General features: G+C 40.7%; 7 protein-coding genes across 18 annotated transcripts in view; 1 reads left to right on the top strand and 6 right to left on the bottom strand.

The window, feature by feature from the left end:
• ahnak (AHNAK nucleoprotein) overlaps nucleotides 1-48,655 on the bottom strand; it is a 56,678-nt gene extending 8,023 nt beyond the window's left edge. For 2 of the 5 annotated variants that reach the window (XM_035408480.1, XM_035408485.1), the window contains exons 1-6: nucleotides 48,346-48,655; nucleotides 29,947-30,018; nucleotides 19,330-19,397; nucleotides 19,027-19,184; nucleotides 18,611-18,813; nucleotides 1-15,205 (exon numbers count right to left, since the gene is read on the bottom strand). The exon at nucleotides 1-15,205 is cut by the window's left edge. In XM_035408480.1, the coding sequence (XP_035264371.1) occupies nucleotides 1-15,205; nucleotides 18,611-18,813; nucleotides 19,027-19,183 (15,565 nt within the window). In that variant the 5' untranslated portion in view covers nucleotide 19,184; nucleotides 19,330-19,397; nucleotides 29,947-30,018; nucleotides 48,346-48,655. Of the gene's footprint in view, nucleotides 15,206-18,610; nucleotides 18,814-19,026; nucleotides 19,185-19,329; nucleotides 19,398-27,668; nucleotides 27,704-29,946; nucleotides 30,019-45,020; nucleotides 45,068-48,345 lie in introns of all 5 variants that reach the window. The other 3 variants (XM_035408482.1, XM_035408483.1, XM_035408484.1) reach the window with 3 other exon arrangements.
• Nucleotides 48,656-69,809: 21,154 nt separating this feature from the next.
• Nucleotides 69,810-80,951, bottom strand: eef1g (eukaryotic translation elongation factor 1 gamma). 2 transcript variants are annotated; one of them, XM_035410249.1, is made up of 10 exons: nucleotides 80,855-80,951; nucleotides 79,101-79,259; nucleotides 78,886-78,949; nucleotides 76,327-76,469; nucleotides 74,922-75,065; nucleotides 74,579-74,708; nucleotides 73,957-74,173; nucleotides 72,621-72,793; nucleotides 72,368-72,492; nucleotides 69,810-70,162 (listed from the first exon to the last, which is right to left on the bottom strand). In XM_035410249.1, exons 1-10 carry the CDS (start codon nucleotides 80,864-80,866, stop codon nucleotides 70,004-70,006), a joined length of 1,326 nt encoding a protein of 441 aa, XP_035266140.1. In that variant the 5' UTR covers nucleotides 80,867-80,951; the 3' UTR covers nucleotides 69,810-70,003. The 2 variants fall into 2 exon arrangements, with proteins under 2 accessions (XP_035266140.1, XP_035266139.1); XM_035410248.1 differs by lacking the exon at nucleotides 80,855-80,951 and adding an exon at nucleotides 80,582-80,641.
• A 1,472-nt stretch (nucleotides 80,952-82,423) lies between these two features.
• polr2g (RNA polymerase II subunit G) lies at nucleotides 82,424-87,173 on the bottom strand. The gene is made up of 8 exons (XM_035407778.1): nucleotides 86,886-87,173; nucleotides 85,594-85,703; nucleotides 85,275-85,434; nucleotides 84,379-84,429; nucleotides 84,034-84,099; nucleotides 83,688-83,759; nucleotides 83,413-83,446; nucleotides 82,424-83,042 (listed from the first exon to the last, which is right to left on the bottom strand). The coding sequence occupies exons 1-8, from the start codon at nucleotides 86,895-86,897 to the stop codon at nucleotides 83,029-83,031; spliced, it is 519 nt and encodes a 172-aa protein (XP_035263669.1). The 5' UTR covers nucleotides 86,898-87,173; the 3' UTR covers nucleotides 82,424-83,028.
• Nucleotides 87,174-91,254: 4,081 nt separating this feature from the next.
• On the bottom strand, nucleotides 91,255-100,810 carry pld7 (phospholipase D family, member 7). 5 transcript variants are annotated; one of them, XM_035409220.1, is made up of 12 exons: nucleotides 100,683-100,810; nucleotides 98,339-98,506; nucleotides 96,097-97,296; nucleotides 95,057-95,238; nucleotides 94,721-94,904; nucleotides 94,206-94,320; nucleotides 93,565-93,692; nucleotides 93,224-93,427; nucleotides 92,875-93,014; nucleotides 92,492-92,657; nucleotides 92,134-92,233; nucleotides 91,255-91,858 (listed from the first exon to the last, which is right to left on the bottom strand). In XM_035409220.1, the coding sequence occupies exons 2-12, from the start codon at nucleotides 98,492-98,494 to the stop codon at nucleotides 91,659-91,661; spliced, it is 2,775 nt and encodes a 924-aa protein (XP_035265111.1). In that variant the 5' UTR covers nucleotides 98,495-98,506; nucleotides 100,683-100,810; the 3' UTR covers nucleotides 91,255-91,658. The 5 variants fall into 5 exon arrangements, with proteins under 5 accessions (XP_035265111.1, XP_035265108.1, XP_035265107.1 ...); XM_035409217.1 differs by lacking the exon at nucleotides 100,683-100,810 and adding an exon at nucleotides 99,297-100,584 and having other exon boundaries at nucleotides 98,339-98,549; XM_035409216.1 differs by lacking the exon at nucleotides 100,683-100,810 and adding an exon at nucleotides 99,297-100,583.
• On the top strand, nucleotides 100,736-107,396 carry gpr137 (G protein-coupled receptor 137). The gene is made up of 8 exons (XM_035409221.1): nucleotides 100,736-100,874; nucleotides 101,804-102,889; nucleotides 103,818-103,867; nucleotides 104,262-104,493; nucleotides 105,029-105,178; nucleotides 105,326-105,454; nucleotides 105,604-105,725; nucleotides 106,056-107,396. The coding sequence occupies exons 2-8, from the start codon at nucleotides 102,512-102,514 to the stop codon at nucleotides 106,150-106,152; spliced, it is 1,158 nt and encodes a 385-aa protein (XP_035265112.1). The 5' UTR covers nucleotides 100,736-100,874; nucleotides 101,804-102,511; the 3' UTR covers nucleotides 106,153-107,396.
• A 1,047-nt stretch (nucleotides 107,397-108,443) lies between these two features.
• syvn1 (synovial apoptosis inhibitor 1, synoviolin) lies at nucleotides 108,444-120,529 on the bottom strand. The gene is made up of 16 exons (XM_035411257.1): nucleotides 119,861-120,529; nucleotides 117,929-118,075; nucleotides 117,277-117,369; nucleotides 116,917-117,069; nucleotides 116,720-116,768; nucleotides 115,367-115,470; nucleotides 114,872-114,998; nucleotides 114,651-114,750; nucleotides 114,378-114,443; nucleotides 113,870-113,986; nucleotides 113,533-113,690; nucleotides 112,412-112,567; nucleotides 111,254-111,394; nucleotides 110,049-110,232; nucleotides 109,696-109,793; nucleotides 108,444-109,576 (listed from the first exon to the last, which is right to left on the bottom strand). Exons 2-16 carry the CDS (start codon nucleotides 118,058-118,060, stop codon nucleotides 109,389-109,391), a joined length of 1,866 nt encoding a protein of 621 aa, XP_035267148.1. The 5' UTR covers nucleotides 118,061-118,075; nucleotides 119,861-120,529; the 3' UTR covers nucleotides 108,444-109,388.
• A 4,318-nt stretch (nucleotides 120,530-124,847) lies between these two features.
• On the bottom strand, nucleotides 124,848-143,756 carry smad5 (SMAD family member 5). Of its 3 annotated transcripts, none has more exons than XM_035410158.1 (7): nucleotides 143,599-143,756; nucleotides 136,465-137,348; nucleotides 135,226-135,492; nucleotides 131,073-131,183; nucleotides 129,409-129,633; nucleotides 128,078-128,334; nucleotides 124,848-127,827 (listed from the first exon to the last, which is right to left on the bottom strand). In XM_035410158.1, the coding sequence occupies exons 2-7, from the start codon at nucleotides 136,865-136,867 to the stop codon at nucleotides 127,684-127,686; spliced, it is 1,407 nt and encodes a 468-aa protein (XP_035266049.1). In that variant the 5' UTR covers nucleotides 136,868-137,348; nucleotides 143,599-143,756; the 3' UTR covers nucleotides 124,848-127,683. The 3 variants fall into 3 exon arrangements, with proteins under 3 accessions (XP_035266049.1, XP_035266050.1, XP_035266051.1); XM_035410159.1 differs by lacking the exon at nucleotides 143,599-143,756 and adding an exon at nucleotides 143,330-143,460; XM_035410160.1 differs by lacking the exon at nucleotides 143,599-143,756 and adding an exon at nucleotides 137,469-137,625.
• Between the last annotated feature and the right edge of the window lie 423 nt (nucleotides 143,757-144,179).

Genomic DNA, 144,179 nt, shown 5'->3' with positions numbered 1-144,179 from the left:
TGATTTCACCTTCAATTTTTGGCACTGACACATCCACATCTCCTTTCAGTTTAGGTCCTTTAAGATTGAAATCCACATCAGGCATTGAGATTTTGGGTCCAGATATGGCTGGCATTTTGAATTTTGGTCCTTTTATCTTGCCATCAGGTCCTTCAATGTCAAGTTCCGGTCCTTCAAAATCAAGTTTTGGGCCTTTGACATCAATTTCAGCTTTGGGCAGATTAACGTCAACATCAGGACCCTCAATTTTGGGACCTTTCATTCCAAATGATGGCATTTTGATTTTGGGCATCTTGAATCCACCTGCAGTGCCTTCAAGGTCAATATCTGGACCTTCAATATCACCTTTTGGAACTTTGATTTCACCTTCAATCTTAGGCACTGACACATCCACATCTCCTTTCAGTTTAGGTCCTTTAAGATTGAAATCCACATCAGGCATTGAAATTTTAGGTCCAGATATGGCTGGCATTTTGAATTTTGGGCTCTTGATTTTGCCATGAGGTCCTTCAATGTCAAGTTCCGGTCCTTCAAAATCAAGTTTTGGGCCTTTGACATCAATTTCAGCTTTGGGCAGATTAACATCAACATCAGGACCCTCAATTTTGGGACCTTTCATTCCAAATGATGGCATTTTGATTTTGGGCATCTTGAATCCACCTCCAGTGCCTTCAAGGTCAATATCTGGACCTTCAATATCACCTTTTGGAACTTTGATTTCACCTTCAATCTTTGGCACTGACACATCCACATCTCCTTTCAGTTTAGGTCCTTTAAGATTGAAATCCACATCAGGCATTGAGATTTTAGGTCCAGACATGGATGGCATTTTGAATTTTGGGCTCTTGATTTTGCCATGAGGTCCTTCAATGTCAAGTTCTGGTCCTTCAAAATCAAGCTTTGGGCCTTTGACATCAATTTCAGGTTTGGGAAGATTAACATCAACATCAGGACCCTCAATTTTGGGACCTTTCATTCCAAATGATGGCATTTTGATTTTGGGCATCTTGAATCCACCTCCAGTGCCTTCAAGGTCAATATCTGGACCTTCAATATCACCTTTTGGAACTTTGATTTCACCTTCAATCTTTGGCACTGACACATCCACATCTCCTTTCAGTTTAGGTCCTTTAAGATTGAAATCCACATCAGGCATTGAAATTTTAGGTCCAGATATGGTTGGCATTTTGAATTTTGGGCTCTTGATTTTGCCATGAGGTCCTTCAATGTCAAGTTCTGGTCCTTCAATATCAAGCTTTGGGCCTTTGACATCAATTTCAGGTTTGGGAAGATTAACGTCAACATCAGGACCCTCAATTTTGGGACCTTTCATTCCAAATGATGGCATGTGGATTTTGGGCATCTTGAATCCACCTCCAGTGCCTTCAAGGTCAATATCTGGACCTTCAATATGACCTTTTGGAACTTTGATTTCACCTTCAATCTTTGGCACTGACACATCCACATCTCCTTTCAGTTTAGGTCCTTTAAGATTGAAATCCACATCAGGCATTGAGATTTTGGGTCCAGATATGGCTGGCATTTTGAATTTTGGTCCTTTGATCTTGCCATCAGGTCCTTCAATGTCAAGTTCCGGTCCTTCAATATCAAGTTTTGGGCCTTTGACATCAATTTCAGCTTTTGGCAGATTAACGTCAACATCAGGACCCTCAATTTTGGGACCTTTCATTCCAAATGATGGCATTTTGATTTTGGGCATCTTGAATCCACCTGCAGTGCCTTCAAGGTCAATATCTGGACCTTCAATATGACCTTTTGGAACTTTGATTTCACCTTCAATCTTTGGCACTGACACATCCACATCTCCTTTCAGTTTAGGTCCTTTAAGATTGAAATCCACATCAGGCATTGAAATTTTAGGTCCAGACATGGATGGCATTTTGAATTTTGGGCTCTTGATTTTGCCATGAGGTCCTTCAATGTCAAGTTCTGGTCCTTCAAAATCAAGCTTCGGGCCTTTGACATCAATTTCAGGTTTGGGAAGATTAACATCAACATCAGGACCCTCAATTTTGGGACCTTTCATTCCAAATGATGGCATTTTGATTTTGGGCATCTTGAATCCACCTCCAGTGCCTTCAAGGTCAATATCTGGACCTTCAATATGACCTTTTGGAACTTTGATTTCACCTTCAATCTTTGGCACTGACACATCCACATCTCCTTTCAGTTTAGGTCCTTTAAGATTGAAATCCACATCAGGCATTGAAATTTTAGGTCCAGACATGGATGGCATTTTGAATTTTGGGCTCTTGATTTTGCCATGAGGTCCTTCAATGTCAAGTTCTGGTCCTTCAAAATCAAGCTTCGGGCCTTTGACATCAATTTCAGGTTTGGGAAGATTAACATCAACATCAGGACCCTCAATTTTGGGACCTTTCATTCCAAATGATGGCATTTTGATTTTGGGCATCTTGAATCCACCTCCAGTGCCATCAAGGTCAATATCTGGACCTTCAATATCACCTTTTGGAACTTTGATTTCACCTTCAATCTTTGGCACTGACACATCCACATCTCCTTTCAGTTTAGGTCCTTTAAGATTGAAATCCACATCAGGCATTGAAATTTTAGGTCCAGATATGGTTGGCATTTTGAATTTTGGGCTCTTGATTTTGCCATGAGGTCCTTCAATGTCAAGTTCTGGTCCTTCAAAATCAAGCTTTGGGCCTTTGACATCAATTTCAGGTTTGGGAAGATTAACATCAACATCAGGACCCTCAATTTTGGGACCTTTCATTCCAAATGATGGCATTTTCATTTTGGGCATCTTGAATCCACCTCCAGTGCCTTCAAGGTCAATATCTGGACCTTCAATATCACCTTTTGGAACTTTGATTTCACCTTCAATCTTTGGCACTGACACATCCACATCTCCTTTCAGTTTAGGTCCTTTAAGATTGAAATCCACATCAGGCATTGAAATTTTAGGTCCAGATATGGTTGGCATTTTGAATTTTGGGCTCTTGATTTTGCCATGAGGTCCTTCAATGTCAAGGTCTGGTCCTTCAAAATCAAGCTTTGGGCCTTTGACATCAATTTCAGGTTTGGGAAGATTAACATCAACATCAGGACCCTCAATTTTGGGACCTTTTAATCCAAATGATGGCATTTTCATTTTGGGCATCTTGAATCCACCTCCAGTGCCTTCAAGGTCAATATCTGGACCTTCAATATGACCTTTTGGAACTTTGATTTCACCTTCAATCTTTGGCACTGACACATCCACATCTCCTTTCAGTTTAGGTCCTTTAAGATTGAAATCCACATCAGGCATTGAGATTTTGGGTCCAGATATGGTTGGCATTTTGAATTTTGGTCCTTTGATCTTGCCATCAGGTCCTTCAATGTCAAATTCCGGTCCTTCAATATCAAGTTGTGGGCCTTTGACATCAATTTCAGCTTTGGGCAGATTAACGTCAACATCAGGACCCTCAATTTTGGGACCTTTCATTCCAAATGATGGCATTTTGATTTTGGGCATCTTGAATCCACCTGCAGTGCCTTCAAGGTCAAAATCTGGACCTTCAATATCACCTTTTGGAACTTTGATTTCACCTTCAATCTTTGGCACAGACAAATCCACATCTCCTTTCAGTTTAGGTCCTTTAAGATTAAAATCCACATCAGGCATTGAGATTTTGGGTCCAGATATGGCTGGCATTTTGAATTTTGGTCCTTTGATCTTGCCATCAGGTCCTTCAATGTCAAGTTCCGGTCCTTCAATATCAAGTTTTGGGCCTTTGACATCAATTTCAGCTTTGGGCAGATTAACGTCAACATCAGGACCCTCAAATTTGGGACCTTTCATTCCAAATGATGGCATTTTGATTTTGGGCATCTTGAATCCACCTGCAGTGCCTTCAAGGTCAAAATCTGGACCTTCAATATCACCTTTTGGAACTTTGATTTCACCTTCAATCTTTGGCACAGACAAATCCACATCTCCTTTCAGTTTAGGTCCTTTAAGGTTAAAATCCACATCAGGCATTGAGATTTTGGGTCCAGATATGGCTGGCATTTTGAATTTTGGTCCTTTGATCTTGCCATCAGGTCCTTCAATGTCAAGTTCCGGTCCTTCAATATCAAGTTTTGGGCCTTTGACATCAATTTCAGCTTTGGGCAGATTAACGTCAACATCAGGACCCTCAATTTTGGGACCTTTCATTCCAAATGATGGCATTTTGATTTTGGGCATCTGGAATCCACCTGCAGTGCCTTCAAGGTCAATATCTGGACCTTCAATATGACCTTTTGGAACTTTGATTTCACCTTCGATCTTTGGCACTGACACATCCACATCTCCTTTCAGTTTAGGTCCTTTAAGATTGAAATCCACATCAGGCATTGAGATTTTGGGTCCAGATATGTTTGGCATTTTGAATTTTGGGCTCTTGATTTTGCCATGAGGTCCTTCAATGTCAAGTTCTGGTCCTTCAAAATCAAGTTTTGGGCCTTTGACATCAATTTCAGCTTTGGGCAGACTGACATCAACATCAGGACCTTCAATTTTGGGACCTTTCAGTCCAAACGATGGCATTTTCATTTTAGGCATCTTGAATCCACCTTCAGGACCTTCAATGTTTACATCTGATCCTTCAATATTACCTTTGGGTGTTTTGATATCAATTTCAGCTTTTGGAAGGTTCACATCAATGTCCGGACCCTCAACCTTATGACCTTTAAATCCAAATTTGGGCATCCTGAATTTTGGCATTTTAAATCCTCCTTCAGGACTCTTCACATCTACATCAGACCCATGAATGTCAACTTTTGGTCCTTTGAAATCACCTTCAAACTTTGGTCCTGACACATCCACATCACCCTTGATTTTTGGCCCTTTCAGGTTGAGATCAACATCAGGCATGGTGATCTTTGGACTTGATAAAGATGGCAACCTGAACTTTGTTCCTTTCACTTTACCTTCAGGTACTTCAATATCAATATCAGGACTATGAATATCAACCTTTGGCCCTTTCACATTAATGTCAGCTTTAGGGAGATTAAGGTCAATATCGGGGCCCTCCACTTTATGACCTTTAAATCCAAATTTAGGCATTCTGAACTTAGGCATCTTGAATCCACCTTCTGGAACATCAACATTACCATCTGCACCACTAATTTCAACCTTTGGAGCTTTGATTTCACCTTCAATCTTTGGCACGGACACATCCACGTCTCCTTTCAGTTTAGGTCCTTTAAGATTGAAATCCACATCAGGCATTGAGATTTTTGGTCCAGACATGGCTGGCATTTTGAATTTTGGTCCTTTGATTTTTCCATGAGGTCCTTCAATGTCAAGTTCTGGTCCTTCAAAATCAAGCTTTGGGCCTTTGACATCAATTTCAGGTTTGGGAAGATTAACATCAACATCAGGACCCTCAATTGTGGGACCTTTCAAGCCAAATGATGGCATTTTGATTTTAGGCATCTTGAATCCACCTCCAGTGCCTTCAAGGTCAACATCTGGACCTTCAATATCACCTTTTGGAACTTTGATTTCACCTTCAATCTTTGGCACTGACACATCCACATCTCCTTTCAGTTTAGGTCCTTTAAGATTGAAATCCACATCAGGCATTGAAATTTTTGGTCCAGAAATGGCTGGCATTTTGAATTTTGGGCTCTTGATTTTACCATCTGGTCCTTCAATGTCAAGTTCTGGTCCTTCAAAATCAAGCTTTGGGCCTTTGACATCAATTTCAGGTTTGGGAAGATTAACATCAACATCAGGACCCGCAATTTTGGGACCTTTCATTCCAAATGATGGCATTTTGATTTTGGGCATCTGGAATCCACCTGCAGTGCCTTCAAGGTCAATATCTGGACCTTCAATATGACCTTTTGGAACTTTGATTTCACCTTCAATCTTTGGCACTGACACATCCACATCTCCTTTCAGTTTAGGTCCTTTAAGATTGAAATCCACATCAGGCATTGAGATTTTGGGTCCAGATATGGAAGGCATTTTGAATTTTGGTCCTTTGATCTTGCCATCAGGTCCTTCAATGTCAAGTTCCGGTCCTTCAATATCAAGTTTTGGGCCTTTGACATCAATTTCAGCTTTGGGCAGATTAATGTCAACATCAGGACCCTCAATTTTGGGACCTTTCATTCCAAATGATGGCATGTGGATTTTGGGCATCTTGAATCCACCTCCAGTGCCTTCAAGGTCAATATCTGGACCTTCAATATGACCTTTTGGAACTTTGATTTCACCTTCAACCTTTGGCACTGACACATCCACATCTCCTTTCAGTTTAGGTCCTTTAAGATTGAAATCCACATCAGGCATTGAAATTTTAGGTCCAGATATGGCTGGCATTTTGAATTTTGGGCTCTTGATTTTGCCATGAGGTCCTTCAATGTCAAGATCTGGTCCTTCAAAATCAAGCTTTGGACCTTTCACATCAATTTCAGGTTTGGGAAGATTAACATCAACATCAGGACCCTCAATTTTGGGACCTTTCAATCCAAATGATGGCATTTTGATTTTTGGCATCTTGAATCCACCTCCAGTGCCTTCAAGGTCAATATCCGGACCTTCAATATCACCTTTTGGAACTTTGATTTCACCTTCAATCTTTGGCACTGAAACATCCACATCTCCTTTCAGTTTAGGTCCTTTAAGATTGAAATCCACATCAGGCATTGAAATTTTAGGTCCAGATATGGATGGCATTTTGAATTTTGGGCTCTTGATTTTGCCATGAGGTCCTTCAATGTCAAGTTCTGGTCCTTCAAAATCAAGCTTTGGGCCTTTGACATCAATTTCAGGTTTGGGAAGATTAACGTCAACATCAGGACCCTCAATTTTGGGACCTTTCATTCCAAATGATGGCATGTGGATTTTGGGCATCTTGAATCCACCTCCAGTGCCTTCAAGGTCAATATCTGGACCTTCAATATGACCTTTTGGAACTTTGATTTCACCTTCAACCTTTGGCACTGACACATCCACATCTCCTTTCAGTTTAGGTCCTTTAAGATTGAAATCCACATCAGGCATTGAAATTTTAGGTCCAGATATGGCTGGCATTTTGAATTTTGGGCTCTTGATTTTGCCATGAGGTCCTTCAATGTCAAGATCTGGTCCTTCAAAATCAAGCTTTGGACCTTTCACATCAATTTCAGGTTTGGGAAGATTAACATCAACATCAGGACCCTCAATTTTGGGACCTTTCAATCCAAATGATGGCATTTTGATTTTTGGCATCTTGAATCCACCTCCAGTGCCTTCAAGGTCAATATCCGGACCTTCAATATCACCTTTTGGAACTTTGATTTCACCTTCAATCTTTGGCACTGAAACATCCACATCTCCTTTCAGTTTAGGTCCTTTAAGATTGAAATCCACATCAGGCATTGAAATTTTAGGTCCAGATATGGATGGCATTTTGAATTTTGGGCTCTTGATTTTGCCATGAGGTCCTTCAATGTCAAGTTCTGGTCCTTCAAAATCAAGCTTTGGGCCTTTGACATCAATTTCAGCTTTGGGAAGATTAACGTCAACATCAGGACCCTCAATTTTGGGACCTTTCATTCCAAATGATGGCATTTTGATTTTGGGCATCTTGAATCCACCTGCAGTGCCTTCAAGGTCAATATCTGGACCTTCAATATCACCTTTTGGAACTTTGATTTCACCTTCAATCTTTGGCACTGACACATCCACATCTCCTTTCAGGTTCGGTCCTTTAAGATTGAAATCCACATCAGGCATTGAAATTTTAGGTCCAGATATGGCTGGCATTTTGAATTTTGGGCTCTTGATTTTGCCATGAGGTCCTTTAATGTCAAGTTCTGGTCCTTCAAAATCAAGCTTTGGGCCTTTGACATCAATTTCAGGTTTGGGAAGATTAACATCAACATCAGGACCCTCAATTTTGGGACCTTTCAATCCAAATGATGGCATTTTGATTTTGGGCATCTTGAATCCACCTCCAGTGCCTTCAAGGTCAATATCTGGACCTTCAATATCACCTTTTGGAACTTTGATTTCACCTTCAATCTTTGGCACTGACACATCCACATCTCCTTTCAGTTTAGGTCCTTTAAGATTGAAATCCACATCAGGCATTGAGATTTTGGGTCCAGATATGGCTGGCATTTTGAATTTTGGTCCTTTGATCTTGCCATCAGGTCCTTCAATGTCAAGTTCCGGTCCTTCAATATTAAGTTTAGGGCCTTTGACATCAATTTCAGCTTTGGGCAGATTAATGTCAACATCAGGACCCTCAATTTTGGGACCTTTCATTCCAAATGATGGCATGTGGATTTTGGGCATCTTGAATCCACCTGCAGTGCCTTCAAGGTCAATATCTGGACCTTCAATATGACCTTTTGGAACTTTGATTTCACCTTCAATCTTTGGCACTGACACATCCACATCTCCTTTCAGTTTAGGTCCTTTAAGATTGAAATCCACATCAGGCATTGAGATTTTGGGTCCAGATATGGCTGGCATTTTGAATTTTGGTCCTTTGATCTTGCCATCAGGCCCTTCAATGTCAAGTTCCGGTCCTTCAATATCAAGTTTTGGGCCTTTGACATCAATTTCAGCTTTGGGCAGATTTACGTCAACATCAGGACCCTCAATCTTGGGACCTTTCATTCCAAATGATGGCATTTTGATTTTGGGCATCTTGAATCCACCTCCAGTGCCTTCAAGGTCAATATCTGGACCTTCAATATGACCTTTTGGAACTTTGATTTCACCTTCAATCTTTGGCACAGACACATCCACATCTCCTTTCAGTTTAGGTCCTTTAAGATTGAAATCCACATCAGGCATTGAGATTTTGGGTCCAGATATGGCTGGCATTTTGAATTTTGGTCCTTTGATCTTGCCATCAGGTCCTTCAATGTCAAGTTCCGGTCCTTCAATATCAAGTTTTGGGCCTTTGACATCAATTTCAGCTTTGGGCAGATTAACGTCAATATCAGGACCCTCAATTTTGGGGCCTTTCATTCCAAATGATGGCATTTTGATTTTGGGCATCTTGAATCCACCTCCAGTGCCTTCAAGGTCAATATCTGGACCTTCAATATGACCTTTTGGAACTTTGATTTCACCTTCAATCTTTGGCACTGACACATCCACATCTCCTTTCAGTTTAGGTCCTTTAAGATTGAAATCCACATCAGGCATTGAGATTTTGGGTCCAGATATGGCTGGCATTTTGAATTTTGGTCCTTTGATCTTGCCATCAGGTCCTTCAATGTCAAGTTCCGGTCCTTCAATATCAAGTTTTGGGCCTTTGACATCAATTTCAGCTTTGGGCAGATTAATGTCAACATCAGGACCCTCAATTTTGGGACCTTTCATTCCAAATGATGGCATGTGGATTTTGGGCATCTTGAATCCACCTGCAGTGCCTTCAAGGTCAATATCTGGACCTTCAATATGACCTTTTGGAACTTTGATTTCACCTTCAATCTTTGGCACAGACACATCCACATCTCCTTTCAGTTTAGGTCCTTTAAGATTGAAGTCCACATCAGGCATTGAGATTTTGGGTCCAGATATGGCAGGCATTTTGAATTTTGGTCCTTTGATCTTGCCATCAGGTCCTTCAATGTCAAGTTCCGGTACTTCAATATCAAGTTTTGGGCCTTTGACATCAATTTCAGGTTTGGGAAGATTAACGTCAACATCAGGACCCTCAATTTTTGGACCTTTCATTCCAAATGATGGCATTTTGATTTTGGGCATCTTGAATCCACCTGCAGTGCCTTCAAGGTCAATATCTGGACCTTCAATATGACCTTTTGGAACTTTGATTTCACCTTCAATCTTTGGCACTGACACATCCACATCTCCTTTTAGTTTAGGTCCTTTAAGATTGAAATCCACATCAGGCATTGAGATTTTGGGTCCAGATATGGCTGGCATTTTGAATTTTGGTCCTTTGATCTTGCCATCAGGTCCTTCAATGTCAAGTTCCGGTCCTTCAATATCAAGTTTTGGGCCTTTGACATCAATTTCAGCTTTGGGCAGATTAACGTCAACATCAGGACCCTCAATTTTGGGACCTTTCATTCCAAATGATGGCATTTTGATTTTGGGCATCTTGAATCCACCTCCAGTGCCTTCAAGGTCAATATCTGGACCTTCAATATGACCTTTTGGAACTTTGATTTCACCTTCAATCTTTGGCACTGACACATCCACATCTCCTTTCAGTTTAGGTCCTTTAAGATTGAAATCCACATCAGGCATTGAAATTTTAGGTCCAGACATGGCTGGCATTTTGAATTTTGGTCCTTTGATCTTGCCATCAGGTCCTTCAATGTCAAGTTCCGGTCCTTCAATATCAAGTTTAGGGCCTTTGAGATCAATTTCAGCTTTGGGAAGATTAACGTCAACATCAGGACCCTCAATTTTGGGACCTTTCATTCCAAATGATGGCATTTTGATTTTGGGCATCTTGAATCCACCTGCAGTGCCTTCAAGGTCAATATCTGGACCTTCAATATCACCTTTTGGAACTTTGATTTCACCTTCAATCTTCGGCACTGACACATCAACGTCTCCTTTCAGTTTAGGTCCTTTAAGGTTGAAATCCACATCAGGCCTTGAGATTTTGGGTCCAGACATGGATGGCATTTTGAATTTTGGTCCCTTGATCTTGCCATCAGGTCCTTCAATGTCAAGTTCCGGTCCTTCAATATCAAGTTTAGGGCCTTTGACATCAATTTCAGCTTTGGGCAGATTAACGTCAACATCAGGACCCTCAATTTTGGGACCTTTCATTCCAAATGATGGCATTTTGATTTTGGGCATCTTGAATCCACCTGCAGTGCCTTCAAGGTCAATATCTGGACCTTCAATATCACCTTTTGGAACTTTGATTTCACCTTCAATCTTCGGCACTGACACATCAACGTCTCCTTTCAGTTTAGGTCCTTTAAGGTTGAAATCCACATCAGGCCTTGAGATTTTGGGTCCAGACATGGATGGCATTTTGAATTTTGGTCCCTTGATCTTGCCATCAGGTCCTTCAATGTCAAGTTCCGGTCCTTCAATATCAAGTTTAGGGCCTTTGACATCAATTTCAGCTTTGGGCAGATTAACGTCAACATCAGGACCCTCAATTTTGGGACCTTTCATTCCAAATGATGGCATTTTGATTTTGGGCATCTTGAATCCACCTGCAGTGCCTTCTAGGTCAATATCTGGACCTTCAATATGACCTTTTGGAACTTTGATTTCACCTTCAATCTTCGGCACTGACACATCAACGTCTCCTTTCAGTTTAGGTCCTTTAAGGTTGAAATCCACATCAGGCCTTGAGATTTTGGGTCCAGACATGGATGGCATTTTTAATTTTGGTCCCTTGATCTTGCCATCAGGTCCTTCAATGTCAAGTTCCGGTCCTTCAATATCAAGTTTTGGGCCTTTGACATCAATTTCAGCTTTGGGCAGATTAACGTCAACATCAGGACCCTCAATTTTGGGACCTTTCATTCCAAATGATGGCATTTTGATTTTGGGCATCTTGAATCCACCTGCAGTGCCTTCAAGGTCAATATCTGGACCTTCAATATCACCTTTTGGAACTTTGATTTCACCTTCAATCTTCGGCACTGACACATCAACGTCTCCTTTCAGTTTAGGTCCTTTAAGGTTGAAATCCACATCAGGCCTTGAGATTTTGGGTCCAGACATGGATGGCATTTTGAATTTTGGTCCCTTGATCTTGCCATCAGGTCCTTCAATGTCAAGTTCCGGTCCTTCAATATCAAGTTTAGGGCCTTTGACATCAATTTCAGCTTTGGGCAGATTAACGTCAACATCAGGACCCTCAATTTTGGGACCTTTCATTCCAAATGATGGCATTTTGATTTTGGGCATCTTGAATCCACCTGCAGTGCCTTCAAGTTCAATATCTGGACCTTCAATATCACCTTTTGGAACTTTGATTTCACCTTCAATCTTCGGCACTGACACATCAACGTCTCCTTTCAGTTTAGGTCCTTTAAGGTTGAAATCCACATCAGGCCTTGAGATTTTGGGTCCAGACATGGATGGCATTTTGAATTTTGGTCCCTTGATCTTGCCATCAGGTCCTTCAATGTCAAGTTCCGGTCCTTCAATATCAAGTTTAGGGCCTTTGACATCAATTTCAGCTTTGGGCAGATCAACATCAATATCAGGACCCTCAATTTTGGGACCTTTCAGTCCAATTTTGGGCATTTTGAATCCACCACCAGTGCCTTCAATGTCAATAACTGGACCTTCAATATCACCTTTTGGAACTTTGATTTTACCTTCAATCTTTGGCACTGACACATCGACATCTCCTTTCAGTTTAGGTCCTTTAAGATTGAAATCCATATCAGGCACTGATATTTTGGGTCCAGACATGTCTGGAATTTTGAATTTTGGTCCCTTGATCTTGCCATCAGGTCCTTCAATGTCAAGATCTGGTCTTTCAACAGCAAACTTTGAGCCTTTGACATCAATTTCAGCTTTGGGCAGATTAACATCAACATCAGGACCCTCAATTTTGTGACCTTTCAATCCAAACGATGGAATTTTGATTTTGGGCATCTTGAATCCACCGCTAATACCTTCACTGTTGACATCTGGACCCTCAATATCAACTTTTGGACCTTTGATTTCACCTTCAATTTTTGGTACTGACACATCCACATCTCCTTTCAGTTTTGGTCCTTTAAGATTGAAATCCATGTCGGGCACTGAGATTTTAGGTCCAGATATTTGTGGCTTTTTGAATTTCTGTCCCTTGATTTTGCTATCAGGTCCTTCAATGTCAAGTTCTGGTCCTTTAACATCAATCTTTGGGCCTTTGACATCAATTTCAGCTTTGGGCAGATCAACATCAATATCAGGACCCTCAATTTTGGGACCTTTCAATCCAAATGATGGAATTTTGATTTTGGGCATCTTGAATCCACCACTAGTATTTTCAATGTTGAAATCTGGACCCTCAATATCAACTTTTGGAGCTTTGATTTCACCTTCAATCTTCGGCACTGACACATCAATGTCTCCTTTCAGTTTAGGTCCTTTAAGGTTGAAATCCACATCGGGCCTTGAGATTTTGGGTCCAGACATGGGTGGCATTTTGAATTTTGGTCCCTTGATCTTGCCATCAGGTCCTTCAACGTCAAGTTCCGGTCCTTCAACATCAACCTTTGGGCCTTTGACATCAATTTCAGCCTTGGGCAGATCAACATCAATATCAGGACCCTCAATTTTTGGACCTTTCAATCCAAATGATGGAATTTTGATTTTGGGCATCTTGAATCCACCTGCAGTGCCTTCAAGGTCAATATCTGGACCTTCAGTATCACCTTTTGGAACTTTGATTTCACCTTTAATCTTTGGTACTGACACATCCACATCTTTCACTCTTGGCCCTTTGATATTCATGTCTACTTCACAGCCATCTGTTCCTTGTCCTTTTACTCCAAATGAAGGTATTTTAATTGTGGTGAGCTTGAGATCAGGGTTTTCTATGCTTATGTCTTTGGCTTCTCTGTCCCGTGGTTTGATGTCTGCCGTTCCGGCTTTAAAATCTCCTTCAATCTTTAAGTCCTTTTTTCCAGTATCAGATTTTGTCACAGCTATTTTCGGTCCTTTAATACTGGGCCCTTTAACTTTGATGCCAGGGATCTTTACTTGTCCTTCTGGTGCTTTGATGTTAATATCTGGTCCTGCAATTGTAATATCTTCGATTACATTTTCTGTTTTAGATGTTGATGAGATGTGTCCTTTTAGTTTAGGTACCTTGATGTCAGCCTTTGGATCTGTGATGTCTGGAATGCTAATGTCTACCTTCGGGATGCTGATGTCTCCCATGTCTGGGCCCCTCATTTTAATGTCAGTGCTTTCTCCTTTAAGGCTAATAGAAGGCATTTTGATTCCACCTTTCATTCCTTTGAGTTCACTTTCAAAACCACTAACATTCAGATCTGCCCCTGGAGAAGCAACTGCTGCTGATGGTTTTTTGATATTGATGTTAACATTAGGACCTTCAATGTTTTGTCCTCTGGAGGCAGAACTGGATAATGAGATATCTTTTGTTTCAATTTTCAGTCCTTTTATAGATGCATTAGTATCTCCCTTTATTTTTGGTGCCTCGATGTTAAATTTTGTTGTGGAAATGTCACTCTTAAATTTTCCTGCACCTTCGGAAAAACCTGCAGCATTGATGTCCACATTGGGAGCTGTCATTTCTGTCGATATAGTGGTAGATGAAAGTCCTCCTTTGAAGCTGGGTCCTTTTAATTTAATGTCCATGTCTGATATCTTGCGTGTTTGAACAGGTCCCTCAGGTCCAGAGATACTGAAACTCCCAGATGATGCTCCTTTCATGTCATGCTCCACAGAAACCTTTGATGCTCTTACATCACCAGTATGGTCTTTGAAGTCCACACCAGAACCTTTGCCACTTATAACCCCTGAACTGCTGCTGATGCTCATGCCAGATACTCTAGTGTTGACTTTACTAATGTCAATAGATGGTAGGTCTTTGGATCGTCCAGATAAAGAAACACTTACTGACCCCTTTTTTAATTCAGGGGAAGTAATTTCCATGTCACCAGCTGTGGTCCTACTTCCACTGAGTCGGACAGTCTCTGTGACTGTCACATTGGTACCTGGGACCCGAATACTGCTCTCATCTTGGTGGGTCCCTCCAGAGACACTGAACTCCCCCTGTAACTTGCCACTTGACATGCCAACGCCAGGAACTTTGAATCTGAGCTCTTTGCCATCTCCCTCTACCTCTCTGCCAACAGTGGTGGTCTTCATACTCCAGTGCTTCTCAGAGGAACCAGAGACTTGAGGACCTACAAATGTGTTGTCCTCTGATGCAAAGGCACCCTCCCCAGTTCCACTTGTGCCTCCAAAGATAATATGTGGCCCCCTGATCTGAGTAGAACCAGCATCTGTTTCCCCCGAAAGCTCATGGCGTGGGACCTTAATCTTGAACTCTGGGCTGGAGAGGTCAATTTGCTGGCTGGAGTCCCCTGGCACATCCACAGTATAGGTGGTTATACGACGGGTGATGGTGGTGATGGTGCTTCCATCAGTGCTAGTGCTGCTGTGACGTTCTGTGCGCACATCCACTCCCTCTGCGAGGTCCTCAGACTTCAGCCTGGGCTTGATCTTCTTGGTGTAGATTCTCCTGTAGTCTTCATCATCTCCACTCTGAAAGATAGATGGTGAATTGAAAAGTGATTAAAACAAATTGTGACAGTCCAAAACTTTCCAGTCCTACAACAGTCCAAACTAGCCTAAAGAAAGGATCAAGACAAATTCACCTTAAAGAATAATTGCACACTCACTGTTTCAGCTGGCTCCACCTACTACAGAATTCTGAAAAATACATCCTGGGGTGGGTGGAGTAGGTGTGTCAATCTCATAAAATATTCCATATGTAAATTATTTGTAGAATGTAGACTCATGAAACTAGAATCAAACTGTCAAACAAAGCTTTGCAGATCAAATATGAACCAAAATTTGGCAATTATATTGCCTATTTTTCACCTCAAATGTTTTCAGAAACATATTTTAGTGGACTGTTTAGGTGAAATATGAGATAGTTCAGGAACAGGTCGCCAGGTTTCTTCGGTTTGAAAACCGTTGGACCGAAACCAATCTAGCCAATCAGGTACTGGTAGTGTTCCATCGTATTAAAAAGTAAATGGACATCTACATGATGTAGTAGCATCTCCAAATGGGTACTCAGATATCATGATTGGGGTGGGGTCAGAGCAGAATGCAGAAAGCAGTTTTCAAACATTGAAGGGCAGCACCAAGATGTTTTCTTCCAGTTTTTTATTTTATTTTTTTTAAGTAATATTATTTCAGAAGTCGGGTGGCATGGTGGTGCAGTGGGTAACACTCGCCTCACAGCAAGAAGGTTTTGGGTTCAAATCTTGGCTTGGGGCCTTTCTGTGTGGAGTTCGTATGTTTTCCCTGTGTCCCTGGGTACTCTGGTTTCCTCCCACAGTCCAAAGACATAGGTAGGCTAATTGGAGACTCTAAATTGCCCATAGGTGTGAGTGTGTGAGTGAATGGTGTGTGGGCCTGTCCAGGGTGTATTCCTGTCTCTCGCCCAATGCATGCTGGGATAGGCTCCAGAATCCCCCGCGACCCTGCTCAGGATAAGTGGGTATAGATAATGGATGGATGGATGGATATTTCAGAAGTGTTGAAATAACGGCATGGATTAAAATGTTTCATTATAAAGTAGGCATACAAACATGTTTACAGCTAAAAAATGTGATCTAGGGTATAATTACCCATTAAGGCGAAATGGTTATTGATGTGACATAACTGGGGCTCACATTCATACTGATGGAACAGCTTAGATCTTCTGGGGCTAGAGGGAGACCCACAAACTGTGATGGGTCTAGAATTCCTGACAGAGGGAAGGGGAGTAGACTCGATGAAAGCTGAAGAGAGAGCTGGAATGCGTTGTAGAGGATTAGAGTAGTAAACTGGTACATAAATGTCATGTATATATCCTATGTATTTACTTGTGTATTCATTTTATCTGATTGACCTTAGCCTTAAGGCTATGTATACTTCTGTGGAGTACACATAAAAATGGGTCTGCGTAAGGGTTGTGCGGAACGTGCGGCATGTGCGAAGGTTGCAGACCACGTCCGCGTTGATGTTGCGTACCTCATCAAGAATTTAAAAGTGCTTAGTTAGCAACCAATGCCCGCATACGCTGCACAGAAGATGATTGGTTGACTGCTGATATGAGGTCAGTCTGGCAGACTGCTCTGGCTAACAGGTTATAACAGTTGATTCACAAAACCGATATCCAATGTTAAATATGCGGCTAAAAGCGCTTTTATCAGGTGAATGTCTTCGTTGCAACAAGTTACATGTAGCTGAATATTTTTGTGGTCACTGGTGCAGTATTTAGTAAGTTTGCAAATATGAATGAAGGTAGTTGTGCATGATATTGTATTATCTCTCTGGTTAGCTCTGTCTTGCATTAATCTCGCTACCTGAATATGTAATACAACCAACTTTACTTTGCTTTTAAAGCACAAGCTAATCGCTTTCTTCAGAACTTTAACAGTCAGTAATCAACTCTAATTACACGGCCTGCGCAACCATTCCGCACAAGTATAAATAATCTGCCCGTTTGCGTGTGCCGCATACAACGCAAATTACGAAAACTATGCCTACTACCCAGAAGTATAAAACAGTCTTCAGATTGACCCGACCCCCTGGTCAGATGGCCAGGGAAGTCATGACCTATCCCCTATTATTAAGCAAAGAGTTTTGTTTGAATCTGGGTGGTTGCCAACGTGGCCTCAGAAGTAGTAGCAGTTAAGCGTCTGAAAAATATTTTAGGTTATACAGTTAGCTACCATCAGACCACTAATCCCAGCTGTCAAAATGAGCTAACTATGGGCTGGCAGAAAGTACAATATCTAATAATTCATGTTACGGGTAAACCCACCAGAGATCAAAATAATTGACTAAATCCTCTGCAAAAGTAGAAAATAATCCGACAGTAATATTCTCACTGATATCTTGTTTTTCCGCATTCAACCGAAGATACGTTACACTAAGATGCTCCACTTGCCCCCAACATAACCCACCCACTTTTCAATTCCTAATCAAGTCATCTTGGAAGATTGTCCAGTGCAAAAGTGTAATCTTAGTTACGTTATAGTTTTTGGTGGACTAGATGATGTTATGTTATGGCTGCGCCTATGTTATTAGCTTTACTTTAGCATATCATGATTAATACAACCATCAAAAAAGTACTTTACAAACATCATGGCTGTGTATTACAATGTTTGCTAGAATGAGAATACATTATTTATAATGAATATTTGAAAGCATGGAAAGAATAATGCAAATAAAGACATTTTTCCCACATGAACCATTAGCTGACAGATTTTTTATTGATAAAAATGAAATAGACAGTGCTGGTAGCTAGCTAAAAAGTCAGACGATCCACTTGTGCCTGACATACACTGAGGGTCAACTAGTGCTGTGGGATTTGTTGTATATTTATATACTGAGCTGAATGAAATTTTTGGATATCCAATGCAGGCAAATGTTAAGATAAATTTAGACTTTGAAAAAAATAAAAAACAGCAGCTGCTAAACAAAGTTACACACAGGGCCATAGGGTGAAGGTGGCCGGTATCCCCACTAATGGGTAAGGTTACAATTATTATTATTATTATTATTATTATTGTTAATAATAATAATAATAATAATAATAATAATACAGTAATTATGAGTGCTTATATTAAGGGCAATGTCAACTGGGGAAAGCCTAGTTAGTGTGTTTAACAGTCTAAGTCTAGAACAGCTTTTGCACATGCAAAAGAAAAATTTACAGCCTTTGTAAATATTTTAGAACTTACGTGTGAAAGTATTAAACTGCTGTTTTGTTGTTTTAAATACTGAATTTTCAGCAAATTAACTTAAATATTCAGGTTTTAGCTTTAAAAGAAAGGTTGGTTATTTAGGGTGCAAGTAGTTGTGTTTTTATTCTTTCAAACATCAGCCTGTAGCAGTAGAGACAGACAAACTGAAAATAAAAGACCAAAATTATTTTGTTTGTCTCACCAGTATAATTTCAGGACTGGAGCTCCCAAATCGGCTCCTACTTTCCCAAGTAAGGGTTCCTACAGGGGAGCGGCAAGGTGATTTGTCCCCTCGGTTCTGTAGTTTCAGTCCAACCTTGTGGCGATTGAGTGTCTTAAGAAGATCTGCTGTTTCATCTGAGCTCATATTTTCAAAGTAGATTGTGGCGCCCACAATCTGGTCACCTGGAAAGGGGCAAGTGATACCATAAGGCAGGGGTCACAAAAAATGATTATGTACAGTAATACTGGTTTAAAAAAAACTGGTTTTCAAAGGATCTCCATAGTAACACATCCAGCTACTGCAGTTGAGCATGTATCAGAGATGTACCTTACAGCCCAGATACATCACTGCCATTAAATATGAACAGATTACTGGGCTCAAGCTGCATACTGTACCTTCATGCACTCTCCCAGTGCGTGCAGCAGTGGACTCAGTTTTCACCTCCGTGACAAAGATTTCACCCTCGCCAGACTGTTCAATGGTGAGGCCATGTTTGTCTGCGCCCATCCATTGTGGGAAGAGGACCTCTCTCGTTTCCTCTTCCTCAGCCATCCTAAAATTCATGCAAAGAGATAGTAAGCAGACAAACTGTTTAACTCTGACAATAAAATTACATTTACACACATATTAAAACATTTCAAGGTCAAAATCATTAAAATCAAATTTAAAAAGGAAATCAAGAATGCATCCAACATTACCTCAAACTTTCGTTTTCTTGTCTCTTGTCTCAATGAGGTATGTATCAGCCTCGGATCACGTACTTGCACTAAGGAGAGAGTCAACGAAGCCATTATTGCCCAGACTATTCAGCGCGTGTTTACACAATGCTATGAACTCACCACAGTAGAAATTTGTGCTTAAAAGAAAAAACAATACAGTGCAAAATAAATTAGATATTGAAACTATTCTATAATTCAATCAAAGCAAAAAGCAGTTCAGCTTTCATTTTTAGTAACACATTTAAGGCAGAAATTTGAGTGAAATATTTAGATGATATCCACATACCCAGATTTGGGTAATTATAAGGAAGACTATCATCAAACCTTTGCACAACACCATCAAAAACAAAGAGTGCAAATAAAAAGCATTTTACACATGGCTGCTGGGTGGCTCATGTTGTTAAGATACCATTTCAGTGCATGGAAGGGCCATACAATTTGATATTGAAATCAGGGCCAAGCCAGTGCCAACTGTGACCAGCAGTGCCACAGGATGACATACAATTGGCGCCTAGCATTGCCCAGGGATGGGAGGGTTTCAGACAGTTGGAATGACAGTATCGCTATGTGTATCATTGTCCCACAATGATCGATTAAAGACCTTAAAGTCCACTTATTTTAAATGCCTTATATTACTGCATTGTGATTACAGGGCACATGCTTGATTGCACTCTTCCGAATTGACAATGGAGATGAGCACTAATAAATGCATTCCAAAATAGGGGGGAAGGGGAAAACAGAGAAAATATTTATGTCCATTTAATTTCGTTTAAGTAGACCAAAGCATTTAAATTTCACTCAATCAGATGTGTACATCATTCCTTTTTGAGCATCCCTCTTGCCTTTACATTTTGCTCAGGTGCAGTTCTGGTGTACACCACCAGATGGGTTCCCAATGCTTCTAAGCTCCACACAGGGGAGGACCTGGGTATCATGTTACCAAATTCTCTTTTGCCAGCCGATGTGGTTCCCCTCCCTTCTTCTCTCCCTTTCTCTGGTTGTTGTGCAAAGCTAGCTAAAATGAGACCACACCCTACCCTGAAGCAAAACAGCAGAACCGCTTGAACCTGTGCCCATACCTCCCTTCTAGTGTCAACAGACAGAGAACAAAGATGGCTCCAGCTGCCTTTCACACCCCCCACCACACCCCACTCTATGTCTCTCATAATCATAACAGTAGTACTAGGATCAATTTTATAGTGTCTAAAATTATTTTTTTTATAAAAAAAGAGCAATCTTATGATATTATGATGAAATATATCAGCGTCACACCATAATCATCATTCTATACTGGCATGTTAAAGTAATTGTAAATGAACAATAAAAACATAGAGAAGGACCTGCTTCTTGCCTTTCATTTTCACTGTTTCACCTTTACACACCTGCAGCTTCTCCCTGCCAGTTAACAGACAGCCCATTGTTTCAGTAATACCACTCCTGCTACGATCCACCCAGCTATTATATGAGACTGTCTGACTATGCCTTTAACTATATAGACCATATGTTTGGTGTCGTGTTTTCAAGGTGGACTATTTTTTGTCCTATTTCACAGCAATGGGAAAAGGCATAGCCTACCAATACATTTATAATCAATGTGCACACTTGTGTACGTACACACACACACACAGTCTTGTCAGTAAACATTTGGACAGTGACAGGACGGTGAATATTTGTAGTGCTGGCTCCAGGATTTGAAATGAAACAATATGAGAGTAAAGTGCAGACTGTCAGCTGAAGATATTTACATCCATACTGGGTGATCTGTTTTATTAATACTGTTTAATTTCAAATCCAGTGGGCTGGAGTACAGAGCCAAAACAATAAATATCTAAAAGTATATCACTGTCCAAATGTTTATGGACTGCACTGTGTATGTGTGTATATATATATATATATATATATATATAAACACATACACACATGCCAATGTACATACATGCATATAAAGGGACTGTACAAAATAATGAAAACGTGTTAATAGTTTTTTAATTACCATTGCAACACACATTCAGTGAGCTTTTTTCCAGAATGGGCACATAAAACCCTTGATATTATGCATTAAATGCAGCACAGGATCATGCTGTACAGATTGTATCCAAGCTTAAACAAGATCAAATCAAATGACTTAACACAAAATTCCACTTTGTACTTTATACATGCTCAACATAGTTATTCTTTGTTGGTAAACGTGACAGTAAGACTGTGTCCCCTATGTGTAATACATATCAAATATGGCACATATATGTTACATTGAGAAAAACTTACATAGGAGTTATTAATATATGAGAAAGAATTGAAAATCCACAGGATTTACACAATGGCAACAGGATGTGAGTCACACCAATGGCTGTGGCTGTTTTCATGAAGTTGCCTTAACAACTGCATCAGGAAGTGATGTCACAGTGAGTAATAAACCTAATTTACTCTGTCAAATTCCACCAGATGAAGCCACAATCACAGAAAATATGAAAACTCAGAATGTGTACAATTTCTCTCCACACTTCTTCTCTTGACAGGGTGACTGATTTAGCAGACAGGCAGGCATTGTGCCTTCCAGGAGGATGTCCGAGCCTTTCCCTTGTGTGAAGCACAATTCACTCCTACTTTGGTGTTACTTCACTTTGTAGGACAACACAAAAAGACTGGCCTGCTCACAAATTAACTGAAAGTAATTACCTCAGCGCACTGGGGCTCTACCCCATTTCTCTGAGCCATAGACCAACTCACTTCCATGACCTGTAAAGCTTTAGAATTATAAGCCTAAGAGTGGCCACACAGTCAATTCAAACCAGAGCCACCCACAGATGTAAACAATCGGGAAACAGTCAGTCCCTTCTCTGGGACTTAAAACAATGACAAGGATGCCTTTCTGATTAGGCTAAGCCTGAGAGTGTGTGAGTGAGTAAGCGTATGGGAGACTGGAAGATTTGAAGCTGTCTGCTTTTAAAGAAATCCCACACTGTCAGATTCCTGTGGTGAGCTGCTCAGTTAGCTACGTCCAGCACAATAATTAGTATGTCTGTCTTAGGACTGGGCGAGGCCCCTGAGAAATGTTTCAGGCTGTCTCACTGTGGGACATTTGACTCGGTGTCATCTTTGCCAACATTCTTCTGGCCACCAATGTGTTGTGTGGTGGTGTCTTTTGACAAGGATTGCAACTACCATTGTGTGTGAAAAGCTCAAAACCTTTGTAGGATGATCAGGTTATCCTAGGTCCCATTTCCTTTCCCTTTTCCTGCCAAACACCAAAAGTCTAACGCAGTGCAGCTGATCCACTAGCTTGTGTAGGACATTTCCTAGAGGTTGACCATGTAGTTTTACTGACCCTGGTTTGGTCCTCATATTGATATGGGTTCACAGAACTGCATGCAAAATGCCTTTTAGACATTGGCCACACACAGTTCAATCCATATCAATATAGGGACCATAACACAGTTTGAGTAAAAGGTTATTGTCTGAGCTTATGCTCTTAAGTAACTTTGCATGGGAAAAAATGTCAACTGCCATTATAAGGTGAATGAGGACTCCCACAACAAACAGCAATGTAACATGTAGTGCACTCCAAAAGTATGGGAACAGTAGAAGGAAATATATAAGCAAAAAGACAAGCCAACAAGGCTCGTTCAAGAACTACAGCTAACCTTGTAATTACCCAACCTCGGTGTCAGCAAAAATACTCCAAGGAAATGAAAAGCAACGCAAAGATGACTTGTTTTCTGTTGGACCTATAAGTAATATTACCTCCAGCTATTCCGCTAGGGTTACCAGATTTTTATCGGAATGTTCAGTTTTCAAATTATCTGTACATGTCCAATTTGTGGAGTACATGAGAAAATTACCTGTAGTTTCTAATGAATTTGTATGTCTGTGATTTTGTTGGGAACTTGGGGGTGAAAGGGCAGGGATGAAGATGGAGGAGAAGACTTCTTTGATTGTAAACACAGGACAGCAAGGATAAAACATCCTGCATAGTATGCCTTTAATTATAGCAGTTTGGAGAGTCTTGAAAAAAAGACACTGTATAGGTCAACCAAGGAAGACAACTGCAATTGCATACAGACTAATCCTAAGAGCTGTGTTGACAAACCCTCAAAGAATGGTCGGTGCCATCACCAGCAGTCTCCAGAAAGCATGGATGAAAATATCACAAGCCACCATATGCTGAAGACTTTGAGAGAAGAAATTTTGAGGCTACACAGCAAGAATTGAAAGGCCAGATTAAAATTAACCAGAAAATACAGCCAAGCCAAAAGTGTTATGGACAGATGGAAGCAAAAGCCTTTACCAAAGCAATGGATAGCTGAAAGTGTGGGGCAAGGAATGAACAATCCAGGATCCACAGCACTCCTCCCTCATCTCTGAAATGGAGGTAGTGTAATTTCTTGTGCATGTATGGCTGCTTCTGGAACAAGCTCAGTCATCTTTATTGATGTAAGGGAGAATGGCAGCAGTAGGATGAAGTCAGAAGTGTACAGGAAGATTTTGTCTCACTACGTACAAAGAAATTCCTCCAACCTCATTAGCCGGCGCTTCATCCTGTAGCAATACAATGACCCCAAACACACTGCCTATGCAACCAAAGCATTCATCAATGGGAAAAACTGGAAGGTTAGGACTGGCCAAATCAGTCATCTGATTAAAATCCAATCAAGCATCCATTTTACTTGCTTAAAGGGGAATTACATTTTATAACACTTCTGTTTCTCATGACTGATATTGTCCTTCTAATGATTGTGTCGCCATTCATTTTTCGATTAGTTATTTCATTATTTTAATATTTTATGCTGTTTTGTTGTTTTCCTTTACAAATGCAGGAAGTAGACCCAGGCAGTTTAGTGTCGAACTCGAGGATGCATATCATTGCGCGATTTCTGATGTGGGCGTACCTGCAGACAATAACATTAGGTTGGTCGTAGAAATAGTGTTGTACGAAAATGTCTGAGGACGAAGGAGATTTTGTTTTTGATCATGGGATTGTTGTGCCCTATCGATTCGAGCCGGAATACACAGAAGAAGAGCTGGCTAATTTTCAGGTTGATCGTGCGAGCGAGAGCAAGTCAGGAGCGGGTCAAGATTGAGGAACCACAGGCTATTCCCAGGACAAACGGCAACTGGTGGTAGACATCCTATGTATCACAGACAGACGCAATAGCGTTAGCCAGCCCGCATAGTACCTACCTCAAGCGGTTCGACCAACGATGGGAAAACGGTGGGTACAGCTCCAGGCTTTAGACGGTCCCCTTGGTAGTCAGTGCCTTCAAAGTATTCACTGCATACCCTTAGTCCTCGTTTGCGAACTTCTGTGGCTGTTATGTTGGGGTGTCTGATTACATCCAGCCATATCTGGCACAAAGTTGCATCGCGTGGAAAACTATGAAAATGTGCTTTCAAGGCAGGTTTAACGGGCATTATAACAACCGGGTACAATGCACCTCATTATTACACCGATATTGCATCAAACAAAAGCTAGCAGATGTTAGTTTGTTCGATTTCAACGCTAAGTTAACGGAATGTTTTGCTTTGCTTCTTCTTCGATTTTGCCGCGAAACGAAATTGAAGAAGAAAAAACTGGAAACCGTACTAATATGTGGACTTGCGCTAAAAAAATAGGTCTTTGTTTCTAACCTTTGTTTTCTACGACCAACCTAATGTTATTGTCTGCAGGTATGCCCACATCATAAATCGCGCAATGATATGCATCCTCGAGTTCGACACTAAACTGCCTGGGTCTACTTCCTGCATTTGTAAAGGAAAACAACAAAACAGCGTAAAATATTTAAATAATGAAATAACTAATTGAAAAATTAAGGGCGACACATTCATTAGAAGGACAACATCAGTCATGAGAAGCAGAAGTGTTATAAAGTGTACTTCCCCTTTAAGTGGATACTGAAGACAAAAAACTCTGAAACAAAGACATATACATGCAAATACCATTAAATAAAAGCTTATTGTCTGTAACTTTGTCTCATATTCATCTTTTGATCTCAAATCTAAATGCTTAAAATGTATAGCAAAAATAACAACTTTCACTCTACTGTTACCATACTTTTGGAGAACGCTATATGCAACATGTAACATAATATATCTTTTCTAAGCCTTTACTGTTGGAAAAGGGGTTTTGTATGATAACAAACAATGTCAACTGTGAAATACTTCCCAAGCTAAATGATAACTCTCACTGCAAATGACAGCAAGCATCTGTAAGTCTGACAAAAATCATTCATAGTTCAAATTCAATTATGTTGAGGATTTGTTCCTTCATTTAAACCTGCATAAGCAGTGCAATCCTGCTAGCTTATGAATTGGCCATATACTCTTGTAAAAAGAAACAAGCAAGCCTTCCAAGGAGGATTGTCAGGGTAAGTGAGGAACTGAGGGAGTGGAAGGAGGATTACTTATACAACTGTGGTTTTAGGGAGTTGTCCATAAGGACATCATCTCCATCCGGTTTTCCAGTCGTTGCTGTGCTGTGCAACAAAACATTCTGAAGTACTGGATGTAAAGAAAGAGGAAACATTCTAAGAGATAAAGAAATGGCTGTTTTGTGAACAAATGGCACAACCCTCACCTTGATCACCATCTGTGATTATGCTACCAGAGGGAGGAGAGAGAGAAAGTAGAATGCAACACCATGGCAAATCTTTCCTCAAAAGCCCTTTCTTTCAGGCAGTGGAATTTTGTTTACTAATCCGGCGCCTTGTGCCACATCGAACCCCCAGCATACTTAACATTTCATCTCAAGGCTGCGTCAACCACAAAGGCAACTCATGCCCACTGCTATCACACAACCCACTTGGGTAGCATTACAAATATATCCCATTTCCCAGGGCTTCATTTCTAAATTTCGCATTCCATTTCAGTCTGGAATGCCATAAAATATTTCCCAAAGATGGATTAGCTGATGAGGCTGTTAGTAGCATGCTTATCTTGATGGGAAGAGGTCAATACAGCTCACCCTATCAGGTGTATGTTTTGTTGTGGATTGTTCGCAAGGACAGACAGATTACTCTATACTCAGCCAGCATAAATCAAACTCCAAAGGAAAACCATTTCATCACAAACATAAAAGCAAAGACCCTAAATCTGATCATAGCATTCCAAAAATAAACTAACCAAGTGAGACAAGGAGCACAAGTCTTGCGTAAGCACAGGGATTCCTTTACATTGGTGACCAGTGGTCTGGAATGCAATGCAAATAGTGATCAGTCGCGCTAGGCCTGGAAAATATCCAAGGATACATAATGAGTCACTGTCAAATTAAACTTTATCTGCAAAAAATAAACCTTGGTGCCTCGTGATCTAGAATACTGTGAACATGAATGTGATGACTGGGTTATTTGAAAATCTTTTTAAACTTTGCCTCACTATGTGGAAAAAATTCATATGACCCCAACCTTCAGGATCAGGAGGGACGGAGTCAGCCAGCAAGCCAGAAAAAGTCGACTAATGGGGAAGCAGATACTGCTACTCCATCTCAGATTAACAGAGACTAAAATGATTCCCTTGTCCATGACAAGAGAACAGCAGGGGCACACTTCTCTGTACTTCCACAAAGTCTGTCACCGTCAAACCATCTGAAATCTACCATTCATTGTCCACATGTCAGAAGACACGTTTCCAAGATGTGTCTTCAAGAATATTCTAACCTATGTGGCGCATATTTTGCGCTTTAATGAGCATGGTAAAAAGCTTTGCTTCAGGGATACCCAGTTGGATTTGTTCTCATGGATATATCTTGCACACTGTATCCACTCCATTGTGAAATTGCCAAGCTTGGTGGGATGAGTTTTCTACTCAAGCGCCATCCCATGGAACAGCCTGCTCACTGTACACAAACAGCCAGACCATCATACAAAAAGATATTCTGCATTTATCAGTTTTGTGCAATGGCCGCACTGTTCCAGTACCAAAATGGCAGGTTGCAATTCAACACACACACAAACTGCAATGGTGTGGCAAAGGGAACCTCATGCAATTATCACCATCAAGGCCAAATTACATTTGGGTCAATGGACACTGCTTTAATAGCACAAATGCCTTCCAAGCAAATTGAATCAGGGGTTCTTTTGCATACCCAATGAATGAATATCCACCCCAACACACCAATTAATCTGACAGGACACTGATGAGTGTTTATTTTCATACACCTGTGTCTCACTGGTCCAGTTGCCACGTGATGATCCACTGAGGTCCATTACTGTGTGTGTATGTGTGTGTGTGAGAGACAGAGGGTGGGAGAGAAAGAGAGATAGATAGGAAAAGCAACTTGCCAATTCTATCTTGTTAAAACAGGTTGAATGTGCAGTTCTTCTCACCTTGGCTTCTCAAATCCAAGGAAACATGCAGGATGCTAGGCAAGACAGAAAGCACAGCACTCAAACTCTCAAACAGCCTACATTATTATTGTTGGCCGTTCCAGGTATTTATGAAAGCAGGCTGTAACAGTGGGAGGGGAAAACCAACAGCTATGTGTTCTCAACGGCTCCCACAGTTTCAAAGCAGAGGAGGAATAGCTTGTTATTCTTCTCTCCATCTCCTGTTGTACAAGGACAAACCCAGTGCCACGCCCATTTCCCCCATCTCCTTGTTCGATCCTTCTCTCCTCCTAAGAAAATACCACCCCCTGACCTCCCGTCCCAACATCCATCTCTTTCTATTCCTTCCTCCCTCTCAAACTCTCACTTTTTTAATGATCTCGAGAACTACTTAGCTGTCCTTACACTCACAGCTATGACAGATTCCTGGCTGGGAATTTTGGGAGGAGCAGGGAAAGGGAAGGAGAGGGGCGAACAGAGAGCTAAAACAAGAGAGAGTGAAAGCAAGAAAGAAAGCAAGCGAGAAAGAGGAAACATGAAGTGGAGGATTTTAGCTCGGACGGCAGTTCCAGAGGAATGTGACTGGGGGGCAGGTCTTTGCATGAGCGAGAAAGCGAAAGAAAACATAAATGAAAACCATATTATGGACGCCCAGTCTATGCTGCATCTGGGACGTAGACAGCGAATCCAAACTTTACATGCAAAACTGACCTTGCAAACAAACTGCAAAACGGCACAACTAGCACACTGAAATCGAACCACTAAAGGACCCTGCAATGGTTTATGCAGACGTTCAGCTTCAAAAAACTGTCCACAACACATGTACATTAAAATAGTCTCTATAAAGTGCTAAAATGTATATTTGATGCAAATGTATGTTAACATTTGGCTATGCTAAAATTAGGCTTTTTCCAGTCGCTCAGTAAGTTAGCACCAACCATCAGCAGACCTTTACAGATGATAGCTGATTTAGCTATGAAGTAATGAGACTAATCTCTGACTCCACAAAAATATACAAGTCACCAATTAATGTACAACTAATTCTCACAATATGTATGACAATATTGATAACATTCTCTGTAACAGTAGGAAGCAATACTTGTGACTTTGACAAATTGTGATTACTCAGCACGGTGATTTGTTTGTTTCCCCACTGCCACTATTAACTGATATCTGTTACATTGGGGAAACAGAATATATTCTACACCCTTACTACATAAATCAAGATAGAAAAATCTGGGCTTGGAAAAAGTGGTCTTTATAAAGAAACAAGGATTTGCATGAAGATCTTTAAAGAGTAAGAGGCAATCTGGGTAATTTGGCCACAGGCAGCTGCAGAAGAGGGCAGAAAGAGCAGCTGGCCATCATCCAATATCATATGATCTGAAGTGGTGTAGGAGCAAACAAACGTTGAATAAGAGGTTTTGTGTGTGTTTTCATGCTATCATAAGACAGGCAGTCATACTCTTCAATATAAACTACTACCCTTTTTGTTCCATTTCTTAGCTGGTAAAAAAAAAAAAAAAATCGCTGAACGCAAATGCCCAATTAAGTTGTTATGTACAACAAAAATACATTCAAAAGGGGAAGGCGGAACACATGAGATGAAACTCAGCTGATCAACATGCGAGAAGGAGGAATCTGCTCCATTCATCATCATTAACATGGTTCATTGTGTCAGTGTGGCATATATGAGAGAGCCCAGGGGAAACTGAAGATCCAATAAAGCATTTTGACAATCTGACAACAGTGATTCCCAACCAGCTTTTGACCATGCCCGATTAAAGTTACAACTTTTCTACTGGAAGAAACAAATATTTCTGTTGTTATTAACTTCATAGCTTTGTTATGAAAGAGAAAAAGAATCTCTGAGAAGAACAATAAGCTAAACACATGAAATCTTTAGCTGTTTTCAGGGTAGGTGCACATGGTTTTAGACTGGGCAAACAGGCAGTTCACTGGTCTAATTCACAGTTGGGGATGGGATATGCGGCAGGGGGGGTTGGGGGGGTTGGGGGGGTGTGGGATGTGTGGAGGCTTTCTTGACCAGGAGGTCAGATGCTAAGATATGGTCAGATATGCTCTTTCTCTGTCAGCAAAGATGCTTCCAAAAAAGGTGACACTCATACTGATGAGAGAGGGTCTCCAGGAAAAATGTTTGGTATATTTTGCGTTTCTTATCAGACTTTGAGAGATCATTCCTGAATAAGCTAACCATAGTCTCTTTCTTGTTTCTATCATCATGTCTGGATCTGGAGAGATTTTGGAGGATGCATACCTCCCAGTTGCTCAAACACTGCCAGGGGCTCCACTTCTCTGAGTCCTTCCCTCCTCCTCCTTTATATTCTATCTGTGATAAAGGAGAGAGAATTTTAAAAAGTTATCATTGGGGATAAATCACAAACGCAGCAGCCTTTTCTGTTTCTGAAAACAGATGAATGACAATTTTACTATTTAAAATATGTCTCCATATAAGTGATAATTGTGATATATGATCATACAATGTGCATCTGGATTACTCCATTCAACAGATTTTAAAATATTGGATAAAACATTCACAATTTCCCTCTTACAGCAAACCCAGTTGTCTGGTTGACCTTATAAGTCATTATGTCCTGTCTCCATTAGACTCCATTTGAGATATGTGAGCTGTGCCAGTTTCATGGGTACGGGTACAGGTATGGGTACAGGTGGCGCATCAATTGAGTCAGAAAGCCAAATAAGCTGCCCGTGAAAGTGAAAATATATTCCAGTTTTCTTTTTTTCAAAAGCATGACCTCACCCTTCTACCCATCCTCTGAAATCTGTTTCCAGAGAGTCACAGAAAGATCATGAGATCTCTGAGCACATACATACAGAAGACCAATTCCCTGGTTGCTTCACAATAAAAGGTATGACTAGTGCAGCTGCATAGGAGGAACACATGACTGCATGAGCAATTTATGTTTCAAGGGTCCATTTATTTTCATCCAAAACTGAGAATAAGAATTAGAGACAACGTGATTTCTAATCCCTGTTTAATACACAGTACTTATCTTCACAGAATATTAATGTATAGTATCAATCCAAATATTTATTGGATTAGGAGTTTAGCTGCATTTCTGGAGCAGCATCAGTCATAAGGATTACATTACCCAATGTTACAGCCTTTTACAACCCAAATTGATAGAATGAAGTTCACCCAATTGAAAACTAATTGCACAAGTGACTTGAAAATGTGCTGTGGTCTGTACATGAAATGGGTTGACTAAAAATAAAATATTTAATACATTTTTCCTTCTGAAAAAGACATTTAACCTCACCTAGATTAGTTCATTCTATTGGCAGAGGTGGTATAATTATTAACTTGCTTGGTTAATCTGTTTCAGTTTGTGCTACAGCCTCAACACTCTTACCTTTAAACCTATTGCAATTATAATGCAAAGACTTGTGAAACATAAGAGGATGCAAGAGACCCCTTCACCAAAATGTTTTGTGAAAAGAGAATGCACGGGAGCCTAAGATCTCTGGTGTGTGAAATGGTTTTGTATTACAAAGCATGTGGAAAGGTCTAGCAGATGACCCTGGGCAGAACACTGAAGGAAGTTTGTGACAGGTGTGTATTTCAAGGATGTGAAGTATGTGGACAGCATTCCTTCACAGAGCTTTAGCAAGCATGGAACGAGTTCCTTGCTGACATGGACGCACATGCCACAGTTCACTTCAGTTCTTTTTCAGGCCAAGTAAAGGCTCGGCTCAGGTGCCAGTCATTTATTGTGTTGCGTAAACCCGGACTGAAATATCATGCATTTTGAAAGATGCTAACACCATGAGCAGAGCCTTTATTTGAATTGCATACACTGTAAACAGGAATCCAGTTTTTTTGAGCTGCATCACTTCACATGATTAAGAAATATTTTAAATCATGCAATAACAAAATGTTTCCTCTTTTAATTACTTAATCCCTTCCAACTAAATCATTGAGTTTTCCAGGTTGCTTACCTTAGTACCTTGTTCATTATTAAGCTACATATAAAAGTATTAGCCTTAGCTATAGTATGTATGTAACAGGCCTTGCTTCAACTGAATTTGGTCAGTCATGTTTTACCATGATTTTTCCGTGTAGGAAGGCAAGACAGAAATAAATTACAAGGGTCCCCTTTTAGCAATTATTCTAACAAAGGACAAGTTAGGCCAAACGCCAAGCAATGAAAACACCAGGGACAATGGCATGCTTTCGGGGCATGTTCAGTTTGAGCGAAAAGGAAAACCGTAAAAAATAAAGAGGATGTGTGGAAACTGCTTTAACCAAAACTCTAATAATTAGGAGGTGAAAATCAGATGATCCCAGGTTGGTTTGCTTTTTCAAAAAAGGAAAACAGGCTTGGAATTAATTGAGATGTAACCATAATACAATCTCCAACAACCAACTGCTGCCCCACCCATTCTATCATTCTTTTCTATTTGATCACGGGCTTTTAATTGCATCATTGCTGTGCTGCTGTAAGCTAGAGGAAAAACACAGTCTTATCAGCTTAGTGGCACTCTGGAAAGAGGCGTCTCTTTTTCAGTGGACAAAAGGTGTGCCCAGATGCTGAGATACAGTATTCCTGGTACTACCTGGAATCTACATTTTGTGAAAATTTGCCAAGCAACCACCTTCTTTATGTGGCCAGTGTATATCTGTACCCATGCTGATTCAGCTGAGTCAGAAACCAAACAGGGGAATAATGTGTGAGCATGAAAACCAAGATCATTATGCACATTATGTACCATGCACTCTTGCACACTGTCAGCGGTGAAACCAATGAAAGAAAATGCAAATGTTTTCAAATTCTTCTTGCTGTATTCTTATTTAAATCTAAAACAAAGATGCTTTTTAGCAGTGTAAGATTTCTATCCACAACGGACAGATTTCTATCCACAACGGACTACTGTCTGATTAATTTTCTTTAATCAGACAGGATCATCACACTTCTCCAGTATCCCAGCCATTTCAAAATCATCATGTTTACTTTGTTTTTAATTTAAATGCTCTCACTTCAACAGTTCAGGCTGTCTTCCTGGGAACCTTGCAGTGTTCAGGAGTCCAGAAAAAGAAGTCTATCATAAGTAGACTGGTAGAATACTGAAGATCATTATCGAGATCCAATTTAAAATAGCTTAAGCCACCAGTTACCTCTCAGGGCCTCAATATGAAGGCCGCCTATCAACCCATCTAACAGTGTCTCAACTTTGTCGTGTCTGCTCCCCTGCTATAGCAGTCTATTTCCAGATCTCATCCTCTCCCCTCATTGTCGGGAACTGCCTGAACGAGTGGCTGATTTAAACAGCTGAGTTCAAGAGATGTTATCCCTTTCCTTGCCAATTTTTTTTTAACAATTCTATCAATATATGCTGAGGCATATTCTAGGTGGTGGTTTATGTGATCTTTGCCTTCACTAAGTATTAAAGTTGGTCTCTGGTATGTGTCAAAACTTCAAGCCTGCATCCTCAGGATTATACACAGTATGACATGAAAATGAATCTGGAGATAATTCCTTTGCTTGCTCACAGATGTCCCACATACAGAACATGACATACCTTTAAAATGAACAAAAATACAGTACATTATCCCATTTTCTCCTAAATTTCCCATCAGCACAGCTTTATTTCCATGAACTCATTTACTACTCTTGGCTTTTATTTATATTTGAAGTCATAAAAATAAAAACATTTTTAATCCCTCAGTCAGGACATACAGGATATGTTTTCCCCACAAACAGTAGGACCCATTCCTGGCTCAAGAACGTGACAAAAAGCCAACAGTCTTTATAGGGTCTAATTCAGGTTCATAGAAAGCCATTCTCAGGAGATGAGCACCATTCGGCCATTATTGCCCAAGGAACATTTACTGTGGATAAACCAACTTTATGTTACAAAGCAATGACATTTTTTTCTGAGATTTTATAGTAACCATTTTAATATGAAGTGTGTGCATGTGTGTGTGTGTGTTTACAATAATGATCACCCTGAAACATTCATATTTTAATATACAAAGTTCACATTGAAAGATTAAGTGTGCAATACAGCAGCTTGTATTATAATACCAGATGTTACTTATAAAGTCACTATAAAGTACCTCTCTGCAACTGAAATTGCTATTCTGATTTTGAGGAAGGAGCCAAGGACATCCAAGAGCATCAAGAATAGCACTAATCAGCAATGAATGTTGAGAAATTATTTTGACTAGAGGGCTTCCCACATTTTCACACTGTTTGAAGGCTGTTTCATTTATCAGGTGTCACTGATTTGTCCAACATGAACACGTTCTTCTAATTCTTCAACTGAAACAAACTTGACCCAAGAAGATTATTAAATTGCATTCATTTTTACTATTTGTAGCTCATTCCTCCGTCTGACTCACATTCCTGCATGACTAACTTTATTATTTTGAGGATCAGTGCTACTTTTCAAATTTAATTAATTAAAATGTGAGCCCTGGATTTTAATTATAAATTATCAGCTTGAATCACTCAAGCTACAATGTACACAGTCTTACACACATTCGATGTAAGAGCTGAATTGCATGTTAATATGACCATTACCTTATGTTCTCTTGTCAAATTCAACAATATTGCAAAAACACACAATTATATCTACATTAGATTTACATAATTTACACAATAATCTCTAAGTAATCAAATAATGGTGAAATCGCTTGTAGAAATGGCCTTACCCATACTTTTTCCTGCTTGTAACACTTAAACACTTTCTTTCTTACATAATAGTATGAAAAGAAAACAAGCTTGAATACACCGAACAAGACATCTGTGGAGACCGACTTGAAAGACTCAGGATGTAGCACATAATCTGTTATTAGTCCTGCCTAGGTTTGCATAACCAGAACCCCATGTTTCATGATAAACGTGGTTGAAAATGACAACCATCAGAGATTAATTAGATACACAGACAACCTCATGACTTTTCCATATACATGAAATCTGCAAAGACCAACTTTTGACTGGACTAACTTTATACTGAATCAAAGGACAAGGGAAAAGAGAAGCTGAAGTATTTCTTGAAAAGGTGAAGATTTCCTCAAAGGACCCTGTTTTCATTTAATCTGGCAATACAATTGCATTATTAAACTACTCCAAGCTCCAAGTAATTGCCACGCAAGTTTACCCTGTCGCTCATGTCAGGATAAATGAGATACCATTAGATATAAGTATGATGTTATAATTAGATGTTGAGATGTAATTAGTTCAAGCCTACATACAAATATTGGCACATTCCCCTTCTGCACATTAATATGACATAGTTAAATAGTTATATTGTAAACACAGAAAACTGGGTTGGTAATTCTTATACCTACCTTATTGTGTTTACCTGAGTAAGCTAGCTGTGCACTAGCCAACATAAGCACCTGTTTTACCTTCTTACACCTGACCAGTCAGCTGTCTATGCATCTCAAAAACCCACCAAAAGTTTTTTCCGATTTCTCCTACGGCCCTCCCACTTGACTGTGGAAATGGTTCTTTCAGAGATGGGACTGCTACTAAAATAGACAAGGGCTGGTCATGATGAAGGACAGGCAGTGGAGGGATACCACAGTGTTTGTAGAGAAACACTGGGAAGGGCAGCTGTGCACACTCTGCACACAGGCAGAGACAGATGACAAAGCCATCTGTCTTGCACGATTTCCTTTGGGACCATGCTTTATTAATTTTACCCACCACAAAAAAAAGAAAATGGAAAGCAAGAGGAAAAGAAATACCTAATATGGAAGGAAACTGTACGATTGTCAAGTTTCAGCCCACAAAAACATCTTTCCTCCTACGGCATCCATGTTCCTGCACAAACCTGTAGCATAGCTGGGCACAGCAATTAACGTATGAGCATGTGTATGAACTACCTTGAGTAATTTAATGGACTCATTAACTACCATTCTACACCTCATACATAAATACAACTAAGACATTTACTGCAAACAATGCAGTTGAGGGGTGCATTTCACAATGTTTGGAAAGTGGCTTCAGTTCAATCCAGGTCAAGAAAGTCTAGAGGTATAAACTGGAGCAGTGGCTGTACGACTGGTCTTTCAACTTGTCTGAATTAAATAAGGAGTGCGACTGATTGTGTACCAGGGTTTTCACAGCATAAGGACAGTGACAACAACCTGATTAGTAGTTCCGTACTAGTAGTTCAGACACCACATAGCAATATTACATTGAGGATTTTTTGCCCCCCCCCCCCCCCCAAGACCATCTTTATCTTGAAAATACATTCCATGTGTTGACACATAATGTTCACTGTAATCTCAGAACAGGCAACTGCCATGAACAGTACATGATGCTACTAAAGAGGATTTATTGTTCTACGTAACTTAATGTTGCAATACTGCTAAACAGCTCAACATCATTCTCAAGAAAAATCATTCGTAAGAAAAATGGTGCAGAGATAAATCGTGGAGCTGTTTGTGCCCTCTTGATAACTTGTTCAATACAATTTTAGGAAGCCCCCATCTAGAAGGTTACAACTTCATAACTAAATTGTATGGGGTTCACCACTGGTGAAATAAATCAGAGAACAATCACATCACAAGCAGGTCCTCTCTCATACCTGACTCCACCACATGTGGACACACAACACAGCAAAAATTATTAATAACAGAAATGTCAGCACCAAAAGTTGGCATTAATATTAAATGATAATGCTGATAGAACAAATCTGATCAAATATCTTTCTTAATATTACAGGGCTTACAGCACTGACACAGAATGCTGGCACAAATGGATCTAAACTCAGATTTCAAATACCAAAAGGTTATCACCCCAAGTCTTGTGATGAGAGGGAGTGGGTGACAGGGAAAAGCTGGCAGACAAAGCCTGCTTTTGCTCCTGTTTACGCTTCTTTGTGCCAACAGCACAAACCCAGAGGCAACAACAACTGATTTACAGCTGTTTATCATCTTCCCTTAAGGGATGCAATGATCACTGTTTCCCACCTGGGCGGTTTAACCTTAAAAAACATATTTGTACACTACATTAAAAACACTTACCCAACCAAAAACTGCACAAAAATCTAAGGGATGAAGAGGCCATGAATGGTTAAAAGCCATAAACACCCAATACAAATATATCTTTGTATTCATTTATATCTTTTCACATAGACCATTCACCAGATTTATTCTCGGGATCATTGTGGCTGCCTAACAGCACACAAACAGCTGCATGAGAAATTATGAACCTCTGGAAAAAATCAACACCTTCACTACACATCTCCAGCAACTGTGTTTGCCTCAACCAACAATGCTCATTCCAGGGGGAGTCCAGGCCACTCCCTTGCAAAGGAAAAGACCTGCCCATGAACACAACCCTGGAGCAGGAAGGGGAGCAGTTGGCCCCACCCTGGTCTCATTGCAGTCACATGCATTCCTTGATAGAGCAGTCAGGCCAGTTGGAAGGCAGCCCAGCCTCTCCTGCAGTGACTAACAGCATAGCAATGTCCTTTATTCTGCCCAGCCACCCAGTGTTCTCTCCCCTCTGGTCTGTGTGCGTGCATGTGCATGTGTGCGTGTTTGTTCGCATGTGCATGCGCGTGAATAAAACTGGACACCATCTTCATCAGGGTGTGGCCAGACCAAGGAAAGGGGGGCGACAAAAGCAAAATATAATTTATTTTGTCAGTGTTCAACTCGCTACATTTTGGATTTGGGAAAGTCTCCTAACCAAGCTGAAGGGTACTGGATAAGCTTACTTGGGGCCAATAGGACATTATCGTGTTTGCCATATTTCGTAGCAGACAAGCCATACAGAGATACGCATGGTGGGAGTAACATCCTTCTGGGTGGTATTAAAAAAACGTAACTAAAGTGTGAAAAATCTTCTAATCACAGTCACAAAGCAGAAAATAATATGTTGACTCTCAGACCTGAACAGAGATACTAGTCTTAATCCGCAGATTCCTCCGCTGCAGTCATAATGCTAAATCTGCAGATCTGAGGATTAGCGTTGCACATTTTTTCCACTAGAAGACACTGGCGAGGCTGAAGTCACAACCAAAGAAAGAGAAACACTTTGTTGACTTAGTTTCTATTATTGCCTTGGTTAATTTTGTCCTTTAAAAATAAGACTCATTTGTGCCTAATTACTGGTTACAAATCTATTTTGCTAAGGGTCTGACCCAGCTGCACAAATTCTTTTCAATTTTGGGCAGAACAAATTTGTCATCCACAAAATTAGCTACTGCTGTTTTTGTCTCCCTTAACACAAATAACCTTTTTCCTTAACTGAGATCTTGCTCCAGCATGGTCAACTTTCACATGGGCCCAACCAAAAAGCCATGCGAGTCTGCTGACGCAGGCATAGAAGGTAAATATGGTTTCATTATAAGACAGAAATCCAAGAACAGCAGCCTCACCCACATCTAATCTTACAGCGTGAATAAAACTACAATCACAATTTCAATTCGAAGCCACAGGGTCGGAAGGCAAGGCGTTTGAACCAACTATTCTGGTTTGTTCTGGGAAGAGAAAAGACAATCTGAGCTGTAAGCAAGTTACATGCAGCACAGAGCTGCCCCAACACAGTCAAATACAGCCTGGGCTAGCCACCAGACACACCCAAAAGCTGTTCCTCTTTCCCAGGGTGTGGCTGCAGTGGACTGCTACAGCAAACTAACTGAATAACAGCATAGCCTTCACAAATTTTTCATGGCTGACTCATCATCTCGACCCACAACTTGCAGATATTTTTAAAAATGCACAACAAATGAAAAATTAAGACATCGGACAATTAACAGTGTTTATTATGGCCTGCCAATGTGGCTGGCAAGAAAGGTGATTATTAATAAACAGTGAATTCTGGAAAACAGCTTTTTGAAAAAGTGTGAATGAAGAATTGCCCTAGAGCATGTTAGACTGGTAACTGCCAGATCTGAACAATGTTGTCAGACTGAACTGAGTGTAACAGCCCTCTTGGCTATTCCATAAATTGTACAGTGCCCTTCATCATTTTGAGTTTCTAATTTTTAAGCAAGCATTCAGAGGACTTAAAGGTCAGTAGATACAATTGACAAATTCAATTTATGGTATTTGTCTTTGCAGAGAAGAAAATATCTCTACAAACATTTACAATTATACCACTGATGCTGTAAAAGGGATTGCAAGTATTTGACTTTTCTGAAAGTTCAGTATACAATCAGCTAGATTTAGGAAAGCATTCAGCTGCAAAACATGAATAACACTTAACTCTTCTTCTTTCTTTTTAGAGACATTCAGGATACTTTGGCACCTCAATCAATTTCAAAAAATAAAAAACTACAAACCCCAAGAGTTTGAGTCCAAGGTATTTACTTTACTACACGGTTAATATTTCTCTCAACTTTCAAGGATGGAAAAAATCTATTCCATAACTTTTTATGACATGTATATTCAAATAAAAAGGAAATATGAATGAACCCATTTTATCATTTGTACTGTATCTATAGGCATAAATTACTAAAATAATTATGCCACATTGTTCTGTCTCTATCTCACACATACGTTTTACTTTTATTTTTTAATGAAATTATTACTGTGGCCATTAGGAAAGCTTTGCATTTCTATGTACACATGAAAAAGTTCAATGAACATTTATATATATTTTACAAATTCTCTGTACACTTACCCTTTCCCCTTCTCTCTGTTCCCTTCTGCTGTTGCTATTTGTCTGCAACATCTTTCACAACCTCATATGCATTCTTTCAGAGTTGGAACAGCTGTGACAAGCTGTTCCAGACAAGTAAAGACAGGTACATAGTAGTACAGGCAAGCATCTATAATATCCATTTTAATACACAATATCAAGGTACAAAAAAAAACAAACAATGATATGGCTTTGTTCAGTTCATGCAACATGGTTTGTGCACTATATAAAGACTAAAATATTTGTATCATAGATACTTATGAGCGTTTTATGTTGGTAGCCAATTAAATTAAGCCGCTCTGTATTATTAAGTCTGACCATGTAATATAATTAGATCTAGACCGTGTGTAAAAAGGAGAGAGCTGGGCAGAAAGCACTGAAAAGACTAAAGCAGAACCAGTTGTGACCAGGCTTTCTTTAATCTTGAATGATTGATTCGATACTGAATTTGCAGAGGAGGAGGAACTCCACTGAAGTTATTCATATACCATGCAGAAAAGGATTATAATGAAGTAAATGTGATTATATTGCATTAAAATCAATATACTGTACTGACAATGTAAGCATTTTACTATTTATTTTTAAGAAGTATTGCAGCTGCAGTGTAAATTGGAGGTTGCTCACTGCTTTCATGCTTGTTTTTTTCCCTACTGTTGACCTGTTAACACATTTCATCTATTTAGGCACTATTACCTAATGTCTTTACCCAGCCACAGTACATTATGTAGAACGTTTTTCCTTGTGCACAATTATCACAGAGACTGGTTAAATACCACTATTGCAAATTAAAGCTTTATGTACTTGTGATCATTTTTTCCGTCCCATCTAAGTCTTATTTACACAAAACAGTGCTAATTTGTCACTTTCACAGTCAACAGAGTCAAGCAACTTAAGATCTGGTTAATCCATTAATAGGAAGAATCGGATATGTGATTTGCAATTCCAGTTTTTTATTTATATAAGTATGAACTGAGTTTTGAACATCCATAACACTGTATACTGGTTGTTGATTTCCCTCAAAAGTTACAAGTACAGCACTTATTAATTTTTAATTTGTATTTTTGATTGTGTATGCATGCATAACATAAGTTACTGTCCACCAAAATGTTTTCAATTTTATTTAATTGCATATTTCATGAAATATAATTGCCCATTTACAATTATTAGGGAAATTATCTCTGCAGTTTTTACTACATTGGCAGTTTAGGTGCCAAAGAAAAATCTGTGCATGTTTAGTGAGAAATGACTGTAGGCTTTCCACAGCACAGATATTATTCCCTATCCTACAATAACCTCTATAATGCAAAATACCTTTCTAAATTTACATTTCAAATACAGCTCCCCCTGGCATTTTAAGCGTCCATTCCCGAGAAGCTTTTTTGAATGCTGCATGCCATTCTGTCAAGAAGAAAAAAAACAAAAAAAAACAGTATGATGTTACAAACCAACACATGGCATATTGCATGTGTGCAGTCGAAGGTACCTTAATTTATCAGTATGAAGTAGAAAAGGCCCTGGGGCAAACTGAAGGAGAGTGAAAGCCTTTGTAATTATTCTTTCCAGCCCTGAAGCAGCAAGATGAGCCCAGTCATTCATTATAGTAATGAATGTCTACATAAAGCCCTTTCTCAATTGAAAGCCATCTCAAAAAGGAAGCCATCTCTGAAGGACTTTGGGAGGTAATAAACACCAGCTAACAAATGAAATGCAACAATTACTGATACACTGAAACAACAGCAACTGCAGCTGAGAACAAGCGAGCCATTTACACAAACCCATGTAAGTCATTGAAAAGTGACACATTTTAATGGCAAAACTGATGTCATGACCTCTATGTCCATGATGAACTGCCTTGAGAAGAGGTGGAGATTCCATATGAACTAAAACTATTCTTTAGTACTACTGTTCAAATGTTTTCCATGGCCTAAGTTATGGGCCAAGGTAGGGGTCAGAAAGTTGACTTGGTGCATGTTTTGGGGGGAGGGAGTAAATGGGCTCATAAATAGCTTATCCTAGAGAGAGAGACATAGAGAAAGACAGAGAGAAAGACAGAGAGAGAGAGAGAGAGAGAGAGAGAGAGAGAGCGCAAGAGAGAGAGAGAGATCAGGCTCTATGTGCTCAGCGCTGCACATCCATTCCCACTACAGTCAAAGCACTCTAAGCATGCTCTGTCACGCTTTCAGAAACCATAGCCACTGCAATTTGATACAGCCTCACTCACACACACACACACACAAATATCTGCTCAACTCAAATTTGGGATTTTTTACCAACATAGCTTTTTCCTTGACTGTTGATTTTTACTTTGGACAAATAGCATTGGGGGTTAGGGGAAAACCCAAAGCATGGAAACAGACACACAAGAACTCACACACACAGGTGCAGACAGGCACGCACACATGCACTTGCACTCAACATGCACACACACACACGCAGACACACACACACACACACAGTTGAGCATGGCACTGCGGTGTGCCTGCCATTCTGTTCCCGATCCGCACTCCAGAGGAATGTGAACTGCTAATGATCAGAGCACTGGGAGTAAACATTGAGCTATTCTCATCACTCAGACACACATCACAGGACTGACAGCTTCCATTTCACCCACAACAAACTAATACCGTGCAACCATCTTCACACGACTATCTGCAAAGGACACTTAACTACAATGAGTCTGGATAAGTTCTCAAAGCATTTTGTTTTGACATTTAAGACACCAGTGGCATGATAATACAGTACCTAACATAAACTGGCTTGCATAAAGGAAAAATAACACACTGTCAAGTTGTAAATACCTTTTTGTCCCATCTCTAATCAATCAAATAATCTAGTTTTTTTCAATAGGAATCCAGCACCACAGGTGATCACATTGACCTCACCCACACAACCGCTTTGTACGCAGTGAAAATAAACCAGACTTTACAAAAAAACAAAAAACAAAAAAATACACACACACCAAAAAGGGCAGGCACATGTTCCAACAACAAACACTGACCCCATAGGTCCATTATGTGTCACAGTGTTTTATGGAGCTGACAGGGGTCAATACTTCAGAAAGCGTAGGCAATCTCTGTCGATCAATCAAGGACTTGCAGCACTAGCACTGTTTTGAACACAGACTTCAGGTTACCGTAAATTTAACACCTGCTTTGTGTACAACCATGGCATTACTATATAAATGCAAACTGTCAAAAGGACTTCCACATATAAATAAGAATGCTCTTTTTCCAGGCCACAAAGAGCATGCATATGAAAATACTGAGTATGGTGTAATGGTGTAGAAGAAAATTGAATTTATGAACACAATGAATTTATCAGATTTGAATTTTTTACTGTGGAACATACTCCATTTTTTTAAACTGTGAATTCAATACATTTGAATTTATTCACATAGAATTGAATAGTTCCGATTTCACATATAAAAAATTTAGCTTCCCAAAATTCAAATCAGGTTCCCAAAAATGCAGGTTCCATTTTTTCAATGCCTCAAATTCAGTTTTTAAAAATTCAGCTAGTAAAAATTCAGTTTGTAAAAATTCAGTTTTAAAATGAGTCCAGAACATTCGGGTTACTCAGGAATAGGAGTAGAATGTGAATGGAATCGATTCTACTTGTAGCCAACAATCAGTGTGAAAAGGGCCAATCCATGAAGATTCCACTTGATAACCTGAGACCAGATTCACCTGCAGCAGACACATACAGCAACTCTAACATTAGCAAGCAAGCCATAAATGGTGAGTGCAGCCTGTTATATTATCTATCCATATGTCATGCAATGTGTAGCTAGTCAGGCAAGTTTTATTGCCAACAGCTAGAATTATATATGTAAATATATAAAACAAACCAGGAAACAAACATTGACTAATGATGAGAAGTTAAACAAATAAATGTCACGCACAATATACTTGATAAGGAAAGCCATTCTTATTTATAACCCTGGTGCACATATCACTCTTCCTATGGTCTTCCTACCCCTCACAGTAGCCTGCTCCCTGCTGTTAAATTTCCCTTGAAAACAAATATGAAAATATGCAGTCACAAATGGGACAGAAAACTCATATCCCAGCTAACACAAAACGTTGCCACAATGTTACTGCCATTTTTGTCGATGTTATAACATTATCTCTATAAAGAACTAAAAGTACATTAGAAAAATAGGCTTTTCACAAAAAAAAGAAGTGAATAAAGAGAACTCCTGCACTCTGTGTGCTACTTGCAAGTAGCTACTCATTACTAGCAAGTGCAGGAGTTCTCTTTTTTCACTTCATTAATTATTATTGGGCTTGCTTCCAGCAAGCCCACTCTTGCTATCTTTCATATTTTTATTTTTTTTATTATCTGCACTTTCTGCCCAATTTTTCTAGCTCTAACTAGTCCTACAGTTATTGCACTACATTCAAGCTTTTTACACCAAAATGACCGGCTAGTTCCAAACATTGTTGCTTGTATTCAGATTTTTGAAATATTCAAAACTTTTTGAAATATTCAACTTTTTTTGTGATCACACCATAGAGAGTCACTCATGGACATTTAGTGAAACGTTTTAGTAGGACGCATGCGCATGTGGTCACTCACGGCACTTTACTTTACGCCTAACATTACTTTAGCTAACCGTAACCCTAACATGTTAGCCTACTTTAGTTAACCTAGTTAGCGTGTACAGATGCTATCCTGCACGCATGAGTAGGAGTTACGGACACACAGCTACAACCCGCGTACGGATGCTGTCCTGCACGCATGAGTAGGAGCTAATGACACACAGCTACAACCACCGATACAGATGTATGGACACACATACACTACAACCACCGATAGAGGTGTAGGCTATGCGGACACACGGAGGACAATAAATAACGTTACAGAGGTGAGGACATGCCATAGCTAGCTAGCTATATAGTTAGCCAAGTTTTACTCATGAGACTTTTAGGATATGACTAATCCCTGGAACATAATTGCTACTTGCTGATCCCCGGCTGTATATGTAACGCTACGGTGTGCCGTGGGTCTGGACGGTTTTGTGCTTCTGAGCTATGCGCCCTCATTGAAATGCATTGAGGCTTGAGGACAGTGCCAGTTGGAATTTGAAGCAAGCCCACAAAATTCCTTTAGGAATTGTAACCTTTCTAGTTATATTAATTATATTAATTTGATATAGCCTTGCTACTACATGGCAGCAACATTGTGAGGATGTTTTGTGTTAGCTGGGACACTCAAACGCAAACCCTACCTTACTGTAAGACTCATTTACTAGAAAGAAAACAGGTGCACATGAACTATCAACGACCATGGCAAGGACAGTGTAACCCATGCAGAAACAAGCTCACACACTCCCATTACAGGTCCCTGAAAAAGGGAAGGGGTTTGCTCATAACAAGCAACACAATTCACTGTGGGTTTAACAACAAAGATTGTATTCACCTCAGATAAACCTTTCTCGATTTCCATTGCTCTTTATAACAAGGATTGTCTGAATTGGTTCCAAATAATTTCTATTAAAATTAAGTGACTATGGGATCACTTGTGTAACAACAATGAAGCCAACCCCAATTTGCACTATGTCCAAGTTAGTTCAATTACCACTAAAAGGCACTTCTTGCAAAACAGTTGTTTCCTGTATGTATTCACAGAGCCCACCTGTTAATTCCTTTTTCTGAGGACAACACACAACAGCACCAGCGATAATGGCACAGAACTCAATTACCTGTTTCAGAGGAACTGGGCTCCAGTGACTGTAATTAATGCACACGTCTGCAAACAAAAAATACAGTAGCTATTATTTGATCAAGCGCAGACATTTTGTGTACTGGTTAATGCTCATCTGTGCATGACTCATGAAGTGGGGCTTGGGGCGGGGATGTGGGGGGGGGGGGGGGGGGGGCTCAGGGAGGCTGGTGTTTTCTGGTACTGAATAGGCACAGCCAGGGCTGGAAAAACATGATGTGTTTTCCAGTTCTGATGTGACTTTCCAAGATATGTTTGAGACAAGTTACAACAAACACCACTGGGAAAAAACACTATTGCCACCATTACCTAAGTTTTGCTCTCAATCCGATTAAGATATGTCAAATTATGTTCCTATGGAATCTTTCCATCTTTAAAAGTACCATGTAAAAAACTTCTCTTTTATTAGCATTAATAACAATAAGAATTTAAGCAACTTTTCAGGCACCATTTGAATGAATGAAGAATAGTAAAGCCAAACTGAATTTTGCTCTTTTTTTAAGGCAAGAAAATTAATTACTCATGTCCTGTACAACACAGAAAACAATAGTTTCCTAAAGAACAACTACCCAACAAGCACAAAGTGGCACTCATCTGTTTCACCTCACAACTTTGTCCATTTGGTTCAGATCAGTTAACCCACCCCCCCCCCCAACACCATCGGGTCCCCTCCCTCCCCTTTGACAGGCCTGTGAGGAAACGAGGGAGGAAGTGTGTGAGACCCCTGGCTCTTTCCGCTTCACATTGCCACTGAGTCTCCATGCCTGGCGCATGCCAGCTTTCTCTCTCCCTATCGGGTGCAGGCAGGGAAAAACCATAGAGCTTTCATGCTGGGGGGGGGGGGGTCTAATGATGAAAACGCAATCAAATTAATCTACAAAACAGTCACACAGCTCTCTTCCTGGAGACTGTAGGGCTTACCCAGAAAACAAAGGGAGGGCATGACAGCCAAGATAAAGCAAGAGAATATAAAGTTTACATGATATTAGTTTGTCACAAGCAAGTTTCAGGGTGATATGTATTCCAGCTCTGAAGTATCCCAACAACAGCACAGCAAGCTGCAGTGGCAGATGCATCGGTGTCAGACCTGTAGGTGGTTTCTTAGAAAACGTCAAACATTTTCTTTAATATACTGTGTGAACTTTGGTCCACTGTCTGTATACTTTTAACTTTCCCCAATTCACCTCTCAGCATTCAAGTCTTAATCAAGTTATTGGAAACTTCCCCTCTTAAATTTCTATAAAGTATTTCTTCATGGAGTCATTTAGGGTCACAGGATGCCATTAATGAGTAGATTCCCTTGTCCATTGTTAACTTGCACTGCTAACATTTTCTGCTCTGTTCTTCACTTCTATGTCTTGCTTTTAACTGGAACAACTGAGCTCAATTGCCTAACAGAAGACTGCTGGATAAGAGTGTTGATTTCGTATTCAAAACCCTGACGCAGCTCCCATCGTCTTACTATGACAACGCATGTAATTTAAGAGTGCCAGAATAGCAATCATTCCAGTACATCAAGGTATAATTCATGGTTAACATAGTCTTTTTTTCACTTAAAAAGCAGTAACTTCAAGACTGGGCCCAAACAGTGGCTAAAGCAGGACGTTAGGCTGCAAACCTTTTTGTGCAGGCATAGGGCGTGGCAGAGTAATGGGTGCGGTGTTTACAAGTTGAATTATACACATTAATGGTTAATTTAATATATGTAGTATAGAACAAATACTCCATTAATGTGCTTCATTTTCTTTCTTCTTTTTTTTTTTTAGTTAGTTGGCATATGAAGCCGGTGATTCATTGCGCCACGTCCACGTGTAGAACATTTTGTGTAAATACCCAGTAGGGGAGAACGAGACATTTTTGTTCGTTACGCAGTTTCAAAATCACCTAAGCTGCAACACTACATCATAAAATAGTTTTTGAGGTCGCCTTTTAAAGTCTCGCTATGCCACATGCGGATAAAACATATCGTTCCTTTTCCTTCGTGAAAAGACTTGCTTCTCCACTCCGCCTCAAAACCTGGTTTCAATTAGTAAGTCTTTCCAAACCACTACATTCCATAAGTCTCCACCCCCCCCTCCCTACCCTCACCATCCCCCCCCCCCCCCCCCCCCCCCCCCCCCCCCCCCCTCCCCTCTTTCCCTCTCCACACCCTGGCGAAGATCCCAGGTTACGAAAATCGAGGCAAATTTGAGGAGAGAAAGTCCTCCAAGCTCCACCCATTTGGAGAGGCTACGTTGACTTCACTAAAGTTTTGCTTCGAGAGTCGTTGACATAGGAAAAACTCGCGCGTGAAAATTAGTAGCCCCAAATGGAGTAAGACAAATGCGTGTATAAATAAAGCGTGTTTTGTTGAAATATACTACCAAATATTAAACCCGGAAAGGCATACAACAGCTTCGGCAATACATCAGTATCCACTGACAACATTTGCAATCAGGGCGTTAGCTATTGTGTACCACAAATAAGAAACTGTAGATAGGTACTGTAGCATTATATTGCAGGGAAATTTGGGTGTTTCCCTCGACGCGCAAAGGGTGGATGAGGGCGTGCGGGATCACACACGCCCAAACTAGAAAGCAAATAATTAAAACAAAAAGTAGGGGTAAAAAGTGGAATAGACTAAAGAACACGTTTTTTAAAAGAAGAAAACACACTCTGTAACAGCAAACAGCACATTCTGAAATGACACTTACATAAGTGGGGCCATTACAAACTGCGTACTTTATAGAGTATAGACAGATCATTGCTTAATATGCTGCAGATGTGAAGTTATGTTCTTGCAAGCAACAGTAAATTACTTCCCGTACACTTTTAACTTGTTTTATTTGGAATAATTCTATTTGCAAAACAGAGATCGCACAGTTTTCATGTTCACGTTACACCACACAATCGGACGTGTAAAAGTGTAAAGTAACCGGCGCAATTAAAAATAAATGTATTGATTTTGGTAACTATTACCACTCAAATAACGAGGAAAACATGTATGCTGTATTAAAACGGGAAAACAAAGCGCAGATAAAAATGCAACTCCCTTGGGCAGACACACACCCACTTTTCCTAGTCTTCCAAGTTAGAAAACTAAAGGAAAACTTAAACAAGCTCATTCAAGTCATTCGAACGCTGTTTAATGTTGCTGTAGACAGTGTAACGACATACATATCAGTCGAATATAACGGAGCTAAATGTATTTTCACAAATTAACCTTGTCATTTTGAGACAACTCCACAACTGGTAAATAACACAGCTATCACGCATGAGCTCTAACCCACATGTTACAAAAGTGTTATTTTAATGTTAACACTTACCGATAAGAATTCCTTACAGACAAAAGTTTCAGCACATCTGCATGCGCATCTTTCGCCCCTCTCTGCTCCTTTTGGTGTCGAGCCTTGCCACGCAAAACAATGCGTAAAATTATTAATACGTTTCTCTTGCTTTCTACTTTCTCGCTCAAAAGTTTCTTTTTAGATTATTTTAACTGTCTCCCTCCCTCCTTCCCTCTCTCTCTCTCTCTCTCTCTTTCTTTTTCTTTCCTCTCTTTTCGTGTCTGCGTGGCTAATACTCCGGGCTGTGGAGAATAGTTAGGCGTGCAGCAGGGTAGGGCTCTTGAATTGGGCGAGGGGGGGAGGTAATATACGGTGAAATAGGGCGTGGTCCTCAGCATGTCGATTCAGCCCACCCAGTACCATATACTCGCACAGTCACACTGCCGTGATTCATCAGGGTGTCGCAGGAGAGTCAGACAAACCGACTTTAAAAATATACGAATCGTTCGTAAGCTTCGATTCTGCACATGTATGTCTATACTGCAAGGTCTATTTTGGCACAACCTTCACGAAAAAGAAAATCTGCAATATATTAGTATATATTTCGCCCATTTAGGAAGTTAGGAAGTGTGTCTGACTGTACTCCTGATAGTTTCCCAAACGTTTAGAAAATCAGCAATAGCCAGCGCCATTACAATTCCAGAAAACCCTATTTTTCACATTGGTTTCTCAATAATTAGATTTTCCATTTGCTGTATTATCTTTGCAAACTTTCAAAAATAAATGTGCAAGCTGAATTCAATGTTACTACACTGCTCAACAGAGATATTTCAAGTTTTTTTTTTTCAAACATTATCAGCACTAGATCAGGTGAGCCCTTTATCCAAACCAAAAATGTACTTTGTATTAGTGGATAACCAGTTAAGAGGAATACTTGTCAACTTCACAGATGCATAATGTGATACCTGCAGCAATGGTACAGTGAAGTGACTTATAATTCAAGTATTTTTTTACATTATTGCTCATAGTCACTCCCAAGTTTAGTTCAGTGCAGTGGCTGAAGAAAGGGTGGATTAAGCAAACATAGGATAGCAGTAGTGCACGTCTTTGTGGAGTCGAACAGGGAGTGGCACAGAACTGCTACTTAAACCAAGGGAGGTTTAATTCTGCCAAACAACATATAATATGGAGAAGAGTTTGTCCCATTCAACAGAAGAACCCCATTTACATGGAGACTGCACGCAATGAGAGAATGCCGCTAAGGCAAATAAGCACAGGAGTGAGGGGACACAACTTTTTAAAACTGCGACACAAGTGGAGAAAGATGTTATTCCACTGATTGCAGCTGGGTGTCCCGTTCCTGTTTCTGTGCTGGTAGAGATTTGTATTTCCTGTCTTCAATAAAAGGACATTTATCATGCATGCACGCCATAGAAAATGTCAAATATTAGGCAATTTTTTTATCTCTGAAAATAAATTTGAGTGGTTTTAAAATGGATGTTCGTGATAGTATTTGAGCAAACAACACTTTCAATTATTATTGTTGTTGTTGTTGTTGTTGTTGTTGTTGTTGTTGTTGTTGTTGTTGTTGTTGTTGTTGTTGTTGTTATTATTATTATTATTATTATTATTATTATTATTATTATTATTATTACTACTACTACTACTACCTGTGCTGTAAACTGTACAAACTGTAAACTTTTTTTCTGGCACAATCAAAACTAGTTAAATAGATGACAAATACATACAGAACAAAGATAGAAATGTGCAGTCAGTTCCAGAACCATTCCAAGAGACACATTGTTCATGATTGGGTAAGTAACTTCTGAACCACCTTTAATATTATAAACTTGGAGTTTCTTTGGCAGAATGCTATGATCAATGGTATCAAAAGCTTTGGATAAATCTACAAAAATCTGAATAGTCAGTTCATTATTATCAAGCGTTCTACAGCAGTGGTTCTCAAACTTGGTCCTAGGGGACCCCTGTGTATGCTGGTTTTCATTCCAACCTCAACAGCAATCCCAGAATTTTAACAAGCTGTTAATTTTTCTTAATTATAGGCGCTTTTAGAGTGTTTAGAGCTGGGGTTCCAGAATGAGCCAGTGTGGGTGCACACACTTGATTCTATTAATCAATCACTAGAGTAATTGCTGAGCACCTTGATTGTTAGAATCAGGATCAGGTGTGTGCACCAACACTGCCCCTTCCTGGATAAGAGTGGGGACCCCAGCTCTAAAGCATGAAAAGCACATAATTAAGAAAAATTAACAGCTTGTTAAAATTCTGGGATTGCTGTTGAGGTTGGAATGAAAACCAGCATACACAGGGGTCCCCCAGGACCGAGTTTGAGAACCACTGTTCTAGAGAACTCAACTGTTTCAGTAGCCATTGCAGTAGAGCAGTGGTGTCAAACTCATGCCATGGAGGGCCGTGTGTATGCAGGTTTTCATTCCAACCAATTAATGCTGCCTTAATTGAGTCCAATTACTCATTCAGCCATATGCGTTTAACTGCATTGAAGCACAGAATATAAGAAAATTTTTATTTAGACAATGCGGGTCACCATAGACGTCGGGTCACCATTGTGCACAAACCTGCATCCCTAATTCAGCAAATAATTTAACTAATTATATAATCAAGATCTGAGGCTGGAATGAAAACCTGCATACACACTGCCCTCCATAGCATGAGTTTGACACCACTGCAGTAGAGTGTTTTTCCCTAACCCAGTGAGCCAATTATACACTATTTTTTAAAGTACCTTAATAAGACATGGAAGAACAGAGAAAAGATCGAAGAACATTACTTTTATTGGTATGCTGAAAAGAAATTTGGTGGTTTAATGTCACTGAGTGAAAATCAGTTAATGTGAATAACACAGCACCATGTTTAAAAAAATGTGCACCTATGGTAGGACAGGTTTCTGTGTAATGGTGTAGATATTTTGTAATCCCATGTGAATGTCTGTTTTTTACTTGAATTACTAAATTTGTTTAGTCATTGTTGATCTAAACTAAGTAGTGTGTCCTTGTTTCTTTCTAAAGAGATTGCCACAGATGACCCTGTCTGGGATTTAAGCATGTACCTATGAATCCAGGTAAATGCCTCTTTATTATAGCTCAAGGGCCTGTTGGAGCAGGTGTGTTTCCTGATTAATATAGGTGGGGCTGTCTGGGTATATCAATATGAACATTACGTGTGGATATGAGGGTTTGGTATGTGTCAGTGAGAAAACTCAGAGCGCATGTAGAGAGAGGGGGGGGGAGAGGAGGAGGTAGGAGGGGTTAGACGGTGGGTGTGTAGTATGCTGCAATCGATCTCGGAGGATATCAGAGCAGAGGCCACATTTTCTTTCTGTTAAATCAAAGCAGATGAGTGTAGGAGGGAAACATTTACAAAAATGTAAATGTATTCCCAGTATGTCTATATATTTCACAGAAGATTGAAGTTGAAGGCAGATTCATTTTTAATGTATCTTTAATTAAACCAGCCACTTATCAGATTCATGTGCATTTCAATAACCCTGATACTTCCGACCCCACTTTAACAAAAAGTGCAGTGTGTTCACCAGACTGGAGCCTGCGCCAGTGTTCAGACAGATCAAGAAAGGGTATCTGCTTTATGCCTGGCTCTGCTCAATCTTACAACAGAATGGCAATACATATTTCTGTTTGCTGAGTCCCTGGTATGTAATGGGGACAGCTTAATCGATGTAACATGGAAAGTTGAGTAAAATTAATAACTTTTTAAAGCGGTTTCAGAAGCTATTACAAAAAGTTACTGACCATCTTTGATTGATTGATTGAACTATATCTCTTGCTGGATGCGTTTGTGTTTCATTTTCAGAAAGCATGTGTGTATAAAGTTACAGCTCAGTATAATGTGTGAGTCACACAAATAAAGTGATCAAAATTATACTAGATTCTTTATAGAATTAAAATGGACTGAATTGATGACTACATTGAGCTGGGATCCAAAATAATTTTCTAATAATTAATAATTACCTGTATCATGTTATAGAGGTGGAAACAAAACACTAAACAGAAGCTATACATTTTGACAATGTTTCAATGCTCCAATGCCCATCTCAACTTTAATGGTACTTTCTGGAATCCAACTGTAATGTGGCCCAACATATACCATCACATTGAATTAAAATCAAATGAAAATTATGTCATCAAGAGAGTATCAGAGTAGCAGTAAATTTCAGCCAACATTTTGTTTCTTGTGCATAGTACATTGCTGGACGTAATAAGACACACAGTATGGTTCCAGACTATTGTTCTGTATCCAGTTCTGCCCAGAACAAACCACAAACCACACCTCTACAAATACAGTCAATGTCTGCATGCCACAAAGCAGAAATTAAAGGTTAGCAGACAGTTACATGTCTCTCCTTAGTAATGTAGAGCTTTTACTATTTTTCCCCATACATTTAAAATGTCCCTCCATTTCAGTATTCAGACTCCTCCCAGTATCAAAGCAGATCTGAGGTACCATCCAGATCCTTGAGGTCCAAAATGGTTATCCAGGTTCTTTTCTCTGCATTTTTACCAAATAACCAAAGACAGATCCAGCATCATGGAAAACACAATAAAATCAATATCTGAGGCAAAGCCCAAACGTGTATGTGCCTGTTCTAAATTAACTCAGTTGACTGCCTGCAGAATGATAACTGTGTAAAAAAAAAAAAAAAAAACGTTTTTTTCTCAGTAAACACAGGCAGTGTATCGATAAAGCACCAATTTACTGAACTGGTTTTTCCATCAAAGCTTTTAGCATGAGCTATTGCCAAAACCGTGATTTTTAAAATGCTTATTATGCTAATGAGGAAGGAAGATGCTTGAGAATCATATGCAGTTGCTGCGTGGATGAACTATGGAGGTATGGGTTTAACTGCCAGATTAAAGCAGTCTGATGAATACAACCCAAAACCTTGGGTGTGGCAGGCCTAAAGAGAACTATGTTTACAAAAGACAAGGACGTCTCGTAATTCAAAGCTGCCCTCCCCTTCCGCAGGCTTTAAACGTTACCTCTGAACTACCTGTCATTACTGTACATAGCTTCAGGCTCCAGTGGGCAAATCAGGATATCATTCTCATAATGTGAATCATTCTGGGTGTGACAGGCACAAACTGCAAACAGTTGAGAAGTCAATGCCAAAGTAACACTGCTAAGACAGCCTTTAATGCTTAGTCTATTTGGTGTGTTAATCTGTGTGTGGGAAACTATTTTGAAATCCAAGACAGGGTATTGGCTTGCTAAGAAACTAAAACTCTGTCTCAGGTAATGAATGACTTCATACACTAATTCTGGAGGTAGGCATTATACAAGTCTTCAGCATATTGAAGCATTTATGTGTAGTATTGCACCTAACTACTCTACTCAACAGTTTGATCATGGCTGTTCTCTGCCCCATTTGTAGCTTAAGCAACTGCCAGAGCAATGATTATATGTATTTGGTAAAATACATATATACACATGCACTATGCAGGACTATATGTGTGCACCCAGAATTGAAAGGGCATAACAACTAAGACATATTTTTTTTCTTGATTTGGCTGTACTCCAAAATTTTGTATGTAGAATCAAGCAATTCCTATGTGGTTAAAGTGTGGAGTCAGCTATTTTATTAATGGTTTTTAAAAATGTATTTAAATCTAGGTTTCACCATGTAGAAATTATATATATATATATATATATATATATATATATTGCACATAGCACATTTGGTTTGAAATGAAACAATGAATATTAGATCAAAGTGATGCAGACTGTTAGCTTTAATTTGAGGATAGTTACGTTCTTATCAGGTAAACTGTATAGGAATTGCAGCCCTTCTATACATAGTCCCACCCCCACCCATTTAAAGAGACCAGAAACAATCATAGACTTGGTTGGAAATCCTTTGCATTTTATGGCTGCCTAAAGTCTGTGATCCATAAACATCACCACACGCTAGGTATTTTCCCTGGTGATGCTCTGCCAGGCCTGTACTGCAGCCATTTTCAGTTCCTGATTGTTTTGGGGGCTTTTTGCCTTCATTCTTGTCTTCAGCAAACTAAATGCATGCAAGGATAACAGCAGTTTCAGTATGATTGAAAATTTAGAATGCTATAGAGCTTATTTACGGGATGATGCATGAAAAAACTAAGAACTTCAAACTGTTCAAGAAAACAATAGAATAATCAAGTATCAAAGTACTTTTAAATAGATGGGTGGAACACACTGATAGATTAAGAACAGCTTAGTTATCCTATTTTCTTGATATTATTGTTTTGGATTTGCCGGTGGAAAAGTTGTATGGTCAGTCCTGCCACTCACTCTGAACAGTTGGCCAGGTGCTGTACACTTTATCGTACAAGATATACTCATGCATTAAGTTTATCTATGCATTCTTTATTTCTCGTCTGATTTTTATTTGTGTTGTGTTGTTTCGTGTTTAATGGTTAAAAATAATAATGCACCATTTGTTTGCAAATGCTCATTTAAATCAAGTTCGGGCAACAGTAGTGGTTCTTCAAATTCTCCTAACCTAATTCAACAACAAAGTTAAACAATCTTTATAATAAAAAGTTAGGGGTCAAAATAAATTTTAGTTTTATATAGGCTACTAGATAATTAAGCAAACCATCCATGCAGCTGAAATCTCTGCTGAAATGACTATAACTATACATGAGTTCCATAATACAGGTTCCAAATCAAGTAAACAACATAAATAACAAATAAAAATTTTGTACTACCCTATAAGACCAAGTCTTATTCTTATTCCGTAGGTTATTTCTACTGGGGATAAACCCCTCACAACCAATCTAGCTAAATCGATCTGCACAGTGGCTGGTAATGAAATTGTCCACCTGCTCTAAAGTTCAAATTCAAATGTATTACTCTTTCTATATATCTCAGAGAGAAATAAATTGTGATGTCTTACCATACATTTAAAAACAACCTGGGAAATTCTGGAAAGTAAGGGCATATAAAATGAGCAGAATAAATAAAAAGAAAACAAAAAGAAAATATTAAGAAAACATTCATATTAACATTTTTTTAGAAAAGAAAAATAGGAGCAATGCTGGGCCTTAGTATACACTTAACTAAAATATGGTTCTTAGTGAAAATATTTACACAAATGAAAAATTGCATGTACTGTCTAGCACTGTGACTTGTGTTGGGTGTTACTTTCTATTTCTTAGGCCATTTCAGCAGGTTACAGGGTATGCAAAGTTACTATTTAGGTGACTTGTGGGATCCAGTGTTCCGAGTCTTAGGCAGACATGTAGACATTTGTTATATTCTCATCACCAAACCCTCTATCTCTAAAACTTTATCAGTAATGACAATGTGAAGAATGCGATACATCTCGATTGTCCGTATCTGCGAGCTGCTCAGCCTACCGGCAGGAATCCATGACCGTCCGCTCGTAGCCTACCAAGATGATGAACACGTGACATCGGTATAAAAATTAGCGTCTCTGAGACTGGTTGGCTGCAGCTGTGGGTGTTTAGATTTTCCAGAAATCCCTAACTCCATCCATTGGTCGAAAACTGCAATAGCCTGACCCAACCGCGTTAAAACAAACCAAACAAGCCTACAAAATTAGCCTGTCCTTCTTATTGGCGGCTCGTGACGTTGGTCAAACAAATAGACTAAAAAAGCGTCGGTTTCAGATAATTAGCTACATTAATAAGAAGCAGACCCATTATAGATTTGATTAGAGGGATCTGATGACGTGAGTTAGATTTATTTTACTTTTATAAACAATATCTCATCCTAAAAAAGGAAACAGATTTGTTAGCACCCGAATCCACCAAGACCACTTGGCTTCGCCACTGTTAGGCTATGCAATAGCTATAAATTCTGAGCAATGCGTTATTCTGTACGAAAAAGCCGAAGACAGCATCACGTTTCAAACATGAACAAAATATGCTAGACTATATGGGTTAAAGCACACATCTAGGAGCTGGACACAATTTATTTATTTATTTATTTATTTATTTATTTATTGTTTTGCTGTAATAACATCAACCCGAGCGATCATTTCCTCTTTCGATATTTCTTACTAAGTTTGGGTACTAGGCTAAGCAACTCCAAAAATAAAATAAATTAAAAAGCGGATTCCCTACACAGACAAATTTTAAATGTAAGTGACACATAATTTCTGTTTTTGTTTTTATAGCAGACCATTTTTGTGTTTAGCATGGTTTTACCATGGTTCCTGCGCAGAACGATACGGGGGCGACGAGCTGTTCTGACAGGAATTTGAGCTCATAGTATTTTTATTTGGTTGTCAGTGGCAACCGCTCTATAAACCGCCTCTCTCGCTAAGGAATTTACACACGACGATTCATCTGCGTCATGAGTCGAAGGAACTAAATGCGAATAGCCCTACAATGGCATTGTATCATAATTCTTAAACGAAAAAAACTTGTACATTTCCTTTTTATCCTTTTCTTATCCTGCTCGCGCGCGCACACACACAAACACACACACACAGGCTTAATCTATAAATTGACATCCTGGCCATTGATAATAAATCTTTTGACTTTTGGGACTCATTTGAATTGCTTCATCACCCTGTCTTCCACTCCTAAACTGCTGGTAGTAGGCTAAACACCAGAGAGACTGTCACTCAATAATAATGGCAGAAGATAGCTAGACTTTGAGATTATGGGATTTCAGAGTAAGACTTAACATTCCATTATCTGTTACCCTGTGGTGTTTAGCTTGAGAGGGGTGGAATGTCTTCTGCACATAGAAACCTTCAGGAAAACTGCAAACGTCATCACACAAACATGCAAGCACATGCACAAGTACGCTGGCACACACACACACCTTTTAAACCTTTTAAAACTGTAGAAAAGAAATGTGTTCTATATTTCCTCCAATTACCTATATATACTACCTCCAATTATACATTAATGCATTGTCATATTGATGGTAACGGTGAGTCATTTTGATTACTGCGAGCTGTGGTTTCACTATATGACACTATATGTACACTATATGACCAAAAATATCTGGACACTCCGTTTTTCATAGTTTGGGCTAGGCCCCTTAGTTCCAGTTAAGTCTAATCTTAATGCTACAGCATACACTATTCTGGGCGATTCTGTGCTTCCCAACAGTATGGGGAAGGCCCTTTCCTGTTTCAGCATGACAATGCCCGTGAGTACACAGCAAGGTTCACATAGAAATGGTTTAGTTGAGATAGGTGTGGAAGAGATTGACTGACATCAACCCCATCCAGGCCCCCAAACTGCAAGTCCAGCCTAATCGACCCAATCAGTGCCTACCTCATTAATGTTCTTCTGGCTAAATGAAACCAAATCTCTGCAGAAATGCACCAAAATCTAGTATAAAGCCTTCACAGAAGAGTGGAAGTTGTTATAGCAGTGGACCAACTCCATATTAATGCCTATAATTTTGGATAAGATGTTGAATATCAGGTGTCCACATACTTTTGGTCATGCAGGGTACATTCACAACAAACCTACGCAATTAGTCATTTCTTTCTTTAAAAGATATGGGTTGCAGTCTATGTGCTATGTGCTTCATTGAAAATAAACATTTTTGTGTAACTTTTTTTGTATACTTTTGTGTTAGGCCTATGTCTTAGTACAAACCGATAAGTCAAAGAGGGCTGTGGTTGTCAAGGTGAAATTTTTGGTGAGTTTGTTTTGAGGATCCCCCTCTTCCTGACTCATAAAGGCTTTCCCTTGCTTCTAGTTAAAATATAAGAAAAGAAGAAATGGGACTGGGACAGTTTAAATTGTGGCTTCCCCTAGAGGTTATGAGTCATAAACACGAGGGAGGGACAGAATAGAAAGGACTATTCTGGGATGGCTGCCATGACAACATAATAAGCAAGGGGCAGTTTATTGTAAGTATGTTTCCATAGCAATAGGACTGTGTCAGAAAGTTGTTTTAAATGCAGTAATATGCAGTTTATTGTTTGCTGACAAATTCCAATGTCCATTACTATGTGTAATTGCTTCTTTGGATCACAATAAGTTCTGAAATATTCTAGCACACAATTTGTGTAACCTGCTTGTGTAAATGTACCATTTTCCTTTCACATGCGGTAACATTATATGAAGGCTTGATAAGTAGTATAAAGTTCACACCCATTCCACATATCTTCATTTTTAAGTAGTATGCATCATTTAACAATTTGCGTAACCCTATAACTGAGTTAAAGTTCATCTAATTCAAAACCTACCAGGTAATGACTCATAATATTTAGTTTGCTTAATGTATTTAGTTCATTGCTTCCTTTAATTGTGTCAGTTTGAAGCATTGATTAAACCTATCCCGAATAACTTTTGTCCTTTGGATAAATGCTATTTTACTAGGTATTACTTTATGCACAACCTAGTGTGTTCTAGGGCCACTAATACAAATCAATGTAATGAAGGAAACATCGCTTTATTGTTTCACAATAAAGGAAAAATCTCTTTGCTGGTTGTATGAATCAGACTTCTGGGTCACCAGTTAACATCACATGCTTTTTTAACACAGAGTGCTGCAGAGGATATTATGTTGTTTTATCTCCACTTCATTTTTTTCAGAGACAGCTACTTTCCTGTAAGCAGTGCATTCTTCTCATAGTTTGAGTGTCTCAGTTGCCTCTGTGGGTGGAATTCGATTTTCTCATAGTACTATTTAATGCACGAATAGTAGCTATTCAATCCGCCACTTAACAATATGGAGCTATGCAATCATTCAGTGATTATTCTGGTGGTAACAGTAAAAAGAGACTTTCTTTTTTTTACCCATTCTCAGACAGAAATGTTTTCTACATGTTGAGGTTAACAATGACTGGAATTTATGTGTTAGGGTGTCTTAATCATATGGTGGTAAACCCAGAACCTTCTAGACTACACCTCCATGACACTTGCAGAAAGAATTTGAACACAGGAAGCTTTAAAAAGCTTCAAGAGAAGTCAGCGTTGGAGTTTCATAGAGCCATCGAAACAATTTGCACTTTCAAGAACTTAATTTATCATTTTGGGACAATAGACATGACGTGATTTTTCAGTTCATTAATAATACCTGTGTTATATTATATTGCAGGAAGAATACAATGATTGAGGAAAAAATTAGTAGTCATACTTGGGGGCCTCACAAGTGTCACATCCTGTTGAATTCGCAAGTCGGTAGTGCAGTCATGTGGCTGACAGGATGGACAAAATGTGGCCGAGTGTCCCAGAAGATGATCTGTGCTTGTAAAACAGTGCAGAATAGAATAGCTTCAGTTGATAAGGAATTCCTCATTTCAATAGAGACTCCTCTGGTCCAATGTCTGCAATCTTCCTGTGTGAGCTGTATAAACCATGCAGTCAAGGGCATAATTTTAGTTTGAACATTGGGGGGGACTGTTGCAGCTCAGATGGCTGGATTACATTGTGAAGAAGCCTCGTTACACCATTACTGTATCATTTTGTAACAAATGATCTCCAAAGTCATGGAACTTCTGGGGTGTACAATGCTGCTCCTTACAGTTTACAATCACGCCTGAGAAGAATGATGTGTGAACTTGTATGCTCACATAAATAAAATTGATAAATTATGAACATATTCAGTTTTTGAAATGAAAAACCTCAAATGGTTTCTTAAATATTAGTGAGGTTTCAAATGGGTGAATTGTTAATACAAACATGCTTGTTTCCACACAAGCTGTAAACAGATAGAACACAAAGACATATTGATTTTTAACAAAACCTTTTTACTTTTTTAAACAAAAATTAGAAATGTTGACTTTTTGTAAATAAGTCAAAGAATCAATCACCCACTCAACTGGTTTACTTTAGATATGCCTTTCAAACATGTCCCTGCATAGTTATTCACAGTGAATAAAAGATAAGTTCCTTGTTTACTTCAACAATTTAAATTAGATAAATACAATGCAATCAGGCAGATGAAAATGTGACTATTTCCAATGAATAAATAACCAGAAGTTGGAAAATTAACCTTAACTAATCATACAAAACATTTCCCCATTATTTAGCAGTTTGACTTTGCAATAAGCAATAAAAAATAAACACAATATAGTGATAATGTCCATTTAAATAAATATCAAACATTAGGTTAACTTTATGTTTTGTGTGATTAACTGAATAGTAGCGCATTGACAACATATTTATGCAGCCATGTAAGAACACTAAAACTCTTGAATGCATTTAAGCAAATCTTAAATTTTAGAAGAATATTGCATAGGGAATATGTATTGTGTCGCTATCAGCAGTTACATCCTCAATGAAGACTAGTGGGCCAGTACCTATGGCAGCCATACATTCCAAAGTGAATACAAGTGAATCTGATACAAGTGAATCTTGGTCTCATCTGTCCACATTTTTTCCAGAAGTCTGCAGGCTCTTTTAGGTACTTTTTAGCAAACTGTAACCAGGTCATCCTGATTTTATGGCTGACCACTAGGGTTTGCATCTCACAGAGTAGCTGTGGCGTTCTGTTTGTGAAGTCTTCTGCATACAGTAGTCACTGACACATCCATGCCTGCCTCCTGAACAGTGTTTCTGATCTGTCAGATAGTGGATTTTTCTTCATTATGGTGAGAATTAACTTTGATCATAAACTGTAGAAGTCTTCCTTGGCTTTCCAGCCCCTTTGCAATTACTGAGCTCACCAATGCTCTTTTTCTTCTTAATGATGTTTCATACAGCTTTGCTTTGGGTAAACCTGGGGTTTGGCCTATGTCTCTGACTGTTCTTTCTTATTTCTCAGCCTTATAATGGCTTCCTTGACTTCACTGGCACACACACACACACACATTTTATTATTTACAATATATACGGTAAATGATATATATATATATATATATATATATATATATATATATGGTAAATGGTCTGGACTGTAAAGCGTTTTTATCCAATGCGCTTTACAATTGATGCCTCTCATTCATCCATTCACACACACACAATGGCTGCCATGCAAGGTATCAGTCAGCTCGTTGGGAGCAATTAGGGGTTAGGTGTCTTGCTCAGGGACACATCGACACACCCAGGACGGGGGATAAAACTGGCAACCCTCCGACTGCCAGACAACCGCTCTGACCTCCTAAGCTATGTTGCCCCATATATATATATATATATATATATATATATATAATCCCAATATTATCAATTAGCAGTGACATCCAAACATCCAAAAGTTTTGCCAACTTTGCCAAAATTGCCATTGTGAGCCATCAGATTCAATATGAAAAGAAAAACTCAAATAGTAGTCATACAATTTTAGTGTTATTAAAATTATATAACTATATTCAGGCTCCAATGGAGTTTTCAAAAAAGGATACCAGTACGATCCCAGAAATGATTCAATCAATGGGAAAGTCACTCTGATGATCTTAACATGCTTGGCAAGGGCACATTTTGGATTCCCATACAATACTATGACATGTGTTTTTTTTTTTGTTTTTTTTTTTTAAGTTGTTAGAGGTCTCATATGGGTCCTAGGAGAGGCTAGAGTAAAAGATAAGCAGAAAATTCTGATCCGTCTGTATTAAATCTATAATAAATTAATTAAAACCTTTCTGGCTGAGCGGCTTTTAAGTTGTGGAAGAATTTTACAGATCATACTGATGCTTTTTGTTAATGTGCAACACAAACACACACATTGCCCATCAGCCTATCCTAATCCATAAATTTCTGGAACAGTTGAAACAGCTGCCCTAAAACTGAGATAAAAGGGATTATTTTTATATAGATAATTAACCTTATCTCTTCTCATTTGCTACAACTGCCTTTCCTGGCATCTTCATAGATAGACATTGTTAAAATAGCAATTCAATCACAGAGGGGTTTGGCCTTAACTTCTTTAGACAAAGGCAGCTTTGCCTTTTGTTTTGTCACCTCAGTTGCAATCAGTAATATAGCCGGCAGATGGGCTAGGTCTCTGTTAATCAGCAAAAGCCAAAAGGTTGGATAAAGATAGAAGCAGCCCCAATACATACCACCAATTCCTACATTCAATCTGACTGCAGTGTACTTTGCTTTTCTTGTTACAAACCAATATGAACAGTAGTTTTTTTGCTGTTTTTTTTTTGTAATCAATCCCAAGATTGGCAACGACTGAAGTTAACAACAAAATAATCCCTTGCTTTGACTGGAAAAAGTTACACTGCTGTTCTTCTGCCTTAGAAGCAGACACTCCTCTTCTTCAGGCCATTATAGTTAGCAAGCAGACTCCCAAGCTGTCAGTATCTGCCCACTTCTTTCTCTCCTCCCTTTTTTCAACAAGAGAAATATTCCATCTGTATCAAGACTGTTCCCTCTGAAGGTCCTCTCCTTTTCTTTCAAACTGCTAGAAAAGAGAATATCACACATCTGGTTTTTACTCCACACACCCAACCCAAAACACGCACACGCAAAATATGTACAGGAAAGTACACACACACTTATTCATACACAGAGAAGCAAATAAACACACACTCCCACAAGCATTCATGAACACGCATGCACGCACAGACATGCATACTCCTGCTATGAAATACCTTTTCTATTTCAAGGTTTTTATGTACATTTTATGAAATCATATTTGGATATGTAAAGATACACTTTTGGTAACCTTGCTTTACATATTTTATAGAGCACCTTAAAATCTTGCTCTCAGAGCTTTCTTTAAGTTTTGGGTCATGAAGAGATGAGAAACTTAATATAAATTATACTGCTAAGTGGATTTATCAACTGACAAATGTGATCTCTTAAAAACGTTTCTGAGTTGTGCTTCAGCAGACAACATTTAATTTTTCTGCCCCCCACTGCACGTGTAATATGAGACAGCAGAACTATGGGTTGTCCTGCCCAAAAGTCCAGGGGCTGTCTGTTTTCTCTCCCAATCCTTCTCCCTCCTTCCCTGTATGTCTCACAGTCAGAGAACATTAAAAATCATTTTCCTTGTTTCCGTTTCTCATAACAAATCAACGCACATTGGGATGACAGCTCTCTATACATTTGAAAACAGGAAGTCAGATGAGTAAAAGTGGGAAAGAAATATTAAAGCACTTAAACAACTTCAGTTCCCCTTCTGCCGTGTTAACTGGCATCTCCAACCCCACCCAAACCGTCCCCCTCTATTCTGCCCTAACCTCTGACCTTGGCATTCCAAAGCAAAATTGTCATGCTGTCTTCCCCTATCAGGACATGCAAGCATTCAATCACTCATACCAGCACATAAACAGTTACAAATACACGTTTGCACTAACACCCAAACCTACAGGTGGACAATTTTGCTAGTCTTGTGCTGAAACCAATCAAAATAAATGAACCTGTTCCTTTTCAAAGCTGGAATTCCTCGCTGAAACTGAAATTCTTCCTCACTGAAATTCTTCTATCCAGTTTAACTGTGGAATATGAATAATGTCTAATATGGATCAGTTGTGATATAGTGGACTTTAAAATAATAAAGCATGTTGTAGACAATACACAAATGTTCATTGAATCTAAGGGTTTTACTATTTTTACAATTACTTGTCATAGGTAATGTTTGCACTTATATATTGCTTGTGAAATAGGGGCACACTAACCAGGTTACTGTGTAGCCTACATGAAGAGCTTTGTTCAACAAAGGTCATGCAAATCATCGACATTTGATATCTAAATTAGCTGTGTGGCTATAGCTTGACCATTTTCAAAGACAATTTTAGTAAATGGAGTTCAACTTCCTATTATATATCTGCTGGAGTTGTGAAATGTTACAAGCAAAATGAAGATTTCTTCATAAACATGATAAACCATATTTTACTGCTATACAATTAAATATTGTTTCCTTTATCCTCTGTGACTTATTCAGATATCTGCAAGAGCATATAACTCGTATACATCTACCTATAATTCATACTTCAACTATGAATGGGTAAACAAAATTAAAAATTAGATAATTAGAACAGCTATCAACTGTTCATATCATTACACTGACACAATGATCCATATCAAGGTATGTTCTAATCCTGTAATTTATATTTACAGATGAATAAATTAGGTATTGATTGCTATAATTACTTTGTCCATTGCTGTCTTGCTATAGTAGAAAATGTTTTCAACTACAGACAGATAAATGCTTCTACATAGAAATCACTTGAGAAAAATTATGTTCATTGGAATGAATTTATTTGCAGGAGTGAGGTGTGTAACTTTGAACTGTGAAGTTTCAAGCAAGTCATTTTAAACTGGGAGAACCGGTATAGTCAACTTAAAATATGCAAATCCTTGTTTATGAACTTAGCTAGGCTGAATAACCTAGATCAAGCAGTAGTCAGTGTTGAGTTCTTGGCAGGGCAGAGTGAACATGCTATAGATTGCATTTTTTTAAAATATAACCGCAAGTGGCGATGCCAGGGTTCAAGCCAACACGGACTTTTAGAAGGTGAAAGCTCCAATGTGAAGCACCTTTATGACCGGAAATGTCACTAACTCACTCAGTCAGTAACCTAGTCAGTTAATTAATGGTTGTTGAGGCAAATTTGTAGAGTGAAGACAGATGGATGTCTGTAGCACGTTTTGTGTAAATCGGACTCACAACGTAGGAGTTATGACCTTCAACCTTTGCCCGTAGACTGGTGGCGCCCCCTATTGGGTGATTTCAAAATAGTTTTACACATGTGGTTATGAAACATATCCTGCGAGTTTTGTAATGATTGGACAAACAATTTTTGATTTATAGTCTGATTTGTGTTATGCCACGCCCATTCTTTGCATTTGTAGCGCCCCCAGTGGCCGATTTGAATGAAATTTTCAGGGTATGTTTCTGGTACTTACGTGGACATATCCTGCAAGTTTTGCGATGATTGGCCCAATGATTGTTGGCGTTGGTATATTTATGTGCTAAGCCACGCCCTTTTGAAGTTCATTGGTCAATATCTTCAAAGCGCAATAAGATATCAACAAGCTTTTAATAACTTTTGATAAGCTTGGTCCAGTAATGATCCACAGAAAATTTGGTAGCAATCGGACCCACGATTTAGGAGGAGATGTCAAAAATGTGTTTTTCAAAAAATTAAAAATGGTGAAAAATCTAGTCAGATGGACTTTAGTGGTTCTTGAGACAAATTTGTAGAGTGAGGATAGATGGATGTCTGTAGCAAGTTTAGTGTAAATCGGACTCACGGCGTGGGGGTTATGACTTTTCAAAGTTCAAAATTTTGACCTTTAATTATAGCGCCCCCATCTGGCCGATTGGGGTCATATTTTCTGGGCAGCACTTGCACACAACTTCCAATCAATGGGCAGAATTTCATGTCTCTACCATTTTGTGGGAATTTCCACAAAATTTAATTAATAATAAACCAGCACAAAAACAAGTGTTTCAGCCCTTCGGGCTTGAACCCCTAATAAGGAAATACCCAAGCCATCGCATATATAAAAGTTATTGACGCAGTAGAATTAGAAGTCCAGTACTTTAAACTGACTTTCCAAGTCCATCGTTATATTATTTTCCTTGCAGTAACGTCTTGTTTTAGTTGTTCCAACAAATTTTAATGCGATCTACACCATCTTGACTGAACTTGCATTGTATTGTGTTCAGAGTTTAACTGCAGTGCCTTGGTTTCCTATTGTACTGTATACGACAGTTTATTGGAATTTCCTTCAGGGGTGGGGTAGGGGGGCGGGGTTGTTCGGGAGGGGGGGCACAGTAAGAGAACTAACCCAGGAGAGATCCATATGTGGAAAGGACAAGCAAGGAAGGGAACATTTCACAGAAAGGGAGTGAGAGGAGAAGAAAAACAGTTAAATGTTGTCTCTTGAAAAGAGGAGAGGGCACAATGAGGGTGACAAAAACAAACCGCCATGAGAGTCAGTAAGACTGTGAGAGAATGGAGGGAGGTCAGATGTCAAAATTCTAACATGCTGTGTTCTTCACTTCCATCTCTGTGAATCCCTTCCCTTCCCAGACCTTGCCTTCACACTTTTCAAATGTGTGGACCAGATGCCCAGCACGCGTGTCCCATGCCTAATCTCCCCATGGGACAGACGTAAGTGATTGCATAGTTAACGTGCCTCTCACAGCACATTCAGATGAAAGAGACAAGAGGGTTAAATACCGACTGAGCCAAGGTGGGAGAGAGCAGGTAGGCTGATAGGCAGGGAAGTGTTGCATGTTGCTGTTGACATTAAACTATGTTCATGGCCCAGGTTATATTTTACAGTTTTAACCCTAAAACTTACTGCAGAAGCCTGTACTCTCGCTTTGCCTGCCAAGTGCAGATCAGGTAATCATACCAAAGCTCACTTGAAACAGGTAAACTTTCACACACCACCCCCACACCCCACCCTCCTTGTGCCCTCCCAAATGTGCCCTTGCCAAATAAATAAATCAAAGGTGTTCTCATTCATGCCCAAGGCATTTAAAAATTTTTTTTTAATTATGACACATTTCTAATAGCCAAACATTTCCAGACAGAATCTCATCTGTAAATGTTTGATGATAAAGGTTGACATTAAAAAAAAGGAGAAATCATGTGGATAATTTACTTGGACCAATTGCCCACAGATCCAATAAGGAAGTGAGTGTGATAAATACACATACTGTTTGCATGTCTGTGAAACCAAGCTATCCATCTTGAGACAGGAAGAATAACAAGAATGAAAAAAATGAAAGTGAATCCCCATAGGGTCTAAGCAGACAAAAGGACTCTTCCTTATGAAAATAAACATAAGCACACACATAAAACAAAAACTGAGAATAATCCCTTATTTAAAATGTAAAATGCAGGCATGCACAATTGGTTTCCTAACTTTAGTCCACTAGAGTCCATTATCTCTTCAAGAATATTGTATCATTGCATATTTAGGTTTGGCACCAAATGCAAGATATAAAAAACATGCAAATACACCATATTGATCACACTCATGATCATTAGTTAAAAACTCACCTGCTTTATTGATCGAGGCAGGTACAGACAGTGCTGTAGGTCAATGAATGGGTCTTCTGCAATGCATATGCTCACATGGCAACAGGCCCAAGTTTAATGGCAGGGATTCCCTCCTAAATAGGACCACGTGATATGGCTCATTTCATAATAAGGAGCCCCTTGTGGTGACATCACTGCATCTGCCAGATTGTCATGTCTCCTATTCAGGGAAGCTCAAAATATATTTGTTCAGTGGTTTGAACATTCTTACAGGAGTGTGCAAGTCAAGCCACACATTCACAGACAAATATGGAAGCCACACCTCCCAGGCTCACAAAACACAGCTAATGACTATTTACTGTTGCTTAGAGTCAAATGGGGTGAAAAAAAATGTATATTAACAGGTCCTCCACTTTTATGACCTTAAACACTGATAAAAGTCATCGTCTGGCCTTCAAGCTAAAACATTAATGACAAAAGCATACAGCCTTTGAAAATCATGTCAGAACAGTATCATTTTTATAGTACAAAAATGTAAGCATTTAATACGTCACAAAACTGATGCTTATTTACCAGTTCTGCGGTCTCATATGCTAAAAATAGGCTGTGATTCCATAAAGAATTATTTGCAAGCACACCGCCTGTTCCAAAGTATTTCCAGGGCCAAAAAACACTTATGTTGATTATAAAAATTAGCACGACCATACAGATGGCAAAACAGGTGGAAATGAATTCCTCTCTGAAGCATGTTTTCTATAGTCAAGCGTAAAAGAACTAAAAGAAGCGAGCTAACGCAAGATAATTATAGTGGTCATGGTGTAACTGCACATCATGTTGTTTAAATGTTCACTGTAGCAACATGGTGGGTCTTTTACTAGATGTCAATTACAGAAAACTTCAGTTTTACTGCCCACTGCCCTCTAGAGGCCTTTAAAGTGTGGACCACCTAGGAAAACATGCCATCAAACTTAAACAGCCATTGGTATGGATATGCAGTCACTTAAGCAGAGGGTACCTTCCCTGTGCTTCTCTAAGGTGTCGGCTGATCAACATGCCGACAAGCGAAGACTAGTGGACTGAGGACAAAGAGAGCACTCCCGCATGTAGAGGTTATTTCACAGGTCCAGATTAGCCCTTATCTTAGAAGCTAGAATTTCTGATGGACTGGTTGTTCTCCACACCCAACCATCCTACTGTCGTTGTTAGGTTCAACAATTTTTGAAACGCTGCTGACTACAATGAAATTTGTTTGTTGTCACTCTGTGAAACAGGGCGCTACTTCCAGCTGGAGATAGTCAAGGTAATCAAATATACTGCAGGTTAAGTATTTTTTATTTTTATGACCTAGTTGACTCTTCAACTCTGTTTTACCTGCAATTTGCAACTCCGGATTACAAACAGCTTAATGCATACTGCATTTCAGGTAGTAAGAACAAAGCAAAATATAAAATACCCCCAGGCACTGTATTACCGGTTTTCACTGGAGCCATTTAAGAGACAAACGTCCATTTTGAATCTAACATGTTAGTACAGCACACTATTGGCAAAACTTTCTTGGCAAGCAATTGCCTCACCATTTTGAAAAGCCTCTCTGGTCTCCTGACCCAATTTTAAGCATATGCCCACCCTCTAGTGGACAATCAAGAGAACTACTCAATACCCGCCCCCATATCGAGAACTGCGTGTTCCTCGGGAGAGGCAAGAGAGCAGCCATTTTGTTGCCTCACAGTACACGCTGTAACCATTTCCTAAATTACGTGTATGCATACCAAGTCACTGCTATTCGTTTGCTTGGTTAGAATAAAAGGGAATGAGGCCATTTTAGAAAATAATACATGATCCAACTGCATACAGCCATTTCTCTCAACAGTCAAATGAAAATAGAGCAATCCTTCAGATAAAACACTGGTCAAATGTTCACTGGTCATGTGCAAATGTTGAATATAAATACGAAAATAGTACGTCATGAATTTGTATCAATTCATTGCAAAGCCCTGCTAGAATTCATTAGAAAGCTGTGCAACTTCACAGTAAACCTAATTTTTATCCCCCAAAATGTGATATAGTAGGCCAGAGCAAATCACTGTCACACAACTGTATATTTTGATTTATTGTTTTCCGAGTATGATGGACAAGCTATAAATTATACTGGACATTTAAATTAGAAAAAAATATGGGAAAATTAACTTTGACTGACTTCAACGATCCAACACATTGCAAAGACAGGATAGACATTCAAAAGTTTAGCTTTAACCTAGATTACGTCTAACTGCAATGCAGTTCATCCGCAGCTTTAAGTAACTTCTCCATAACGCATTATTTTCATTTTATGTACAGCAGTTTACCTGCAGCCAAAATTAAACATTTTGTTCTTGTAACAAAAAAAGAATACTGGCTTAATTTCATGAGTCAAGTCAGACAAAGCACACTGCAGTTAGACTAAAAAGGGGGCCTTTGTCTTCAGCGCTGAAGGCTTTGAAGTTGGGTACACGTGGGTGTGTTACTGAAGGCACAAGAGAACCCACCCACAAGACTGTAGGGAAATACCATCCTCAAAGACATTGAAGTGGCTACATTCAGACATAATATGGTCTGCCATAAATTTGCTAAACAAAAACAAATCCAAAAATTATACGGTTCTTGAAAATATTGTTTTTTATTTCTTTAGGCAAACATCCTTTGGTGCTACACAGCCGTCTCCGGTATCAGTAGACACCCCCCTCCCCACTTCCCCTGGTCGCGATGGGCTATTTGGTGGATGCATGTCCTTAGATGGAGGTGTTGATGGATACTGGGATAGGAGTAACAGAGAAACACAGGGCCCTCTCACTTGAAGACTTTGCCCTGGTTGAAAGGCTTGCCTACATGTTTGAACTCTCCCTCCCATGCAAAGTACTCTTTCACCATGGTCTTGCACTCGTCGCTGTCCACATCCAGCTTACGCCACTCATATGACTCATAGTCAATCTGCCAATCTTCAGAAAGCTGAGGAGAGAGGGTTCACATAAGCCCTTGCTTAGAAGACTATTACACCCACAGAAACTTAATACAGTGCACAACAATAAGGTAAGTCAAACACCAGCACAGAGACAAACACTGACTCACAGAACCCCAAGTGATCATTTAAAAAATAATTTGTTGAGGTTCTGTGGACACACATGCCTAAGCACCATACCAAGAGAGGCATTAATACAAGGTCATGATTAGGGCTAGAGCATAAATTAACAGCACTCATAGGAAAGAAGTGGTTGAAAATAAGAAAATCTTGGGTAGTGGTAGGAGGGTGAAAAAAGAAAGACCTGGGTTTCTGACCACAGAAGTAATAAGGTGATTGAGGTTTCCCAAGATTTACCATTGTCCTCAACATCCAGCAAATAGATGTTCATCACACCATAGGTTATTCATAATACAAATCTAAAATCTATTTTAACACCTATAATTATTTTATAGGCAGTTCACAACTGGCCCTGATCCAGCCAATTATAACAGCATTCACAAAAAGAATGTGGCACTCAACTGTTGTGTCTCACCGTACTTTACAAGTAATCCATTTTTGATAAAGGCTTGGTACAGGGAAAAAACCTTATATTAAAGTATAGTGGGTATTAACAGGATATAGGTGAACCAAAGGTTCAGTTTTCAAATCAGTGCTGCTAGGAATCTTATTTTTTTAAATATTCATTTGCACAAGCTTAACTGGGAAATACCCTTCGTGTCACAGATAATAGGCCAGCTGAATGAGGCTCATTCTAGGAACTCCCACTGCTATTGTACTGGGAGCTCTTATAGATACACAACATTGACCAGAACTGTATTTTAAAAAATAAACTTTGTCAAAGCAAATAAGCAGCAAAGTCATAAGCATGAATATATTAACTGATGGTTCTATGCGTTGTGCTAGTAACCAAATAATTCAAATTAACCTGTCAATACCTAAAGCATCATATTTTCATTTCAATTTAAGTGACATTACGTGTGGTTTAAAGGCAATTTACCTCACTTAACTGGTTGTAGGTGTATTCTTTCTATTACACCATGAAAGCGTAACAAGTCATTTACAGTTTCTGATATTAAACAAAATGATTCAGTATATTAAATACATAAATATTAAATGACACAGCACACTTACCTAATATGCAACAGAAACGCCGACAATTGACCGTGTTCAGCAGGCAATCTTTACTTTTACTGGGAAATGGTGTGTGTTTTTTGGTGTCTGCTAAAATTTTATTTTAGCACACACCAAAAAACCTCAAAGATTCTGCCTTGTCAAATAGAAGTTATTCTATAATTTGTCTTTTTGTTTGAAGGGGGCAGACTTGATTTCTTAATGACTTTCTTTCCACCTTGCTCTTAGCTACGTGTTTACATCATGATTACCAAATGTGTCTAATAAGTCACTTGGCACCATTACCGAGGCAGTCCCTGATATTGCGTTAATGGACAAGCTGCTCAAAAAATATAACTGTACTGAACTACATGGTGATGTCAAAAGCCATCTGAATGTCACATTTAACCAGTATTTCCTCAAATTGAGAAATCTCATTCCACCGTCTAAAGGCTTGGTGAATTGTGGTTGGGGAAACAATTCAAGTAATTCCAATTTTCTCTTCTTGTGACTACACTTAAATACCAACCTGCAACCAGGATCAGCATGCATGGGTAAATTCACCCCTTGTTCATTCGCATCTAAATTTGACATTTTCCTAATAAACTCCTGACTTTAATGATAGGAGCCCCGCTGCTTTTGTAATAGTCTTATCATAATTACATTTATACAGCATCCTGCATTCACTTTCGCACCCCAGTGTGCATACAGTGAAGGAAAAAAATTTAATATAACGGTAACAAAATGTTATTCACAGCTTCAGGGGCAAATCAAATGCATCCCCGCTGGCACATGAACTGTATGTTGCATTGTCATATGAACCATAATCTTAGGTTTGCAGCCTATATCAATACACTTGTTTAGAGCTATTTTTGGCCCATATCATTGACCCCAATATTACCATGCATCCCTTGTGTAAATGCGCACAGCTAATTAAATAACTGGATCAACTGAGAAGAGGTTTGGAAGAAGTGGGATATAGAGGGCTCTTTGGGAACTGTGTTCAGTGCATCCTTTGCAGCCTGTGCTGACATGCAAACAACGTGGGAATGACAGGAAAGTTCCAGAAAGGAACCACATACCGTGAAAGCCAGATCCTGTCCTCTGAACACCCAGATGCCAGAGATGCTGCTGTCGTTGTTCGAGCCGAAGAGGATGACGCTGGCGAAAGCGTTCTTGCGCAGTTTGTCCAGTCTCTGGAACATTCCTGATGGGAGAGGTTGGAGGAAAGGAGGCAAGAATATTTAATTAAAAAGAGGACAGCTCTCTACTGGGCGCCAATCAGGGAAAGGGTCACAGGCTCTATGGCATGCCCACGCGAGATTTCAGGCTCACCTGTGATCAGGTTGCAGCTCATGAACGTCATGGCCAGTTCTTCGGGGTAGCGGTATTCCCCATACCAGATGGAGTAACCCTCACGGTCAAAGTGCTCCCAGAAGTGGGGCAGAGCCACAGTCAGTGTATCTTCGTTGGAATACTTGCGCTTGAACTCATCCAATACAAATGGACTGGATGGATGGGAAGACAGTACACACATCAATATATTGGTGATGGGCTGCACCACATGGACAACGACCAAAATGGTGGAAATGTAAATTCATTTTCTGATTTTTCCAGACCTCCGGGTCTCTGTACTTAAAGATTTCTGATGTACACCAGACTAGTTATTCTCTAGAAAATAACTAGGTCAACTACAGCCTGCCTGCCTTCCTCCCAACCCCTTATTCTACGAGGTCCTGATTGTGCTCAATCATTTCCCTTTCTGAAGGGAAAAAATGGAACATCAGCACATCAGGGAGAAGTTTTACATATTAGCAAAGTGCGCCGACCACTTGATTAGCCTATAGAAACTTTGTCTCTGTCGTTCTGATTATTTAAATCTATAACACTGTAGGCACATCTCAGAACATAGCATGATGGTGGAACGCCCTGGAAAAACAACAAATCTTGACAGAATCCATCTTAACTAAGGAGGTGAATGATTTTTATTTGCATACTTTCTACTCAAATAGTATTTGGACAGCCTTTTTTCAAATTTTATTTAAAGAATCAGAGCAGTTGTGGCAGCAGCTGTTTAACCAACTGGTAGTAAACTAAACTTAAAAGTTGCAGTGTCACCAAGAAGGCACATAGGCCCATTTAAAATCACTGTTAACCTAACAGCAATTTGCACTGTAACAAACGAAAGTACCACAGTACAAATAAACTGTCTTTATACAGCTATGCCTATAACATTATCCAAAATATCATCAAAAGAAAGAAAAGGAAAAAACTAAAATGTATCTAAGGGGGAGTCAGGGGACCTATGGTTCAATCTGGAGAGGTGCGTCTGCAGTCTTCTCTGTCCTGACAGCAGTGGAAATCTCATTTCACCACCAGGGACAAGAACGAACAGGAGGAAGTGCAGGCACGTTGGGGGGATGGGTCAGACACCCAAAAGTAGCAGACCAGAGGGGTCTGGAAGGCATGGAGGGTCTGATCTTTTGTAAATACAACAAAACTGTCCCTTTAGCTACAGCGAGAGGCTAAGACCTAAGCTTTGAATGTGAGCAGATAGATAACCACTGGAGGGACAGAAGGGGAACCTGATGCTCATTTATACCTTATCACCCCTAGTGTGGATGGTCTTTGGCAAAGTGTGCAGGGAAAGAGGAGTTGGGCTGGGTTTTACCTCTTGGTCAGATGTGCAAAAGGGTCCTTGGCTTTGGGCTCTGAAGCCAGGGCAGCCTCACACTCGTCCATGTCCTCCTCTGGAGCTGGGGCAGGAGCCTTCTTCTCCTCCTTCTTCTCCTTCTTTTCCTTCTTCTCTTGCGGTTTGCCTCCCTCCTTGCCTCCCTTCTCCTTCTTAGGGGCATCTTTCTTGGGCTGCATTTCAGCAAACTTCTTGGCTGGAGAAAGAAGTGAAGTTCAACTGCTTGACTTACATTTTTTTCTTTAAATCAATTATTTCAGTTTTAAAGAACTTAGAAACACAAGAGGACGCAACTTGTCCATCAAGTCCTGCCGCAAACCTCGCCACAAAATTAAAACATGTATATTAACTATTTTCAATACATGAAATTAGATAACTAAGATATGTCCAAGTCAAATCAAGAATCCACTGCTGAATTTAACTTCCCTTTTAGAGTCACCTTGTAACTTAACTCATTAGTCCATTTGAACCAGATTTCTGTACGTTAGGTACAAAGGTGGTCGGAACCCAGAGAAATATAATGGACTGGAGCCCCATTTCTAACAGGACTGAATGTAAAACAGGCCTCTTCTGCACAGCCCTGCCCCATCTAAATACTCACCATCAAACTGAGCCATCTTTTCGCAGAGCTTGACTTCCCCCAAGACAGCTTTAAACTGGGGCTGATTGATGCAGGTCACAAACCAGCGTGTCACATTGGGGAAGGGCTGACGGAATGAAGGGTCCAGAACCTGGGGGAGCAGCGGGGGGGGGGGGGGGGGACACCATAGTTCAGCTTACCCACTTCCATACAGAAAATCTATGGATCGTTTATAAAAAAATAAATAAAAAAAAAATAAAAAAAATTTTTTAAAAACCCTTGTGTGTGGGCTCCTACGTTACGTTAGGTGACAGGTGCCTGAAGCTTTGTGTTGACCTACGAGTGTGAAACGGGTGTAACTGACCTGTTTGTAGAGCCACAGCAGAGAGCACACCACAGAGATGTCTGCCAGGCTGACCCTTTCCCCCACCAGGAAGGTGTGGGTGTTCAAGTGCTGATGCAGGACGGTGAGCACCCGCTTCACTTCCTCCTTGGCCTGTTCTGTGGCCTGCGGCACAGGAAAATGGCATTGTTAAATTAAGGCAATTATTAGACAATTACTATTAAACAAAATATTGGTCCTTGAGAAAATATCAATTTAGATATCTGGAGCAAAATTTATCTTTAGGCCTCAAGTAAAATACCTAAAGCTTTTGTATGCATGCAATTCTAGTCTTCCTGGTTCAAAGCCGAATGTGGCCGTCAGATACTTTTCAAATGACAAATGGAAGGAACAGGTTTCATTATCTGAGAAGGAGAAGAGAAAAAAGCTGTAAAACGTGTAGCACTGACTGTATATTAGTTATTGGCTTGCCAGTCATTCGTTGAGCATGTCAGGGGCTGCCTTAAAGCAAACTGGTTATTTTTCATCTGTTACAACCTTTGCCAATTATATAACACACCAAGAATGAGAAAACAGCAAAAGGTTTAAATCTGAACAGTGACAGAAGTGTGGTGTAAAGGGATGATGCAATACAAAGGGAAAGGCCTTGGGGTGGGGTGTGGGAGACTAGAAATTTCACAGCCACTTGTTTGCACATGCTCCAAGGACAAAATGATTATGAGAAAACGCACACAGCCAAATCATAACATTTGAGAGCATACAAAGTGTCTGCACATTAGAAAGAATCTAAAATAAAAAATAACATTTTCCTCGATGGTGTACTCAAGAATGCTCATTTTTGGCAAATATTCAGTAGCCTAATTCTGGCAGGTAATGATTACAGACCAATCCCAATTTTTAAAGGGACCATATCCATATGCCTACAGAGCAACATGATTCATGACTGCTCACATGTCACTAAACAAATATCATTACACAGTATATGCAAACATTACTTAGCTGCTCCCAGTAGTCCAAGCCTACTTATCTTAGTAAAACTTTTTGTCATCTTGCTTGTCTAAGACTTACTGAATAAAACCTGCCTGAGAAACCTGATAAATACTAGGTCTGAAGGACTCAAGTACAAGGACTCAAGTCGCCATGCGAAAGAAACCTGCAGGATTCCAACCTATAAGAACAAGAGTGCCACACAAAAAGAATCAACTCTTTGTGCACATAAACCATGAATTTGCTTCCTGAGGTACCATGGCAACCTTCTGAGCATTCTCTTATTGGTTTGAAAATACAATAAAAAACTTAATAGAAACTGCACTGCATGCAAATTAGCGAACAGATTTTCAGTTGTCAAGCCAATTCCACGTTAACTATAGAGGAAACAGAAGAAATACACAGCCACCTGACAGGCAGCAGGAGAGCGAGCACAGACCTGTTTGTTGAACTGCATGATGCCAAGGGTGGGGAAGACCCAGGCGCTGGCTGGGGGGATGATCTCAGAGTCAGCAAAGCTCACCCACTGCAATACCTGGGCGCTGTCCTGAGGAGTGCTACCACGCAGGGCATCGCTGCTCACTGCAGAGACAGGGAGGGCAGAGTGAGCCATTAAAGAAGAGACCGTTCTGCAGTCCTGCCTTCAAAGCACCTTCATGCGGAGACCTAATGCACGAGCAGACTTGAAACACAAAGGGGCCATTGAACCTAGACTGGATTTAGCTATAGAAGCATAGAAGGCATTTTTGTCACTTTCACATATCTTACAGGTACAGTGTATACCTAGGTTTGCATGAGGGACAAAATGTTTAATGTAGGCAAACAGGACCAACAAGAATTTTAGGTCTATTTTTATTCTGCTGAGTGATGAAAGTGCATGCCCTCTAGTGGCTTCTCTATGAACCACAAACCATTTTGTAATAAACAGGTGACAACAGCTCTGCATCACTTGTGAGGTGGTTACCACTATTACAACACACAGTAGCATATCATCACCTGCTCACAGCAGCAGAGGGTAGGAAAGATGATTTCTGGTACAATGTATACTGGTGCAGGTACACTAATGAAAATTCAATAAAAACCAAAACCACCTCCTTGTAGTGCCCTAAAGAAACACACTGCACCGGTACTTGAATGTGGCCAGTGACTGTAGAATGAGGTCTGTGGCTCTGACATACGTACAAAATCTTTATTCCAGTAGTTCATAATATGATGTGCGGTGTTTCCACAAGTGTTCTGTGATCAGAACATAAGCACCAGATGCTCCTTTGCCATTATATAAAGGGTAATTTATTTGTGAACACACAATGACAAATACAAGTAGTAACTACCAAAGAATGATGGCAGACAACATTGAGCCTAATAGCCCAATTAAGCAGACACCAAGAGGTAGCAGCATCAACTCTTGCATAGGGTACCATGAGCAATAAAGCTTAATCACCTGGGGTCAGTTTACAGTACACCAATTTTTCACAATTGCATCGATGACTGATGACCAAACGTATTTTACCAGCATTATTAGTATTCACTAGCAGTGACGCCAGGTCCATTCAGTCTCCTCATATTTTTTGGCCTCTCTCAGATGGACATTTTCATTTATTTTTACTTTGTAATATCTATGCATGATGATCTCAGATTATAGGAGTCTGAAGTATGCTCCAAAATATGACTGAGAAGATACTTCGGTAAAAGATAAATCTCCTTTCCCCATGTTGCTAGTTCCTCCCTTGAGTCAGCTGGCATCAAAGATGACCCAACAGTCACAAGATATTACCTAAAATGGGTATACATGGACCATAATGACATCTTAACATATTTGTTGGTACCCGATTCGTGGAGCATGTTGAGGCAGTTCAGCCAGGCAGTGGCGAATACAAGTAATTCATGGTTTACAAACGAGCAAAAATACATTGTCATCTTTTGGTTCCCTTTGGGAAAGTTAGCTTAATTGCGGGTTATCTAGTTAGTAAAATTATCTTTCTGGCACAGTAGTTACCGCCCTCCTAGCCCAGTGGTTTGCTAGATTGGTGTTAACAAGTATCCTGGAAAACCAGGAAATTCGGACTAGTTCTCCAGTCGTTGCAAATACATGAAAAATGAGAAAATGGTTTTTAAAAAGCGATCAGTGATGTCAATAAAAAGCGATCAGTGATGTCATGTTGTGAAGCACAACATGACAAAATGAATACAACAATATGACAGTTTGAAGTTTGGGTTTGGGGTATGTTTAATGACCAAGTAGAAGTGTCTCAAACTTGTATGAAAAGCCTGGAAGATCAGTGCTGTGAATTCACATGAGGCAGCAAGTTTTCTAGCCGTTTTCTTCAGTTGCTAGGCTACTGTAGCTAGATATTAGCAGCTTAGCATCATTGCTAGTCAAATAATGTTATCTTGTTTAGGTAGCTAGTTAGCGAATGTGACAGGACAGGGGTTTTTAGAGAAACTAGGTTGCTGAGGCTGCACTTGGCTTCCTCTTTTTTGCCTATTTTTTTTTTCTGACCTTAATGTCATTGCAATTGTAACAGAGAACCGAGTCTGTGAGAGAGTGAGGGATGAGGTTAGGTTAATGGGAGAGTTAAACTGCCCCTAGGTATGAGTGTCCGAGTGCCCTGCAATGGATTGGCAACCTGTCTAGGGTGTATTCTTGCCTCTCACCCAATGCATGTTGGCATAGGACCCAGCAACCCAGCCTAGGAATAGGTGTGTTGGATAACAGATGGATGGACATAAACCATCCACATTTTGTTTGAGTTTGTGCACCGCCAAAAGTTTTGGAAGCACCATGCCCCAGTTCACAGGACCGAACAATGTGCAATTTTCCCACCTTCAACAACAGTTTTAACAAACAAAATGTTTTGTGTAAGCACCTGACATACATTGCTTTAGTGTGCATATAAACTTTCATGTAAAGGTTGACAGGTTTTACCCCAAGTCTGTATATTCTGCCTTGTTTTTAAACCATGACCAAAGGATGTAGCCAACAGAAGACGCCACTTACGATAATAAGCAATGGCGTTGCTCTCAAACAGACAAAAACCATCATCACCCTGGAAAGCCGGAACCTGGGAAGGGGTTTGAGAGAGAGAGAAGCACAAAATTGTTTAGACATACCAGGTAACCTTTCAATTTAAATGTCCTGTGAACCCCATTTTAATTACCAGCTGGATACAAAACCACAGAAATTGAAATGCAATAGTAAAACAGATCACCTACCTTGCCCAGGGGGAAGTTGTTGAGAAAGGCAGGGGTGCGGTTTGTCTGTCCAAAGGTGAAGGCAGGGGCCGTACTGGCCACTTTCAGGTGGGCACCGCTGTACTGCGCCGCAATCTGAGCCTTGAAGGCTCTCCAGTTCTCTGGGTATGTGTAGAGTGTCTGTGTAAGAGAGGATGTTCAGGCCATAGGATTCCATGTTGAAAAAGCAAGGGTTGACAAATGAGTAGCATCACATTATACATTTCCAAGGGAATAGTGAGGTGCAGAATTTAAAGCAGAGTGAGAAGTTAGTGGGTTTTCATGGAAAAAGGTTTAACAGAGTCATTATACGCAATGCTATACAGCAAGCTATAACCACACGTATGCCTCATCCTTTTATTGGCCCTGCCCACTCAGGCATTAGTCAGTTTGCATGCAATACATATAGTAGCATACAATAGTAACAATACAGGCATAACACTGATGATACATTTACAGGTAAGGACCTCTAAAATTATATTACTCCATTTGGGTATATCAGGTGTACTGTAGAGTACCAAATTCAATTTCACTCTAAGACTCAAATAAGAGGAACAGCCACCTTGCAATGCATAACATTTTTAATTAGCTAGTTTCCCACCAAGCTCCTCACGCTATATAAAGGCTCCTGAAGAAGAGAAAGCAATGCGCAGCAATGGAATCAAACTAGCAAGCCAAGCAGTGATGCGGCAGATTCGGCTAGAAGGCCTGACAGGGTTCATTTACACCTTTGACTTTTCTTTATTGCGCTCCCATCAATCTAGCAAAGTATTAATACTGAAAAATACGAAACGTAACCGCTAAGCAATACATCTTCCCTTGCAAGCATTCACAAGCCTAACGTTAGCTTGCCTGTGAGACACTCCGAAAAACCTACGTGGCTCCTTATCGAAGTGGTGATCAGCATATTTATCGATCCGGATAAACGTAGGGCGCACCGCAAAGTTTCATACACAACTACTGTTTGTTGGCTTCCACCTTAATCTGTCGTCCATGGTTTGGCTCTTAAAATCAGTTTTTGCCGGAAAACGCAAGGCTGATTTTGCATGGTGAACAACAACCTAGCTAACGTTAGCAATGGTCTTTGTTCCTCCAGGTCTTGAATTTTAAATTGAACTTGCCAGCTCGTTAGCCCTCTGGCTAGTTATAGGTTGAGCTGACGTGTTTTTCCATTCACTTGAAGCCCTATAGTTAGCAAGGCGACAAGTAGTCCGCTAGCTACAGCTATTGAAAGCAGCCCGCTAGCTTGCAAACACTGAAAACTTAAAATCGGGTTGGGATGGTTGGTTTGTCATCCCAATTCAGTTTACAAATACCATAAGCAGCGTTTCTGGATAAGCGCTAACCCGGTATCAATGTGCATATTAAGTTGACGACGCAATTCCCAAACAGGACATATAGCCAATGACAGTCTAAGCTAGTTGGGTATATAGAATAAAAACTTCAGCTTGACAAGTCCTCACCATAAAGCCACCTCCCCCGTTAGAACACAACCTTAAACGTGGCATTTGTGAGTGCGTTAAAACACGTTCTTTTCCCGAAACGCAGCCAAGACATATTTCATCTTAGGTCCAATCTGTTATGGAAATATTAGTTTCTACAAGGTATTATAGGTCTACGTTAATAGACCATGGTCAAAGCTTAAAGGAGAGGGGTCGGATGAGACAGATTTGCATTGGATATTCATTCCTAACATGAATAAATCGCCATTGATTCCATATTTCTCATTCACTTACCCCTGCCGCCATCTTCAGGTCGAGAGAAAGGAGGAAGGGCGGCGCGCAGCTGTGACGTATAGACCACCGGGCACGCGCAAAACGAAATAAGGCGTGGATGGATTTCTGGAAGGGCTATCTATAAATGTATAACGTCCACTGATCATTGGATGCACTGTAATTATCACTTGATTGACGAAGTCTAATCTTGCATAATATATGACAACACAAAAAACCTACGCAATCCCCGTTGTTTTCCATGTCAAATGCGAAAAGATTTTAGAATAATACAAGTCTTTATTGGTTACATAATTCAAAGCGTAAATACACATTCTCTTAAAAGTCAAGAGTTATAAAGAAAAAAACATGCAGAGAACAAGTCAAGCAAAGCTTCAGCATCTGCCAACTTTCCCAAAACAACAAGAAAATAAAATGTGATGAAACCTTCCAACGCGTTTTTCATGAGAAGATGCCGGTTTACTAATGTGGGTGTAACTTGAACACTCAGTTGTCTACGCTCATAACCGATTTAATGCGTGGCTGAGATATACAAGATACCTGACAAATAGTGTATTATCAGGAAAATATTACAAATTACACCCACACTAGTTTGTCCTTCCAGTCATCAGAGCACACAAAAAACTGGTGGCGAAGCTTTTTCAAACCATTTTGTTTTCAATGATGAAACATTGTTTAACATTAATTGCTTTATATTGAGAAAAGGTGGAACTTCTGTGTTTCATGAAGACTATTTCCCTTATTGTCTGCTTAATCAATGACTACGAATTTATATTTGTGCAAATGTTTATCTATAGAGGTATAGTACATCTTCAATGCACCACATTTAAATGTTCCTGAGTGAATTTGTATTGTGAGCTGCTGATTCATTTAACATGGGAGAAGCAGTGCATTTTCTCTTCGCGTGCTGGGCTCCAATGGACGTGTACATTGCACGTCTTCATATGTCATTGTTTACTTTACCCTTACTTAAACATGAAGTTTAAAAAGAGATGTAATTGTTAAACATGATGACCTGGGGAATCATGGGAGGTCCAGAAAGCAAGGGATGTTAACTGTAAGCTAAATCATTAGGTTGCATGAATTAAGAACTTATGTTACAACAAAATGCTTGTGTGTGTTTGGATGTTAGTGTCCAGGCCATTAGCAATAATGCAAGTACTTACAAAATAAGCATAAATTGGATATTAATGACAACATATAGACAAAACACGTACTGTATGTAACACAGTATGGCACACTTAGCAGCGCATTGTTGCTTGTCCATCAAAACCAGTAAAATGTGGTTAACATTTAGTGTGGTTATCATTAATGCAGCAGAGGACAAACAGCTTCTAATTAAAAAATGGACAACTAAGCATACTCCTACATGCCAGACATGATTAGCTTAGTTAGAAGCAACCTTCCTGAAAAGGAAAAGAGGTAATTCCAAATGAAGAAAACATTGAAATTTTAGGATTAGATATAATACAGCAGGACCCCTCAATCCCTCCATACAATCTGGCTGCTTCTCTTGGTCTTCAAAAAAACTATGAAGAACTGGATTTGGGACAAGGACATTGAAAAGAAGCATCAGAAGGCAAAATTTTATTCCATGTGGTGGTCACATTTTTATTGAAAATAATTACAAAACCATAAATCAAACTTACAGAGGCCGATATTGTCCATCTAGTAATGCAGAGGGGGGATGCTTTTGGCTCTGTAGGCATACAGCCTGAGAGCCCCGACCCACAAACTCCTTAGAACACTGACCAATGACAAATTCCAACTTATTGCTTTAAACACTCAGATCTTGCACTTAGTCCTAATTCTACTCATACACTGAGAAACAGCTTCAGTGCTTGCCTGTGTCAATTTTGTAGCATCCATAAGGACACGTGTATAAAGCTAATCATATAGTAAACTTGCCTTCACATGTGGACTGGACACACATTGGCCTACATGAACCTGTACACAAAAACAAATCAAATACTAAACCTGCCCTCACTTGTAGACGTGCACACTTTGAACTACATGGCCAGTGAGTAGGAGGGAGGGGGTGAACCTTCACAGACATGTACTTGTACCTACTGAGAAGGAACGCATAAAAACCTGCTTAAATTCTCAACGCATGTGTTGAGTGATTTATAAAAAATATAAATCTCCCAGCATCTTTATCAAAAAAATAAAAAAAAAAATCAGCTGACCAGACCTGTAGAGAAAAAACAGATGTCAAACATGCTTTAAATTGATTTAATAAAAAGAATACTTTTCTGTGACTTTCCTCAAAATATCAAAATAACTAAGTAAAGACACAATTACTTGCCAATTATTTTACGACCATTAAATAGTTACGCCACAGCCACACTGGCTGAACTATAATTTACTGTATTGTCATTATTATTGCCCATTCCGTGCTTGTAACAGGGACATGGCCCAACATGCTACAATAATTTGAAGCCTGACAAAAACAAACAGTAAAAAAATACATTACTCTTGCAAAAAACATGAACACTTCAGTAAAATAAACAAAATGTATGTTATGGGCAAAGACCCACCAAGGAAAGACTATAAAGACTTACCCAGATAATCGTCCATAAGAGACCCAATAGCAAACTGTACAAATAAAACAAGAGGGAGAAATCAAGGAGAGTGAGATTAGCACTGAAAAAGGTTTTATACATGAGATGACAACTCCAAAAGGCACAAACACTCAAAGGCATTGACAGAAGGTCATTTGATCAAAATGGTGTAGCATGATCCAAGGAGAGCAATCTAAATAGCCATAGCCAGCACTCTGATAAATCAGCAAGCCTGGGGCTGCCTGACTGTTGGTTTTGGTACAGAATGCACTCACAATGTCATTCTTGTCTACTCGGGTTCCCACGATCTTCAAGCGGATTTCATCATCCTGCTGGATTACAATGTCCTACAGGGAGAAACCACATTATCAAAATATAAATAGGCCACTGACTGCACAAAATCAAATGGTCTTAGAACACAAGTGACATCTCCATGACACATTCTTTAAACATTGTCCTTTTACAACAAAGATCAACAGGTCCAGTCTAAGACCCCACTGACTTTCACAATACTTAAAACTATTCTACAAATTAGCACTTCACTATTTCAAAATCATGTGAAGAAAAGAAGGTTACCACAGTACCCAGGTTCCTTTGGCTGGTTTCTAGTTTCTGGCTTACCTCATCAAGCGTCTTATAGCAAGGAGGATTGGAGTTTGGGTCAAACTCCATTTCTGATGGAATGGACTGCAAGCAGACAAATAAATATAACGAGACACAGCAAGTTAAAAATCATAGATGATATGTTTTAAAGCTTCAAAATGTAAATCAAAAATGAAATTAAATCCCCATGGTTCATCAAAAAGTGTCATGTTTAGAAAATTAGATAGTAGACATACACTGCAAAGGTACTGTAGTTTTCTCCGTTTGATATACCAAATCACTTTCCGAAGAGCTTCTGGCTTATGTATTACTTCTGAATCAAAAAATAAGAACAAAATAATTAAAATAGGAAGGATAACTTACATGGCGGGAAATGAAACAAGACATAGGACCAATTTCTGTGAAGAGTCCAACCTAGGCAAAACAGAAGGTAAAGGAACACATATAATTCCCATTTATCACTGTCTTAAGAGAGATGCTTTTATCACTGCTGTGCCACTTGCTATCCCATAACTACAACCCTAGATCTTGCATCTTTTACAATACATGCTATGAGGTACTGAATATATAACACTGTGCTCCGTATGCTTTTGGACCCCCGATAAAGGCTGTGCAAGGCAGCAACGCGTAGGTCCAGCACGTTTTATTTTTCCCATGGCGCGCAGGCAGGACTGCCACCATGGGCTATGCGTAGCAAATTGTGGTCACTCACTCATGGACATTTAGTCGGACGCATGCGCAGGTGGTGCTTCGTTTAGTAGGACGCATGCGCAGGTGGTGCCAGCTAAAATGTGTCTGCGGAAGTGAGTTGCGCTGTGGGTCTGGAAGGTTCCGTGCTTGTTTTCATGCCACGTTTCAATTAAGGCCTTGGATTCCTACTTGTTTGCCACTTGTGCTTTTTCATAATTTTGACAGGCAAACTAATACATGATACCTGCTATGATGTAGTTGTGTTAAAATGCCTTACGTTTCACTTTGGACAACTATCTGTAAAATGACTGTTTGCCAATGAAATATTATGGAGCCCCAATGTGAAACGTGCTATCACATCCATGATTAAGAAGCTGATAATCTACTTGGCAGAAAGAATACTTTCATTTGTAAAAAGAAAAATAAGAGAAAAATGTCATTAATTTATGTCCTGTGTCAGCCAGTATGGTCACTGTTGAAAAATAACCATTTTAGATTCCAGTTTTCAGTCCATTATGCTAAACTGGTAAGTGGTATTTCAGAACGAATGAGTGAGACTTCATCTTTACCTTGTTAACTTGAGTGACCACAGCATCCACAACTTCCCCTTTGAATGGGCGGAAGACGATGGCCTTGTACTTGACAGGATAAAGGACGAACCCCCTGCCTGGCTGGATGACCCCTGCCCCTATGTTGTCAATGGTTGTCACGGCAATGACAAAGCCATACCTGAAACACACATTGCGGCCAATACACTGTCTATGTTTCTGAAACAATTGCACTCAGCAAACTGTATATTTCAAAGCACTTTCTTCACATTGTCTTTTTCCTATGCAGAACATTAAGAAAACTGATTTGTCCATGTGATTCTCCCATATAATCACTTACTTTCCTGTGCACGTTCCCTCCACCTCTGTGAAAAGCTTCTGTTTAACGGTGTTCAGCAGGTTGGGGCCAAAATAGCGTGGGTGGAGCAAGATCTCATGCTCCAAAGAAATCTGTGAATGAATGAGGTAATGATCACCATATCTAATGATGAGAGACTGATGATTCATTAACCCAAATTGGGTGGAACAATTATTGTGTCATTGGTTCACTAATTTGAACCAATCGTCGTTTTTTCATTTGGAGGCCAGTGCCTTCTAATTGGATCAAACAAGGTATTGACTGATAGCACATGCTAGCTCTAGCCATGTGGGTTATGAAACCTCACTCACCCATTATTAGCCATATTCAGAAATGCACACTCAGCAACAAGCACATTTTGAGTCAATGAGTTACTACATATGAAACCCATCTAACATGTTTTTAAACCAATGTATAACGTAAAACGGTCCAGAAGGGGAACTTCTTCAATGGCTGTATACCAAAAAAAGTGTGCCAACTGAACCTTTACATGGAACATTGCAGTCTTGGAATATTACCACCTTCATTACCAAGCTCATTTAACAAGTATACATAACTATTTGAGATAAGCTGAATATGTTTATCAATAGCTTATTAAGACTGTGAAACTTCAAAATACAGCTCAAATGCACACCTAGCAAGGAGGACATAGAAAAAAGTGTGGCCACAAAATTTTATCCATGCTTCCAGCTTTGCAAAATACTGACTACAATTACTGCATCAATCAACATGTGTCAAGCGCACAGGCCTGTAATAGTCTCTCTGCAAAAAATAATCTCTGGGGGGAAAGATGATGATAAAAATGGTGCATAAATACATAGCTATCCAGATTCAAAATTGATCCAATTGGATCCACCCACTCAACTTCAATAATTCCAAATATTTTAGCCTGGATCTCAGCAGAGTGGATTCATTCATAATGGTATTCTTATTGCGAAAATATGTTGCTCCTCCGTTACCGGCTATGCTTTGGATAATGGTCTAATGAGCATAGTTCGAAAAACGTAAACATTCGAAGAAATTATTTAGTCTACCTAACAACACATATAGCTACGTGTTACCCCGTTACATTCACATCTAACTAGCAACGCTGTAATACAAAGCAATTGATAAACTGTGACTGTTACAATCACATGGCTAAATACGGTAGCTTGCTTTGCTAGCGGGCTAGCTAATTCTCGCGGATGAATCGGTTGTTGATTACGGAACTGGAAATCTTTGCTGTGGTACAGGATAATACTTTGCTATCTTCGCTCGTTGTTATAATAACTTACGTGATAAAACATATCTTCTTGTTTCCACGATTTAAATGAATGGGCACGCAATTTCCATTCGACGTTTCAGATGTTTTTCAGGTAGCTCCGCCTCTAATGCAGGAAGAGAGAGAGGACTTCCTGTATTTTTAGCGTGATTCAATCTCTGGATTCAATACAGTTCAGTGGGTTGATTGCTACTGGCTGGAGAAGTCAGTGGGAGGGTTTCGTCATATCCCTAAGCTACAGTTTGTAGTCCTAAAACACGAAAGTGAGTTCGCATTTTTCAGCCATGGGTTCCTTCCACTGACTTTAGCCGCGTTTCCACCGCAGGAACTTTACCCCGGAACTAGGAACCTTTTGAGGAACTCAGTGCGTTTCCACCGCAGGAACTAGGGTCTAAATTTAGTTCCGGGGGCTTTATTTTACCCCCCCAAAAGTTCCTTCTCGGGGGGTAGTACTTTCCAAAAGTACCGGAACCTTTGGGGTGGGGCGCAAGCGCTGAAAATATCTGATTGGTCGACTACTTGCAGTGTTATTTGTTTTATTTCAAACGCCATGTTTAAAAATCTGCAGCCGCAAACCGATTTATTTTCATAATAACTTCAAATCAAACTTGTATGTTATGCGGCGCAGTAGCCTAGTTTTGGTTATAGCCTGCCAACGTCTTGGAATTATAACATGTGCTCTTCTGTTCTTTTCTTGCTTTAGTATTCGTTTTATAAAATGATAAGCATTCGTGCTGGGACAGCATATTACGTACCAAAACATTTAAACGGATTAATTCGGTTGCTGAATATTTTCTTCCGGATTTTCTTTGTTAGCCCGTTGTAATTGACTCAAAACGTTTGATACAGTTATGTGAGGTGTGCGGTAGTTCTGCGTAATTCACATTGGTGATACAGTAAAAGCAAACTGGAAATCACCTTCCGCACTTTTTGTGAGGGTAAAATAACAGGTTAATTCTAGTAATCATCCCTTTAGCTTTTTCAGACTGCCGTAATTTTAATCTGCCATTCTCCAATTCCACAAAAAGACCAGGAAGACTATGGACTAATTTATGGTGCATGATTCGCATCTGGAGGGCACACTTCGCTGCTCGGCTAGCAGTAACTTCGAAGGAAAGCAAACGGTGGCTGTACCACTGCTAATTAAAATTTTCACGCAAGTCTGAGTTTTCGTTCTATTCTTGTCATTTTGCGATTAGCCTATATGGAATTGACGACGAGAAAGTAATCAAACAGCAAATTGTTTACAACGTGTGCATGTTTTCTGCTGTTGTTGCCAGTTATATTGGAAATGTGAATGCATTCTGTCGCCTCGGATGTCAAGACATGAAAGTGAATGTTCGCATAAAAACATAATGAATGTGTTTGAGAGGATATATAAAACAGTTACAATCTGACTATTGCCCTGTTATATCCTATTTGTTGCATAACAACGGTCCAAGTTCAACTACCAACGACAGTTTTGCTTGACAACGGTAAAATATGCCCAAACGGCTGCAGAAGAATATTTCAATTCCAGGTGATTAAATCGATAAAAAAATACGTCATTACTGTAACACTCTCTTGCGCATAACCGTACCTCAGCATGCGAACCAAAACCAAAGACCTTCGAATCTTTTGTCAAAACAGTAGAACTGTTCTGTGATTAAAACCGAATACGTACGCTATTTCCATGCGTAGTGTCGTAACTGTCCACGGTGCCTTTTTGTTCTGCATACCTCACAGCCCCGAGTTGGGCGCCGTGTTATTTTTAAACGTGTTATGCTCCCTGCTACGGACCCCAGAACTAATGGTAGGGACCGTTCGATTGGAGAAACCACACGAAGCATTCAGCAATCGACGCAATTTCTCTGACAAAAGTCATTGTTTCAAAGCAAATCAAAATCGAACACTTGAAACATTGCCATCTGCTGGTCAATTACTGGTGAAAATGTATTTTCGAATATGCGTTACGCAGTTTTTGTCACAGGGATTAAGTGAAAGTAAGCATCTATTAGATAAATTTGGGATCAATTCAGAGAAGCCAATCACTTACGATAATAAGACGAGTAAAACATGTCATGGTTTGGTGCACCTGTCTTGTTTTTGCATTTCATTTTTGCATTGCATTTGATATGCACCGTTTTTTCAACCATAACCTTTTTTTCTTTGAATATTCAGAAATGTACACTTTTTTGCATTCATAATTATCCAAAATATCCATGTGAACATAATAAATAAGTTGGCTAAAACTCACATTTGAACTTAATCTTATAATTAAACATGCAATGTTACCTGAATTTTAAAATGTACTTATACACTAGGTGAGCCAACTATACCTGCAATCGTAAATTAACATAAATATTAAAAATATACTGATGTACCCCTTAGTGCATTGTAATAGACTGGGTTTTTGTACATTAATGCAGCTGTGCCCACAATGTTGAGCTCCCATGGTACAATTAGTAGAGGTAGTCTATGCTTCCATGTTGTGGTTCCTCAACACTGAAATGGTTTAATTAAAAATACCAGATGTTGAGGGTAAGGTATGTAAGGTGTTGAGTTGTTGGGAAGGGCTCGGGGATCAGTGCACTTGCCTACTACTAAGTACTCAAGTTCCATGCAATTGTATACTCAATAGTAGGCAGGTGTGCTGATATGCCCTTGATTAGGAAAGTTGCTGCTGGAAGAAGGGTTGGTGGGCCAATTGAGGACACTCTTCTCTCTGGACCAAACAGAACTACAATGCTCCAGCACAGTGGTCAGGCACTGTGCTGTAGAGAGCTCTCACCTTCTGATGAAATATTAAACCAAGGTCCTGACTCACTGTGGTCATTAACGATCCCATGACAAAAGAGTAGGGGGGTGTTAACCCTGGTGTCCTGGCTAAATTCCCACAAAACTGAGCTACAGCTGGTCAACCAAACCACCACCTGATTCTGATTGGCTACATAATCCATTGCATTCCTACCCACTTTGACTATCTAGGTTGTCTCTATAGAACAGAACCAAGTTTTCAGTTGACCTAACCGATTAAAAAGATTTTACAAATAAAACATCTGAGTTTATTTCGTTCAGAAAGGTTAAAATTCTTCTGTACTATATAGAGTGATTTCTCTACCTGTACAAAATTATTTTTGAGCAGGGTGTCCTACTGATACCAGCGGTTTCTTTTGGAGGAGCCCTGCAAACTATACAATTTCAGACCAGCCTTGTATAAACACCTTATACATATAACATGTCAGAACAGAGTATGCATATGAGCAATAGGATACATTTAGAAAGGTTTATACAAAGCTTCCCTGTATGCAGTTAAACATTGAGGAAACATTTGAATGGAAGTCTACTAAATAACTGAATAGAACTAGTGTGGGCTTATAAATGGAGACCAACAGTAGCTTAATGCAGTATATTGATGCAGCTATTGGCAATGTATAGGTCTCTTATTCTAAGTTGAGTGAAACCATAACAGAATCATTGCTCTCACACCACTTACTATTATTTGTATACCCACACATAGTGGCTTTTGTAAACTAAAAAATGTTTCACAGCAGGTGTGTCTAAGCAAATTTAGTTATACTACACTTCAAAGGCCTTTTTTGAAACAAATCAGCAAACAGCATTCCTGTATGTATGGCAGTGATACCAAAATCTAGTATGTCTTGATAAAATTTTCTGAAATAATACTTATAATCAGAACTATATAGCTATACAAACGTAAATTTATAAAACGAATGTCGGAAGATAAATTAATTTTTAAAAGCAAGTATAATTCCTAAATTCAGAGAGTATTAATATGCTAGAAGGCATCAAACAGTTTTAAAGTTGTACGACAAAACTCGTAATATGTAAATTAGGTCATGGTGAACTGATGGTACCTTATGGGAAAGCCCTCAAATGCATTTAATTGATTTGGAAATTACAATTTTGCCTACGGGTTGATCCAAGTATTTCCTACCAATGTTATTCCCAATTAAGCAAATTGATTAAAACAGTGCTCAATGTGTTCAATGTGCAGTAGAAAAAACACAATACCATTCAAACACTGCCCAGCCCCACTGTCAGCAACTGCCAACACTCACCGTTCCAGACTGCCAGATAGTCGCCACTAATTTATTAACATGAACACTGACTGATTGACCATCTCGGCCATTAAAACCCACATCTTGAGCTGGAAAGAGGATGGGTTCCCCCTCTAGTCTGGCTCCTCCCAAGGTTCCTTCCCATCTGTCCCACCCAGAGTTTTTATTTGCCACTATTGCCCTAGGATCTAGTGGGGGTTTAGGCCAGGGTCTATTGTAAAGCATATTGTGATAAATGTTTGTAAAATGCACTATACAAATACATTTTAATTCATTTCAACAAAAGGATCCATGGACAATGAAAAAATGAAAATATAATAGGAAATTACTAGAAAAATCATTTAATATCCTGACAATGTCATGATAACAGGAATGCAAAAAAAGAAATTATGTACAATCTCAGCTGAAATGAACGAATGAATGAATGAATGAAAAACAACAAGAAATACTGTGTTGAACTGAAACAGCATATGATAGCAAAAGATACCCCAGAACAGAAGTAAAATCAACAAATTCTGACAACACAGAACACATATAATTAAAACCACCTGGGTGCCATGAGTTTATGGTGCGCAAGCACACAAGCTGAGCCAGCATGCATTTAGCTATGCTCAAGTATACCTGAGATAAATGGAACCCTGCTCTAGAAAGCATTTAACATCTATGAATAATAGAAAGCCAACTGTATGTCCATTATCTGTACTGCGATATGTACACGTGTTTATCTATCTGTGTTTACCACACCGATTAACATGTTCAGATGAGAGCACTTGGGCATATCCGGATTTCCAGTCCCTCTGGAAAACCTCTTGTAGCTGGCTCTGTACAGTTTTTTGGCCTTTGCCCACCTCGACTCCCGTCTGATTCACCACCAGACCCACGCCAGCAGTCTGGGTGAAGTAATTTTCAGACCAGTTTGATGTTCCTGTGGGTTAAGGAAAAGAGGTGGGGTACAAGATGATTAGCATAGTACAAATGTGAATCAGCTAATAGGTTGTAAATGAGCAAGTCTATAAGTATTTGTAGTTTTCAACTTGCCTTCAGCATACTCATCAACATACTCATGGAGAAATAATAAGAATGGTATTAATCAGAAATCATGTAGAAGGACCCATGACAATTATAGATCAGAGAGGGGAAGAGCAACAAGTGATGCAATGCAAAGCATTCCAAGCAGGTGAAATGAATGTCATAAATTACCTATGTAGGCAACTCTGTCCGTCACCATGTACTTTGCGTGGTTGACTCTTGCAAAGGGGATCTTCAGCTGCTCTGCTGTGGAGCTCACCTCAAACACTTTCTGTACAAAACAATTGACAACATTTCTCGCATGCATACTACATATTTTGAAGAAGGCCTACAATCTATTTCAACCTATTCACAGTACATTCTAGGTACTGTGCAAGATAAACAACAGTTTTTTTGGATTAAAAACAGGCTTATGTCACCAGCCAGAGCAACCAAATAACAAAGCCCAGAGGGATGACTAATGTGGTAAAACTCAATCATACAGAAGAATGAAGAGAACATCTAGCAGGAGTGTGAGAAGATGACGCACCACTTGTATGTTGCAGTTTAGGGGGTGTTGGTTGAGGGCGAGGAGAGACTCGAGGAAGATGAACATGGAGCCAGAGGAATGTGGCCAGCAGCTGACCAGCAGGTTCACCTCCACCCCCCTGGCACATGCTGCTTCTCTTAAGGCTGAATCAATCGGAGGCCAGAACCTATGGGATCAGCCATGGGCACAAGGGGAATGAATCATATTTCATAGATGACTGAAAACAGTCAGTAATACAGGTCAGACCTAAAGACTGAAGACATAATAAGGGTAAAATACATGAAGCACGCTCCCATGTCTAACCACAACACAGAAAGGTCTCAAAAACATCCATCCAAATCAAGTTCCTCATTTGTACACACACAGAAAAATCTGACAGTGACCTGGGTGGCTTTATAAACTCTGAAAAGGGCAGGTAGTCCATGACTGAGATGAAGATGAATTTCTGGGCATCGGAGATGACGGACAGGATGGCAGCCAGATCACCTGTGCGTCCATGCCCGGACAACTGGGGAGGAGCGCTCTAGCGACAGAGAAATCAGTTACAGGTTCATGGTTGCAATGCTGCACACAGATGCGCAAATGTAGAAGCTCCCAACAGTCAAACCAAAACAGTGGCTAGCAGTGACCAAAAAAAATCTGAGACATTTACATAGTCACACAGATGTAGCAGATGGGGGAAAAAAATCAACAGGATGAACAAGTGATTAATTTAACCACAGTGTTACTCACAGACAGGTAGACCCGCGCAGGGACACCATTGAGATTCAAGTGTAGGGGACGCTCTGAGCTGGAGAGGGCGGAGTAGCGACTGGGCCAGTAAAGAGGCAGGGAACTCCCTTCTGGAGAGCCCAAGTACCAGTACACCCCAAATACCCGTGACACATCCTGTGCCAAGCAGCTGCAGTTTCCCACAGACACTCCCACCTCCTTCACCTGGAGAAGTAGGGCACACGGAGGGGGGAAGGCAGAAGACTCAAGTCAATGTTAAAGTAAAGCTCAAGAAAATAACCAAGATTTTCAAGCCTGTGAGCTACTCGATAGGCTGAGCAGAATGGCATGAGAGAAAAGACCTGTGAGAGGGAACGCCAGTCCATGTTAGCGCTTCCAACATAAACGTGCTTATTGTCCACCACCCACAGTTTGGTGTGAACGATGCCTCCAGTAACAGACTTGAGATCCACGTTCCGAATCTCTGCACCTGAAGGACACATAGAGGAAGAGGGGACACAGAGCAAGAGGGACTGGAGTGCAGTGCTGGCACGGGAAAAATCTGACTATCCTCTGCATATATCTGATTCCCACATACATTTCTGCTTCCTTGTACTTTTTGTAAAAACAATTCAGCATTATGAAATACATTTGTTTTCAAGAAAAATTTGTAATCATTTCATAATAAGCTACTGTACATTTCAAAGTACAGGAAAATTGCTATCGTTGAGAAGGTAGCATGATTGAGTAATTGCTCATCATCATGGCAAAGCAGTGCTTGCCAATTACAAGCAGTATAGCTAACAGACAATACCCTCTATAATGAATTTGAACTATAATCCTACTGATAAAATGGCTTCCATTTCAATTATATATTACACAAAATATGATCATAACAATGTCAAAACCTTTTCCCATTCCTTTGGTGTACGTTAGATGGCAGCAAATTTTCAGTGCCGTTACAATACATAAACTATAGCGGCAGTAGCTTCCATGCCAGTACCTGTTGTGTTTAACTGGATGGTATCCTGGGGGCTGGTCTGAGGGTCGTTGACAGCGATCTTGAGTTCAACCCCTCGAGACTGCAGCTTCATTAACTGGTCAAACACCTGCTCACCCTGCAACAAACACAAATGTGCACAGATATCCAAGATGCCATCAGATACAAGTGTCATTAGCATGAGTAAGCAAAGGAGTCCAAACAAAGTATCAAAGGTATAGACCATTCAACTCTGCAATTTAAATGGACAGTTGAATGTTCTTGCAAACTGAAAAGTTAAATTTACTAATAAAGAGCCAACGCTTCAGCATACTGTCAAAGGCACAGAGGCACCAAGAAGTTGCCTTTATTAGTAAATGTAATTACGAAATTAACACTAGTGTGACCTCAACTTAACTGTCTTAAATGAGACAACTGAACACAAAAGCAAATGACAAATATACAGTAATCAGCCTGTAACATGTGAAAACTAAAAAAATAAAGAGACATGCTAGCAGGTTCTTTTTGTGCTCCCTCACCTGCAGGTCGCTCTTATCTGTCAGTCCCTGGTCCGAGGCCCTGAGGGTGAAGTAGAAGGCTGCGATGCTGACGGTGCTGTTGGCTTGGCTCAGCAGCTGGATCCAGGCCTGCGAGATGGAGGGCAAAACCGTGGAGCCATCTCTGAACACGAGCCCCTCGGGGAGACTTTCCACCAGAGCAAAGCTGGCCATAGAGAGGGGGTAGAAGCAGACGGTGATGATCAAGAATCATTTAAAGTAGGAGATGCTACAGCTGATATTAAACTCCTGATGACCTGTTCATAAGAGCGCGCGCTGAGCAGGGGGCTCCCTTGCTGCGAGCAGCTCTGCTCTCACCTGCAGTCTGAACTGCAGGGCTCCTGTGCCCCCCAGAGGCCCTGCAGCCAGCCCAGCTCCAGCTGAACCAGCAGGTCAGACACGGACGCAGGGGTGCCATAGCGCCACAGGTGTAGCCCACCACCAATCAGGAGGAGCACGATGGAGAGGAAGAAGAAAAGGGGACAGCACTGCCAGCAGCTCTACAAAGACAAAGAATTATGGGGAAGGGGGCTATTAGTCACGAGGGTGCAAATGTACAACATGTTCACAATACGTTGTCACAAACTACATCCTGAAATTTTAACATTTTTAAGGGCATTAATAACATGGAGCACAGATGGTACTATAAGTCTAGTTTGGTGACAGAAGGAAGCATATGGGGTATGAAGCTAAGTTGAAGCTAAATTTTGAATTGGTGTTAGGAAGGATTTTATACACACAAAGTAATGGCATGAAATAGCTTGCCAGGTCATGCAGCAGAGGTCCTTAGCAGCAGTGTGTTTAACACCAGGTTTGACTCAAATAGCTGGAAAAAATGAAGAGCCTAGACAGGCTGGGTGGCCTATTCTTATCATCAAACATTGTTATTTTCTTAAATACAACAGCTTAAAAACAAACTTCTGCATAAAAACTGACAATAAATGAAGAAAAAGGTATTGTGGTGATACAGTGGACTTTCTTTTTTTAAAACGTGTTTACATATTTTTCATTCTATAAGGGTTATAAATATAAACCAAAATTTAAACATTGCAGTCATAAATCAGGAAAAAGGAAGAGACAATGGGAAGATTCTCTATTGAGTCAGTAAGGCATTTGAATAATGAATGTTGAGGAAGAAATGAGCCAAACTACAGACCCAAAGAAGTTGCAGCAGGACATACGAAGAGAACTGTTCTCACCAGAAGCCAAGGTGGGCTATGCTGTGGAAGCCATGTGAAAGCACACAGCATGAAAGGAGAGAGCAGTGACAGAGTGAAGAGCTGGAGCAAAGGACAGGGAAATGAAAAAGATCATTTTGAGACAGTGAGATAAACACGCAGTCATGAGAGGGATGAGACCTTGGTTGACGCTTGGGATTTTTTCACACTCCGGCTTGCAGGCTTATATGAGCGACCTTCGGGTTCCCTAACTTCCAGCTTTGAGACTTGGCTTCTCCTTGACCGATTCACAGGGGTTATTTCCTGTCTGGTGGACTTGGGCCATTTGTTTCCTACGCTGGCCTTGTATTGACAGCCCAAGCCTGCTTCTCCCAGTGCAAAGTCGGCACCTGGATCCACACACTCTTCCACCTCTGCCTTCTCTTTAGCGGATTGTGACTCCGCTCCATTCATGCTTGGGCTGGGCTCATTTTCTTTGAACTCGGGCTCAGACTCAGACCCCTCATTAATGGACTGTGAGTCCGCTCCATTCACGCTTGGGCTGGGCACCTTTTTGTTGAACTCGGGCTCTGACTCAGACCCCTCGTTGCTCTCTCCCGTTTCCTCACCCTCCTCCAGGGGCTCAATCTTCTCCTCCCCAGCCAGCTCCTCTTCCTCCTCCTCTTCTTCCTCTAATGCTTCAGATTTCTGCCCACTATCCCCAGCTTTTATCTGCTCTTCAGGAAGAGGTGGGGTGCTGGAGTCAGTCCCCACCTCTTCTTCAGCCACAAACCCTGCCTCCTCTGTCTCAGCCTGCTCGTCTTTATAGGGGGGACCCTTGCTCACAGCTTCAGTTTGAACCGTGACTTCTTGGGCAGCTCCTGAAAGCAGGCATGGGATGTGGGGTCCTGTCTCTGCCCGGATTGGCAATCGAGCAGAGATGACTAGTGGATCCAGTTGCTGGGAGTCAGCTGCTCCAGTGGGAGTTAGACTGGGGGACTGGCTCCTTTTATGAGACAGGATGGGACTGTCCAATGAGGCAGCAGTTATGTGCGGCATGGCATCGTTGCTGCCAGTGGGTAGACGTACTAAGGGAAGAGGCAGGGCCGTCTCCCTGCGCCCTGGTCCTGGCACTTTAGATGAGCCACTGCCACTACTCTTTGCCTTGGGCTGGACCGGAAGGCTGGAGGACTCCTCCCTGGCTGGGGGCTGTGCAACTGGCTCCACAGCTTGTCCAGTGGGACGCTTTCGGGCTGATGAACTTTGAAAGGTGGGGATTCGAGAGGTGGCATGCCTGCCAGCTTTGCGGGTGTCTTTTTCTCCATCCTCTTTTTCTACATCCCCAAAACCCACCTCATCAAACTTCAGTCGGTTCAAGACCACAGTATAATATCCAGGACTCTACAATTAGCAAAAAAAAATAAGTAAAATAAATAAAAACTTTTTTAACACCTGCTGTTGACAGTGGATAACAATGAGCTAAGGGTGATAATTTCTAGACACAATGCGCGTGTTCAGTTTGTGGCTTATTAACTTCACGAAAAAAAAAAAACATCTAAACCAGCTTAACCACGTTTAAAAGCAGGTTTCACCAACCTTTGTACACTGAAACCTTCCTGTATGTAAAACCTGATCATAAATCAGTCTCAAATCACATTCTCCATCAAGACTACTTTCATTTGTTAAAATTTTTATGGAGCATTTTCATTTCATTAGCATTTAATTCTGCCCTGTGCGCCACTCTGAAGGCCAACTAAATAAGCAGGCCTATTATCTGCAGATGGACCGAAATAAAGATATCCAATCTGAAAAAATAACAAGGCCCGCCAACGTGGAGCATTGCTAAAGAAGTGAAAGATACATTGCTGCCATCAATGCTTTCAAAATAATTGCATATTAAATTATTCATAAATTCCCTCAGGTGTTAGATGTTTATCATACATACACCAATTTTACTGAAGCACTGATAGTCAGGCCTAAGTCCTAATTCACACACAAAAAATAATACCAGCGTACATGGGCCCAAGGTTCTCTTGCTGTTAAATGTGGTGCTTATTATACAGTTACATTCTGCATTTTCTAAGTGGGCACGGATTGTTTACAAATGAACTACTAGCCCATATGTATTCATGTACACTGGAAATAAATGTTATGTCAGCAACTTAGAACAAATGATGGGCTGCATGTCACCCTGAAAAAGTATATGAATGCAATCCAAATGGTATAGACATGCATGCATTTACTGATTTTTTTACTGATCCAGAATTAATACAGGCACTACATCTTACGTTTTTGTCTTCAACAGTGGAATATGCTCTCGTTCAAAACTTAAGTACTTTGAGTCAGAGTACATAGTCAGTGCCCTGCCTATGAATCTAGCTTCCAGCCCCTTAAGACACGGATATATGGCAACAATAGTAATGTTATACAAGGAAGATTGTACCATCATCCCGCTTTGATCCAGCTGTTCTCCGGCAAGGGACCCCTCCGTTGACACTGGGTGGGATTTACTTGAGATATTGGAAGTTTCGGCTACGGCGACAGTTTCACTCAACTCCTCACCCCCCTCTGGCTGCTCCTCCCGGGTATCCGTATCCATCTCCTCTGTATCCTTGAACACATTTGACATATTTCTACGCATTCCTTGTGTTCAGCTGAACCAAGGAATGAGCACAAAAGGTACAATTTAAGATAAAATTGACTGTTTTAGCATTAGAGGGAAATCAAGTTATTCAACTCCGACTTTGCTACTGCAGCTTCTGCTTTGATACATTTTTCAAGACGATAACCATAGCATCTTAACCTAGCTAACGTCAATTTACAACTAGTTTTACTAATCTAAATTATTTAACGCCAACTACTAAGTGTTAGCTGGCTAACAAGCCAAAGTGTGGAATACCACCAGTTATTCTAATTAATTTAACGTTAGCTAGCGAATAAATGGGCTTAAGAAATATGCTGAAGAAAGCATAAAAGAAAAAAAATCAACCAGTGAGTTAGCCATCGAATTAACTATTACGTTATAATAAGTAACGTTAAGTTAACTTTTTAAGCAAGCTAGCTAGATGTTAGTTCCGGTAAAGTGAACCGCCTGAAAGCGAGCGAACGTTCGCACCATTAATATAATTTTGTTGAGGGATTATCAGCAAGTACCCCATATTTTATTTATTTATTTTTAAATAGACTTACTGTCTGAGGACACAAAAAGGAAACCAACCCAACACAACACACAACTGGCTAGTTATCACAATCTACGCCACTTAAGTCGCTGTCCAGTTTAGTTAGCTACCTCTGCTGCTACTGCTATAGCCGAAAGCGTCTCGGCGACGTGGCTATGAGAACCCAATGAAAAAGCAAAGCGGAAAAAACTACTACTGTAGGCTGAAGTTTAAAATACCTACCTCTGGGACTGGGTTGATATTTCTCAAACGAGATGACCGCCGAAGCGGAGTGGCCATTCGATCCAATCGCCTCCGACCCATTGCGACAGAAAACCAGAAACCAACCTACCACAATACCTAAACTATTAGTACGACCTTGCTAACGTTAGCTATATAACTTATAGCTAAAAAGGAGCTAAAATAGCAAGCTTTAATTTGAATACAGATGGCTGGCCAGCTACAAACCAATTCAGTGGTTTCATTCGATATCCTAACTCAAACGATACTTTCAGAGTGTGCAGTTGATTGTATTTTAACTAATGCAGTCAAAGTGGATAAACACGGAGGTAAATATCCCAAACAAAATGCATCAAATTGAACTGGCCGCGGTTTCCTGTTCTGACAGACAATTGGCGGTTTACAGGATTCTCTTCCATGCTCGCGAATAGATTGAAAACAGCCAGCAGCGCTCCCTAGTGGTGGCCCGCGGGTGCACTGGGCATTTGTTCAGCAGATTTCAGTCTTTAGCAGGAAAGTGCGCGACAGCAAAATAGTAGACTTAAAGGCACCGCACTTTAAACATAAACGGCAATTGCCAAGGCCGCCATCAAGAACTCCACTTAATATGCGAAGAAGCGAATGCCTCATAATCGTCCTCGCATGAAGGATCAAGTAGGCCTCATATAGCCACATGCTTAAAATGGAATTCCACGGTAACTGTGCACATAAATTGATGATAAACTGTCGACATTATGGATATAGTTTGACATTCAAAGTTTAATGTTGAAAATATTTAAGGGAATATTTGTAGTCTGCTTTTACCCTAATGGCCTGGGAAAGTGCTCCTTGATGTTTCACAATAAGTTATATTTTTGAAACGGAATCAGATATTGATTAGCCTAGGTAGGCCAACTACTTGCTGTACTGATTAACCAGTTCATCGTACTTACATTTAGTTTAAGTATCGTAATCATTATTGTTGAGTCCACTTGTTAATTTATCCATTCAAATTTTACACACTATCATACTTCTAGTATAAAAAATAAGAATTTTCATAATGTGGAATAAGCTTTCTAGCACAAATTTAGGGCTGGTTTCCCAGACATGAAGTAAGCCAATTCTATAGACTAAAAGAAAAATTCAAAGAATGTCCATTGAAAAAGGTTTTTAGTCGAGGACTAGACTAGACTTTAGTACACACTGATTTCTTCTCCTTGGTAGAAATATTTATGCACGTCGGTTTATGTTGCATAATGTGATAATATAAGCAAGTACACAAGTCAATATTTTTTTTCTAGTCCCTATGGTTCATACAATGTGACACGGAGAGCCTGCAGTGAAAGCCTGAACTTTGCTTGGCTTGTTGTTTACGGAATAATGTTTTGCGCACGCGCAGTTCTGTCAAACCTGTCAGTGGATGAAGGACTTTGGAATTCAGAAAGCTCATCTCCGCTGTCTGCGTATCTTCAACACATAATCCTCTTGGTGAAGTTGCGAGAGTATGTAACAACAGTAAAGTTAATCGCGAACTGCACCAGGAAGGCAGTGGCCCAAGCGGTTTGAGTACAAAAGCTATTAACAAGACAGATAAACTTTAAGGTAAGATTGTTCGCGTTGGTTCGCTAGCTAGATCCACAAAACGATTCTTGATCAGCATCGCGTTGTGCTTTGTTAGCGAACAAACAAGTTAAGAGAAATCACTTTTGACTATTTGTTAACGTAGCTTTTGAGCTATCGATAGATCTAAGTTACATTTCTTTTCAGTCGATAACAAGCCAGTACTATAGACATGTCAGCGAATGTATATTGAAGGATGTATACTGGCTTGGACATATCATTGCATGTGATTAATTTACGATCATTTAAATTAATTATTTGAATAATTAACTATCAGTACATTTACAGTCGAACGATTACTGTGCTAACCTAGCTAACGTATCGTCAGTTAGCGAACTATTGAATTCGACTAGCTACATGACTACGTAACGAGTTTTTTTTTTTTTTTTTTTTTTTCGTGGTAGGGTTAGTCTATAGCTAGTTTACTATTCATGCTAATGCGACGGATTGAACGGATACTGTGCTATCCAAGCTATTGTAAATTAGATAGCAAACTTGAATTACGTAACGAGTTATTGTGGTAATGTTAGATGAGCTTGCCATGCTTAACCTGGATAGAAATATCAGATAAAATTGTTAGCTAACGTATTTGGTTCTGACTTTGAAGATGTAGCCTATTTAACGATAACTAACGTACCCATACAGGCAAAATCAGCTCGCACATTACCGTCACCCTGCTGCTTGCTAAGATGCTACTTAAGAATTTAAATCTGAAGTTAGCTAGTTATTAATCATTTTACACAGCAAGCATTAGACTACGTGACTGAAAATGTAACGTGGTACTTAGCAAGCTAAGCGACGAAATCAAGAGGGGTAACGTTAGTGCTAGCTTTTGTTCTTTTTTAAGGTAATTCCTCACTATAAATTAATTTGAGTTTATTTTAAACTGAACTTTTCCCCTTTTTTTTCAGAGAATGACACATACAATTATGTGTCAAAGGAATTATGTTACAGAAAAGAGCTCCAAAGATGACTGAATATTGTGACATTACGATCCCTTTCTGAACTTCACACATGGCCGGACAGCAAAACGTTACGCTTGCTGAATTCTACTGGATACAATAACAGTTTTATGTATTCTAAAAGTACTGTGAAACAAAGTCAGACACTGAAAAGGACCACTCCTGACCAAAAGAAATTGGACACTTTGAAAGCTGTGAAATAGAAAGGGCAGGGGCACCATCATTCTGTGAAGGTGTTTTTGTTCGTGTACAAGTTAACCTCCAGTGGCATTTAAAATTATTTATGCATTGTTTGTTCATCAGATTCATTGTAAAACACTGCCATTCTTCCTTTTTTTTACACTTCAAGACCCCTCCCCCAGTAAACATTCTTGCACAGGTGTACATCTGAGAACAGACTGTAAAAATCTGAGAGTGCAGTGGAAGCTGCATCGCGCTTGCATGCATTTACACCTCTCACACAACCCACACAATCCTTTTATCTCCTCTCCTGATACTTGCATTAATTTCATTTTTGTCTTTTTCTATTTTTTTATTGATGTTGTCTTCACCTTTAATATACTGTAACTTGCTTACTTTCCTATCGCTAAACTATTGAATTTGCCCCAGCCGCACTACTGGCGAATTGTCAATAGCTACTATTCTCACCCGGCCTAAATGGACATCCCAGCAGCTCTCCCTTTGCCCGCCAACACTACCATACCCTCACCCTCTCCCCTCCATCCAGCCATCGCCCCATCTGTGAAGCAGGGGGTCACCATCCTGTATACCTGCCTGTACGGCTGCCTCTTCCTGGTGGTGTATGTTCAGCTGTGGCTCCTGCTGGTGTACAGGCACAAGCGCTGGAGCTACCAGAGCGTTTTCCTCTTCCTGTGTCTGTTCTGGGCCGCTCTTCGCACCACACTCTTCTCTTTCTACTTTCACGATGCCCTGGGGGCCAACCACCTGCCCATGCTGGCCTACTGGCTCCTCTACTGCTTCCCGGTGTGCCTGCAGTTCTTCACCCTCAGCCTCATCAACCTTTACTTCACCCAGGTAAGAGCCAGGCTGGATGGCGACTCAGCAGAGTACAGGGCTGTCGTTGTTTAGTTTGTTTAGTGGTTCATTTTTTTCTGGTAAGACAGCAGATTGTGTATTTAAGTATTGATTCAGTCACGTTTACACTCAGCCACTCAAGTGGGCTTTATCTGTGTGTACTAGTATATGCTTGAACTATACTGGAGAGCCAAGTCAAGTGTCATATATTCAGGAGTAGCTAAATTGTAATTAACTGATACAGTTGAGATGAGGTACTACAAGGAAACGGACCAGAAAGCAGAAGAGAGAATGACGAGAACAGGGAATGGGATTGACAAATGGGAACACCATGAGCAAAGAGAGTTTGGGAGTTGCGGTTACATGCAGAGCTACATTGATTTCTTTGACCATTTTGAGTCCCAGATGTCATATCATGGAAGCCTGTTAATTATACTGGATTTAAGTAAACCTGAAGTCATTATAAAGCCTACTTACTTACCCAGTTTTAATTGGTGGATTGAAACATTTTCTAGTATTATATGTTCAAGAATACTTTGGTTAAAGTGAATTTTGTTTCCAAGGTCATATTCATTTTCAAATTACAATGCATTATGTATCATAATACTCTTTTAAATTTAATATATCAGTTAAATTGACATAGTAATACCCAAAACTGTTAAAATATCTCTATTTCCTCGAGGGATTTTTAAACCAAAGTAGGATGGAAAATGACAGAAAACACATGATACTGCCTGAGCCTGTTATTCCTTTTTATGTATAGCTATGGCTGATTGTTTTGTGCTTGCATGGATTTTCCCTCTTCCTGATTCAGATCTGAATCAGAGACTAGAGTAAGGGAAAAGAGAACTGTGAAGTATGTTTACTGTACATTGAGTCTGGTCTGTGTTCCTTCCTGTGTTTTTCCTCTATATCATTCTTCATGCAGGTGTTGTTCAAAGTGAGGGGAAAATTCAACTCAGAGCCAAGCAAAGGACTGTGAGTACACACACACAAACACTGGTAACTGCCATATTTACAGCCCACTAAACTAAACTGGAACATTTTGTCATGTTGCTGTCTCTTTCTAATTCCAAAGTACATTGTTTCCTTGACAGATACAGGCATGTAAATACATATACAAAGTCATTGTTTCAATTGATGAAGTCCTTTTTTTAAAAATTTCATTTGTTAAAATTCATATTTTATTCCAGTGGCAGTCTGCATTTGCCTTTGTAATAGTAGAGTATATGTAGTGTCTTTTGAATTTATGCAGATATATCATGGCATTGGGAATTGTTTTTGAGTGGATGGGTGTTTTGATTACTTAATCATGGTTTTCGCCTCCAATTGCTGGCAAATTCAGTTCCTGAATTCATTCCTTTTTTTTCAGGTGTGTGGCTCGCTGTGCGTACGCTGTGATGAGTGCCGTGTTCCTCTGTGTGAACATGGCATGCGCATTTTTGAGGCAGAGAGGGGGAGGAGGAGATCAGGCCTGGAGACTCGTTCTGATCCGAGTGCTGGTCAACGACCTGCTCTTTATCATTGAAGCTGTGGCCCTGGCCTCTTCGCTCCTACTCCTCACCCGGCTCGCACCCTCCACCGGCCCATACCTGCACAGCAAGGTAAATGCCCCTTGGGCAGACATGCTGAAGAAGCATAGGCGAATCAAGAATCATACTACTTCATGTTACAGTATTACCTGTTAGCAGTACAGAGATAAGGACTCCATTTTATTTAAATATAATGAATACACACAAAACTCTTAAACATTTACCATATTGGGCATTCCTGTCGGCTGGAATTTCCCTGAAAATAGTCAGACTACTATTCCTTTGAGAAACCGCAATTTTCTCAGCCTTGAGAAATTATAGATCTGTACTTTGTGAATGTGCAATCCAAACCTTCAAGCTAATAAGTGTAATTCCTGCTCATCTCAAACAAAGGACAGAATGGAAAATGGGTCCCTAGAGTGAAAGATAATTAGTCTAGTATTAAGGGGAGTAACAATATCCAATAAAGGCAAATGTTGGCTGTAGTCACATGTCCTCTGGCCATCCTTAGATGTAGATCAGCTACAGCCTGAGTGTTGACTAATCCAACTAAAATACCATAGTTGTAAAATTTCTGGGCTGCTGACACTTTCTGTTTTTCCTTCAGGGTACGACAGTGTGCCGAACTGCAGTGCTTGGGGCAGGTGTAATTCTGCTGTTCTCCAGTAGGGCGTGCTACAACCTCTTTGTCCTGGTTCTCTCCCAGAGCCACAGGGTGGAGTCCTTTGATTATGACTGGTACAACATCTCTGATCAGGTATACATCTCCACTGAGGGGGAACACAGATGTGAACCTAAAAATCACATAGACTGTATGTCGAGTAGAGCATGGAAGCCATTTTTCGGTGAATTCATGAGATGGCGGTTGGTGCCATGTAAATCCTTTGTGTCCTCCTGCCCTCAGGCTGACCTGCGTAGTGAACTGGGTGACAGGGGCTACTTGGCGTTTGGAGTCATTCTCTTTGTGTGGGAGCTGCTACCCACCAGCCTACTCATTCTCATCTTCAGAGTCCGACGGCCCCCTCAGGAAACGGTCAGCATGTCTCCTTATTTTCACCTGTATTCTTCCTCCTTCCCTTTTTTTCACTCCCTTACCTTAGTACCTGCTTGTTTCTATTCCAGGCTTCCTCTGGGTATTAGGCATGATTTTCTCTCCGTCTGTCTTCCTGTCTCCTTCCTCAGGGCTGCAGCTGCAATGCAGTGATAAACAGTCGCAGTCATCGCTCTTACTTCTTTGACGATCCCCGGGGGATGGACAGTGACCTGGGTATCACCTGGGCCCAGAGCGCAAACCCACACAACAGGTGAGAATCGTCCTCTCTTGCTCCGGGCCTATATTGCCATGAGGTGGCACATTGATGTGTATTTGTGTTTTTCTGCATTTTCATCATTACTTATTCATTTATGTTGCATAAGATCCTGAAGCCAGCTTGATTTCATCTGTGAAAAGAACATCCTTCATTATCAATTTATTTAGTATTGTTGTAGTTAAGAGTAATGCTATATGTGAAGAAGTGTATAAATCCTTGGATTTCATAATATGGTCTGTGATTGTTTTAGTTCACCTGGTGTAGGTACTGTATTTAAGTACACCATTCATGATTATGACTTGGTAACGCTTTTTTTTTTCTCAGCTGGTTCGGTCCCGGTGAAACTGAACCCCTTCTCTTCACAAGGAATACTGACACAGCCAATCAGCACCACACCCTCTACTCAACCCCCCAGAATTGACCAACCAAAGGGTGGTAGCCCACAATATGACCACTATTTATTCTTCATTCCATGGAGGGGACAAATAGGAGTTTGCACCCTGCCTCTCGAGGTGACCACTGAAAGACACTGTTTGCACTCCACCTTAAATGCCGACTTGTACACAATCTCCGTCAGTGGAGATGCCTGTTTTCAACAGCAGCATTATGTGACCTCCATAGATTCTATATGAATCAGTTTGGGTGTATGGGACATGTGGGCATATGATGTACAGGGCAGCCAAGAGAACTGCCCAAAAAGTGACTGCCCAGTGATGTTCCTCATGCTTGACTAGACTTATTTTTGACAGTGTCTTTTAGAAACAAAGAATCCATTTTTACAGGTTCAAAAGCGATTCAGTTTATGTAAATATTGTTGAGCCAAAAGTTCTAGAGGCAGTACTTTTGTAAGGTTTTTGTCTTCTAAATGCTGACAAGCTGGTTAAACCATTTAACTCCACGCCTGCAACAGCTGCCAATTTAACGGCCCGACAAAGGTGATTTCACTGGCAAAAAATAGTCTTTACCTTTTAGTTAGGCTCCTTCGTGAAGTCAGATAAACGTAAGCTTTGTTTATTTCATCTCACATGTTCCTGACCTAATCTTCTCACTGAAATTGTGGACCAAAAACTGGGCTTTTAAAATAAAAATGGCTGAACTGTTCTCCCACCTTCTTGTGGGACAAAGACCAAAAACCAGCAAAACATTACATGCAATTGTATGCTTTAACCTTAACTAAAAACGCAATAACATGCCACAAAGATGTACCGCAGTTTTGTTTTGAATTGAGAGTTCATGGTTTCTAAGTATTTGAGACATTAACACATTTTAATGAAAATGTTGGAATGTTGGTGTTTTTTTCCCCATGAAACTTTCTCAAATGAAAAAAGGAATTCTTGAAATATTGAGAAAAGTGATAACCAATAATGGAATTCCAGCAGTTCACTGTGAGCCAATTACTGTGTGTATCATTTTGACAGTGTGGATCAAAAATGCATTGAGTGGTCTCAATGGTTTTCTAATGACAATATTGGTTTCTGGTGTTTTTACATAGGGCTGAGAATCCGAAGTATGTTTTGTAATAGTTTTGCAAAAGTCAGTGTCTTGTCAGTCTATTAAAACAGTAAGTGTGATCAATGTTTTTCTAACCTTTTAAATATATATAATTTATATATAATACCTGTAAAATACATTGAAATATTTAAATAAAACTTGTAAATAAATCTTGGACCTTTAAAAATGTTTTTAACATTCTTGTATGTGGCTGTGTATGGTGTACATTCTGCACATTTCCCATCCATTTTCCTTTTTCATCCACTTGCACTTAAAAATGTGTTTGCAGTGACAGACAACTGTGACTCAAGTACAAAGCTACAAGTACAGTTTCCCCAAGTGATGTGCCACATGACTAGGATACTGCTTTTTTGTAGTTTCTTTTCCGGCAGCAGCCAATTTATGTATTGGAAAGGTGTGACTCTAGCCAATCAGTGGCTTACATTAAACACTTTTGCGAGAACACACAAAAAAACCAGCAGACACTGTGGCCCTCCAAGATTTGAATGAGATTCCTGATTTAGGACATATATGATTCAGTCCTAAAGCAGTAAGAAGCAGATACAGCCTCCATTTGACCAGACATCAAAAATGCCAAAATATGAAACTATAATGGTAAAACACTAGGAATGATGCCCATAATGAAATAGCTTATGAAAGAACTTACATAATTTAGTACAACTAGTAACAATGGTTTTTGTAAATGTAATATTTAAAATATTTTAAAGTCAAGACGTTAGTTATAATGTTCATGCTTTCCATGGATTAAACCACAACTTTGTTGACATCCTCAAAATGATCGGCCACAAAAAAGCCTCGACAATGCAAGTGTGGGGGAAAAAGACAAGGTTGTTTGGAAGGGGCAAAGTGCAATACATGACAATATACAATTGTCTGGATTGACACTAAAAACTGGGAACCAGAATAAACTGCATCCATCTGTATAGTGGACACAGTTGTCCAAGGAAAGGCTTTTAGATGACTCTTCAAATGGCTACATTGACTACAAGGAAATTATCAGTATCAGATGCAGGACTGGTTTATCCAGTTAATTAGCATTTCACTATAGGTAATTAGTTCCCTTCTTACATCCATCTGTAGAGCAGCTGAATAAGTCTTCAAACCCCTGTTGCCTAAACTGCATGGCACTGTGTGTGACAGATAACCTCTTAAATACATTCTGGACACTCCAAGACACATGTACACTCTCACAGCCAATACTACATTTGAATGGTTTATTCAGCAGTATGTACATATTCTCCTATTAAAACTCTTTATACATTATGTACAAGTTAAATTAACCCTCCTTTGTTTCCGTTTGAGCTTAAAAGCTCAAAGCTCACATCTCCGTAGTCATGGAGAAAGAAAAACCAAAATAGGCCAAGGAAACGGGCTAGCTTGCAGCTTTAAGTCCACCATTCAGAGCTCAAATCCAGCTGGCCACAAGCCCCCCGCCTCATCGCACAATTCCCAAAGGCTGAAAGATTTGTGTAACTTGGACTGCCAAAGCAACGGGAAAAAATAACAATTAAAAAAAAAAAAAAGGCAAGTTTTAAGGAGATGAAAAATATTGTGAAAACTTTCATTTGGGCCTGCCCTGACAGGGAAAGAGATGCACCCCAACAGTAAACTTGTGCCTGGGTGGGCTGTGTCACTGTGGAGACCTTCAGGATATCTGAAGCATCAGACTCTTGACACTCCAATGAGAAGAACCCTGTCTTGGACCACACCAATATGCTTCAAGCATTCTGGCTGACTGCTTTACCATTAATCTTCAGTGTGGTGTGAACAGGACAGGAGACACAAGCACACACAGCCTAGCAGAGTGCATGTTTATCAGGTGAAAGAAAAATAAAATCCAAAATGACAGAACTGATTCAAGAAACAGGGCTTCACAATTGCTTCTATATAAAGCGAAGGCCTTGCTTGAAGAGGCTGGAAACTGTACTGTGTTAGTGAGTCTGCAGAGCCTGAATGGATCCTCTTTGTCACTGTAAATAGGAGTGTCCCACTTGAGCTACTGCGCTGTGTGAGAATCAGAGCGGATGCGCGTGTGCCTGTCTGTTGCACGTGTGTGTGTGAGTGAGAGAGAGAGTGTGCATGTGTGTGTGTCAGCCGTTAGTCTATGCGCTTCAGAAGGGATCAGTAAAGATCAATAGCCGTTTATCATTGATCAGGGGGTGGGGCAGTGTCCAGTTTGCGAAGGCGCCGTCTCCGCAGCTCTGCGGTGTTGGGTGCCCCGTCTTCACCCTCTTCATCTCCCTCATTCCCCTCGTCCTCTCCAGCCTCTTCGCTTTCCCTCTCCGTGGTGGAGTCTGGCTGGGTGAAGCCTGCTGCCCCATTAACAGATTGATCTGAGAAAAAGACAAAGGATGATGAAAATCTGGTGTGGGACATTTTGACACTTCCCAATCCTAACACTAAACATAATGTGCACCTAACCCTACATCGGTTGTCCCTTGCTGTGACTTACTGCTTTGAGTGCTGTTCTCAGCACTGCCAGTAGGGGGTGTCGACTCCGTCTGAGCCCCTTCAGCTGGCTCACTGCTAGCAGTCTCAGAACGGGGAGGGCTGAGGAAAAAGGAAGGTATCAAGTGAACACAATGATATGAAGGTGTGATATGAAGTATGCAAGACAACACTTGTATCATGCAAGTAATAGTTTGGAGAAAACATCTGACTAGTGCAGTAAGGACACAATACAGAACATACAGAGATCAGAAAACCAAGTATTAAAATAATTCACACAGGCAGTTGCACAAAGTAAACGGAGTAACTACCAACCTGACAATGTTTAAATGAGGGAGAATGGGGTGCAAAGCATACCTGAGTGTGGCAACAGTGGTGAGGTAGTGGTGGATGTTGAGCATGGCGGCGTCCAGCAGCGTGTGGATGTTGTGAAGACACTGTAGCCTGGCCTCAAGGCCCCGCCTGCCCTCCTGCTCCAGCTCCCTCAGCTCCGCCTCTGAAAGGGTGGACAGCGCTGCCGGGGGCGGAGGCATAGAAGACACTGAAAGGGCAGAGGGGACAGGACAGTTTAGCAGAAGCTGGTAGGTGTAAAGTTTTACATTTTTACTGAAGACCTATTCATATACAAGTCTTCAGATGTAAAATGAGCTTTAGCTCACCTGCTTAAAGGCATACTATGCAGGATTCTTTACCTTTGCTGTGGTCCTGTCTTTACAATTAAGAGAAGTCACCTCTGTCTTCAACACTGCCCACTCACCCAGAGTACCCCACTTAATGTAACTAGCTGGACAGCTAAAGGTAATGTTATTACCGTGAAGTGAGTGACCATTAATGACAGCAAGATGGCAGATTCGATCATAGCTCAATTAATTTCATAATGCTGAAAGTATAGCTTAATTAATCCCATTATGTTGAATGCAATAGCGGTTTTCAAACACTTTGCGAAAGTCCTTATTGTCGCTAGCATCACACTGCAACGTTACGGGCTGGTCCAATAAAAAACAAGCCAACTCCGTATTGCTTTCCATCCCCTTGGCGAACTTCAGCAGGTGCCACCAAGGAAAAACAGTTCCAAGGATAACCAGTTCTTGCACAAGTCCTGGCAGCTTGTCTTTTAGCTTCCCTATATCTACCTATCTAGCTAACAACAAACACTCCGTAGAAATCTGATCCCAAACCGCAGGCTCTGTAGCCACACCCACTTCTCCCCACGCAGAAGAGTGCTACGCCCAGAAATGTCCCAAACACATTTCACAATAACAAATACAGGGAAAGGTGCATTAATTCAGTGAAAGCATGATTGCCAGTGCATCATAGGTAAGCCTTAGCATGGTTATTTTATAACACTTTCAAGGTAAAAATCCTACAAATTATGCCTTTAAGTCGAGGAAAAGGAGTTTGCAAACGGCAAAAAAATAATGCTGCACTATTACCCATCTAACTGTTACAGAGCAAGTATGTGTGCACTCAAGCTGTATTTGCTCCTTTAATAATATTGTAGAATTAAAATCGCATTACAGGCTGACAGCAGCTCAGCACCAGGTTCTCATTTCTGTTCTTACCAAAAGGTGGAGGAGGAGGGGGCACAGCCAGCCAGGGAGCCGATGGAAATGGTGGGGGAAAGGAAAAGGGGAATCCTGGCATAGCACCTCCTGGTGGTGGAGGTACAGCGTCAGTGCCAGGCTGGGTTGCTTGACTGGTGCCTAAAACAAAAAGGTTAGAGGTCAGGCAGCACTAACAATACCTTTATAATACTCAACAGATTGAAAGCAAATGCATTAGCACACCATATCCTCAAATAACCTGCCATTCATTCTACCTTTAGGACTTGTTAGGATAGGATTACAGAACCACACTTATTTTTTGATTTAGCACTATACGTTCAGCCAATGACATAGCAGGGGCAAACCCTTTCCTGGGGGTTGAAAAGCAAATCGTGAGAAAGGAAAGGGTGGTGTAGAGATCCTGGACGGTGGGAGATTTATTTATTTAGCTAGATTTTAATTGTGTTTGTCGCCCAAACAATTTTGGAGTTACTTTGAGAAGCCACCGCAAGGCCCTGTTCACTTTTTTTGTACATACATGTACATACAATCTTTGTTAGAGTAACGGGTATGGCTACCGGGTAAGTATTCTGAACATTCTCGGACACCTGAAGATAGTCGCCTGCAGCGGAAAGCTCAAGCAAGGGCTTCGCCTAATGACCATCGCTGCCATGGGAAACTACCAGAGAAAGGAAACCTCAGACTGGGTGAGTTGCCTACCCTTCCTGCATGTGGGTTTGGGACAGCCCCACTGCAAGTGCCAGCAGGTTTTGTTTTGTTTTGAGTTTTTCCACAGTTTCACACACGATTTTTACACAATACCAGGTTAGACTTGATACGACAGAAAGCTTGTTGTAGGAACGAGCTCAGTAGGTGAGTTGTAACAGACTACTGGAAATCATGAGAGCTCCACTGCAGACACCAAATAGTGAATGATCCAGTTTAGAAGTCGAACGGAGGAGCTGAAGCTAGTAGCGTGGCAGGGGTCCATTTGCATAACAGTAGTATCTGCTACAGGTTGGTGTCTGCAGCTTTCGGACAGTATCATGTAAAAGCAGCCTGACAAACCACAGATTTATCATGCATGGGCCCCTCTGCATGACTACTCCCCTGCAGTCAGCTCTAAGGTTCCCATGTCAAATCAGAGCGCCCCGAGGGTGTGGCTAACGGTCTCACCAGCTGCCTGTGCCTGGGCTCCTTCAGTGCTGGACTGGGGGGGCTCAGCAGCACCTCCTTGGGCACCAGCAGCAGCAGCAGGTGGCGGCGCCCCAGGGAAGGGCCCCCAAAAGGGGAAGAGACCTGGAGGGAATGGTGGCATCACTCCAGGGGGCACTGAAGAGGAAGAGTGAGGGCCAGATATTGTTACAGCAATGCCTATGCCAGGGGTCACTACACATCAACTACTTGGAGATCATTCAGCAGTTTTAATAGACACAAAAAACATCGCAATGGGGCAGCAGAATAGATTAGGGGTCCTCAACCTTGGTCCTGGTGTACGCCTGGTGTTTTGTTCCAGGGATGATAATGTTCACTTGAGTAAATGAATATCCACCAGCAGAATCATAATCATTCAGAAAAAAAAAAAAAAGTAAATCAGATTTTTTCCCCCCGCATCCTTTAAAAATAGTTGCCATAGTAATGGGCCAAGCAGGTATAACCTACATGAGGCGCTATAAGCCTATAGATTGCTATTGTATCTGTCAACGGTCATCACCATGGTAACGGCTAAAAGCAAGCCTTGCTAAGAGCCTATCAAAGAGCGTCGTCATGCGGGCTAGCCTAAGCTTTTGACATAAGATGACCTTTTATGCATAGTGCGGGAGACTCACACATTTTCTCCTCCAAGTATCGCACATTTGTTCTCTCAACTGTCACTCTCTTTCTTTCTTAAATGTCTTTGTTTTGGACTGTCGTCAAGTGTAAGAGATGGGTAACGTCAGCTTGTTAGCAGATTTCTAATGAAAATAAGATTATGCAAGAGGCTATGTCATTATGAATATGGTTGTAACAGCACAGACATTCCTCAAAAAATAAATGCATGAAAAACATTAGTTTCTTGGGTAAACTATCCCAAAAACTTATATGAGATATTCTTTCAGGAATGTATGTTCCTGACAAGATCCCTTGTTAAACATGTCAATTAAAATTATGAGTAAAATCTGCATATGCAGGGATAATCCGATGTCAGGGATGAGAACCGCTAGAATATATGTTTAGTCAGTTATAAAGGAGTTTTGTTGAAATCATTGTTTAAAACTCTAATTTTCCCTGGCCAGTCCCAGCTGGCTGTTGCTTACCATTACCAGCAGGTTGCACTGGAGGATTGACAGGTGGAGGCGGGGCTGGTGGCTGAGCAGGTGGCGGGGCGGGAGTCTGATTGGGCAGTGAGGCACGAAGGACATCCATGCGACAGGTGGGACAGGTCTGTTGTCTCTGGAACCACGACCGAAGGCAGCTGACACAGGGAAGAGGAAAGAAAGGACGTGGTCACCTTGCAATAATATCCAATTACATGACCGCCCGCCCAACCGTATCAAAATAGCTAACTGAGCGGTTCCTCTCCTTGCGGGGTCGTCAAAGTTAATCAGGTGGCAGGGGAGTGAAAAGCTTTACTGCAAAAGTCAGCAAGTGAACCTGGAGTGGAAGATGTGGTTGCAGGGCAACTTCTTTGCTCCGGTGACCATCTCTTCCCTGCAGATGATGCACACGTTGTCAGTGGCCTGTAGATCCTCAGGAGTGGCATCTGGGTAGCTGCCAGGAGAGAGGAAAATAAAAATGAGAAAGGACAGGCAGTTGTGGAGTTGAGGAGGGATAACAGGACGACCAACCAGCACTTTCTATTTTGTGGAAGTGACATAAAAATATAGATGCACTCTTCACAAACCCACTTAAAAACTAGTGCAAATTTAGCTGGCAGTCTGTGCACTGCAATAAGTCCTCCGCTACACCCCTTTACATCAGTTTAACATGGGACCCAGCAGTGCGCTGGCCACATAATCCAAATCGGTTTGATTCCCAGGTGTTAAGTGGGACATATTTCAACTGACCGTGTATACGCCAAATAAAAGTGCCAAAATGCTTGCTGGTCATAATTGAGGACACAGCGGTGATTTCATTTTCCTGTTAAAGTCGTGAGACTCACAGCGTGTTCATGTTGCGGATGGCTCTTCGGGACATGATCGCATCTGTGACTGCTTTCTTGAACTGCCTGAAAGAGGTAGAGGTGGAGGTAAAGGGAAGGCAGAGGGAGATTTAATGGACATCTAGAGATTGTGTGATTTAGTGATTAACTCACAGTCTCTCTGACCGTGTATGATCTGTGGCTATTCCGTCAACCGGAGAGCGCCTCAGTCAGTGCGTACTAATTTATGCAGCTCTAAGTGCACTGTGTTCAGGGCACGAGTATAGTGCTCACCTCATGGCCAGGTACATGGGGCGGATGGCAAAGAGGGGGAAGGTGTGCACCTTGATCATAATGGTCATGAACGCCATGTAGAGCAGCACCTTAATGAAACCTGGAACAGAGCGGGGAAGGCAGATTTAGCAGTGCATCATCATGTATTCAGTGAATGGCCAACAGAAACCTCAGTGTTTGGAGGAGAAAGCAAAGGTGCCTGGGGAAATGTTAAACAGTACCGGTGAAGAGTTCGGTGTACAGCATATAAACCGCCTTGTTGTCCCAGGGGTTCTCACTCTGCAGGTCAATGGTATGGAGGGTGTACTTGATGAAGGTGGTCAGGACCATGGTCATCAGGATAGCATACTGAAAGGACAAGGGGAAAACATGTCCTATCAAGTACCAACACACAAGCAGCCTTCCATATCTATGAGTAAACCCTACTATGCTCAACTACACATGGCATGAGAACAGATCAAAGAAATTAAAGAGCAGAGGAGATTACCATTCTTAACCATCAGAAACTATAAACCGTTTCATGCAGACTAGTAAATCTACATTTGACGTAAATTAGAATACATAATGGTGCATAATCACTTTGGTATTAGAGCACAAATTCAACATAAAACCAAGGGAAAAAACAAAAATGCTAGAAAAGGTGCATCATGCCATATGCTTGTGAATTCGCACAGCTATGAGAGCGGGATGCGCACATGCATAACAATCTCACAAACCTCAAACCCGAAGACCAGTTGGACTGAGGCCCCCCGTGTAATGATGCTGTGACAGGCATGATTGACAAACAGGAAGTCTAGGACTCCCAGCAACAACATCAGAGCTGCGAGAAGCAAAGGAGAGTTGGCAGAGAAAGAGCGGCATTAAAATGTATTGTCCCACCCATTCACACAAAAAAAACTCATTGCACTACATCAGCTTGAATTTGGAGCATATTTAATCTTACCCCTCTTAAACATTTAGCTATTAAAACTCAGTTCATCTATTACTTCCATCGATTCTGCATGCAAAATGTTTCCAAGATGTGCAATTTATCCTTGTACAACTGAGTATGTAAAAAAGGTATCTGCAGTTCCGTACTGCTGACAAAGTCTCATCTGAAATAAATAGAGTGAGTGGTAATATGGATCACAAAAATAAGGTTTGGGTCACAATTAATCTGCCTACAACAGTGAAAATGAATTGCATCCTGAGTGACTCAATCTCAACAAAAGTTACTCATGCATCAAAGCACTGTCTATAAGCCATTAATTAAAACATGCCAAATTTAGGCTTGCTGTTAAAAGTATTGATATATCAAAATTTGGCCAAGTTTCATTTATTGTGTGGATGTATGAAGTTGCATCTGAATTCTGTGTGTTTCCATGAGGTCAGAAGCTACATAATTTAATGTTCTGAAGGGCTGAGAGTCTGTGGTTATTGTGGTGAGTTCTGTAGAAAACCCTGAAAAGTGCCAAACAGTGCAGTATAGGTATGGGGCATGCCCACCAAGGCGTAACTTGGCTGATGGCATACCAGCCATCTTAATATAAAAGGTCAGTGCTGGCATTGCTCAAAAGCAACGGGAATTCCACATATTTGCTTGCAAAGTGAAAACGGTTGCAAAGGAAACAGTTGATACATCAACAACAGTGACCCAAGGTCATCTTGCTTCCAGTGCACCTGCAGCCGGGATATTTGCATATGTCTGAAATAGACTTGGGCTTTCCACTCTCTGTACTCAGGTCTCTGGGGAAACGCTGCATTACTTTAAGTAGTTAACGTTGCAGGCTACAGTTATTGTAACCGATTCTGAAATACGCTGGACAGAGCTGGTCCTAACTGGACTTTAACAAGTGGATAGTAAATACTGCCAACCAAACCATAAAAATTGCTAGCATGCAATTGCACTGCACGGTTTTCAGTTCAAACATGTTTTACATAAGTTCACTTCATTGGATAAAATTTGGTTGAAGCACCCTGAGGGATTTTGTCAGAGGGGGGGTGTGCCGAATGCAAAGAGAATGGTTGACTGACAATGCCAACCTGAAGACTGAAAATGGGGGTATAGTGTGCCCTTAGTCTATACTCACACAAAACTCTGAAGTGGAATATCCAGGAGATGTTAGGACTCCTTTCCATCTGCGGGAGAGAGAGACAAGGTCAGGTGTTGGGTCACTAGAGTAACGACTGGATTTATCCTCTTTTTTGACCACAGAAAAGGCCACCTGCCCACCCGTGACCCCCCAAAGAAATAAATAAATAAATAAATAAATAAATAAAAACTCACAAAGTCCACCCTATCTTCTGCCAGCCAATGGAAGCACTTGAGGAAGAGCAACAGGGTAAAGAGGGCCACAAAGCGAGGGGAGAAGTCATCCCGAAACACTGTGAAGGCCAAGCAGGTCTCTGTCACCGCGTACCAGGAGCGCTCGATCAGGTGCTGAGGGGAGAAGACAACAAAAGAGAATAAAGATAGAGGGGCTCCAGTGGGGAAATTAATATATTCATAAACATATAACACCGTAAGACAAAGATTTACACAAACACGTTATGAGGTACTGCTGTAGTGACATCCCCCCACATAGAACACATGCAGAGAATAGTGAGATTGGACACTGGAAACGAAGGACAGGAAAAGGGCTCACACCTCCATCTCCGCAGCTCTCAGCTGCCCAAAGAAGACCTTCCGCATGAACTTCCCCAGCAGGAACACCAGCACAAAGGCCTGGATATACAACACCTACAGCAGGAAGTTAAATACAGAATAAGGGAAACCTGCCAGTAGCTCACTATCATGCAATACAAACAAAGGTAAAGATACAGTTAATATTTATCAACCTGAAAAGGTTTTCACCTTTGCCAATACCAGTTAGACACAAATAATATGAAGAGAACAATGTACCAATACATTCACAATATACATTTACTTAAAATCAGCAAAAGAATGAACTGACACCGAAACAATAAGATTTTAAATGGTCAATCCCGGTACACATTATGTTCCAAAAAAATTCAATTCCCTCATATTTATTTCTGCAAATGGTCTAGTAGGTGACACTGTGGAGAAGTGGCTTTAGGACAGTGCACTTAACTATGTTATTATACTCTTTTCTTGTCTCTTTGAGTAAGTTACTCCATCAGAACTGCTAGAGAAAATAAGCTCTATAAATAGATGGTGAAATGAAAAAAGTCAGTGATTAAGTTAAACGAATAAATTGAGTCTGTGCACTTTCATGCTGCACTCTACAACACCATGTATGGCATGGCTGGTGACAAGTCATTACTGTATTTTCACTCACAGCCATGCTGGGGCTACTCTTGGTGAGGTAGACCACAGTGGGGTAGAACTGGTGCTTGAGATAGTAGGCATGGGCAACCACTGCCCCAGTCAGGGCCAGACTAGTGGCTGTCACCAGGGCTGCTCGCACCATCCTTCAGTCCTGTCGCTGAATGAGGATTAAAAAAAACAGGAACAAGTGGCACACATTAAAATGAAGGCGCAGTCCAAGAAAGGAGGGTTTGATTGATTGTTCGCGGGGGAAGGGGGATGTGTAACAAAGTAACAAAGACCAGGCACCCAACTGCAGGGCACAATTTTTTGTTGTGCTGAACTCTTGCATTGAGAAATGAGCTAAATCAACTTCAACACAACAGACTATATTCACCACCTGAAGGTGCATTACCCCACTGAGGACTGGGGGGTGGCACTTTAAGATTACAGTCATCTTGAAGTTATCTGCACACAAACGTAAGACCGCAAAAATGCGGTCTACATAGAAATGATTGTTCCAAGAATTACAGTGTTGTGAGGAAAAGAAATAATGTAAATGGTGGAAATTAAGACACTCCTTGATAACCCTTTTCCTCTGGTGATTTCATACACTAGGTCCTTCTACATTCTACAGCAAGACATTGCATTTCTGTTGCACCTTCAGTAGCACTTCCATGAATATCCATATCCTTCCCACGAATGTTTCCATGAACTTCAAAATGCAAAAAATATTTTCATATTTCTGGAAATTCAGCTGCATTTAACCAATGCAGATACAAGGAAGGTGCAAGAAACTGGTGAGGGCTGCAGCAAGAAATTGTAAAAGGTTCTATTAAACTGCACTATATAATTATATAATTACTTTAAACATGTATAAATGCCAACTGGTACCATACTGTATCCTTAGATGCTCGTAAAATGTAAAATATTATATGGATCCAAAAATGTTTATTCTGAGAATATTATTTAATAACATATTTACAGTAATTTTATATATATGTAGGCATAATCTGTTTGAATGTTCTGTTACTGCAACCACTTAAATGAGAAGATTATAACCAGAGATCAGGACCTATGGATTATACAAATATGGTGGACTGCGCTTCTGAGGCTCCAGGATTTCACAACCTAAGTCCTTAATATAATTCTTCAGTGAAATCTGCATTTACACCTAAGCAAACATCTGCACTAGCCATGATCCTTTTTGGTGTGGGGACACACCTTATCCCCAAGTCACCACAACAATAAAATTAAAATTTAGTGGTGGTCATAGTACGTGGCTGAAAGCTTCAAACCATCCATTATATGTTGCAATTGCAGAAAATTTTAAATTAAATAAACTGACCACCGGAAAAGATGGATAGAGAAGCTTAAAATTCACGAGTCTTGTTTTTACAGGACATGAAACGTTTGAGTAACGGGTAACTAATTCACCAAACGTTAGTCTACCTAACTATTTGGTGTCTTCATAACTACTGTCTTGCTAGCGACTCATGTAACTAACTAGATAATTGTAATAACCTGCGTTGGTATTTAAAACTATTAATTAAACAAATTCTGGCAATCAGTGTCAGTTAAGTAGTAAGCAAGCAAGCTGACCCATAAACGTCTCTGGTCATCCATTTGACACAAGGTTATTTTGTTTGCGGTGTCATAAACGTGTAGTTACAAATAAAGATCCGTTTAGCTAGCACACCAGCACGTTTACAAATTACCTAGCTAATTCTACATATGGGTTGGATTGTCTAGCTAGCTTGCTAGTTAGCCAACTGTTAACGTACCATTTTTATTCACCCAAGCAGGCCATCAACATAGTAGTTTATCGTCGTGCATATGCCAATATTAGACATCACACTGACATATATGACATATTAATGACAAACTGTGTTAGTGTTGTCTGTGTCGATTAACACAAGCCTGTTAGTGAAGTATGTAACGTCAGAACATGGACCTGACTTACCGACTTCAGTCGCTGTCGGAATGCGTTTGGTCCACGCTCAGTCCGGGCCGACCTCCAACGGGTGGAGTGTGGACGGAGACAGGTGGGAGACGTGATATCTCCTTTGCCGTTTTCCTTTTATATAATTCCAGTCTTTTCCTATTTCAAAGACTAGTCTCCGCCAACTAAACGATTGGCCTATCGCTGTCTTTTCAGAAAGCAAGCTAACTAGCCAGCTAAATGTTCATCTTGCAGCTCAGCAAAGAATGGACACCTCACTTCCGGTACGGGCCAAACCAGTAATTCCAGAGGTTGTGACCGTTATTTACGATTATCTACTCCAGCACTGAATTTTATTCCTTAGAAGTTTAAGATATATATTTGTAAGTTCAAAAAATCAACTATGAAAAATTGAAGAAAATACAATGATAAGCCGTCGCTTGCTGTTATTGATCATGTTCTGTATCACCCCTACTTAGGCCGTACCAACTATGCTATAAGTTTATGAAGTACACAAAATTAGCTTGACAGCAAACTAAAGTTAATTTTAATAATCGAAATATCATCAGTAAAGCAAATAATATTCTTCCATTGTCCACGTACTCTACATGCATCCAATGTTATACACTCACGTCGTGAGGTCGCTAACTAGTTAATTTATTTATTTATTGTCAAAGCCCCGCCTATACAGCCACATACTTTTCGAATCCGTGTCGAAGCGTAATAGGATCGCGAAGACCAATATACTGCTACCGTAAAACCTAGCACACAGTTACACATACGCTTTCAAAAATCAACCAATTGAAACTCATATCTTTAATTTAGAATATAACCACTATTCCTATCGTTAAGATGATATGTTCGCTGCATTCATAATGGAGTGCATTTCATGTGTCGTTGACAATGCATTATATCGATTGTTTACAGTCTGAAGGGCATTTTGCAACTGACACGTCATAACTTCAATATTGTGCGTCTTTATTTGGTTTATACGGTAAAATACAACGCGGACCAATAGTTTAGGAGAGTATACGGTTACGCCAATCAGAGCCTGGCAAGTGTTCTGTCACGCATGAGCATTGAGCAAAGGTAAGCAAGCATAAGAGAAGTTAAGCCTATTCCAAATGGGTTATATTTATAAAATGTTGAGGAAAAGCTGATATTTTTCATTTTATAATAACTTATCTTGTCTATCTATCTGTCTATCAACAAATCTATCTATCTATAGATATAGATAGATCGATAGATAAAACGGCGAATAGATAGATAGATATTCTTTTTTAAATTCACATTTATTTTGAAATGTGAATTATGGCCATGTATGTGTTTTACCATTTTCTGCTCAAAGTTGACGGTCACTTGCTACGCCCCTGAGTACAAGATCGATGCCAAGACAAGCACAACATGAAATTTGCAATAAGACAATACGGGCTTCGCCACTTGTCGAAATGTTTTGGGAGGAATTGCTGTAAAGTTTGTGGCTTTTGCTGCCATCTCGTGGATACAACTTCAACATAGACAAATTCAACATTAATTCCATGAAACATGTGCAATAAGTGTTGTATCATATTCAGTTGCATAACAAAATAAGATGGATGATAGCATCCAAGCAGAAGCCTGACTTTCTTAAGATTGTTATCAATAATACACCTGAATTTATTTATTATAGTGCATACTCACTATGACATGGTCAGATTGCACAGGGACATGGGAATTGTTTAATAGATAAATCTCAGCTCCTTTCAAACCTTTTTGCTCTACTGTGAGTGGGTTGAATGAGGAAAGAAAAACTTTGCATATATTTCCTCACATACATTATACATATTATTCTTTCATACATCTGAATATTGAATGAGGATAAATGCAACCCAAGTTCTCCATCCACACTGAAACCTGTAGCCTCCAAGTTAACCACCAGTACATACTACCACCCTAATCTGTTTAAAAACGATTATCTGAACAAATACTTGTGTGCATATATTTTGAGTATTGAAACCACAGAAAAGTACTAATCCCAGAGTATGAACACATTTAGTGAGCACATCTCAGGGGGGTTCTGGTAATTCATTTTTCATACTTACGCTTGAAACGGAAATCTGAAAAACAACTCAATGACAATATTGTAGGTACCAGCTGAACAAAAGTTTTTTGGGGGTTTTTTGTACCGTAAAATTTAATTCATGTAGAGTGCTGGGGAGAACTAAGTGTCCCTCCTGCTACTTATTTATTTATTTATTTATTTTTTTTTTTTTTAAACAAAATTTGATTATCACATAAGTCCTAGTGAAGATAAAAGGTGATGTGCGGTGGTGGGATTCACTTTTTCACATCACTGTACATTGTATTTGGAAGTGTAAATAAAGGATCGGGCTAGATTTTTCCATCAAAAATAGGTTTGTTATCTTATTTGATTTTTTCCATCCTAAAACAGTGACAAAATGTGCCAATTCTTTCTTCACAAAATAGTGTAGTGCAAGGTGAGCTCATACTACTGGAATTGACTAGTGTCATTATTTGTTTTACAGTAGTATTTTACGTTGTGTTTTATCATCCAGAACTTGTCCATTTTTAACTGCTGTGTAAATAAAATGACAGATCTTTGCCCTCTCTCTCAGATATGTCTCAACTCCTACAGTCACAGGATTATGAGGTCATCTAAACACCTTGGGTACTCAATTCTAGACCATTCCAGATTCTCCAGACCGCACGTTGTATCTGTGTATGCATCAATGCTGTATGTGTGGCACCATGTATGCAAATATGAATGCAGACACTACAATTCATAAGCACACTACAACCGTACATACTTCGTTCCTTGAACATTGATACTGAATGGATATTTTTGCTCAGCAGAGATATAACAATGCTTGACTATTTTTTTCTTCTCAGAAAGCAACACAAATTGTAATTTTCATGGGTGGTATCTGTGACAAATTCTTAGTTGGAGCCTTGTTAACTTTAAGACAGAAAACTCCACACAAATTCCAACATAAATGCAAAGTTTCATTCTTGTCCCAGCCAAATATGGAAAAATAAAAATCCATAATAAATGATTATAATTATTCCCATTGCTGAAGACCAAAATTATGTTTTTAGGAAGCCGGGACAACAGAGCGTGGCCTGTTATGATGCCCTTCGATTTTTTATTCTATTAGACTTTCATTTGGACAGATCATAACCTCTGCATTGATCGGCCATAATCTACAGGAAAATCACATCTGCTGTTTTGATAAACACAAGCCTATTCCCCAGCTTTACCTTGATTATATTAACCTAGGTCCAAATCACCTTTGTGTAATATAACAGCAGACTTGCTTTACAATCATATTACAGCTGACTGTACAGTTTTAGTATGAACAACTTTTTAGTTTTAGTGGTGCTATGTGTTTAAAGCTTTTCAACATTCTTAAAGTTACGAGGATTGTAAATTGGTCAGGTGAGGCAGAAATTACTGCCAGGAGTCAGCAGTTCACCATGTATTACATATATGTAAAAAAACAACATGATGAGTGATATTAAAGGTTAATATCAACAAAAAGCATATTGACATTATGAGTATGTGCAAACACTCATCTAAAAAACGAACATTAAAACAAATACAACCATATCAACATGCAAAGTGCTGACTCGTTTCACTCGAAAACACACAGGTATTACTCTTGGTAAAGACTGGATGCTGGACTTGTACACTTTGGACACCATATATAAAAGGTGATGGCAAGAGGGCTTATTGGTTACATGTCTATGTCACCGGCTGTCTGTGTGGTATTATGCTTTCCCTCTGTTTGCCTTGGGTCTTTCTATGCCTGGTTGTGAACATGCAGGCTGAGAAACCTCGTCCGACTCCTTGCAGTAAGTATATAATCACTTACTATGCATATAACATTTGCTGTAAGCACATTTAATTTTGAAGACCATTAATTATTTACTATAAACAGTTACTTTTTAATCATTCATTTCAGAAGATAATAAAAACCCTGAAATATGATTTGGCATTCTGCTAATTTGAAAACTTGACTCCTATACATCATTCAACATGGATCTTGTATGAGAAGACATCCCTTATCTAACAAAAAATATATTACCACATATTGAGAAATATTACTGTACACTGTAATAAATGTAATAATACTGTAATAAATGAAACAATATGTTTAAATATATGGAAGAACTACATATATATTTTATATACATGCCAATATTTTTATATTGTTAGATTCAAAAGATATATTGTTATATTCATAAAATATTCTGACATGAGTCTGTCATGAGTATTGCAGGGATAGAGAAAAATATAGAGCAAAACATTGATCTTTGATTTAACAATACTCTTTATAAAGAAGAAAGACTTGAGAGGTATTCCTGCAGTTCTCAAGGTCTCATGAATATCGCATAAACTTGTGATTTTTCTGTTATACTGGTGAAATCATGAGATCACCAGAACCACAGTATTGAATGTAAGTCTTCAACAAATGTATTCTTTTTGTCTGACTTCTCAGAGCCACCACCACTCTTTGAAGGACAATTTGTGGCTGCGAGTACTTTTTTTTTTACAATCTATTTAAGTATTTCACTGCTGCATAAATCTGTAGTTACATCCTGAAAACTTTGAGAATTCCCCCTCACATATGTAGAATCAGTCAGGTGGCCTGTGCCTTATCCATGTTATTGAACTATTGTTTTAGTACAGAGCTTTTTACTGCCATTGCATGATTTAAATCTTCATCTCCATGTTAAACATTGGATAGCAGAATATGTATTTCATGATAGTTAAGGGGCCTTTTGTGATGACAGGTGTTGAGTCGTACTCCGTGATTGAGTCAGAGACAAAGATCATTTGATTGATGGAGCTCATTTTCTCTGTGAGGGCAGCAAGAAGTATTGAGTGGCCTGACAGAGGTCATGCATGGTGTACTCTATTAGGAAGATGAATCTGACACACGAGCAAAAATTGACAGCAGACAACAGAGACGAACTGAGATACCACAGACACAAGCAGCTGAATGGATAAGCTTTCAGTTTGCAGAAATTCATTTATTATGCAGAGAAACAAAACAAGCTTTTCTGACCTCCAATGGTCAAGATTCATCTTTCGTTCTTTGTGTTGTATTTTGTATCTTTCATTGTCCTGCAAAAAAACAGTGTTCATTGTTCTGTGGGATTTTTAAAAGCGGACGTTTCTCTCCTTTCTCCTGAAATCAGAAAGTCATGTTCGACATCTCTTACGAGCACAATACCTGTGAGAGAAAGCCCATTAATCTACCATTCCCCCCAATGTCTATACCCCCAGCAGCAGTGTTTGAAAAGCAGTTTGTACTGGGAAGCCTCTCTGAGCCTGGAAAAGGCTTGCTGCTGAACGTGTGGTCCGGTACAGACCCACATGCATGAGAGTACTTCATGGGCTGCCCATTCTCTACACAGTATCAGCAATGATGCTTTTAAAAGATGCTTATTTATCACAGCTTGGCATCCAGGTTACATTTTAAGACCTGTTCACACTGTTGTCAAGCGAGCAATAAATAGGTTTAACCTTTAAGATTTATGGTGTCAACATTGTCAGCTAAAATGCATTTTTTTAATCACGTTCATAATTAAATTGATTAAAATTGTACTTAAGCCTAAAGCAACACTTTTAATTTATTTAATTTACACGTCAGACATACACAGCTTCCAAGTGTAACATGGATTTGATATGAAATTAAAAGAATGTATTTTCGGGTAAAGCACAATGATGCAGTAACCAATACAAAAATTCAGCCTTAATTAGTTTTGAAAAGACCTGTTCTTATAACTATGATTAGGCTTAAGTCAGTTCATATGAGGAAAGCTCTGTAGGCTGGCGTTCATTGTTCGTACCAAGTTCAATAATACCAATGGTGACTTATGACCACATGACAAGAATTAGAGTATTATTTCTTACCATGTGATCATAAATGTTGCAATCAGTCATGCAACAAGTGAACATACTCCCAGTATATGTCTGACAAAAATGGAAGTGCTAATAAACCCTCACATAGGCCATTTATAACCCTATAACCACTGTCATGCAAGTCATGCATGTGTTCAGACATTGCTTGTGTGATAACAGCAAGCTCAGACCCTTAAAATACAGCCCAGCCAGCATGCCATGGCAGTACTAAAGTTAGCAGAGGAAGGAATCCTGATGTACCTTTTTCTGTCTGTCTGGCTGTCTCTCCGTCTCTCACACACACAGGCCACTATGAAGTAACAAGCACAGAAGATGGCTGCCTGCCCATCGGCACCAAATATTACAAAGGGCCAGAGTGGCATACCACGGTGTAAGTAACTGCTGTGCATATGTGTGTGCTGGCACAATAGTGTTCCTGTGTCCATCCCTCCAAGCCTACTTGAGTGTTTCTATTCCGTAATAGACATTTGTTGGGTGTATGGTAGTAAAGAATGAGCATCCCAACTGGAGGCACGATTGCACAGATCACAGAGAATATATTACATTTGTCTACCTGAACCAAGATGTCCAGAGTTCACCACTGATCAAATGATTTAAACCTATAATAAGGCAGGCTCTTTTGCCACAGGACGCACCGTTCTGAACTGGTCCCAATTTATTTTTAGCTTCCATGATGTGGTATATGGCATAAAAGACCCTAATGTCTTTATCCCTCCCTCCCTCTGCAAGACAAGCCAGGCAGAGAACTCAAATGAGGTGGACGGCTGAGATCTACTGTACATTGTTCAACTGGCATAAATGCAAATAGAAAACTAGCTCATTTTGATGATTTATCCATAGTTGTAAGTTAGGTCTCCTACTTAATGTATGTTGCTGGCTCCCCATCAGTCAAGTCCAATATATCTAGACAATGAAAGAAGGAAATTTCGTTATGCATGGGGTCTGTTCAGGATTTAGGATATTTGACAAGGACATGCTTGGATCATGTCCTGTATTAAAAGAACTAAAACTATTGTGGTGGCAAAGAGCTATGCACAGGATTAAATAAAATAAATCAAAAAATAAAACGCATCAAAACATACTGGCCACCGTGTCAGTGTTTGATTTCATATTACAAGCCAATCTATGTAACCTAATCACCAACTACATCTACTGCCATTCAGGTTTAGTTACATCAGTGTTTAAACAATGCACTTGCAAACATAAAAAATTGCATTTTCAGCCACTTCAGCAATGGATCTCCCAGAAGAAACATGAAGGTTTAAGACGGACTTTATTTAAAGGAAGCCATTACTTAGTGTTCTGTGTAAATGCAACAGGAGTGTGAAAAAGGAACATCTTTGCATTGAATTCTGGGTCTAACAGTAAATGTATAATTACAACTTTACCTCAGTTGTAAATAACTAGTATTAGACAAAATAGCAAATAAAAGGTTCTTACAGAATTAAAAAAAAAAATTATGACTGGTGTAGGGTGGGGTACATATGAAAACACTATTTCAGTTCCTTTCACCTACTCAACATTCTACCGAAAGAGACTAAAAATCGCTCATACAAGCATTATTTTAAAGCAATTTATGCAAAAACAAAGACAAAAGTGAACTGCTCTCTGATAAGAGTCCTACTCTGACAAGATGCAGCAAATGACAACAGGCTGTTTCCGAAGTTCTTTTTTTTGTACTTTTTGCAGTAGTTCATCCTTTCTGTGCCACAACTTGAGTTTTCAGCTACAAGATTTGACCGTAGCCACTGAGTTTCTCTACACATCTTTCTGACTGCTTGAGGGCTAGATGCCCTTTTCTGCAGGTAGTGTAAACAGTTCAGCCTTAAAGACCACTTTTTATCAAACATTGTAAAATTTAAAAAAGGAAAGTGAAAAATAAAAAAGAGGCGTCTGACTCCTCAGGGAGCAACCATTAGGAAACTGAGGAGATAGGATTTTGAGGAGAGCCCATTTGTGTTAGAACTTTATCTAACCATTGGAGGGGGCCATGCAGGTGCACCTCTATCCAGCAGGGGGTGCTAGTGACATCTTGTCGGTGATATTCAGCGCCCCAGCCCTAGAAGAAGAGCAACACCCTTATAAATCTCTGGCAATTGGTTTATCAGTTATTACATTACATATTCTTTAACCAAGAATCTACATTAAAAGAAAATGAACTTATATTAGCATCGATATAGTAAGAAAGATACATTTCCAACGATACGTGCAATTCCACATATTGAAAGCACATGTTGCGGTTTCCAGACTACATGTGGGAGCTCAGACTGTCATCTGCTCTCACTAAGCAGTTTCGCTCTCCAGCTTACCTTGACGAAACTCATGCGGATGGTGCACATCTTGGTGAGCTCGTAAACGGCCTCAAAGCCGTGGTTGACAGACTGGGCCAGCAGCTGGGCGAACTCCTGGTTGTTGAAGATCTTGAGGCTGCAGCCACTGGGGATCTTGCAGACGGTGGTGGGGTGGAAGCCGTGGTGGTAGTTGCAGTTGCGGCTCTGGACAAAGATGCTGGTGTCGCTGAGGCACTCGGCGTACACCTCCCCGCCCACATAGTACAGGTGCACTCCTGGGGAAGGAGAAGGTGACGGTCAAGACAAAAGAACTGGACCACTAAATGTGAAAAACTGCCACCTTTCCTGGCTAAGTTCTTATGTTTAATACAAATTACTCCTGATGATGTAGGTAGGAAGAACTCAACTCATATTTTAAACAAAACCTACATAAGTACAAAATGCATCAACACAAAATCACATACATCAGCATCCTTTCTGGTCACTTCAAAATTAGTCATCTGTACATTTGCAGGTACTTGTTCTCTGTCAATCCAGAAAATCGGCATATGTGAGGTTCTTGGTAACTTTATCTTGAGTCCCTATTTCATGTTTGATGGGAATTGTGGTACAATGCCAAATTGGAAGATGAGTTTTGCAGAGCACAGCTTAAGAAAACGAAACTAGCTATACTGGATCAGATTACTACCACAATAAGCATAAGGAAAAACATACACATTGAACAAAGTGTGGTGATTTTTTCCTTTAAAGGCCACTAGGGTAATCATACAAGAGCCTTAAACCCAGTGTGTCTGTCTGTTTGGACGCACAACACATCAATAAATATCTACTTTGTACGGATAAGACTTAATAAAAAAGTGTCCTACAAGGTTCATTTTGCAATGCTTACTTTTTTCCAGAGATCAATCAATATGAGATGTAAAAAAGATTATTTGTTGCAAAAGTAAGCTGCAGCTTTGTCTGCAGACAACAGCCTAAAGGGACTGGTAGTGTAATGTGCATGCATGTTCATACACATGTATGATACACATATATTATACACATACACATGTTGTATAATATATACATTTCTATTAATGGCAGCCCCCTTCTCTCTCAGTGTTGGAGGTGGTGCATGGTTAGAGCTGCGGTTTCGCTATGCGGTTTGATGTGGAGCTGCGGTTATGGTGCGTGGATATACAATAGCAGCTGCAGCTGTGTGGGGTTAGAGGTAGAGTTGCAGTTGTTGTGTGAGGTTAGAGGTAGAGTTGCAGTTATTGTGTGAGGTTAGAGGTAGAGTTGCAGTTATTGTGAGGTTAGAGGTAGAGCTGTAGTTATTATGTGAGGTTAGAGGTCGAGTTGCTTCACACCTTTGCCAATGTGGCGGCGGGTGTTCTCGATGGTGGAGTTGCGGTTCACATTGGAGAGCAGGCCGAGGCAGAAGCGGTTCTTGTTGTTGGAGGGGTCGGTGAAGCCGTCGATCAGCACACTGGTAGAGGAGGCATGGTAGGCCTCGCCCACGCGGTTGTTGAGCTCGTAGTAAACAATGGAGCACCAGTGGAGGGGCTCCTCGTACTCCACTGGCTGCACATCGACTGGGGTGGCAGAACACCAAACACAACTTAACACAGCACACCCACTACCATGGTATTCAATCAACACAATGTGATGACAAATATACAGGATATATCATTAATGATGACACATTGTACTGCGTGTAAACTTAAACCCTGGATTTATTTCAGGCTGTCTACAGGAAAAGCCTCTGCCATTTTATTTCAATAAAATGGGGTTTTGTCAACAAAATGCTCTAGAAGATATTTTGCAGCGTGACTTAGAACATCAGACCTGTTCTGAAGGTCAATCTCAGTCAGCACAGTGAGAGATTAGCCCAGACTTGTAGATGGCTGGGCTATCAGAGGGCATTGCAGTTGAATAACTGTGACGACCAGGGTGATTTGCACCCTGTGTTAAAAGATGAACAAGAAGTGCTTCCATTGTTTTAAGAGCACTTAGTGCGGAGATGTGAAGGGATGTGGTCAGTTAAAAAGTTCACACAGAGCCGTGCTTTGACTGCTGACTAGATTAGACGCTGATTTAATCTCTCCTGGCAGTACACGTGTTGATGTCGATGCGGTGTGTTTGGGCTGTCATTTCATTGTTTGATAATCAAACTTGTTTGAATCTCAGGAAAATGTAAAATTTCAAATAAAGGGTTTGAACTTTGCCACGGTGAACTTTGCACTCTGTACTCATCCATGTTGAACTCATGGTAGTGCTGTGATAAACAACTAGCATGTTATTATTTTGTCTGGAGGGTATACAGTTAAGGAGCCTAAAAATAAAGTTCAGGTGTGGGTCAAGCTATCCGCATAGCCTGTAGGCTATACACTCCAAATGGAGAAGCCAAGACCAACTGTAACTCCACCACACCTCAGGAGTGCCAATGGGAAATATTATGGGTTCTATGCCACTGGAGACAAAATAATAACCATGGAAAAAGTCGCTTGCAACGTACGCAAGTGGCAACTCCCCTAGTAACCCTCCAAAGGCTGACCATTTTTTCCCCTCTAAAGGAGATCAATCATTTCAGTTTAGTTTAAGTAAGCCATGCCATTATTGTGTATTAACGATGGACTCGTGCGCTATAATTTATTTTGTTCATCAACAGTTCATCTACCCAGTTATTTTATTGCTGCAAACGGCATCATTAGCATTCTTATGATCTTTCTTGGTTTTGATTTGTTTAATAAAACTTCAAGACGCTCTTCATTATTTCCTAATTACAGCATAGTGCATTAAAGCCATTTAACTACAGGTTAAATGGGAAATTAAAACGGGGACATAATTTCATACTTAGGCAACACTATTTAAATTTTGACTGTGGAAAATTCTACAAATTCTAATTAATTTATCTTATTTATGAGACTTGCTCAAAAATTAGTTTTGGAAAAAGTGACAGCCCTTGTGTGCGTGTTGTTTTGCATTATAGTGCACATGTGTGCGTATGTGTTCGTGCGTCTCAGGACCTCACCTCCTCTGGGCATGTTTTGGGGTACCATGCTGCTCCCCGTCTCCATAGACTGAGAGCTGTCCTGTCCCATCTGCTCATCGGGGGGCATGTATGCTGGGGGTGGGGTGTCAGCTGGGGGGACAGAGCACAAAGACTCTGCAGTTAGGACAGGCCCAGCAGCTGCAGACAAATGGCTCAGCATAGCTCTCCTTGGGGGAGAAACGCCCACGGACCCACACGGCTTTCATCCCATACACGCAAACCTCTGGATTACAATGTTAGAAATCCAAATCTGGATTTAAACGGGGGTATAACCACCACTCATTATTAAAAACAAATGAGTGCGTATATAGATAAATCAATGCAAGGGACTAAAGAGCAGTTTGCAAACAGTCCACAAGGGGGACGTGAGAGAACATCTTGCAGGCCTCAGTTTTTGGCGGGGGCAGTGTAAAATGTCAGGGCGAGTGCAGCAAAGCAGCCCTGTAATTCTATCACACTGCACAGTACATGTAGGGCAGGACAGAGAGAGATAGAGAGAGAGAGAGAGGCTCGGAGAGTGCAAGTATTTCACATTTACCTTTAACATTTCACACAGGTGACTGCCTTCACTACACACTGTGAAGGCAAACCTTCCGCTCTCGAGTTCTCACAGAGAGCGGCCAATGACTCATCAACTAAGACAGTAAGGACGCTGTCATTAAAGATTCCATGTTTCTCTGAAAATATCGGTAGTTTACTTTGCGACTGTCAAGTAACATACAAGTACAACTTTTACGTGAGCACTTCTATGTAATCCCAGGAAGTTCTCATATTATTCCTAATACAATGTACTTGGCACACGCAATAATCATAATGAAGACACTGCAAACAAATCACTGAAAGATGTAATCACGTTACCTGGGTTTCTTTGGCTTCTATAGTTGGTCTAATTTGCCAGCGTACGGGTTAAGCGATTTGCATTTCCCAACCCTAAAGCCTGCGGGTGAGTCGGGGGTTGAGATCAACTTAGGACACGGCGGTGGAGTGTTTGTCTGGCAAAGCCCGCACGTTAAAAAGGCCTGGGTTGGCAGTTGTGTGATCAGGGTAATTCACCCGGATTAAAGAAACTTGCCTGTCAACAGAGCCGCCGGACAAGCGCTCGCCGGGTTCCGACTGACGGCAGGAGCGTGCCTCAGCCAATCGGGGAGGGCGGACGCGTGCCCAGCGCCGGGCACCGGCCCGTGTGCCACGCAGCTTTGCAGAGCCGCTTAGCCGGCACATTCTTTGTCCGCTGCCAGCCCTGTCGCCGGAACCCAGTCCGGAACGTTCTGGCCCAAATAGAGCTTCCCCCACCCAAACAGATTTTTTTTTTGTATTTAGTTGTTTATTTCTGTAAGCAACGACCGCTAATCGTCGACGCCCTTGTCAACAGTTTCTAGTTTACCGCAGTTCAAATTAAATTCAAAAGTTCACTTTACTGTAGCATAAAACTATGTTAGGTTTTCAAGAGAATAACCTGTAGCTCTCCGATTGTCCTTTTATTCAATAAACGTGACATTATATCAAAATAAATCCATCCAGGAGATTGTCGTTGCTATTGATATCTTGAATGTAATGTTTGGTAATTCACCGGACCCTGGTGAAGGGCTGCACATATTGTTTTAAATTAAATATTGTTTTTCCCTGAAGACTGCTTTACATTCCACAAAATTTAAAGGCTAGTGCAGGCCAACAAGCTGCAACTGGCAACTCTTTGCAAAACTCAGGGGTTGCAACCTTCTAAAACTGACCTGTTCACATCAAAGCGATGTGAAGAGCCCTTCCTTACATTTACCATAGCAACGATTCTATCCTCTTCCCTGTTCAGTTACTTCCTTGTTGGTTGCAATACTCATCTGGCAAATATCTATAGGTCAATATAAATGGACGAGAGTAGCAGATGCAGTAATGCTAATGGACGAAAGTGAGATGCAGTACTGTTAATAAAAGCAGGGCTTCGTAAGAGCATCCAGTGCTTGAAGGCTGCCATGAGTGCTTCAGCACCCATGGCAAAGAAACAAAGCTGTGTTTCTTTATTCCATCATTCCAGTCTTTCCCCTGAGAAGTATGCTCACCGAAGAGCTGGTGTCACCGATGATTCAGGACGAGAATACTTGTTTACCATGCGCTGTTTAATTACCACTGTGAAGTTTTAAAAACGTATGTTGTTGCCAGTGCAAACACCACCACCCCCCCCCCCCCCCCCCCCCCAACTACCAACCCCGTACACATCACGGGCCGCTAAAAAGAAAAATTTCTATGGGAAACACTGGCACCGTACAGTACCGTGTGGATTCCTAGGGCTCATTAACGCCAATCCGGCAAAATCGCCTGAAAATTAAAGCCACAGCAACCAAACCAGAAGGTGCAGACTACGAAAAGCATCACAAATGATACCCCAAATTAAAATCCTGGAGGGCCTGGTTTTTGTTCACGCTTAATTTAAGTCATCGATTACCTGGAGTCTGCGCACCTTGTGTCCCAAGGCCAAAATTGGCTGCTCTTTGACATGAAATCGCAAAAACCGCCTGAGGCCGCGGCCCTCCGGGACTGGAGTTTGACTGGACCCCTGCGCCACACTAGCGGCACAGCGGCACGCGTCCTGCTGTTCCAGCACGCCGGAGCTCTGAGCAGCCCAGAGGCGTGTTACGCCAGCACGGTGAACTGTGCGCACAGTGGCTGGGGAACTAGACCCGTAAAGGAACGGCTGCGGACTGTAACCTCCGATGGGCCATTTCTGCCAGGCCCTCCACTCCGCTGAAAAGCGTCCAGCCGCATAAAAGCTGGACGTGATGTGAAACAGAAGCAGCTGTATGAGAAACGCTGAAAGTCAGACATATACTGCATTGATTTGTGAACACACAAATGCTGAGTTTGTCTCATTACCCTCACTCAAATGGGCAGGGTGTATGGAGAATCAGGGCTTTAATAAAATGAAAACGATGCATTGATTAATGGATATCGCATAAACCAACAGCAGATGTGCTCATAGTCAGCATGTAAAACGTGAACAGCTGGATTCATGAACGTCATGTAAAATATAAGTTGTATAAGCTACTCTGGATGATGTCATCTCTAAAGAATAATGCTTAAGTAAAGCAAAAGCTAAGTTAAATAACTGCGCCCATGATATCATGAAAATGTTATTATATTTTTATGCTACTCAAAATATTATAATAAAAAAAGTAAAAATAATTAAAAAACATAAAAGCGCTGCACACGCTACATTGGAGATACTTGAAGAGAATTTTCTTGCTCTGGACCACAAATTTGAATGCCTCACACACCAGCCCGTTTAAAGCTGGTAGGTCTTCAGAAACTATCTCTCATCACGCACAAAAACTGTCAGGGCCAATCTAACACACAGACTAAAGCTGAAATAACACCAAAAATCCCCAGAAAGGGAACTTTAAAAAAACATGGGGAGGGCTCGTGGCTTTATCTGGTGAGCGGTGTTTACTTCACTGAGCTGCTGGGCTGGTCAGCAGATGTACGGACGTGGGGTGAAGCACTCTGTGCCTCACCTCTCTTCCGCACCTCTGGAAAAACATGACCCATTACCAGCCTAGAAGAGGAACAAGCGACTGGTGCTTTGCGCATGGTTTCCGTGGAAACGATACAAAGAAAACAACTGAAAACCACAGCCTTGGGGAAAACTCTATGGCGTGAAAGTGTCACATTTACCTTCAGGTTTACCTCCAAAAATGCTGAATAAAAGTAACATGCCTTTTTGAAATATTTGTACAAAAAAGTGCAAATACTGAAAGAAAGCGGTGAAGAATACTGACGGAATAGTGAAGCATTCTGCCACCCTTTGTAAGACTACACACGTATTACAAGGGCCGTTCTCCCACCTAACCACTCTCCTATACCAACAGTTTGCGACTTTAATTTCAAGCAGCAAAGCAACCGCCTTGCCGTGGTCTCTTTCAGCTTTCATTAAAAGAAACAGCGCTCCCCTACCAGCAATGCACCCAGAACAACGCTCTTACTGTTACAGGAGCACTGTTAGTGTGTGAGCGCTGTGCCTATTTCCCATTTCCCTCTGCTCAACGCCTAAAGAGCGACGCGTGTAGGTCTCAGAGCCTTCAGCCCCCGTGTGGTGCATGCTGGGTTGTGAAAGGGGTGGAGGGTGTGGGGCGGAGGCGCTCACCTGGCAGCTGGAAGGGGCTGGAGGGCCCCGAGCTGGCGGGGGAGTTGGGGTAGGTGCCGCTGCTGGCCGGGGACGGCGGGTAGGGCGAGTTGGGGGAGATGGGGAAGGAGCCGGCGCTCCCCCCGCCGCTGTGCTGCTGGAAGGACTCGGGGAAGGTGGCGTTCAGGGGCATGTGCGGCTCGTTGTGGCTCAGGTTGCGGAACTGCACCAGGAGGCTGTGCTGGGGGTTGAACTCGCTGTGGCGGGGCACCAGGACCGGCGGCAGCACTGTGGCGGGAGACAGCGTGTTCAACCGCACTGGACCGCAGACGTCAAACCGCACGGTTTTCACCAACTTCACTTGTATCTAGTCAATCGACACTAGTGAATATGTGCGAAAGACTTTCATAACACAATCGCATTACAATATGAAGCTCAGTCCACCTTTTACTAAATTATCTGAAATGTATGCGTAACCACAATCGCTAATAAAGAATAAACACTCAAAGAAAAAACTAGCAACGATAGTGAGAGCAGTGTGATACAGAGGGAGAAATCAGGCACACTGTGAAGTGGTTCAGCTGCTGTTGCTAGCTGCAAGGCAATCCTGTAACTATAAGACAAAGGGGATTGTAGCACGAGTGTGCTTTTCCTCCGGGGGGGGGACATGTGATATCTGCCCTTGAGCAGTTCGATACCGCACATAACGTAGCTCCAGCGGCGCACCAGGGAGGAGAGCCATCAGGGCCCCCCCCCCCCTTCACTCCCACAAGAGAGAGCTTTAAAAGCTTCGCCAAAATGGATAGAAATCTCCCTTCAAATTAAATTTAAACCGTTCCGTTCGCCATCGAAAGCATCATCCATCAAACATCGCTGGTAATCTCATTACGAGAATTGCTAAAAGCTACGGTTTCCCGTCCATCTGCAATTTCCTGGTGGCCTTTTCAAAGAGGAAGGGATGGACAGTTTTTTCCTGATAAATAACAAACGACTGCCTTTTAAGTTTTAAAAATGTCTATGTATGTAGCACAGACGTTTCAATGTCCAATACACCAAGGCCAAGCTTCCTCATCAATTAAACGCTTGTGACTCATAAATGTGCATTTCATACAAAAATAACAATCCAGCACTTTGAGAGAGCCATCTTCTACACAAATGCCGGTTTTTACAAAGATGTACGATGAACCTGTTGAAAGTAATTCAAGTTGAGACGGTCTAGTGAAAGCTAGTTTGCATTTCTTCCGGGTGTGGGGCACCTACCTGGGCTCTCCACGCGCTTGTAATGGTAGGGGTTGATGCACACCTCCTTCTGCTTGGAGCCAAAGGGGTACTCGCACACCTCCAGGGGCTTGAGCTCGTGGTGGGACTGGAGGTCGGGCCAGCGCCACACGCGGCAGTAGATGACATGCGGCAGGCCCTTGCGGTGGGACACCTGGAGCCGGCCGTCCAGCGAGCGCGGGATGGTCACGCACTTGCTGGGCTGACCGGGGCTGCTCAGGGCCTTCTCCAGGTCCTCCATCGCCCCCTTCTTCTTCTTCAGCTTCTTCACCAGGGCGTCCACCGCCTTCTCGGCCCACTTCTCCTCCTCGTCGCCCTGCTTCCAGCCCAGCAGCCGCTTGACGGCCGGGCTGGTGAAGGAGAACAGGCTGGACATGGAGGTCATAGCGCTGAGTCGCGCCGGGAAGAAGGAGGGGGGGGACTCAGAGAGTCCGGGCGCGCGGTCAGGCAGGCGGCAGCAGCGAAGGCGGGGTGAGGGTGTGGGTTAGGGTGTTTGTGCGTGTGTGTGTGAGCGTGTGAGAGAGAGAGAAAGAGAGCTGGGGTGGGGGGGGGGGGTGGGGAAGGGGGGGGTTGGGAGGGAAGGGTTAGCCTTGCACCACCAAGGACAGGAAGCAGAGACAGGAAGCAGCTGCCTGCGCTCAGGAAGGCCTGGAGAGAGCGGGATGTCGCCGGGTCAGAGCCGCGCCTGGGAACGGGAGTGGGGAGCGTTTCTGGGAAACGAGTGCCCGGGATTTGCTCGGCTGAGGGTACGGGGCCGCTTGTGTCTCAGAGGGACGAGGGAGAGGGGTCTGGAGCTCGCAGTCTGGTGCGTCCAGTCGGTCGGCTAATCCATGCCACGCTAGGAGCACGCAGTCACAGGAAAATGCCTAAAACAGAGAGAGAGAGAGAAAGCGACAGACCATCAACTACAGCAGGAGTGATACCTCACAGGAACCCCGAAAAACATACTGTTGTTGGTGGGTGCTGTTATTCGGTTCAAATTCCACCTGGGTCGTTCTGCGGGAACAAGCGCGTTCGTTCTGAATTACACGGGTCAGGAACTGCAGCCAGGGACCGGTGAGCAGTGGGTCCGCAAAACCTTGCCTGCCGAGCGTTTTGGGCGGTACAGCTGGATGGGCGAAGCGCAGCTGTCGAAAAATAGTAGTGAGCTCAACCAACTCCCAACCACCCCCCACCCCCGGTAAAGAGGATGTCACTGCTGAGAGCTGCTTCCTCTAACCCCGCCCCCTCAGCCTACAGCTGTGCTACATCACCGCGTCTCCTTTTGCGACGCCTTTTTGGAAGGGATCGCACTCCGGCGGGCCAGGGCTCTCGGGAGGAGGAAAAAAACGGAGGGGAGGAAGGCTGCGAGAGGGGACAGGGGCTCCGTGCGTTTTATCCTTTCCCGGTGTGAACCCCCCCGTCCGGCAGGAGGGGCGCCCCACAGCTGTCCGCTGAGGCATCAGGTGGTTGGGCTCTTCAAAGGCCGACCTTGGGCGGTCTAAACACAGGAAAGGACTTTCTATGGGCCTGCAGAGGCGCTGCTTTTTTACGCTGGCCAAAGACAATGGCCGACGCGGACACAAAAAAAAAAACGGTGTTCTGAGCGGGGTTACGCACAGATGGGCAAGTCGTTACGCAGCCCACTTCCTCGTGTGTGCTGCGCTGTAAAAGCGCTGACCGTCCTCCCAACCGTCCTGCGGCGGCTGCCTTTAAGGGCTACATCTCCATTAACTGGGCAACCCCATGTCTATCGCTCCTCTATTTGCATCTCTTAAGTCACGCAGGAGGGCTGGCTTAGAACAGAGCTGCCCTGTTGTCTTGCAAACTCGAGAGAAGCCCTTTCATGTGGCCTGCGGCTCCTAAGGGGGAAATAAACACTAGGGACAACAGATGATCAAGACAGCTCACAGACCTTCACATCTGCAGACAAGACGCAGGAGGAAGGGCTAAGCAAAAGGCGTTCAGATAAACCCCCATCCAGCTTATTCAACGTGCTAAAGGGTACTTTACCGGCCGCAAATTCTCTTTCATTTGTTTTAACATTTACATCTGACTGGATTGTAAAATTAACGTGAATTCACCCAAGTAAAGACAAGGGTCTCACACTAGTGGAATAAATGAAACATGTAAACCGTGTGTTCAGCCCTCTGTTTGGCACATTAACCAGTGAAAATTCTCATAAAATATTTCCCAGGATTAACATTTGTTTACACAAACCAAGCCATGCAAATTAGCTCCACTGCATGTACAATGAAAGCTACATAACACAAGTTGTTTGTCTTTCCAGAAGACTTCAATGAAACTATAAGGAAACGGGAAACAAATACATTTTGGTCATCAAGGCGCATCATGATGCGTTTCATTCAGGATGAGGACACCCCGCCGCACAGCTCTGCCTGTCTAGCAGTCGGGGGCAGGGCGGGGCAGCAGCTCGGCTCGAATGAAAACAATCGAGCGACATCTTTTATTCCGAAGGGTGAGAGGAGGTGGCTGCGGGGGGGGGGCTTTCCTTTCCTTATCGGCAGCCGCTCCCTCTCCCTGCGCCGGCGGTAAGGGGCCGCGGCGATGGGGGGTGATCTCCACTACAGGAAGCGGGGCCGCGACTCTGTGGGCCCGCGGCGATAACGCGCACGCACTTCGCTCCGAAGACTTCCTTCCACCTCCCGCCTCGGGCGACCGCAGCCCGGGCGGGCGGCTCCCGATCCCCCGCCGCTCCCCTGCCGGTCCGGAGCGGGGAGCGGCCCACCCCGGCGCTCCGCAAAGTCAGACAAGGACACTTCCACTCTGGCTCCCGCTATTGATTTTCCTGGGCTCTTACGGAAATAGTGCCTTTCGCTGCAGACCAGCTTTAATGGCTGCACTCTTTCGGCAGCACATTTATCTAGGCACCACGCACCTCGTTTATCAGCCAGCGTAAGCCCACGCGGTATCATTCTGCGAGGAGGCCGTGCCCATCTACCCCGAGAGTTCCGCATTAACGCGCACGATCGTTCACTCAAGTCACTTCCATCTTCATAAGGAACAGGCATGCTTTACTACTGGCTAATAAATTAAGAGCAGGATACAGACATTCAGACCAGTCACTTGAGCATCTCCACGCCCTATAATAATCCTAAAGCTTTTGGTGTCCGTCATCCTGGTAATGAATGCCTAGAAATGGCAACAAAATCAAATGTCTTTATCATACAGTTGCCCCAACCTGCCAATTTACTTGCCTGTAGTTGTTGGCGAAATGGGAATTTCTCACATCCAGGTCTCCTGGTTTTAAAGTACACAGAGCGGTGTGTGTTTTTCCACCACCAAAAGATGTGTCACACGTACCACGTGCATTGCAGTGTGGCTTCCCTGGGACACCGGCAGCGATGACTCTGGCTACACAGATCCGTTTTTCGCAGCCCCAGCGTGCGCAAGCCCCCCAGCCCAAATGCCCCAGAGACAGTGCACCAGGCTTAATTGCCTCTGACTCAGAGCCAAATGCACTCATACTGTCCCTGGGGTCACACCTCAGCTCATACTCAATACAACCACAATACACTTATTTACCAACCCGGTGACCAGGCATGGGTCTCGACAGCCACTCAAAATGACATATTATGAGAAGAGTTTCTACACAAACACAGCAGGGCCGCTGGCGGTTTCACCTACATACGAATAAATGGAGAGGGGTGAAGTGGCTTTGTGAACCATCAGCACTTCCTGTGTATTTTCATGAGCACAGGGGTGGAAGTGTCAAGCTTCCAGGGCTGGCATCCAGACTCTCCCCCAGTACTACACCTGAACATGAGCACCATATCCACGCCAAGATCCTTTCCAAGACCACACACACACACACACACACACACACACACACATTATAATATATACATTATCCACATACACACACACAAATCTCTGAAAGCCAAACTATGAACATTTAACAATGTCTCCATACACTTTATAAAAAAGGAGACTTGTACATATTCATGTCAGCTAATATAATCATATTTTTGTGTGTACAGCATACCATGACAATCTTACCAGGGGTGTCCACACTTTTTTGGCTTGCAATCTACTTTCCCAATGGGCAGTACAATGTGATCTACCAACCAATATATTGGCAATATTGGTTCATATAACGTTGACCGACATCGGACCAGGGAGTCATTGACACGGAAATTCACCTAACCACCGGTAAATTTCTCCCATCAATTACTCAGACCAGACATTACAAGCCCATAGCTTGATAACTAAACTAGCATCTACAAATAGCAAACTGAAAGTAGCTTTTCACTATGTCGTATCTACACAAAAAAAAAAAAAAAACTGTCAAACAGTGCTTGCGTGCAATATTAAGTAGGGTGTGACAAACTGATTAAGTTGAAGATGTCACATGTAAGATACTTAATTGCATGCAACCACTGTCCATAATTTGAAGTGAATAATTTTTGAATAAGTAAATCCAACGATTTTCTATCTATATAGGCTATATAGTTCTACATATCTAGTGTTGGGCAGAGCTACTAGCTTAACTACACTTTCCAGTAGCCTCACCGTGTGTGTAGTTTAACTATTTCCAAAATAAAGTAAAATTGTACCTGTATTGGCAAGAGTAAAATCATTATACCAACATCATATCTGGACAAAGAAAAATCCCATCTTCAGATTTAAAACACCATTAGCCATCAGATATTGAAAGCAAAATTCCCGGCCCAAAATGGACCAGATTTATCGTGTCACCACCAGAACCGCTCTGCCCCATATAAAATGCATTAGAAAAGTTATCTTGATACTATCATGTAATATTGGATATTTATGAGACCATACCACGAAACAGAGTGCACAATAGTGTCAATCTCATAAATGTGCATGCTTAATGTAACTAAGTCCTGAACAGCAGCAGATTGGCCGCATTTCATGTCAATCAATTATACCTCTTTGTCAGGCATAATAAGTAGGGATGAAAAAGGGGAGAATTAGAATTTTAACTAATGCCTTTTTTAAAATGGCACACAATCCACCAGTATGAACTCCGAGATTCACTGGTCGATCGCGATTGACGTATTGGGCACCCCTGCCATAAACAGTCGAAGTAATGTCATGACTAATGTTTAGCTCCTTAGATGGAAGCTATAAAAAGCAGAAAGGCCCATAAATAATGTGCACCTCAAAAATATAGGCTTACACCTTCTGCAAACTTCTGCATTACTCTGCGGGTTCTGACTGTAAACTTGAAACTGCTTGAGTAGTTTTGGCATATTCTGCGATTTCACTCCTCAACGCTTACAGGTGCCCTAATATCTAATCTTACTCACTCTCACAGTAGTTACTTACAAAGCAGTTATTCACATTTCAATGGGTTCCAAAGAGTTAGCCAAATTTCACCTGTATTCTGAAATGTGAAGTGTCTCCCCTGTCCAAAAACTCCAAGCTGCTCAAATGCCCTTTTTGGAACTCAACGGGTGCCAGGGCAGGACATTGTATTCTATACAGAGATGACTGTCTGCTGACTTCATGAGCAGTCTATTTAAGTTTCCCATAAAGTCTACAGTCCCAAATATGCATTACCACAGTCTTTAGCAAACAGTTTGTTTAACAGCTGGTCCCACACTTCCTTCTGAAAAGATATTATAAAATGAAAGTGTCACAGTGGTTGACCTTTAAAATTAAACCTTGCCAATCAACACTTGAGGTGTGGGTTCACAGGTGACCCAACAGCAGCAGAAGAAAATCTAGAGAGCGGCAACCTTCCATCCCTACAAGTGAACCACCTCTTTTGCCAGGCTCTGATCACTAGACATGCAGGTCTATTGGCAACATGGTTCTTTCAAATGCTGGAAAGTTCCATCATTAAAGCACTATCCAGTACATAGGCAGGCAGTTGGACCAATACTGTAGCCAGAGGGCACAGAAGTGTGGGCTCAACCAAAATGATCACAGCTGCATACTTAGTAGTAATTGTGGTCAGTTTTTAAATGCACAATGACTATTATCTGAATGACATTATAATATGAATGTGTCCGGGACAAAAAGTTATTAAGTGTTTTCGTAAGACACACAGATATTGCCAAATTTTCACATAAGGATTAAAATATGAAATTACACATTTAAGTGTAATGAGACAATACCAAAAATGACAAACTGCTTGAAGAGGTAAACATCAGATTTTCAACTTACTGCAAAGAAGCCATGCTAAATATACCCATGGTGACATCTTGACTTAACTGATGAAACCATGAAAATTGCTTTTCAAAATGTGTCTGGAAAAAAACACGAAATAAAATGTATTTAAACAGTTTTATAAAAGGCGCTAGAAGACTGCAGGTCGCATCCTTCCTTCAATCCTCATTAAGATTCACAGCCAAAAAGTCATTTTTTAACTTACATTACAGCTATCAATCTCTCCAAATGTGTTCAAATCTACAACTGAGCAATGAGAGACCACGTCCGATCTGAATTGTGATAAATCCATGACAAATCACAGTGTAGGCTATAACTGAGACAATTGGTCGAAGCTATCATATTGCACTTCATATCGTAAATACGAGATAAATGTGTTAGCTTGCGAGCTACAGTGATTCCATACCCCCCTCCCCCTACAGACACGCGAATCATTCGCTTTTTATTTCAGACGTTATAAATCTAGACTAAACTTCGCAACTTTGAAACTCGACAATTGAATGTAGGCTACGAAGAAACAAACACCATTCGAACTGCTATTGTACGCACTTCTACTACAGCGACACGTTAGCTACGAACAAATGTTGAGAACGCATTCCAAGCAGGACACAAAGCTGGCCTATCCATTCTAACTCCTTCGCGTTTTGTGTGAACTGTGAAACTGTTAGCAAAGTTCCTGTTACAACGACTGGAAGCTTCTGTAGCTTACCAACTATCTGATTGACTATATTTCTCTTCAAATCAATCACGTTTGAGTTCCGTTCTTCAAACACTCTTTTACAGACGCCATAATACAGATTCTCCATTCCTCTAGTCCCCCCTCCCCCGACAAAAAGCAAGGAAAAACTTTTTCTATCACTTCTACACCCCACCCCCTATGAAAAAATTCCATATTTACTCATTAAAAGGAAGTCATCCTTAGGCCAGCAAAGAGTTATTTATCTAATAAATAGAACATCATTTGATAAGATCGCATACCTTTACAAAAGTAGAGCCGCTCTCCTAATCTTTTCCCTTTTTTTAAATCTCCGACATAAAGTTGTTTTTTTTTTTCTTTTTTTCCCTGTCTGTCTCTCAAACACTCGTTCTCCTCTCAGATGTCCTGGCGTCAACACGGCTGGAGGCGGAGCTCCGCATAAGCATATCCCTCCGCCAACTCAAAACTCTGTACTTTACCGTCTGAGGCTGTTCGGCCCTATAGTGCGAAGTAATAGAAGAATCTCTTTATTTATTAATAGGTGTCTCGGGATTTACTCTTAGAAATTTTTCTTTGTGTTTTAGTGAAGAGGAAATGTAAATGTTCTAATCAACAGATAAGACGTCATGATATATTTAAGGCATTTGAAATGCATATTTTAAGACTAACTGGGTTGGAAAAAAGTTCGTTTGGCCCCTCATACAAATAACCTTACGGATGATGTATTCCTTTAATGCATCCTTGAATACAGTGGTGGTGAACAAGGGTGAATAAATAGCCAAAACACGTCTATTAATTTATTAATTTCACCTTTTGAACATAAGTTCAAACTGGTATTCATGTTAATTCATATTAGGTATTA

The sequence above is a fragment of the Anguilla anguilla genome, chromosome 3 (assembly GCF_013347855.1).
Source record: "Anguilla anguilla isolate fAngAng1 chromosome 3, fAngAng1.pri, whole genome shotgun sequence".
Classification (NCBI taxonomy): domain Eukaryota; kingdom Metazoa; phylum Chordata; class Actinopteri; order Anguilliformes; family Anguillidae; genus Anguilla; species Anguilla anguilla.
Note: the sequence above shows the minus strand (reverse complement) of the source record. Positions and strands in the feature narration are given on the sequence as shown.

Coding starts and splice junctions, on each gene's coding strand:
- eef1g (XM_035410248.1), bottom strand. CDS start 80,626: ATGCCACGTTTAAGGTTGTGTTCTAACGGGGGAGGTGGCTTTATG. Junction 74,709..74,921: donor TGCTGTGGCTCTACAAACAG/GTCAGTTACACC, acceptor CTGCTCCCCCAG/GTTCTGGACCCTTCATTCCG. Junction 74,174..74,578: donor AAAGATGGCTCAGTTTGATG/GTGAGTATTTAG, acceptor TTCTTTCTCCAG/CCAAGAAGTTTGCTGAAATG.
- polr2g (XM_035407778.1), bottom strand. Junction 84,100..84,378: donor CTTGTTTCATTTCCCGCCAT/GTAAGTTATCCT, acceptor GTCTGCTTGCAG/TCCATTCCATCAGAAATGGA. Junction 83,760..84,033: donor GCTATAAGACGCTTGATGAG/GTAAGCCAGAAA, acceptor TTCTCCCTGTAG/GACATTGTAATCCAGCAGGA.
- pld7 (XM_035409216.1), bottom strand. CDS start 99,377: ATGGGTCGGAGGCGATTGGATCGAATGGCCACTCCGCTTCGGCGGTCA. Junction 94,905..95,056: donor CCCTGCAGTTCAGACTGCAG/GTGAGAGCAGAG, acceptor CTCTATGGCCAG/CTTTGCTCTGGTGGAAAGTC. Junction 92,234..92,491: donor TAAACTGCAACATACAAGTG/GTGCGTCATCTT, acceptor TGTTTTGTACAG/AAAGTGTTTGAGGTGAGCTC.
- gpr137 (XM_035409221.1), top strand. CDS start 102,512: ATGGACATCCCAGCAGCTCTCCCTTTGCCCGCCAACACTACCATACCC. Junction 102,890..103,817: donor TCAACCTTTACTTCACCCAG/GTAAGAGCCAGG, acceptor TTCTTCATGCAG/GTGTTGTTCAAAGTGAGGGG. Junction 105,179..105,325: donor GGTACAACATCTCTGATCAG/GTATACATCTCC, acceptor TCCTGCCCTCAG/GCTGACCTGCGTAGTGAACT.
- syvn1 (XM_035411257.1), bottom strand. CDS start 118,060: ATGGTGCGAGCAGCCCTGGTGACAGCCACTAGTCTGGCCCTGACTGGG. Junction 114,999..115,366: donor AACTGGTCTTCGGGTTTGAG/GTTTGTGAGATT, acceptor TTGTCCTTTCAG/TATGCTATCCTGATGACCAT. Junction 111,395..112,411: donor AGCCCAGGCACAGGCAGCTG/GTGAGACCGTTA, acceptor TTTTTGTTTTAG/GCACCAGTCAAGCAACCCAG.
- smad5 (XM_035410158.1), bottom strand. CDS start 136,867: ATGACCTCCATGTCCAGCCTGTTCTCCTTCACCAGCCCGGCCGTCAAG. Junction 129,634..131,072: donor CCAAAACATGCCCAGAGGAG/GTGAGGTCCTGA, acceptor CTGCCACCCCAG/TCGATGTGCAGCCAGTGGAG. Junction 128,335..129,408: donor CCGCCGCCACATTGGCAAAG/GTGTGAAGCAAC, acceptor CTCCTTCCCCAG/GAGTGCACCTGTACTATGTG.